This window comes from Takifugu rubripes, chromosome 19, assembly GCF_901000725.2.
Source record: "Takifugu rubripes chromosome 19, fTakRub1.2, whole genome shotgun sequence".
Taxonomy (NCBI): Eukaryota; Metazoa; Chordata; class Actinopteri; order Tetraodontiformes; family Tetraodontidae; genus Takifugu; species Takifugu rubripes.
This window is the reverse complement of record NC_042303.1, coordinates 16263778-16385440: the sequence shown is the minus strand read 5'-3', so window position 1 is coordinate 16385440 and position 121663 is coordinate 16263778. Positions and strand designations below refer to the sequence as shown.

The window sequence follows — 121663 nt, the reverse complement described above, 5'->3', positions numbered from 1 at the left end:
CTTCAGAGTTTCATTCGCACCCGCGAGGAAATTTGCTTAGCGGGCAACGTGCGTTCGAGTTGACATCAGTGCATGTGTCATCGCTCAGAAGAAGCGAGGCAGTTCTAGGGGATTCGGCCTCTGTTTCAATCACTTTTGTGCGTTGTGGGAGAGCAGCCACATGTGTGGCGGCTGACTTAACTTTGTGTGGAATTTGTGTGGACGCCCAGCTGAGTGCGTGGGGGTCAGCTGTCATCATGTGCCAGTGCCCCTTTTCCTCGGTAAGAGGAACTCTGAGCTAACAGTAACTAACAGTAAAGTTAGTTGTTCTCCTATCTGACACAATCATATTTCTGAAACAAAAACGTAAATGGTTGCACGGCATACGTGTGAAAGTGAAAGAGTGCGGTGACTGTTTGAAAAGACAGATCTATTTCCCCTAAAGGACACGGCAGCGGTGAGGAATGCAGGCGCGCCAGGTCGTTTACCACCTGAAGGCTGCAGGACGACCGCCCCCCCCCCCCTTCCCCCCCCGACGCAGCTGACCGTCCTCGCTCCCATCCGGCTGCAGAAGATCAGCGGAATGAAGAGCATGAACGAGCCGAGTCGGTTCCTGGGGAGGCCACTAATGGGAGAGTTCAAAACAGAGCACAGGAAATTGACCTCCTTCAAGTCGAGGAGTCTCCTCTGACATGCAGCGATCAACATTTATTAATGGTGATTAATGGTGATTAACACGACACGTAACAGCTCAGCTGGTATGGCAGATGACAAAGTCCCAGTGTAATGTGGGCACACAGGTAGCACACACACACACACACACATACGCACACACACGTACGCACGCACCAGTTTCCCCACAGCGTTACTGCTGACTCATCCCAAATTATAGTATGAATCTGTCAGGATGCTGAACAGAAACGGACTTTCAGAACAAACGGGGGCCGAGACAGAACAACCTGGACTCGAGTTGCCCCGGGAGAACGAGGCGATGAGAAAATACCAGTGTTGCCCAAAAGAAGAACCAAAGAGAGCAAAGTGTTGGAAAATTGGACAGAACAGAAAAAGTACTGATGGGGAAGCACCATTGGTTCTGTCCACTTCCTTATGTTGTTCTTTACATTGACAAACATGTTATAGGCACACAGCTCAACCTCAGAGCTGCGATTACTCATTTAAAGTATGAGTAGATGTCATCTGTCAGATCACGCATTAGTGATAAAGTGAGGGAAGACACAACTCGTGTGTCACCAGTTCCTCTTTGTGTTTCGCTTTTTTTTCTAAGCTATTTTTAAAAAAAAAAACAACAACACTGCGAGATTTTAAAATACACCGATGAGACGCTCGATTTTGTAGCTGGAGGCTTGAACAAAACCATGATAGTACGCAAGAATGTGCAGTTTGGTCATCCCAAGTTGTCCATGAAAGGTGGGCTCAGTGGGACTGGACCCACCAAGATCTGTGGTGGACACCGGGGACACTGACACCTGTCCACTGAGAGACAGAGGAGCAGCCCCTCGTGCTTTAATGGAGCTTATTTCATGTGTATTTTAAAGATCCAGCTGTCTGTCCAGTCCCTCTTCCATGCATTTAATGCTCATTAAAATGTTTTTACATTTATTTCTAATTTTAGAAAGAACAACAAAAAAAAAATAGACCCCAAAAATGTAGCATCAACTAGCATCGCAGTCGCGTGCTACTTATTTCCTCTCGAGAGCACCTTGGCGCGCTTCTAATGCTGAATAATCTCCACAAAACTGAAAATCGGTGTAAATTTGATAACGTGGGAAAATTCCGCGTGTTGCGCAAATTATTACCTCAAGAATTAAACCAGCATCATCACTTAATGAGAGGAGTGGTTCATCACTGATGAATGTCTCTTGGAAAAAAAAAAATCCCCGCGCTGCGTCCAGTAAGACTCCTCCCAGACTCCTCGGCTATAAATTAAGTTAAGAATAAGCTCCAAAGCATGCACCTCGGAGCTCCGCGTCCACCTCCGCCCTGCTCCTCCAGAAGACCCCCGACATGACTCCCGGCTCTCTGCTCTCCGTCCTGCTGCTGCTGTGCTGCGCCTGCACCGTCTGGTGCGCGGCGCTGTGCAACAACCGCTGCTGCAGCTTCGTGGAGGGCTTCCCTGCGCGCCTGAAGATGCTCAGAGAAAACTACTCTCAGATCCGGGACTACTATGTGAGTAGAGGCGGCACCTGCAGCAGCCAGCGCGCCCCCTCTCCCCCCCTCCCAGCAGAGGGGCCGGCCACCGGCCGCGTCCAAGGGATGCTGCATGTGTCCATCTGCTCATTGCGCGCTCTCTCTTTGCAGGAAGCAAACGACGACTTGGACATTGTGCTTCTGGACCAAAGCATCGTAGATACGTTTAAAGTAAGATTTGGGTTCTCCCCTCCCCTCCCCTCTCCCCCCCTTATGTCGGAAACCCCTCTAAACAATCGAAAGAAAGCGCGCACACAAGGAAAGTAGTACCACACTCACGTGTGCGCTTTGGCTCCTCTCCAGACGCCGTTTGCCTGCCACCTTATGGACGGGATCCTGAGGTTCTACCTGGACTCGGTTCTGCCCAGGGCGCTGGCCACGGTCACGGCGGAAACCAGGAACCTGAAGCCCCATGTGGAATCCATTCAGCAGATCTTCGACCAGCTCAAGATCGAGGTCACTAATTGTGTGAGTACGCCTCTCTTCCCCGTGCGTAATGCTGTGCAGCGCGCGTCCACGATGACTGCGGCGTTGACGCAAATGGAGTTTCTTTGTTCTGTGCCCGACGTGCACCGCTGCGACCGCGCTTGGGCCACATTTAACGCTTCCATTTTCGGACGGCGGTTATTTAGAGGGCAGCGGGATCCGAATTAAAAATGAATGAGAAAAAGCTGAGCGGATTTGTGAGCCCCCCGGTCCCATCCGGGGGGCTCACAGGGCGGGTTTTCCAGGCCAGGAGAGGCTAACCAAAGCTTGCTTTTTCATATTTCCAGAAACATTACTTCGCGTGTAAGAATCGCTTTGACATCAATGTCCTGAACTCGACTTACACCAAGGTAAGCAGCAGAACTTTACTACTCAAGTTCGTGCACTCTGACTGAAGTTTACTGAAGTTGCAAACCTGCTTGTCCACAGATGGAGGATAAAGGCCTGTATAAAGCCATGGGGGAGCTGGACCTGCTCTTCAACTACATCGAGAACTACCTGGCTTCAAAGAGGCGCCGCAACGTGGCCTGAGGAGCCTCAAATGTGGGGAAAAGGAGGCCAGTCCGTTAGTTTTTGTGGGTGTCAACAACCGTTGCACCAGCTTTCATGTTCCGAGACCTCTGCTGATCTTAATTGTCCTGAGGACAAGTTTTCAGACCATATTGTGTCTTTAACGTACACCCCATATTGCTACTTGTAATATTTATTTTCCTCTTTTATATGTATGCATAATTTATTGAATACTTTGTTTAATAAATAAGATGTTGATACGGACGACTGTTTTTATGGCTTTGCTGTGTGAGCATGTAGCTCAGCATGTACATCACATCCTGCAGAGCTGCCGTGTGTGTTGGGGGGGGTTCCAACCTCAAATGTGACCCATATATAACTCACTTCCCAGCAAGAACTATGGTAGTTTACAGTAATTTGAGCAGCCAGCCTCGCGTGCAGTCTTGACATGCAAAACTGCAGCTGTGCAGATCAGCAGGAGCTTTGCTGGAGCATCGTGGGGGAACCTGACGGGCTTCACCGCTGAGCCGAGGCAGAAGAGCCTCCGTGGAGACGCGCACGAGCAGCAGGCGCCGGTCCGCCCGCCTGCCGTCAGAGTCCTGGTGGTGACTCAGGCCTGTGCAGTGAAACCACTCTCCTCAGTCACCCGCTCAGCAAACGTGGGACGAAACGTAGTATCACTTCATCGATACCTTGAAAACAAAGCGCCGCTTTTGGGATTAAAAGAAAAAAAAAAGTTGATGGAGGCGTGCTAATCTGAACAGACGACCTCCTTCAGCAGCATCTTGATATTCGAGGTAAAATGCAGAGAAAGTGGCAGAACATAAGGACTTTAACCCCCCCCCCCCCCCCCCCCATTGCAGCTCGTCAGCGTCTCGATCACATGGATGCGTAATTCGACATGTTTCCCACTGCTGCAGTTCTCAGAAGAAAAAAAAGGTTTCTGCAAAAGACGCATGTTTTAAGACCAACCACCAATCAGAGCAACCAGAGCAGCCTCCACATATGCACTCAGAGCCCAAGCACACGCCACAGATTGGCATGTTTTGGCACGTTTCGTTGTTTTCCACGCCACGGCGTCCAGGAGGCCTCGGCGGCGTTGGTTCCGAGCCGCCGTGTGGTTGTTTTCGTGTGGCATCGCACATGCCGCCGCATCAGGTGAGATGTGACGGTGCGCCGGCTCACACAGGATGTGTTTTTATGTGTGACAATCAGAACGCCGTGGCACTTCAAAGAAGTCCGCACTCCTCAGCTGAGAAGTCGTCAGTCTTTGCGTTTCCGCTCACCTTTAAAGGCCTCGTGCGACACTAAAGTGTTGACATTCCACTTTGTAGGCGGGACGCCGCCATGACGGGCTTCATTAGGCTCACGGCCCATCTTAAATAAAGCCTTTCTGCATTTTCTGAAGAGGATGTTGGCTTGGGTGGTTCTTTCTCAGAAGTGCCACCTTTGGGGACACCCCCGCGGCCCCCCCCCCGCCCCCTGAAGAGAGGGGTGACTGTAGGTTTCGCCTCACTAATATCGACGGCGAGGTTCACCTGAAGAGAAGCAACCTCGTGCATTAACGGGAAACGGCTCGGAAGAGCCCGGTGTTGTCAAATGTCCTGGTTGACTCAACGCCACCACACTGGGCTGCTGCGCAAACGTGTATATTCCAGATGTCACTCATGCTAACCGAGTCTGCTCGTCACGAGTTTAGTCGGCAGCTTGTGTCTTCGCCACTAATCCTGAACCCACCAGACTCCTGAGTCAGAAGGGAAACATGACTTAGACAAAAAAATTAGTAAAAAAAAAAAAAGACAATCTTGTGCTCGGTGTGGTAGAGCTTCAGAGTTAAAAGATCAATAACTGGGTCAGAAAAATAAGATTCTGTTTCTAAATTGAGTTCGGAAGCCACATCAAAGACGCCGAGAAATGAGAAGAGAGGAAGATTTAGGTTTCTTTTTTAATTGAAAGCTGAAGCAGACAAAAGTATGGCCGGTGGAAGTCAACGAGAAAAGACACGTGTGCTTCATCTACCAAAAATAAATGTGTCCAGACCCGTGAGAAAAGGAACATCGTCACAAACATTAAATTAACATTCAGACGGTGACATTTATTGGTGCCAGGTGGAAAGTGATGTAGATGTGATTTAATAGTGACGAAAAATAGTTTCCCGTGTATCCGAGTGAGCGGGGTGGGGTGGCGGTGGTGGTGGGGGGTAACAGAAGAATCCATCACAGCCATTGTTAATGAGAAGACAGCTTGCTGGTGGTACGCCTGTGTCTGCTCCAGGAAAAGGAACAGCTTGTAAGAACTCTATCTTAAGACCAGTCTTCCTGGAAGTGGGGAAGCTGCATGTTCTGCCCCCCCACCCCCCCCCCACCCCACATGGTGTGGACAACAGTAACACTAAGCGAGAGGCTCGTTTAACTTCCTTAAGAATGCTACAACGTACATGAAAGACACACATACTGCTATTAGCAAAGAAAGGAGGCTAACAGAAGGTCTTAGCGGTACTGACAACCACGTCTGCATAGCAGGAACCTGAAATCATCTGGCACTGTAATGAATTCTTGAACAGAACATTGGTAAAAGGTAGGTGGGGGTTAAAAGTCACCTGCTGCTTTAGCAACAATCGGCAAGGCCTAAGCTAACATGTCTGAAAAATCTATGAAAAAATACAGTATCTTCTGGCTCCCATCCTCCCGTGAGCTACTTGTGGGAGAAAGACGGAGCCGGTTTTCCATTTTAAACATGACGTCCGTCTCTGCCGTCGGACCGCGGGTGCAGGTGGAGGCAGGAGGGAGGGGTCAAGAGTGAGGTGCTCTGCCAGGTGGCACGTGGCCGTTGTGTGAGTGCATAGGCCTCTTTCCAACATTCAAAAAGATAAACAGAACCTCAGACGATCTCCGGCCTCCCAATTCAGTTCCTTTGACTCCCAGTTCGGGCTCCGGAGCGAGTGGATATTCCCAACAGTCAGGTACAGTGTCCGTACATTCCACCAGTCAGTTTAAAATACATCTGCTTATGTGTTAAGAAACTGTCCCTTACTTTTATTTTTGGAATTTAGCCGTTGAATTAAACATTCACAGGTTTGGGGTAAGAGCTGGAAAGGGGCTGCAGGGTGGAAGGACTACTGCTAACCAAGGCTAAGGCTTTACTTCCAACATAAAACCCCTTTAAACTCCCAACCTGCTGGTTGGGAAAGGACAGGAGAGAGCGCTCACAGATCCGCTCTCCCCCCCCTTCTCTAAAACGTATAATCTCTTTCCTGGGAGGGCTAAAGTGGTAGAGTAATAAAAACAATCCTACAAAACATTAGAATTTACCATGAAAAAGAAAACACAGAAAATCCATGCATGCCAGTCCTGTGTCGCCAGATTATTGCTTCCGATATACAACCTGTGTTTGCACGTGCATGCACACGTGCGTCTTTCAGTGGGCTGCAGGCTGCGGGTTCACAATGGTGTTATTGGCCTTCAGCCTCCTTTTCGTTAGCAGCGGATTGGTCGAGTCCTCAATGGTCTTGATCTTGATTTGATCATAATCTACCCTAATTGTCGCCAAGGCACTGGTCATCTCCTCCTAAAATAAAGTGGAACAGAAATTGTCAAAAGTGGGGAATTCTGGGCAGTAGAGGCTGCGCTGAGGCGCCATTAATTAAGGAGATATATCCCACCTTGACATCCTCCCACGCATCCTTCTCTTCCTTCAGCACCCGGCTGGTGTGGAGGGGAGTCTGAGGCACCTCCATCGATTGCTGGAGACACAGAAACACACTCAGACGTGCTGAAGCGGAGGTGCTGTACCTTCAGAAAGAGCGCTTACATTGATCCAGGGATGATTCATGAACTCTGTGATGGTCATCCGTTGTGTCGGCTCCGTCTTAAGCAGGGTTCTGATAAGCTGTTTGGCTGTACAGAAAACAATCTTTATTACTTCATTGGAGCATTAAACATCCAGTCAATCACTATAAAGTCTTGACGTAATAAATCCAGACAGTAATTCCCCCACAGCTGGACCCACTTGGAAAAAAAAAAATCGCTCACCTTCCTCTGACACATCGGACCACTCAGGGTAGGGGAACTCATACTGGCCCATCCGGATCCTCCTCTTCATTCCAGGGGAGATGGGCAAACCGTGGTTTGAGTAGAAGGGAGGGTACCCGCACAACCTGAAGGTTTGGAAAAGACTAAATCAGCTCCAACAAGCCCAGGTAATCTGAGGAGGGGAGGGGCTCGCTTTCACTCACAGGATATACATGATTACGCCCAAGGACCACATGTCACATGACTTGTCGTACTTCTCTGGACCGAGAACTTCTGGAGCTGCAGACAGGACGGGCAGATCAAGTTTGTCGACTGACAAGTCCAAAAGCTGCCAGATCACATGGTCAGACTCTTACCAACATAGTACGGCGTGTAGCAGGGCGTCGCCAGAGAGTTATGAGTAGTGGTTTCCTTGGCGAAGCCAAAGTCGGTGAGCTTGAGGAGGGCATTCTGCCTCTTTGAGGAGTACAATAAATTCTCCGGCTGCAGGAAAGATTGGGAAAGTCAGGGCAGAGTGAAACACGCAATGGTTTGTGATTCTCAAAAGCACCGTCCTCTGGCGGGAGACGGCGCGAGCTGTGACGCAAACCTTGACGTCTCTGTGCGCAATGTTGACGGCATGTAAGTATTGGATCGCCTCCCCGATATTCTTCATGATGCCGGAGGCCTCTAAAGCAAACAGAGAAAACAGATCCGTCAAGGAAAGTGGAACGCAGCAGTTTGTTGCTTTCTCCAGGTGTTCCTGCCCTTTATTCCCAGGAGTCTTGAGAAAAAAATGAAAATAAAGAACCGGAACCGCGGGAATCTTAGAGATGTGTTTGTCTTTCAGCAGGTGTGAGTTTTTGTTCAACTTTTAGACGTCATCCTTCTGGTTCTAGTGTGGGCCAAATCACCTCTTTCTGTGAACGCTTGGTCTCCTCTGTCTTGGATGCGACTGAAAAGCTCCCCGCCGTCCATACTGTCAACAAACAAACAAACGAACAAAGCGTGTTTATTGGGGATTAATGAAGTGGCGATTCATCACTTTAAATGTTGGATCTGATGCCGTGTGTGACAGGTAGCAGCTCTTCTTTTGAGGATTAAACCTCGGTATTGTTGAGGTAGTTGAATAAAGTGAGTTTCCGCAGCTCGGTTGAATTTGGAAATTCAGAGAATTCGGCTGCGAGAGAAGCGGAGCTGCTTCTTTTGCCCGTTTAAGTTTCGTGTACAGTCATCGCTGGGCGTCGTGTGTGAACGTGTGCATGAAAGCGTGGCCCGATACTTCAGAGGCACATGTTGAAATGAAAGCTGAACTGCAGATCGTGAGCATCAGAGCGGGGCTGCAAAACCACAGCACACATCAAACTTCTCAAATCACTCACTCAGGCCTTGCATGGCGAGGGAGGGAGGGAGGGAGGGAGGGAGGGGGGTGTGAGTGATTTTTGATATCAAAAGGATGAACCACACTCAGGGATGAGTTTTCTCACACTTGGCCGAGGGCTTCTTTTAAGGAGAAACGCTCCGTAAATATGCTGACTTCACCCCCAGTGTCAAAATTTAAGGTGTGAATTCTCAGCAGATTGATTTTTAAAAGACTTGCCAACAGACCTTATCAGCAGATGTACCAACACCTTTGTGCTCGTGCTTCTTTTCTCATAAGGCAGGGCCGTATTCTGGTTTCATCACTTAAACTGGTTTATTTTTGAAGGCGGCAAGAATTAATTAATTATCACTACTGCTTTCTGATCAGGCGCAGCTCGGGCACCTTTTGCTGCTCATGGTCTTCCACGCAGGTCCACCCGGTGTTCACGTGCCAGTTTTAGAATCGCGTCTTTATCGGGGGCAGAAGACAACAGGTTCTGGTTGCTTCCATCTGATTTTTGGACGCACCAATTGAGTTGTTGGCATAAACGTATGGAACATAACCTATAACGCTGTTATAGTGCAAGTGGCCTTTATTGGGTGGCACGTGCTAACTAGCACAGGTGCTAACGAGGGCGGAGAAAAACAATAGCTTGGTAAATCGGTACCAATATTTCTGAAAAAACAAGAGAGGCGACAGGAAATGAAAAAGAAATGAAAACTGCCGGTTTCATTGTTTCTTGCTGCACAATAGGAGCGGAGCGGGTTCCTTCTGTGGTGCACCTGAGTGGACCGCTCACCTCAGGTGTGTTTGTAGCCCTCCAAGCAACAATGTTGAGTTTAGTTTTGGTTTAAAACAGTCTTGTGTTCTCAGCGAGGAACCGCCAACTTAGGTTTTGACAGCTGGTTAAATAAACATTTCTCTGTATAAATGATCGGAGGTTTAAAGGAGTCAATAAAGCATTCGGAGGAATTAAGTAGGATTTAACGGGAAAATTGAGCAACACCATACATCCTTCCTCGAGACGTTCCTACATGACTGAGGTGATCCAAAGATCATGACATCCTTTTACACAACAGGGAGGATGTAATCAAAGGTCATCTTACTTGAAAAATCACATCATGCTTCCTGTTGCAGTTTTCTGAGAATTATATAGGTTTCAACAGTGGCTCTTCTGCTCTTTTTCTCAACGACTTTCTCATAAATAAAAACCATTGTAGTCGAGGCAAGATCCCAACCAATACAGTAACCACAACCTGTGCATGTGCAAAGGTGGATGGAGGTTTGGTGGTTTGATGTAGCGCAGCACAAAGAAAGATCAGACGTTCCGCCCATTTAGGAGAAACGGGCCATTTACAACTAAAGGTGGTCACGAGACTTTACCATAATCAAAGGGAGCTTTGAACAATTGATGACAAGTACAGAGATGGCGAAGCACAACTGACATTAGCTAAGAAGGTACGGTGGAAGGTGGGAGCTCTGGTCATAGATTACAAATACGAAACTATATTTCTGAGTCAATTATGCTAGAGAAATGATTAGAATGCATTGTGTGTGTGTGTGTGTGCGTGCGTGATCTCTCACCACTCCATCACAATCAAAAGACACTTCCTGCTATGATAGAGATTCTCATAGACGTCGACGATGCGTACGATGTTGGCACAAGGCGATGCCCTCCAGTGGAGCTCTACCTCCCGGCGGGCTTTGGCACAGTCCTGTAAAATCTGGAAGCGGCACAAGAACCAGGAATGAGCATAAGGGAGTGAGATCACATTCCAATGTTCAAAGCTGCTCAAAGTGATGAAGGTTTGGTGTTCCTTTCCTCGACATCTTTTCTATTGCCACTTTACAACAGCAACAACAGTGAAGGATGGAAGTGCAGTGCTGCCCTCAGCTGGCAGAAGTCTGCATTACACCCCAGTTACAAACTGAATTTGTTTTAAACATGAGAACACAAATAAATGAGATAAGAATAGATTTATAATGAAGGAAGAACATAACTAGGAATGTCTATTAATTGTGTGTGCTAATCTCTATTTAGTTAGAAGCAGTTTGTGCAACAGTTTCTGTGAAAAGGTGTTGCCAGTTGAATCCTGAGTCGTGCACCAGATATGACGGTATTGCGCTCTATGCACACAAATAAACGCCTAAAATATCTCTGCCCTTCAGTGGAAAGAATTCAGCCGTCGGCAGACAATAAGCAAGCGTCTCTCGTCTGGTGCATTCCAACACTGCCCACAGTGGCAGCGCCAACAGTGGGCTTCAAGTCCAGCACACAACAGGGGGCGAACCAAGCCGAGGATCTGCAGAGCCTGTTGTGTCACCCGTTCACAGTCTTACTGCCGCCACTTTAAAGAGCAGATGTGTACGATGGGGCACAATGATCACATCTGGGGTCATGCAGCTATAATATTTATGGGCGAGAATGAAAACGGAGCTAATAAATGGCAACGTTCTGCATTTATGCAGCACTCTTTCTTATCTGCACTCACGCCGACGTCCATTCCCTGGGCGCCACATGTCGGTCAGGTTTAACCAATCATGCACATTCGGACACCATAGATGGAGCCGCGGAGGCTATTTTGGGGTTCAGTATCTTGCTCAAGGACACTTTGCCTGCAGGGGCCCAGAACTGATGACCTTTGTATCACTGGAGCTGGCAGCCTAGCTCCTGAGCCTGGGCCTCCAGAGTTCGGCGAAGAAAGCGTCCTATTTTATACGTTATTTCAAAGTGGCTTCACAGTATCACATGTTGAGATGTTCACTCTGCTGTGGCCTACAAATAGCAACAAAGGACTCCATCAAAATATGACCAATCATATCCGCCATCGGGAGGATCCCATCTGCTCTTAAGGAGGGAGATAAGGGGGCAGATGGGCACACAAAAGCTCCCGGGCCAGAGGGCAGGCACCGGGAGGTGGGGGGGGGGGGAATTAGCTGAGGTAGCACCCCATCCTCCAGCTGCTGATGCATGGATCTAAAATCACAGAGGGCTCCGGGACGGCCACATTTGTGGAGGTGAGAGATTATACGGGGTTTGGGGTTAAGCCCGGCTGGATCAGAAAAGCCTCTTAACTCCACACAATAATTACCACACCGAATGCCTCCTGACAACTGACCTTATTAAGGAGCAGCAGGTGCGTTTGTGTCTGTATTACAGAGGAGATTCGGACCGAAGTGGGATGTGGCCGTGCCACTGACATACATATCTGGTCAGAAAGCTCTCTCGTCGTCACGGCGACAGCGAAAAACACGGGTTTACAGGCCAGCAGGTGTCCCGCTGCACACATGCAGACACCAGTATGAATGACGACCGCGAGAGAGGAAGTGAGAGTGTTTGAGCTCAGCGTGACACATAGAAACTGTCGGCTCATTTCCTGAGCCTTCCGGCTCGTCTCTCGGGAGGAGGAGACGGCGAGGAGACGGAGCAGGTCTGGGCGGGTCTTCAAACAGTGCCGGCGGGGACAGGTGCTTTTTGACTCATTTAAGGCGTCCCGGTGACTTGGGCTCGGGAGCTCAGCCCCTGTGACATCACGTGGTCGCGGTGTAAATCCCCGCCGGCGTCGACGGAACACACAACCCAGCTGACGAGAGACGAGCAGCTCTGGCTCCTGGCCTGCACAAACGCACTTGAATCTACAACAAACATCACTTCCTCTACTGTTACCACCAATCAGCAGGAATCAACCCAAACTTCCTTTTCTCAGATCAGACGTGCAGCGCATCACCTCCGACTGGGACAACGGTGCTTTTACCACTTCCCTCTCCAGTAGAGAACTTGAAACACGGACGAGCCGTTTGGCGATGCCGTTTTAGCCTTTAATGGGCTGAAAGGGGTTAATTTAGCACGCCTTCCTTCCTCTGACGCTCCCGTCTCTTCCTTCCCCCCTCATCTTCCTCTGTGTCTCTACACATTCAGTTCTTCCAGTGATTCAGGATTCCGAGGAGGCAGCTTCCATCTGACTGACTGGCTCAAACTCCTGGACCAGTCTCGACTGGTTTAGAGTTTTACTACTGCTGGTGGCGTATTTTCACGTACATTAACGTCACATCACCTCCTCCAGGATCGACCCAGTAAACAAGAGCCTCTGACTTTCAGACCTCCCTCCCCAGTTGGACCTTGACAGGTTGGATTAACCCAGCAGTGACTCACTGGGCAGGATTTAACATCTTAGTGGTGAAACACATCTTTCCAAACTTCAGGAGCTTTAATTTCTGGTGATTCATTAAATACGCAAACACGTCTCGGGGTTTTATTTAACCCGTGACACCAGTGAGAAGTCCTTAAAGAGGTGAGGACAAACAGGAGAGGGGGCAGAACCTGGGAGGGAGGATAAACCAGAGGACATTTAGGACCAAAATGCCCCACAAACGAGTCTAATAAAGCCAACATAGCCTAGCACTGAGGCCTGTACTGACTGGGCTGCTCAAGGAGGCGTTTGGGCAGAAATGTTCTCATTAAATCAACAGCAAAGCCCAGAGTAGAAGAACCTTTGGAAGATGCTAAAGGTCAACATCCAGAACGGTCAGTCCTCAGTAGGACCGGCTGTTGACCCGTGTTACCATAATGTGACCATCACGTATGATAAAACACCTGGACACGAGTCCCGTCAATGCAGAAGAATCCCAAATATCCGTCTACAAAATACAAGAACAAACTGGAACACGGCCTGGTTACAGGCTCAGGAGTCCATGGAGAAGGTCCTCCCAATCACCTGGAATGTTGAGACGGCAGCGTAGACATTCGACTTCCTCTAAAAAGGTGCCGATAATCAGTGAAAGGTGTCTGATGATGACGACAGAGAGGCTGCAGGTATAAATGGTGTGACTGGAGCGCAGGTTATTAATGTTACTAACTAAAAAGCATCTAGCTTGGTTTTTAGTCTCTTACCCAGCATTTAAGCTAAGGGAGGCATCCAAACACCCAACTACCTGACACAAACACACAAAAAGAACATTTTAAGGTCACGGCGTTGCATCCTTTTCCAATCGGGGGGGGGGTTTCCATTATTGAGTAACGACATAGAGAAAAACTCGATTTTCACCACAACTACAGTTACAAAAGGAATAAAAACTCAGGGGTGTTGATTGAACAGACGTTAGATTATTGAGGCCATAGTGGGAGGACTTGATGTGAATAAATGACCCCCCCCCCCCTACGCCTTGGTGGAATCACCTCCGCTTTATCCAGGAGAACAGCAGTTTTGTAATAAAGTTAATAAAGTTATATGATGGTGTAACCAAGGCTGTGAGGCTCCGGGGGTTAAAGTCTGCAAGCGTGCATCTTTAGAAGCAGTCAAAAATATTCTGCAAAATATTCTTCTGCAAAGACTGGGGAGGTAGATTTAATTTAACCCCTGTTTCAAAGGTGCACTAAGTCTCCATCAGGCATGGCTTTAGTGTGTAAAAACCCTGCGGTTGCTGCCAGGATGCCACCATTTCCGGCTACATGTCCCCCCTGCAGGGGCAACAACACGACCCCCGGCAGGATCCAGGTCTCACCTTCAATGCATACTTGTCGGCGCTCTTCTTGTGGAAGATTTCAAGCACCTTCCCGTTGATGCCCAGTCCCAGCACCTGGCTGGTCACCTTGTAGTCGTCAGATATGGCATTCTTCTTTATCTGTAAGCCGGGTCTGGCGTGAAATGGGAGAAAGTGCCCGGCGGGATTCTGTTGTCCGGTCGGGTTCGGCTGACCCCCCGGGTTAGGAAACAGTGGGTGGTTCTGTGCGTTGGATAGCATTGTCTTGGGCTGAGAGACGAACAGCCGCCTCACAACAATACTTTTCTGCCCTCTTCCTCAAAACACGGTCCTCTTCCCGGTTTCGCTGGCCTGTGACGAGCACTACGGTGCGCAGCAACAAGGCCCGACCGAATATCACGGCTACTTGTGACGTCGCCGCCGAGAGGAAAATCACTTTGTTAGCCGATAAACCGTGAAGCGGCTAGCCTTTAGCATGCTAACTCGATCCTATTCTTGACTTGTGACTTTCGGCTAACCACTCAGCTATCGCTCCGCGCTAGCTTACCCATCGCCGGTGGCGTCCGCCGTCCACCGGTTCGTCGAGCAGTACTTCTTGAACTTTCATAAAACACCCCATAAATCATCAACGCGGCCGGTTCTCTAACCCGATGGCACAAAACCCAACATGCGAAGTTAAAAATCGACTAAAAAGCCAGCGAACGTTGGGGCAACAGGACAGTAGCACGGCAAACACTTCACTTTCCGACGGACACCCAGGAGGAGCAGGTTTGACTGCTGACGTCATAGACCCCCTCCCGCCCGCTTAAAGGGGAAGTGCGTCAATAAACGTTGGCAGACGTCGCACAGGTGTTGACAAACGCGGCTCAGAGTTTGACTTTATCGGCTCCAGAATGGGAATTAAGATTCGCCGCAGCGATGTTGTGAGAGAAGGGCCTTTCGGACTGTTTTGTTTGTAAAATGGGAGGTCCGGGGTCCAAAATAGATCACAATCTCTCACCGGAGTCCCTAAAGGTTACCTCAAGGTGAGACGGCTACAGTTCAGCCACGTTGTACAAAATAACCCCAAGGTCACCTTCGAGTGAAATATGAAAATATGCATACATTAGCGTTCTGATCTGCCCCGAGTGAGATCTGCCCTGATTCAGATCTGCCCTGAGTGAGATCTGCCCTAAATCTGCGAGTTAGACAAAGAAATTATAAACAAAAATAGAATGGTCGATCCCGACGCTGCCCGATCCCCTTCCACCCTCACCCCGGGGAGCTCTTTAATTTTCACTTGGAAAAGCTTCCAAATTTTACCAAGTGACGAAACGTGGTGGTTTTACCCCAGACTACATGTGCCACCCATTCTAACCACTAGGTGGCGCGACAGCGCAGGGTTTGTTAGAGCGACACTCAGCCCTTCCGGTTAAATACATCAATAATCAAGACGGGACAGAACCTAAATTTAGATGTTTTTATGTGGTGATGTGGCATTAACATTGTCTCTTTTGTTTATAAAAGGTTGCTTTAAAAAATACAGTGGTTGTTTATGGCTTTAAACAAGATTAAATGTGAAAATAAGATTAGAGCGCCACTCTTAAGAAATATCTTTCTTTTCAATGGCTCAGACGCGCTAGATACGAAAATGGATGAAAATGTCATTTTAACTAAATTCGTTAAAATGGAATTGTGTGATCCTGCTTTCAGGCCTCACGTAAAAACAAAACAAAAAACAACAAAACCACTGTGACTAATGAGAGAAACTTTCCAAAAAAATGACAAAAGATGGGTTTGAATTTGAGCAGGTCATTAGAAATAAAACACTGGCCAAAATTGCGCAACACTTTATGCTTAACTTTTAACGCGTATTTAATTGGAATGTTTAGCTGCGCAGTTCTTAAAATCTATTCCACCTGGAGCTGAACGTGCACCAACCGGCTTTTCTGTGAAACACAAATAAAAACCCAGCGAAACTGAGCAAAGAGCAACAAGTGACTGTTATTACCCCAGTTACGTAAGGCGTGAACATCACATGAGCTCATAGTGTCCATATATACTCTGAGTGCACCTTTTCAACCACCTGTGCACAAGAACATGCACAGACACATGACTGAGAAGTTTCCAAAACTGGAAACTGTTGCTCGAGCATCGGCGACTTTGTGCTGATGGATTCGCACAAGATACAGAGTTACAGTTAGTGTGCATAGCTGCAGGGTCACTTATAGCTGGCCCTCAGTGGGACCGTTTGGCTGCAGCGTTGTGTCCCGGGGGACACGGCGTGGATCCATTTGTTATTTTCTGCATTATCAAGTTGCACTGAAGCCGTAAGGTCTGTATTTGGGTTCTCCACCAGCGTCCAGAACCATCGGGAACGGGTCGTTGGTGCAAAGAGATGGAGAATTTGACATGCTGACATTTTCCTTTTCTCAGCTCCTTCCCAGAATGCTCCCTTGACACTCTCTCCAGTTTCACAGCACTTCTTTTAACTTCCTGACAGTACGGGAGGCTCGGGGGCAAGAGGTGCATCTCCTCCGCCCCTCCCGCCCCTCTGTTCTTCATTAGTGCGCAAAAGTCGGAGCAAGTTTGGATCAGTTATTTCAGGCTGGCCAGAACCCGTCTTTGTCGGAATAATCCTTCATCGCCGCCTGGGGCTGAAACCCTAGCCGGATCTTGATATAGACCCATGGTCAGTGCTGGCTCTGATACGGGATTCTAGCACCTGGACACTCCACCCAACATAGAACCTGCTGAACCTGCTCACCCCGGTGATGCACGCAGGCAGACACCCGCCCCCCGCCCTCTTTTCATCTCTCACTCCCCCTTTTCTCTTTGTCTCTGTATCTCTCTCTAATTGCTATGTAGAGCACCGAGGGCCCACATTTACGCGTGATCTCATTTTATCCCACTTTATCCGCATCCTTCGACTGCTGCGATGAATTTGTTTACACACGGACGATCTTAGCCGAGCCTTAAAAGAGACTCTGGAAACTTTGCCTCCCGATCAGTCTGTCAACTCGTTTACTTGTTGGTCTATTTGTGTCTTGATTTGCTCGCGGCCTGGTTCACCTCATTGAACTGTTATAAATGCCGGGGATGAGAGAGGTGGTTTCCTGGTAACTAGCGGCCAAGGCCACCCCTTATGGACAAGGGCTCGTGTCCCTCCGGTCCTCCGTTCTCTCTTGCTTCACACACTCATTTTTCAAATGTATTTGCACACTAAACGATGGGGGGGGGGGGGAGATAAAATCCATCTCAGCTGATGGATACAAGTGCAAAATTCGCACAGTCTGTGCAAACGTATCGTGACTTCCTGGGGTTGTATTTATTCATACAGCTATTAGAGTAGCTCATTTATGATTCAAGATCAGCTGCGGCCCAGTCACATTTCGGACTGCTGTGGTCTGAGTGCACGTACCACTTAAAAGCACAGAGGGCACACTGCTTGCAATGTGGGAAGCCAGACAGATTTAACCGATTTAACAGAGGAGCCGCACAATACCGCAAAAATCTGCACATGCATCTACACAAAGGAATCCATGTATTCGGCTCGTCATTCCTCAGTTGGGTGGCCTCCTGTAGAGCCCGGCAGGGAGCATGTGACCGCCAGTGGAAGCCCCCTTTTCATCTATCAGCAGAGCCTGACCCACATGGGTCCCACGGAGGAATGTGTGCAATAAGTTATGAACTATGTCTTTTATTAACTTATTATTAACTGAATCGTGAATGTATTTTGAATCCAAAATGCAGCTATAAAGGAAAAAAATGAGTGCTGGCTGTATACGTTGTTCTTTTCTGCTTTCAAGGTTAGTAGGACAACAAGTTGTTGACCCACGTGTGAGCAGTTGCCACCACATTTTAGTCACATGGGCATTCCTTTTTTCCCTCATGTCACCCGATAAACAAGAGGCCGTTGATAAGGGATGATTATTTAGCCTACTTCTGGTGCCAGCATGTCTTCCATAAAGAATGCCCTAATTTCACTTACAGTGTTGCTTACAGCCAACTTCACCACAACGCTACACACCCTCTCACACATTTGCATACTTGTTGCTCAACTTTGTTTGTTTTTTGTTTTTTTCCTCTGGGGTTTCACTCTCACTCAGGCCTGATTCTGCTGAGCCAGTGACACCAGGATGCTCCATTTCATCCACACAGAGATCGCCTCTGTAGTTTTGGGTGCAGACCCGATAATTCTGTCCAGGCCACTGACCTTCAGGCTTGGTGATTACATATAAACCTGTGCTCAGACCCTCTTATGGGCACCACTTGGTGGAGGGTTTCAGTGTGTCACTATGATGACCGGGAATACAGCTGGGCCTTTAAAATGCCTTTCACAAACTGCACGCTTGCATGAATGCATGCGTGCACGTGTGAGTTTAGGCGTGTCCACAGATACGCGGTCCTTGTTTTGGCTTTGCTATGTTTTAGCGGTGTTAGAAAGACCCACTGGCCTTAAATGTGATGGCAGCAGCTAGTTAGCTTAGCTTAGCATTTATTGGTGAGCATTTTTTTATTGAATGTGGCAAATACAATTTTTTCAAATCTGCAGTTACCCTCAGATGAGCTATTTATTAAATTTGGCTCAGACAGTGTTGGATTAAAGAAACCCCTTTAAAGTTTCTGATCTCTTTTACTGATTTCTGTGGCTAGCTGTGCTTGCCCCTAATATTACAAAGTATTTGTGTACGTTCTGCTCCAAGCTTCTATCCATATTTCCTTATGGCTGGTTCTCTCTCTGCCTGTCCAGGTCATGTAATCCAATAATCCATCTTAATCCAAACTGAGATTACATGAGGTGAAAGAGCCACTTTGTGCATGAGATTAACAACCAGTTTAAACAACTCTGACTACGCTTGTATGTTGAATATATGCATGCCCATGCATTTATATACACCCTTAAGTGTGGGACATACACATAAAGTGTGTATGCACTGTGTTCTTTATCGAGCAGCTGCTGTTGTGCCCCCCCGACTGTGTTTTCCCCCCCATCCAATCCCTCTGTTCTGTGCATTAGCCGAAGTCATTCCAGTGCTCTTTAATCCTGCCAGTCTGATCCCTGTCACGTTTCACCTCCTACACACAGCCTACTGCCCCACTGCCCTTGTGAGTCTGTTCTACACACTCCATATACTCCTCAGCTTTCCGGTCCCGTCCCACCTGTAACTCGGTTCTCCCCCACATGCCTATAACATTGCCCCTAATGTGCAAACTGCACACTAGGTCCCAGCCTTCCATCATTAAAGGCTCAGCTTGGACTCCATGAGACAAGTCAGTTTAATCATCATCCTCTCTCATCTCATCTGTCATCACAGACTGAGAGAAATCCGCTGCGAATTACTATTGGACTGGCAGTCATGGCTTCCTCGTGTCCCATGCAGTTGCAATGCTCACCTCTGCACTATATTTAAGCTGCCCAGCTGGCACTGCAATCCCATCAACCCCCCGTCCTGCCTCTCCTCCCATACGCACGCACACATGTAGCTGCACACACCCACATAGATGTGTGCATGTGCAGGGCTGGTACACCAGTCCTCTGCCTCCACTATGCCCTTGTACGGTGGTAGGACCCACAGACCAGCATGCACCACTGGTGTGGATTTCCATTCCTGGTGCTCCGACATGTCTTCCCTTCAGCCAGAATCGCACCTTGTCACGTCTGGAGCCCGTTCAATGCTACGCTTGACATATGTGGCCCACGTGCACTTGCAGCAGACACCTGCCCATCTTAAAGAACTCATTCACAGGATGACATATATAGATGTCCTTATGGACCCCCAATCTATTCCCACAGAGTGAAAAAACACCACATCACGTTTTCAGTGTGCATTTCACCAACTGACAGGATTAGTAACATTAAGCCCTGAACTCTTGAACTCGACACTTAATGCACTCAGGGAACACAGAGGGTGGTAAACCACAGTTTGGTGCAGTAGGTCTCGCAACATTCTGCTCAGCCTTTCCCAACGTGTGTGTATGCCAGTGTGAGTGACCTTGGCTGTGCGCTCGCTGCATAATAACGCCGTCAAAACCTGCGCACACTTTACAGATTTTGAATTATTTGGGGAGTTCGGGCACTGTATGAAAGAGCCCGGACCCCATGCAAACGCCCAATAAAAACCCGTCTTAAATGGTTGAGCAGGGTAGAGACGCGCTGGGCCTCGGGCAGTAATGTGATGCTCCGGAGCGTCGGCGAAGTAAACGAAAACGAGGGGCTGCCAGTAAAGCTGATGCTTTGTTTAACAGACGGTTTTACCTCTTGCTGAGAGAGTCCTGCGCATATGGCCCCATGTTTATGTGGCGGTGTGCCAGTCACGGCACGCGTGCCGACAGTTGGCGACCTCCTGTCCCATGCTGAACAGGGTAACCACCCCCCCACCCCCCCATCTCTAATGTGGGATTTACATTGAGCAGATACTGTAAAGATGCAGTCAGTGTTTTTCCACCTCTCCCTGCAGAACTCATATCACCATATTTACCAGGCGGAATGGATGAAACGAGCGACTGTTTTTGATATCAGCAGTGAAGACGGCCTCAATTTGCTTTGCCTTTGAAGCAACTGTCCACCACATTTCAAGTCCTAATACAGATATATCAGCTTTTTCCGGGCCAAATCAATCCAACATGATCTTTGTTGATGTGTTTCAAGTAGGGCAAAGCCAGCCTGATCACATTTATTAGCTAAGGTAGGAAAGGGAGGGATCAAAGGGAAGGGGAAGGTTCCCAGATTGTGATCGATGTTCAGATATTTCCAAAGTCTGAGCATGTGGGGCGGCGTGTGCCATCAGCTGGGCCGTTCTCTGCGGTTCAGCGTGTTTCCTGTCAGAAGCAGACGGAAACGGGCTCTCCATGTTCCGCCGTGGAAGAAAAACACTTCAGCTAACAGCTGCTACAAATGAGAGGGATACATGAGAGAGCGAGGGCAACAGAGAGAACGAGGCCAGTGACACCCCCCCCGACACACGCTTAAACATAACTATATATACATTTCACATATATTTCTACTGGAGACACAATGTCCTGCAAATTTTGCCACATAATGTTGTGTTTAAAACATTTCAATAGAGGCTTTTGTCCCTTTTGTCACTGTAATGTAGCATGTCTTCAAACTAGATTATCTATAATCTGCACTGAATTCACTTAACAAACACCCGCTGCTTATGAAATATTGGATGACACACATGTCCTGACCTCAGAACTGTGGCACTAAACGGGATTTCATGGAATTTCACTGATACTTTGTTCTTTCTGGGTAACACTGACTACCGTACATTGAATTTTGTACTGAGAAAAATGGTTTCAGTTTCAACTACAAACAAGAGGACGCATGTGACAGAAACTGGTGTGTTTACACACAGACACACCACGTGAACATGCACACATGGAACTCTGCAGACAATAATGGGATATTTTTTTAGTGTCTGCGTCGGAATGATCAACCAAAGCGAGGTTGTTTATGTGTGATGTGGCGGCCCCCGAGTCGCCACGGGCAACAAGCACCACGCACCGCGGCTCATGCCAGCGGATCGCTGTCTCCCAAACTCCAAAAATTCCCTGCTGAAGGTTGTCCTCTTTTCCCAGAGAAATCTGAAACCGACCGTAAAAATATCCCATTCACCCAGCAACAGATAAGACTCCAAAACACGATGGCAACGCATCCCATCCCAGCGACACCTGTAAGGCCGATGGTCTCAGGTGACCTGGGATCGTTGGGATGCACGCAGCTGTGAGGTACAGCAGGAGCAGCTGGAGTGAACTGTGTTCTAAAGCTCTCTGAGGACAGTATCTGGCTGCCATTTATGGTTTAAAGCAGAGTACATATAAGGACATACAGTACGCTGAGTCTCCACCCCCCCGTCAGTGCTCAACCTCAGTGCTGGCACACACAAGGAGCACAGACAGCACGACTGAACGTCCAAACGGATGCGAATAATCAATTTCATTGCGTGGGAACAAAAATCCCCCCTCGTTAAAAGCCCTATTTATATACCCTTCATGGGTTTTTTTTTCTGTTTTCATCTTGTGTATTGAGTTTATTGGAATCAGTGGGAAGGAACAAGGAACACACATAGATATCAGTACAGTGGTAATACTGCTGTCTATTGCAGCTCATAAAGTCATTTTAAAGTAGCTCAGGACTATGAATAACCCACTTTACGATCCCGGTCTCGGATTTTAAACAGTAGAAGGTGCAGTTGTGCAGATGTTGCCAAGCAGGCCTTTTACTGGATCCTCGGAGCCTCTTCCTGGAGTGTTGCTGTGCAGACCTTCTACCTCCAGGCTGCAGAACTGGAAAGACCCAACCATTGAAATACCTACAGAATCACATACACACGCACACGCAGAAACAGGCAGTTCGACGCGCCTCGGTGGAAGGGAGGATGACTCACCCTCTATTCCAGTCTGAACTGTGACCCAGCCGGGTCGTGTAAACAAGACGGGGAAACCGAAAACCTAAATCTGGGAGCTGCATATGTGGGCAGAAATCACAGTAGCAGTTACAGTTGGGCGAGCTCAAGTGAGCTGTTGTTGGAGGCATCAGTAAAAGGCCTCCTCAGAAATGCAGCGCACGCAGTGCACGGTGGATATTTCCCATAGAGACTGCATGGAATGGTGGGTTGGGTGGGCAAATGTTGCTCGTGCACGGCCCCACCTCTTCCAGGGATCTGCAACTGTTCAGCCTGTGTGGACATGTGCTCAGCTGTGGGAGCCCTGAGTGTATCATTGTGCACATATGAGTAAGACTGTAGTCTGCTGTTGTGCCTCTGGGCACATTTGTTGCATCTCTTCTGCATCGTGTGTGCGCACGTTGGCCTGTCGGTGCAATGCGGGACCAATGTGACATTCTCCTGCTGCTTCCATGGCCCGGTTCGTACCTCAGCTGTCCTGGTGGACTGAAGCCAGATGACACTCATAGTTCTGGTGTTTATCTGCCCTCTGTGACCCGCAGCGTGTGTGTGTCGGTGTGTGTGTGTGTGTGTGTGTATGTTCCATTGTTTATTTGAAAATCAAGCTAAAAAAAAATCTCTGGCTTTAGTCCAGACGACCCAAGTTCCCTTGGACGACGACAATAGAATGAAAGTCCAAACATATGTAATATGTGTTGTTCTTCCTCTTCCTCTTCCTCTTCCTCTTCCTCTGAGTGTTGGCAAAAATATGGATTACACCAGTGTTGGAGTATTGTTTTGTGCTGTGTTGTAGGGAATTTTACAACCAAAGCTGTATTAAAATAAAGAAGATAAAGCTACAGATGTGTCTAGCAAAAGCAGGGGCTGGATTAGCTCCTTGAAGGGAAGGTACATCGAGGTGAGGTGGGAATGTTTGCAATGTTTCCAGGGTCTCCAGGTGCAAACATGAGTACATTCAGAGAGTAAAACAATGTTCCCACCCTGGAGTTCTGGTCATCGGCGTTAATAGTCATTCTGCCCCCTCTCGCCTTCCTGCTGTGAGTCCATATGGTCCAGCCTACGCTTCCATGGAGAGACTAGAGAAGGGCAGAAGAGGAGAGGAGAAGTCACCGTGTCAGAGGAGATGTAGCACATGAGCTTTAGACCATATGGTCAGAAGGTGACTGGATTGGGTTGTAATGGGATTGACCTAATCTGCTTTACATCAGGAGGACTGTTCTTGCTCCAGAAGAAGTGATTGCATTATTTAAAGGAACAAACAGAACAAAACAGACTTTTTAAGCCATTCGTCCTTGCTTAAAGTGTCTGTCGTGAGCCTCCACACCTTGATTTGTTTGTTGACCCACGTGCGCCATCAGATACGGCTCAGTCATTGATTTACAGACAGGAAGTGAAACAGCAGAGAAAAATCCCGCCGGTCCAGTTTTTCTCTTCCTGCTCCTTGGTTCAACATGATCTCACAGTAATTTAGATCAACATGTTAACAAGAACACGCCGACTAGCTGTTAATGGAGCGAGCGAGCTGAGCTCGTGGCGACACGAAAGGCGATCCCCACATTTTACCGTGAAGTGTCCTCCATACTTTCAGGATCGGCTGGCATTTAACACCTGCCTCAAATTACCCAACAACTCCAACACCTTATACATCTTGTTCACTAAGTGATGTTGCCCAACCAGCTTCTTCTTCTGTTGCACTTGCAGCTGAGTTTTCCTCCCCAGGGCCACAAGCATCAATGGCTGGATCTCAGCAGGAAGTGGCATCATTACCGAGGCGCCCACATGGCATCAAGGCTGGTTTAGGATGTAAACAAGCCTGAGCCGGTCAAATTTATATCCAAAATCAAAATGATCCTTCAGGGCAACAAACAATCACCTGCCGAAGTCCTGAAGTAAAGAACGCATCTTGTCTTATTTTTCTATTTAACATGAATGAATCAAAATGAGAATACATGAGGTGAAAGAGCCAGTTTTAACAGGTTCATTTGGTCCTTCCCCATCCTACGTTTAAGTCAAGCTATTCCTGATTTTGGCAACTTGTAGGTATTTTTTTAAAACACGAACCCGTCAGGACGCTCGCGCTCCGTTCCCGCCGTCCTCCACCGTCGGAACAGAGCCACTATCACAAGTTTCACCAGGCTTCCAGAATATGCAACATAACTGGGAGGTCAATCGTGGTCATAATGAGCCATGTGTACTTAAGAGTGATTCATGGTGATTCAGGAGATGAACTTAAAAATGAATTGTCACTGCTCTCAATCCGTTTTATTTACATTAATCTGCATTTTAACAATCTGCAGGCTAAATAAATAATGTAATGTCTGCAGTTTTGTGAAAAATAACCCAAGACAAGCATTTTTTTTAGTTAATTATTTTATTTTCTTTAGAAAAAAAACTATCACAACTTCATTTGGTTACTGTACAGTTTCTCTTCTCATCTCCGTCTTGGTAATAGGTTGTGACTTCATGCTGGAACAACAAACACCCTCCTACGAACACACATCGAGAACATAACAGATTATCTTTCTCTTTTTCCACATTTTTGCATTTGATATCATCTGATATTCTGGACCGAACTGCGATAGACACCAATTCTATAAAAAAAAAAAATGGAGACAGTAGAAATCCCTGACTTGTTCACATCAAAATGGGGATTAAAGATCTCTTTGAGCGGCGTGGTCCGTACAACATGCACCTGACGTGCGTCTCTGAGCGCGTAAATTTGGACAGCACCATCATTTACTGTGTGTATTAAGAGGTTCCCTGCCCTACATGAGCTGGAGAGAGAAATGAGAGACAGAGACGGTGGGGGAGGAGAAACTAGGTCAGATTGTGGAGCTAGCGGACCCCCGTCGCAGAAACACTCATATAATGCATCTCTTACTAACTCACAGAAGACAAAACTGCATGTTTATCCACAGTAAAGGACATTGGATCTAAGCTGAACAGTCTGTAAGATTAAGGGATGTATCGAGTATGTCTCCCTGAGAAGCGTGTCTGTCTTCAGTACCGTAAAAAACCTCCTTAGTCACCCAGACGTCCTGTCCTCTTCTACACATCCCTCTGAGGATCCACCTGGCTCGCTTTATTTCACTGCATGATCTCAATCAATCCTCCATTAGGATTAATAAACAGCTGCCAACGGCCGCAGGGGTCGATTGGGAACGCTGGCAGGTGATATTCATTGATATTTACTTTCCAAAGCCAACTTTCCATCCTGAATTAGTACATGAGCAGAGACTGTCGGTTTAAGTGGGCCAGCTTCACAAGGCGGTCGCACGTAAACTGGTTTGTGAAGTATGGAGTGACACCTCTGTGACAGTTCCAGTGGAGCTGTGGGGGAGCTGGGAGCAGGGTGGCTGTAAATAGGTTGTCCTACAGCCTCTTAATGTCTCCCACACTAGGACCACCGAGCGCACGCACGCACACACACACTTACAACACATACTGAGATGACATGCAGTGGAGGGAGCGAGCGAGGGTGTGAGGGTGGAAAAGAGAAAGAAGTGGAGATTTATTGCTAAAGAAATCTACTCTTTCAGTCACTACATAATGTCAGTCCCTGGGTCAAGGCCTTTGTGTCTGTAAGGGACAAAAGTGTCTCAGTGGACGGGGCCAAAACTTGAGAGCGTGATTAATTTCATTCTTATTGAACCACGGTGGCTGACCAAACATTTGCTGAGCAACTCAAACCAGATAAGAGTAATCTCAACAGCCCTTTTCAAGTTTGACTAATATAAACATGCCCCCCGAAAAAGGGGGGACGTCTTCTGAGTGTTAAGCGTGAGAGTGAGAGTGCAGATGTGCTCCGAGTGTGTTTCACTTACGACACGTAAGAAGTTAGAAACATTTGCTCATGTAGGAAGCTGTCCACTCACTCACACAGGATTTTAAAAAGCATCATCTAAACCAAACCATAATCAATGGCTGTGTATAGAAATCCCACAGCCGTGCAAGAAATCCTCTGTATAAAAACATTTTTTCTGTCTCTGTTCAGCTAATATTAAAAACCAGTAACTGGGGTGTCGACACCTCTCAGCAGAAAACAATTAAAAGACCAACCAAACGAGTTTTAAAACCTCAAATCCACAATCTCCTGTGCTCTGACCCCTCCTGAGGAGTTCAGAGGAGGAGAGGAGGGAGGGGAGAGGAGATCACAGGACTCTCTCTCTGTCTAAGAGACAAGTTTAGGTAGGACTGTGCGAAGAGGTATGGCCTCTCCAGAATCTCCCATCATATTGCTCCTTAGTTTGTCAGCTGTGGTACCCAAGACAGGACCCCCTTTTGCGAGGATGGAGGGAAAAGAGGTGCTGTGGTGCTCCGGGAGCCGCTTCACCACGCCTGGGCTCTTGTCGTTCCCAGGAAGGGGCTTCGGTAGACGTCGATACAGCCAGGGGTGTCTGAGGGCCTGGCTAGGAGTGAGGCGAGTGGAAGGATCCCAGTCCAAGCACTTCTTTATGAAGTCAGTAAAGGTGGGGTCCTCGCAGCCTTTGAGTGCCACGCTCCACTCCTTGCTACCCGGAGGACCTCTCATCTTGCCGCGGCGAGAGCGGGACCCTGTCAGCACGGTGGCCCCCGTGGGCAGGGTGTTGGCTCCGCAGTAGCGGGGATGACCTTTGGAGTTGATGAAGTTTTTCGCTCTTTTGGCCTGTTCCAGGACCTTCTGTGGAGGCATGCCCAGCAGCTCCATGACGCAGGCCAACTGGTCGCCCTCATCCTCTCCAGGAAACAGGGGGTAGCCGGTCAGCAGCTCGGCCAGTATGCAGCCAAAACTCCACATATCGATAGGAAGGCCATAACGGGAACCAAGGATCACCTCTGGAGCTCGGTAGAAACGAGACTGGATGTAGGTGTACACCCTCTGGTGCTCAAAACAGCTGGAACCAAAGTCAATCACCTGGTGGAGACAAACAAAGCATCCACTTAAATCCGGAGAGCAGGTCCCAGCGTACACACAATTCCCTCAAGGCCTCCATAACTCCTACCTTAATGCCACTGCGCCCCTGCTGTTTCAGTAGGATGTTCTCTGGTTTCAGATCACAGTGGATGATCCTGTGCCGACTCAAGGCCTCCAGGCACTGCAAGATGGAGTGTGCAAACTTTCGGACCAGCGGTAGGCTGAACCCCTGGAACTTGTTGCGCTTGATCAGCTCATACAGGTTCATGCTCAGCAGCTCAAAGGTCATGCAGATGTGGTTTCGGAAGGTGAAGTTTTCCAGCATGTGCACGACGTTCATGGTGCCGTTACGGTCCTGCTTGCGCAGGTGCTCCAGGATGCGGATCTCCTCCTGCGCCTGCCGGTGAAAACGCTTCTCATTGCGGACCATTTTCAGCGCCAGGTGCTGCTGCAGTTTGTGGTCGTAGACTTTGGCCACCTGACCGAAACTGCCTTTACCGATAATCTGGAGACGCACAAATCACAGAGAAGTTTATTCCTGATTCCACTAAGATTATGGCTGACTACGCACACTTGACAGTGTTCACGTCCTACCTTCAGGAACTCGTAGCGATAAGCTAGATGATCATGGGCCACGTGGATGTATCCGCCCTGCTCATCATCATAACCAGAGTTGTTGGTGCCTCCAGCTACAGCAGGCCTCTTCTTGGCGTTGGGCCCCACGAAGTAGACGTCAGGGTACGACTGGATCTCCGCCTGCTCCAAGGGGGTCAGCTGTGATCTGTACAGCCTCAGAGCCTGGTCAGGGGTGAGGGGGCCACACATCTTCACACTGTTCCCTGCGCTCCCTAGTCCATGTTGGCCGGTGGATTCACCGGGACCCTTAGTGGATTCAGTGCTGTGTGTGACAGAAATAGGATGTACAATTAAGTGATTTCCCCGTAAAATGACCAGATACGGTTAAGGTCATGAGGTCATGGGAGGGTCTGGCTCACCTGTCTACGCTGCGTTCCTTAGACAAGCTGGAGACCTGGACCGGTTTAGTGGGCGTGTGGCCAGTGGTCCCACCGTTCTGAGTAGTCGCTGTGGTTATAGCGCTGATCTTTCGGTTGTTGGTGGAGTCCTCATACAGGTATTTGACCTTCAGTTGGCCGCCCCGTACAGTCACCTGATCCCTCAGGACTGTCTTGTTACTGACAACCTATAAGAGATTGAAGAGAGAGAGAGGAGACATGAAAAGGAACCATAGAAAACTGTTAAACATCACAGCAGAACAAGTCAAACATGGCGTACATGGCGTCTGTGATGAATCGATACAGTCAGAGTGAAGACAGTGCGTCTGTGTTGCTCTGCATCAACAGTCTTGGTGGATAACAGTGGAACACTGAGGCCACACACAGCCGCGCACAAAAGCCACAGTAAAGTACAGACTTTACAAAGACACGTGACCCAGACGTAGCAAAAGTTCCGAAACCTTTAAGGCTGCAACACTGACTTTTCACGGAATTTCAAGGAAAAGTGATTAAAAGAGCTAAATCTGAAAAACGAAAGTTGGCAGCATATCAGCCGAATAAGCACCGATGATTCAAGGTCAAAACACGCATGAAATGACGTTATTTAACAAATACGGATAAGCGCCGGCTCTGAGCAGAGGAGCTGAACCAGCAGGACCGGCTCAACATCCAGTTTGGTAACAAATCGAAACAGACCCACCCTCAAAACCAACGCATGCAAATTCATCTCCATTTCCAGCTCCGTGTTGCTTGGATCATATCAACACTTGGATTTGGGAGTGTGAATCTCAGAGAGCCTTCATCTGAACTTGATTGAGGCTAAACAGCGGGGACGTGTTGTGTTATCCAAACTGGATAACACAACAATCCATAAATCCTAAATCGGACAGACCTGTTTTTGCTCAAATCATACTGAATGGTTAGAAGGGTTTCTCCGGCTGCCTCGCCTGCCAGTAAACAGCTTCTTTTAAGCAACCCCAGGAATTCTTCCTTCCTGACGCTCCCTTCTCTCCCTCTCTGTCTCACCAGCGGAAAGAGCGCTTCACAAAATTATGGACCCTGAGGGAAATGATGGTCATTATATTTAGATTACGCTCCGAAACCGTAGCAGCAGCGTGGCTCCTAATAAGATCAGCTGACACAGATTCAACACTGAAGCAGCGCTAATGCTTTTTTCCAACGGCAGCTTTTATTCTAAGGATAATTTTCACTCTCCAGACCACGGGGCCGCCGTGGCCCCCGAAGGGGCTTCTGGCTTCGGCTCGTTCACACAGCGGAGCAGGTCTACGGCCGCGGACATGTCAGCCGAAGAAGACAACACATCGGAGAATGTAAATTAAAAGCAGGTGTTGACGCGTCGCTCTGAAAGGAGAAACAGCTCAGCGCGTGTTTGTGTTGTAAGTTTCAGATCCAAAATAGAGGCGGAATGTAGGACGGGTTTCCATACATGTAACCGCGGAGTCTTAACGTATTACAACCGGCTGACCTGCGATTCCAGGCAGCTGTTGCCCCGCTGTCGGCTACAGACGGGCTCGGCAGCCATTGATTGAGGCCCCCTCACACAAAAACACTCACTATTTCTATATGTGGAGCACCAACTCTGATAGGTTATTGATTGGCCGGGGCTGCGGCTGCCTTTTAAACTAGCCAACGATGGCCACGACCCGTGTTTGGAGCGTGTTTAGCGCCCAGACTGGGGTTGAGAGTACTACGTGTGCCTGACTGCAGCGGAGCAGATGGACAGGAGCTAATCTCTTTGGGGTAAGACAAACACCTTAATATGAGCTTCTCTGCGAGCACACAAAGTTGCACAACCGCCCGCCGATCCGCAAACAAAGGCGCAACAACAGGTACGCCACGTGACGTTTTGTGACACCAAGGGAGGACGCGGCCGGTGCGACGAGCCGAAGCGGGCAGATCTGCTCCCATTCACGTTCAGCAGATTACCCCTGCGAACGTGACAGTAAACACAGAAGGTTAAAGGCCGGAACTGGAATAGAAAACTAGGCCTGAGCATCGTGCATGATCACTGATAACAGAGAGCACGAGACAGAGGAAGGGGCGGAGCATGAGAACGCTGATTAGTGGGTCACGTTTTAAAGCCCAATAAATCTTTACAATATATCAGAAACGACTTCCCCCCTTTGGCTGGTGGACCTTTATTGTCTGTGATTGTGTTCTTTTTCTGCCACGGGGCCTTTTCAGAGAGGGGCCACAGCAGAAACATGCCGGGCTGGGGCTCGATTGACTCTGAACAACCAGGACTAAATGACAAACGGGGTTAAAAGGTAGCAACTACTTAAACTGATAAGGGCCATAAAGCGGAGACAAAGCTGATTTAGCCAAATGAATCATCATCAATGATAGCGGGTCCAGATCACCAACAAGATCTCAAGTCAAAGGTTGGGCCCGGTGCCTGTATCAGCAGTGTTCAGAGTATTTCAGTGTTCAAAAAGCTCCGATTTGAACAGGAAATGTTCATATTATCTCCCCCAGGCTGTCAATCATTATAACTCACATGAGCTTGTTATTCTCCATGAGTCCTATAAAAGGAGTGATCAACTCTCAGTGAGACCGAGGCGTTACTGCCCGTGTCTGGACGCTTGTGTGGATACTTACAGTGTGTTTGGGCATGGGGGGCAGCCCTGATGGACCAGTATCGGCTTCATCTTTAAGGATGTGGTCGGTCCTCATGTAGGAGTCGTACAGACCATCACCGTGCCTCGCTGAAGGAGACGGAGAAGGAACAAACTCAAATCAGTCATCACGTAAAAACATCAGATCTGCGAGTCAGATAATCTCATCCCCGCAGAGGACGTCAACCCCCCCCAAACCGGGCAGCCCCATTGATTATTTCATCACTTATCACACACACGAGGGGACAATGCTTCCGCGTTATCTAACCAACAATGATGAACGGAGCCTTGTTACATCTCCAGTGTCTATTGCTGTTCACCCAATAGTGGACCTTCAACCTGTCCGGCTTAGCTAGGGCTTAGGGTCTCAGATCGCTAGCGTTGCAAGTGGCATTACTGGCCTATTAGGGGTAACAGATGCCCCTGTGACGACAGCATCTTTCCATCTGCCCATCTGTCCAGTTGGGCAAAGTCAAGTAGAGCACACAGGTGTGCTCAGAAATAGAGCTCGCATGAAGGACGCGGGCGCACGTCAGTCAATGGCGACGCCTCTGTGGCATCAAGCCTGGCACAAAATGGGAGCTGATATGCAGGGGGGTGAGTGCCGGAGACGGGGGCAGGAAGCCGGTTCCTCGTGTGACAAAGCTTCATCCACCGGCTGTGCGGCTCTACGGTTACAATATGAGCCTGCAGCCAGCTAGCATGAGCCATTTAGCGAGGATTAGCTCATTAACAAAATCCCAAAACTGTGACAGGTTTAATGCTCTCTCTGATTTGCCCATGGGGCTGTCGTAACCATCTGCAGGTGCGTCACAGCCCAGGTCTCTGAGGTGCAAAGCAGACGGGCCCTGGGACAGATTTGGCTCGCTGCCTGGATACAGATGCATTAGACCTGCACAGCACAGCAAACAAAGGCATTAGGGCTTTGCATACAATATTAGCAGGACGAGCTACCATTAGGAGGAGTTAATCACGTTCTCCACTTTGTTTTTCAAGCAAACTTTCCTGGGGTGGAAAAAAAAAAAGAAAAAAAAAAAGACCAAAAGCCAGGATAGTACATCCAGCTGGCGTTCAGCTGTCTGCAGAACACGGTTCAAGCACAGAGGCATAAAGCAGATCATGTGTCAGGAAACGTGTAGCGGGGTGAAGTCACAGCTCTTTGTCCTCCTCTTGCTGCTCTCAGACCACATCTATAGGAACACAGCAGGGTCGGCCTGACCTGGGCTTTACAGGCAAACTTTGTACATGCAGGTTAATCATTCCCCCTGTCTTAAACAGGGAAGGCAAATATGAACGATATGCACGAGCATTCACACTTTAATGGGACTGTAAAGCTCTGGCCTATAGATGATCACACCAAATAAGTGTTCAATCCTCCAAAACGCAACGTGAGAGCGAAATAAAACGTGTTTCGAAAGGACCTGGAGGTCGAGTCCGACCCGCAGACCAGACGGAATATCTGCCGATGTTATTTTGATCACGAGTATTGGAGAGAATGCCAAGAGCTGCGTGGAGTTTAGACTAAAGCCGATCCAAAGAGACACATTTGGACAGGACGACAGCAGCTGAGGACAGACAGGGACGGTAGTTGTGGTTACCTGTTGCTATTGGGCCCTCTGGTTTTCTGCTGATTATCATCATGTTTGCAGATATGTGATGCCAGCATCCGAAGTAAAAACAAAATCCACCAAAAAAATAAGAGGAAAGTAAAAAATTCACACTATAGTCACGTTGCAAACTCAGTTTGCTAAAAAAAAAAAAAAAAAAAAAAAAAAAACCCAAACCTGCAGACTTTCGTGAGCTGAGGTTTCGGTTGAGCTCAAGTTATTTTCTCCTTGTGATTATCTACCGTTCTTCTTAAACTGGTGTTTTGGTAAAGCCACGGGGTGTGTGTTCGGGGTGCCGCTCACACACTCGCCCTGGCTCCCATTAGCCTCGGCTGCGGTCGGAGAGAACTTGGGCAAAGGCGGTGGGGGTCGTTTCCCTTCGGTCGGCTAGCCAGCTAGCTCGCACGGCTACAAAAACACCCGTCTGGCGGAGAGTGGTTTAAAAACAGCTTAAGTCCAAATATCACAGCTTGCTGGTCTGACTGGGGTGCCCCTCGCCTCTCTTCGTCGATACAGGGAGCAGATCCAGAGCACCATTCCCGTCTTTATCTCCGGTTAGCTGCCAGCGTTCGATGTGACCACCGGGACCTCGTCCTCCTTCGGGACAGCTCGGGGCTGCTTCGCTCGTCTTTGGGGGGTGGCTAGCCAAAACAGGCTAGCTCGCTATCTGTGCTCAAGCCCCATGTTGAGTGCACAAACCCAGGAGCACGTCGTCTTCGTGCAGGGGGGTTCCGACTGCATTCGTGGAGCTAAAGCAGCGGAGTTTGATACGTCGCCTGTACAGTAGGAGTATCTTATTCGACCCAGCTGTGTGTTGTTGCTAAGGGCGTCTTCACAGAACCTGCCCCGGAGTCAGCGACGGGCGAAGAGCGGGGAGCGGGGCGGGGCTTGAGCGGGGGAGCCGCGCTGTACGCACACGGGCGCCACCTACCGTGTGAGCGGCGTCACTGCAGCGCCCCAACGTGGGTGGAAAAACACGTTCGCCTGTGGAAACTTCGTTCGTAAAGGTGCTACATGTGCACCCTGAAAAATAAGAATTATAACCAGAGGTTTGTAAATGCATCGTTAAGAGCTCTCTGGCTTGAGAATGACCGGTCATCCAGAGTTATGGCCACTGTCTTCTTAATTTTTGGACGGTCGCAAATTTGACATGTACTTGTCATGAAATGATCTTGATGATGAGTGTACTTTGTTTGCACTGCTTGAGTAATTACTAAAGTAGCGCACGCTTAATTAATAAATAATAAATGTACAATACTATCTAACGCCATAGGCCCTTTTCTCGGCCCGCGGCACTCAGGGTGGTGTTGGTTATCCTGTCATGAAAGCTGAATGATGGACTGAAACTGGAGAGTGTATGGAGATCTATACTGGGAGGTAGGGGCATACAGGCCAGAGGACTGGCAGAAAGACTAGGCTGGGATGGGAGGTAGACAGGCTAAATTCAAACAGTGATACATACTGAGCAGGGGGTGATGCTAATCTTAGCTCTTTCTCAGAGGTGAGAAACGGGGTCTGTCTATATTTGCTGCCATAAATAAGCGTACTGACACAGATTCGGGCAGACCTCTGGTCAGCAGCCAGCCTTTAAGGCCAGCCTGGACATGGTGAGGATTATTATTAGATGGTGGCGTGCAGAGAGAGCAGAGTGACAATACCTATAAACCGATGTATTCCTCACACTTTCAGCTGTAAAAGAGTCCAAAGTGCAAGCATGTGCACACAGCGAAGCGACGCTCCACTCACAAACTACAGATTGACAACTGTGCACGACAAGAGGGGTGACCAGGTGCAGGTAGAAGTCCTTCTGGTGGGTTGAAAAGGTTATGGCTGTATTTGGACTCCCTGGAGGTGACAGACACCGACACCTGCGGCCAGTTTACTGGCCCAACACGTTCTTTCTTAATGTCCCTTGAAGAGAATCAGCCTGAAAAAGTGTGTGTGTGTGTGTGTGTGTGTGTGTGTGTGTGTGTGTGTGTGTGTGTGGGGGGGGGGGGGGGGGGGGGGGTGCGCGTGTGTGTGTGTGTGTGTGTGAAGAAAATTGTAATTATTCAGTTACAATTGGCCTCTCAGAGCCACTCATGCTATGTATTAGCACATGTCGCAACTCTCAGCACTTTCCAACCAGAGCACAAACATTCCGCTCAGATCAGCGCTGAGCAAAGTGGTTCATCTCAGTCTATGTTAAGCTTGGACCTTTTAAAATAAAGAATTTTTTTTAAAAAACCTATTGAAATACCAGTATTACAAGGTAGAAGCATGAAAACACCAAAAAGAGGATGTTTAGAGGTGACTTTTTATTTCAGTTCAATATTCTGTACAGTTCTGCTGCTATTCTTATACACAATTAAAACAAAATAAATTGTGATAAAAGCTTTAAATCTCCACATCCTTGAAATTACATAATATCAATAAGATGTACTGTGAAATAAATTACTCACTTCACACACACACACACACACACACACACACGGTCTGCTGGGAAGGGAAATGTGTTCACAAGAAGGGCGAGAAAGTAACGTTACGTAACTCAACAACACCTGAAACTGTGATTTGCACACATGCAAATTTCCCGGTTATCACACACACACACACACACACACACACACAGCAGGAGCACGGGACACAAAGGCACTGCCAGCGGGTACAGTATGGGTGGTGGCATTAAGTAAATTCCACGACAGTAGGTTTGGGTTTTATTAAGAAGCAACAAGCTTCATATGTCAATATTGTTATTGTAGGAGAACGAGTGCGCTAATGCTTTGGTAAACGCCTTCTTTTGGTGCATGCACGGCAAACATCTGGTACGACCAATTACATTTGCACAGTGTTACACGTGCATGAAATGCATGTTTAATTAAGAATGAATCAGTTAGGAGCACCTAAACACACACACACACACACACACACACAAATGAGTGACTCGTTAACCAGTGTCTATGTTATACATATGCTTTGCAAACACACCATTGGTCCATCAGAGTCCATCACAAACTTTATTCTGCGTCTGCATCACTGATGGGAAAAAGCGTGGAGATAAAAGAGCCATTCAGTGACCTGCACCTTTGCAAAAACAACAGCTTTTAGTTTTCATGTCACCACCCTTGATTAGATAAACCTCTATATAACCCTCTATAACATTTGGCGTAAAATCCCCTCACGTTTAAGCCAAACACTAGCAGCCTCACTCCTGCAACAACGTCCTGTCTGTTGTGATGTCTGTGGCCCAGCTTAACCAGTAAATGTGCTTTAACTGGGGGTAAAGTTCATGCGTGGTTGTTTGGATCTGTCAGAGTTCCTGTCACAGAGGTGCGTGACAGCTGTATCCCACGGCATCAGAGGGGAAATCCAGGATTTTTTAAACATGTGTTCCACTGTAGGTCCTTGTTTTGGCTGAGTGAAGCATGTCACCACAACATGGGGAGCAGAACTGCAACCAAATCCTCAGGGCAGCGCCAAATGTCAAGGTTACATCTGCCTTCGACGCGCTCAAAGTGCACGTTGCAATGCCTGAAGTGAGCACGTAGACGAGGCAAAAGCCGGGTGTCTCCTGAGAATTCGGATCTCTGCGGGGCCATGAGCCCAAAAACCCTGTTCAGGATTCCAGAACCTCTGATATGAATCAGTTACACACGCAAAATAAAATGGAACCGTGTTTAAAAACACCTGGAACCTTCTTTAAAGCTGGAAAATAAGTCAGGACAACGTGGAGACTTGGAGATACTTTTTTTTTTTTAGTTTTCTTTTCCCTGAGAAAAAAAAATAAAATCAGAGAACAGATCCTCCAGTATTCTCATCTCTTTCTTCTCGCTGCTTCTAAACTTCCCAAACCAACAACTCTGGCCTGAAACGCCTCCCTCCCTCAAAATGCACCTGGCGAACACCCCCTTTAAAATCCTTTTTAGTAATAATGATGATTGAGAAAACATTGAATGATTGTCCCTCCATCCTAAAGAGATTCTCAAGAAAGTTCTCAGGTGACCAATGATTCACTTGTAACTATGTGGAGGAGGACGAGTTGAGGAGACTCATGCATAAGTAACACTTAGTCGTAGCAGCAGCAGCAGGAGGAGGAGCAGGAGGAGGAGGAGGAGGAGGAGGAGAAGGATGAGAAGGAGGGGGAGAAGTTTTAATGACATTAGGGGTTCGTCATTTCAAGCACACAAAAGTTCAAGTACAGGTTTCAGATGCTGCTTTGTTGTCTTTGTCTATCGGCCATCAGACCCCCCCCGCAGCCTTTTCACTTCACGCTAGAGCCCAGATTCTCTCCTCAGGGACGCTGGGATGATGGAGGGGGTGGGGTGGTGGGGTCCTGAGCCTGAGAGAGAGTGTGTCTCTGCATGCGGATGCTCCGTATGTCCGGGTGTTACACGTGTAAGACAAGTTCAGCTCTGTCTGTAGTCCTCAGAATGAATTTCCAGTCCTTAAAGGACAAATGGTTCATTTCTTCCTGGCCTGAGGAGGTAACAGGTGAGGGGGGGGGGGGTCAGGGGTCGTGTTGTCGTAGGGCCTTCTGTAGTTTCTGTCTGTATATGCTGTATTTTTGCTCCACTGCCCGGACTCGCTCCGTCTCCTCTTTCCCCAGGATCACTAGGAAGTTTTGCAGCTCAGGGATGGAAAACGCATGCCACTGTCGAGGAAAGAGGAGTGTTCGGGAGAGGAGAGAACAGCAAGTTAGCTTTGAGAGATGCTCGTTCTGCGTTGTGTTTACTGCCCTCTGGACAAGTCATTTCTTACCTCCACCTCTCCCGTCTCATTTTCCTTAAGGACGAAGCTGAGCCGTTGAAGATCAGGTCCTGCTTTCAACCTTAGAAGAAGAGGACGCTCGTGCAGAGGAAGCTTCTGGAACAGATCTGCAGGTGCAGCGACAACAGCGAATGAGATGATAATGGAAAATAAGGCGGCGTTTTCTCCAAACAAGGCCAGTTTTCCCCACCTTGTCCATCGCGGTGCATCTGCTTGTACAACGCGAACTTGCAGGGATTGTCCAAAACCATGAACTTCTTCAGCAAACCCTGGATGACTTCTCTGGTGGTGGTAACAGAGCTGAGGTGGAGCTGCTTCATACAGTCGGAGGGCAAGTAGAAGGACGTTCTCTTATCAGTCCGTTCCCCGTCTGTTCCCTCCAGGCACTCTGTTGCCGCCTTGCCGAGTATGGTCGGCCCATCAGAGCTGAGCGACTCGACAGCAGAGACCGTGACAGGCCGACTGAGGCGCAGGTTGACCTTGATGAAGCCGGTGTAGGTTCCATCTGAAGCCTGAAATAAAGTGAATTCATAATTTGGAATGCTGAGCTCTTGTCGTGCACTTTGTACAATACGTTCGCAACGGCTTAAAAGCTTACCAGTTTCATGCCGTTTTCAGAAACTTGAGAGTTATACTGTTGTATCCGTGCCTTCACCTCTTCCTTTGACAGCTCCTTTGTTCCCTTGTCCTCATCCTCCTTTGCTTCATTTGGCTGAAAAGGCAAAAGGGACAGTCGAATCAGCGCCGGTAGTAGCAGTGGTGTGGCCTGACCAGCAGATGGCGCCGTTTCTACCGAAACAAATCCTCTCAGATGCCTTTTCAGGTTTATGAATAAATATCTGGATCAGAATCTTCCACCTTAAACTGAGTCTTTTTTTTTTTTTTTTTTACCTTTGGGTGTTTACCCACAACAACCGATGTCCCCATGTTTTATTTAATTACTTCTTTCATTTTTGCACCCTCAGAGAGAAAAGCAGCCTCTGACGCTACAGTGAAAGTTTGTGAATGGGACAAAATGCACTTTCAGCATCGCAGAATGAGAAGGTCGCAAACTCGTGCCGCCTGCTCAGTGGTCTGTGACCACAAGCAGAAATAAGCAAATAAGGAAGGGGGTGCGAGAGCAGTGAATGAGGCGAGTAAAGGGTGAGGAATGATGAAAGACTGGCTGCTGAGCCAGCCTTAGCAACACAGAGTTTGACTGGGTTATTTATAGTACCGAAGGATGCTCCCTCGCTATCTCACAATAACAGTTTTTTCCTGCTCCTCTCTGTTTCCAGTTTCTGGGCCAGAGAGAGAAAGAGAGCTGGAATCTTTTCTTCAGGGGGAGTCCTCAGGTGATGAAGTCACTATTTCATTCAACAGAGAGCATGCAGTGTGTGCATGTGTGTGTGTGTGCATGTGTGTGTGTGTGTGTGTGTGTGCCACTTACCTCATTTTTCCTACATTCATTCACCCTCCATTAAGCTACAATAATGACTCTTCCCTCATAGTTTGGTTTAAGTGAAGTGAAGACCTTTATTCAAAGGTTCTTTAATCGTGTTTGTTTTATATAATTTATGATTTTTCCATGTCTGCTGTTAATCCATGACATCATGTATTTGATTATTTGCACGAAGCGCAGTTCTCTGCAACAGTGTGTGGAGCGGTGCAGCAGACTGTAGCTTTAGGTTGCATCTCAAATTCCTTAGATTCAATAGAACCACACAGGAATTCCTGCGTTTGTATGCAACTTTTGAAATATATGGGAGGCAGCGCCCTGGGCTCGCTCTCCAAATAACAGCCCCAGCGGTCAAGGGACAAAAGAGCGGGACAATAGAGGAGTTTCCGCCTCAGAGTTCCAGAAAAATTCCTGGAACACGTCCTCCGATGGGTCACGAAGGAGCCGATGACACGAAAGAACCAAAAAAATGCGAACCCTTAATTATTTGTGTTTTTTGGCTCTGTGGTCACAGGAAAACACCAATTCTGAGGGACAAGCACATTCCTACACCAGTGCTCCCATAACTGAAGCTTTACCGGGTCGTAAAGTCACCCGCTGGTGCCCTCTGGCTGTCTTGAATCAGAGGTGACCACCACAGGCCGTGTGAGGGCGACACACAGACTGATGTAAACCAGTCTGAAAGTGTACAGACATCTAGGACTGTTACATAAGGGTTGCAGGGTAGATGTGTGCACATTCACACATGTACTCGTCACGCAGACAAACAGGGACGTGCACACCTCCGGGTGACAGGAGTAAACGTTGACGCTCTAATGAGACCAGACATAAGAGGTCGCGCGGCTGCTGCAAAGGAGTTGGTTTTTAATCACATGCCAGCGCCGTCTCTATGTTACCTGGCCTGGCTGTCCCTCGCCATCCTTCCCTCCGTCTCTGCGAGTGTCACAGTAGATTCGGTTCCATCGGGTCGAATCTTACAAGTGGTCAAGAGTCACTGCTAATGCTAAAACAGGCCAGAGGAGCGGCGGCAGCAGCAAAACACACGCACACACACGCACGCACACACACATTAATGCTGGCTGGCTAATCTGGAGCAAAAGGCTCATCTCTGGAAATAATTCATAAAGAAAAGAGGATCAGAACTCTCCTGAATGTGTCCACCAGGGTATCTGAGTAAATAGATTTGCACACTAATGCAGAAACGGTGAACTTTTTCTTTGAATTCGATACACACATACATGTGTTCAGATGAGATCCCTTCCACGCTGCTTGAAAGAGTTCAAACACGTCATCGGAGGAGTCATAATTGAATTACTGCATAGGATGAAGACGTACAGCACGTGTCACACACATCCGTGTCCCTCAGACGGGCCGAGCCCAGACGCGTTAACGCCGATACCACCGCCACTGCCAGCGACTCCGACTGTACACGCTGACATCACAGATGGTCAATTATTCAGAGATTATACCTCCTCTAACCCAGACAGCTGAGACCCTGCTAGGACGACCGCAGCCACGGAGACGGGCATCATTTACATAAATGCAAAGAGCATCTCGTTCCGGGCTTCACACCAGCCTTCGGTGTATCACTAATTTACTGGGCATCATGGGGCCAATCCTCAAGTAGTGCTGCATTTAATGCAATTATATCGGTTAACACAGTTCATGAGCCGAGCACACGGATGTACAGTAGAACAAATACCAGTGCCAATACAACCAATGGGTTGCTATGGTAACTAAAAAAATGGCTCACGGTAAGTGGTTGTCCCACACTCACACACACACATTTTAGTGCTTGTGTGCGAGTTCTGCTTCGAGGAAAGAACTCCCACGCACAAAACCTACCGGACTCACAATCGGCGTGCCTGCTGAGACGAGGAAAAGCACACCATAGCCAACCATACACACACGCGCACACACACACACACGGAAAGTATAGGGTCAAAAAGCACAGGGGCTGGTGAAGAAGGCTGAGGGGGGTCAATGTGGCAGAACAGAAGCGTGTCAGTTCCTGTTCCCCGCACACCGACAGGCTTATTCACACACCACTTCCTTTTTACACTTCTGCTATATGGCCTGGTTTTGGTGCAACAACTTCGGCACGAAAGGCCCGTCACATCTGAGCTTTTCGGACCACGTCACGCTCCACGGCGGGTGCGATCCGTCTCGCTTCTGTACCTTAGGCGCCTGCTTGGGCTTGCGGAAGAACGAGGTCTTGGCCGTGAAGAAGGTGAAGTCCTCGCTCTCGTCGTCCAGGCTGCAGTACCCGCTGCTCATGCTGTTGCTGCTGGTCATGGACGGGGTCACCACTGTGTTGACAGTCATGGAGAAGTCCTGAGATGGCAACAGCCTGGATGCAGTGGAGCAGCAGCAGGAAGAAGGGTTGTACCTTTCTTTCCTTCTTTTTTAAAAAAAAATCAGAACCTGTTCCTTTCCACAACCAGGGATGTCAGGGCTCCTCTGCTGCCTCCCGAACGTATGAATCCCACCTGTGTACCTGGCAGGTGAGCCCGGCTGAAGATCTGTCGCCCTTGTGTGCCACCAGAGAGACAACCAGGAAAGTGCAGCCCAGACGTGTCACTTCCTCCTGTGTGTGGGTGAGTGCGCTGGTGTCACAATCGTGCACATAGCATATAGCGCACTCACCTTGTCACCGACAGCTGTACACGCACGCGTACGTGTTCACAGGGATATTTGTGCTTGCGTGTTGGCGTCCTGGAGTCGGTTTACAGGTTGGTTTCAAGTTGACCCAGCTCACCTGAGAGCCCCTCTTGCATCTGCAAGCAGAGACTTGTAGGCAGCGCGCACGCCACAACACATCCTGCTCTGTGTCGCTGAAGAAAAAAAGCCTCCTTTTAAGTCCCGGTTGTGGCAGCAGATCAATTGGGCCGACGCTTCCATCCTCACAGTGAGCCAGATCCGCTGCTTCTCTCAGAGCCGGCGCCGCCTCCTCGCTCTTTTCTAACAGAGACAGATGCCTCCCGCTCCATCCGATCCTCTCCTGCTCGCTCACTCCTGCGCTCTCACTCTCTCGCAGCCTTGCTCAACCATCTGTGGTGCGTTATCAGCCTGCAGACACCCTCCCCCTCCTTCCTCCCTCTCCTCCGCTGAGCAGAGCACGGTCAGCTCTTGCGCAGGGGGGAGGCAGCGGTGAGCAGGAAGTGAAATGAGTGATGAGCGAGAGAGGAAAAAGCCGCACGCTTGCATATGCAAGAGCAGCACATACAGGAAGTGAGCGAGCAGCTTTACACTATGCAAACAGGCTGCAAAAACAGGGCCATGCTGGAAGGAGAGGCTGTGGATGCTCTGCAGCAACGTGGGATTTCCCTCCACGCCGCGGGCGCCCTCCACCTGCCAATCTGCCCTCTGACCGCCTCTGGGACCTCCATGTCAGAAAGCACCTAATTACTCCAGCTGAGCGCGCACATGCGTGTCTCTCTGGGATCCTAGAATCTAATCAGAGTTGATTATAGATAAATCTATATGCTGCTGGAGGGCTGCAGAATGCGAAGACAGCATGTCGTCATTTCACCGGCTGTCTTTCTGTCTCAGCCAAAGACGGATGACCTGCAGCCCTGCTCCATCAGGATAATCAGTTAAATTGAAGGGCGGTATGCACACACACACACACACACACACACACACACACACACACACACACACACACACACACACACACACACACACACACACACACACACACAGAACAGGACTAGGCGATGGACCGGTGCTGCTCTGCTGCATGTTGTAACTGCTTATTGTGGAAGAAAGGGATCGATTACTGCTGAGGCACACACAAAAACCTGTAAAGACACACACACACACACTCACAAACACACACACACACACACATAACAGTGGCAATAAAAGAGAGCAAAGGGGAGGAAAGAAGACTGCAGGAAATGAGCCGTCATGTCTCCTCTGGTCTGCAGCATTAGCGCACTCTATGAACCGAACAAGAGTGCAGAGCGAGGCACAAACCTTCGAGCCAGGCATCACCAACGCTCGCTTGATTCGGACTTTCACCTCATTTCCTTAATTATGACGCCATTACAAACAGCTCGTACCCAAAGAAGAAGCAGCCAATGAAGGAACATGTTTGCTGCTTGACATTTGGTACGTTTTACTTGAGTGCCCCCTCCCCCACTCTCATCATTCTCATCATTCTCATCAGAATGTTTCCGAGTGTGTTATTGTACTGATTGGTTCAGCTCTCTGAACGCAGAGTCTCCCTGGCATGTCACCAAAGGTCTAATTTTATAGTATCTGCCCCAAAGGGGGCATGGAGCAACTGCCAACATTCTGCTGCAGGCCTGTGGGGTGTGTGTGCGTGTGTGAACTGCTGTGTGTGGGTGACTAATGCAGGGATCCTGAAAAGCTGAGCACAGTTTCCTACATGTGCGCACGCACGCACGCACACACAAACAAACAAGCTCTATTTTGGGGAAGAATAATTACACACGTGCATGTACAACCATGACTGGATGGCTCGTAGCTCGGACAGTCAGGGAGTAGAAAGACTCCAGCTTTGGAATTTAAATCATGGCAACAGACAGGTGATATAATCCCTGAGGTGATATAATCCCTGACAGGGATGAGGCTGCCGCGGGAGGGACAGGAGGAGGTACACAAGATCCTTGGGTGATGTACGGTCTCAGTAATAACCTGGAACATGGCGATCCCCCCCCCCCCCCCTCCCAAGCAAACGCATGCATAAGTAAAAATACATTCATCCATAGACATCAGCAGGACGTTGGGAGGTTATGTAAACGTTTAAATTTGGACAGATGATGCACACAGAACCTCCTGAGGCTTCAACAAGTTGCTCTGATTCTACATGCGGAATCGTGGCCGTAGTTGCAGAAATGATTGAGGTTTCTGCTTTTGCTGGATTAACTGTAAACTCAATTCTGAACAGCAATTTGAGTTAAAAAAAAAAAAATCACTCCACAATAAAACTTTGGATTCAGGTTTAAAATATTCACCTTTTGTTGTGGTGCAGTGGAGGAGCAATGGCTTCTGGGAGATGGAGTTTGCCCTAGTTCTTTATCTCTCTGGTTACAGTCCAGTTGCACCTTCCTCTCACACTCCAGGTGGCAGGTGTAGCTGCAGTCTGGTGGACACAAAAATACACTGGTCAGAGAAGAAAAGAATAAAACCATTTGCTGAGAAGCAAATGTCATGAACTACATTTAGCATCGGGCTGAAAGTTAGTCTGAAGGACAGAAGACAATTCAAATCTAATTTAATCAATTAGTACGTCTAATGACGCAATCCATCTAACGGTAAAATGCGTCATCTAGTGGCCATTCTGCGGTAACGCACCTGTGAGCGCATGGACCATTGGAGATCCTCATCTGTTAATCTCATTTAAATATCACGTTTGGACAGGGTTAAATATGAACAGTTGAAATACCAACTGGTGTACAGTTCAACACTCTATACTAGATTGTACATAATTCCATCACACATCTTAAAAAGTGGCTTTTTTTTGTTTTTTACTACAAGTAGGTTTTGGTACTTTCCCCAAAATTCCCCAAACAAACCTTGGTAACTCAGTTTTTTTATTTTTTTATTTTGTCTTTCTTTCCGTCTCTAATGGGCTGCTTATCTGGAAATGTCATTAATGGTGTTTCTGCGGGGGGAATAGCTGTGCGTAGATAACAAGCACATGGAATGCTTCAGTTTGTGGAATTTCGTTGGTCCCCGAGCAATGGACCGTCTTCACTACAGTTCTGAATTAAGCTCTCACTTCCCCACTTTCACTTAGAAACAAAACAGAAATGGCTGGGATTAAAAACATAGACCATTTTTTCCCGACGAACAGGCATCACCTGCTGTTGAGTGTTTCAGCGCACACAAAACACCGTGTGTGTGTGTGTTGTGTTGGACTACAGGGTAACAATGAAGGGAAGGGCTGAAGGCTGCACTTCCCCGACAACAGGATGGAAGTGTCGAGGAAAGAGTATCGAGTTCAGATATGGGATGCTGTTCATGACAGCTTAGAGGTCAACTCAGAGAGATAAGATGGGAACTGGGCAGAGTGACGCAAGGGAGGACCTCCGTCGTCTCCTCTGGTCTTGTGTTTAATCTCACAACAATATATACAGACATATTAAACCCAACTGTTGATTTCAGTTTCATCATTTTGAGGTCCTGTTTAAGTCCAAAACCCAGGCACTGTTGTAATGCTAAGCTAGCTTTTTCTTTAAGGATTCTCTGTTGAGGCCAGTGGATCAGATCATGGGAAGCCCAAAGGGCCTCTGGGGTGGTGAAAACCCCACCTTTAAACTTCCTTTGGCGTCATCCTCAAGAGAAAAAGCTGTATTTGTGTTGGATCGCAGGTGCTCTGAAGAAAAGGTTTGGTCCTTTCCTGATAACTGATTCAGTCGGTATTTTGGAAACTGGGAGGAGACCCTCAGAGATACTTCCTCCTGATCCACACCCAGTCAGATACGCCTCTGTCAGCAGGTCACCTGTGACCCCCATCGTTCCCACACTGATAGCACGTGCTGGCTCTCTCATGCAGGCCACTGTAATAAGCAGGTTCAGAAAAGGCTGCAGTCAGAGGAGGATACGCAGGCCTGCTGGCACAAACACAACCAGCAGAGTCAGCAGAAAAGGACGGTACTTTTCTGAAAAGTATCCGACATGAGACTGACCTCCGGGATCAGGACCTTCAGGTGTTTCCCTCTTTCTCATCTGCAGAAGATTCAGTATTGTCCAAACCACAAGAGGGGGAGTTCAGCCTTAAACCTGTGATTCCCCCTTCTGACTGATGGTGACCTGACAGATTATTTGGCCGCTAAGGTTCTTCTTGGACTTCATATTTGGGGGGTATTTTTGTGAATTTGTTTGTCCATTTTGTCTTCATGAAGTCAAATTCAGGTCACATGAACATAACCTTCCCTAGGCGGTGTGATGGCAGAGGAAACCCGTAAACCCTCATCATCACAAAAGGTTCTGTTGGCCCAACAAGGACGAGGGCGGCGGCGCTGTTATGTGTCGCCACGGTCGCTCAGACCCTGAAGTCTTCCCATCACACCATTCACAAAAGAATCGGCTCCATATGTGACCTCCCAGCGTGGATGAGGGCGGTTGCTTGTCAGATACTGGGACTGGGATTAGGGGCTCATGGAGGATGTCTGCAGGCGGCAGATAGAGCAGCAGCCTGCATCCGTCTGCTGAGGTGGAAGGTGCAGATTTAATAGGGGGCCGCGGATATTAACACAGTCGCTAACGACCCTAAACGGCGTTCTCCAGGTCTTACAAAGGAATTAAGAGGAGCTCGGGGGTCTTTGGGGGGATTTACCCAGTCTGATCCCATCAGAGCTCATTTGGAGCATCTATCCCAGTTCTCCCACTGCGTGACTGGCACAATTACAGCTGAACGTCACAGAAATCCAAATCAGCACCCCTCACTTCTGTTAGCAGCGTTTGTGGACCCAGAGATCATCGAGAGCTGGATACCCACTTTTCTGTTTGGCCTGTTTTAACTGATAACATTATTGTTTTCCATGGATATATTCCGGGCGGGTTTGAGGAGGATGGCGTCATTCCCATCTGTGCACGTCTACTGTTTCAGCTTCGCCACGCGGACGCGCCTCCTTCTGCACTTGGCAGAACGGCTTCGGAGGAGGGAAATAAACAGCCCTCTCCTCTTGATCATGTTCCTGATCAAACGCCGAGGACACGCCGTTTACTGGGACATCTGTGCGTGTTTGGACTCGAGCATTGAATTGATATTTGATGCAAACATTCCGTATCTCCATCACTTCCTCGTCTGCCCTCCCTCCCTTCACCCATCTGCTAGGCTGCAGACGCTCCTTCAGTTAAAGAAAGGGAGGGAGAAAAGGCTTCAGTTGCTTTTATTTCTGATTTCGTGAGACACCAATACCCCAAAAATGCTCGATGTCCATGTTTGAGTCCACAATCCCAGAAAACCCCCTCGACATTCAGCTTTACTGAAATATTAAGAGACAAATGAGCTTCGAGTAAAAACAGGTTTTACTTCCAAAGGCCAGACGGTGCTCACCCAGGCTGTTCTTAGCAATTCCAGGAATAGCAAAGGAATTTCCAGCCTGAATCATCAAAGAAAAACACCAAAAATAACAGAAAGAAGAAGTTTAAAAGAGGAACCGCGGAATCCACTCTGGGAAACTTTCAATGAGTTACACAACAGGGAACTCCGTCACAGAAATGACCTTTACTCTGCTCACTGTGACGTCACAAAAGGTGGAGAGGAGAACCACCGAGTCATGATTCACCTGGTCTCTCACACACACACACACACACACACACACCCACACACACACACACACACACACACACACACACACACACACACACCAAAGAGATCTTTGATGTTGCTGTGATTAAAATAATTAAAGTTATCTAATTAAAGTTAGCTGGCTGTTTCTCTGCTTCTCTGGATCAAGGAAAAGAAAAAAAAAATCCCGGAGCCATCTGCTTTCATCCGAGCCGTTTACTGGACGATTCGGACGTTTGCGGCCGGCCGGCAGCCTCCCGGTTCACACACGCGGCCGCCCTCGCACAAAAGAGGAGGGATCAGCCAATATGTGTGGGTGAGGGGATGCAGACAAAGCCTGACAGGGCTGGAAGGTCAGTGCGGTTCGGATCGACTGACCGGCACAAACAATGCTCAAAAATTTGGGCTCGCAGCCTCTGAGGCCGGCCCGGCTCAACATGTCGGCTCAACCCTTCTCCCTCTTTCGCCACCTTTAAAGCACAACTTCCAGGAGCCAAATGGTTCCTTTTTTTGGTTCCTGTTGTGCCGTGCACACACTCCAGTCTCCTCGCCCGTACCTGAGGTGGTGAGCAGAGATCCGTTAGAGGACGACCGTCGGAGGAGTCGCAGGCCGTCGCTCCACGAGCGAGACTTTGGCAGCCTCTTCAGGAATCGCCCCAGCCGGCGCGACACCTGTCCGAAACAGGCGCTGCCAACGTCCCCCTCCGGCTCCCCCCTGACTTCTTCCAGATGCAGCGAGACCTGGCCCAGGAAAGTCCTGCCTGGCCCGATGCCTTCACCTCTCCCCGACCTGGCCGCGGGTGCCGCCTCCTCCTTGGCGTCATCGCGCCCTGCGACAAGAGGCGCTATCTGTGCCATGGATGAAGCGTGGCGGCACCATCCTGCTGGCACCGTCCTGTGTGCGTAGCCCTCGTTGGCCCTCCTGGTGGCCCTGTCCCTCTGAGGACTGCCCCAGCGCCAGCCCCCCCAGTTCCCCCCTCTGCCATCCCAGCGGAGCCACTCTGCCACTGGTGCCACGCTCCGAATAAACAGCCCCCTCTCCACCTGCTCTGCCACCCCTCCACCTGTACTCCTCACAGGAATGTTGATGTTCGCGCCGCTCTGGCTCCGCTGACTTCCGACTGCTCCTCGCTCGGGGAACCCGTGGACATCAGCTCTGCGTCTCTGCTGCACGACCTCGATCGATGCCGCCCGATCTTCCCTCTGCCTCCACTGCAGCACCCACACGCTCTGCAGCAGCAACCAGCCGGCTTAAAGAGACAGACACCCCCTCGCACTTCATTCAGGCAGAAAGAAGGTGGTGGGAGTGTGGGGACGTCACAGACCACTGCAGAGGTGTCCCGCTGGTCCACACAGCAACCGTAGACCATCGCCTCACAGCTGTGAGTGTGTGTGTGCGTGTGTGTGTGTGTGGGGGGGGCTGAATGTGTGTTGTTGTGATTAATATGTGCTGAGAAAGAAAAACGCTGAGATTTAACATACCCTATTTCAAGAATCAAAGGCGGGGGGGGGGACGGGATGTTCTTACTCGTATTATATAACCAGCAGAGGTAAAAAGAAGAGGGAGGCAACGTCTCGACTCTACAATTAAACTCTTAACTCGGCAACCTCGGTGAGGAATGAAGGTGCTTAGAATAAAACAAATGAAACCACCGGAGGGTTTCGGCCTCTTTTCATCCAGAGTTTTCTGCCCTTTAGCTCCGTCCTTCCTTTGCCGTCCTCCCATCACCGTCCACCAAGGACGACCTAAATATAGCCCGGTTGAAACTCCCCACCGCGCCGCCACACATGCGGCGGAGCATCGAGGAGAGAACCTGCACGCAGAAACGGGACCAAGTGTTCGGTTTCTTGAATTCTTCGTCCGGGCTTTTGAAACGATGAGGGAATATTGGGAATAAGGTTGGGAGCCATTAAGCTCGGTGACCTTTGACGGTGCCGAGGTGAAGTGGTTAAAAGGTTCGTGGGACAGAGTCTGCTTTATGTGGAGCAGGGCCCAACTGGGGGTGGGGGGGGGTGGGGGGGGCAGGATTACCACGAGACATAAAGAACACACTGGGAGCTCTCTGTGCAGGTCTGTGGTCAATACTCGTGTGTGTCTGGGTCTGTGGGGGCTTCCTGGCAGCCATGTGTATCAGTGCGGGTCTCCGTCCATGTGCCTGACAGGAGCCACATCTGCTGCCGGGCAACAATCCCCCATCTGTTCCAGCATTCTGGAGCTCCCGTCCACCGTCGGAGGGAGATCCGCGGTGTTAAGACCTGCTTTTTGTTGTGAAAGCACAATTGTGCCTCTGGAGAAGGAGGGGGGGGGGGGGGGGGGGGGGCACACCCATTCACACAAATATGGTGATAAACACAGAAACACAAATTTTCATTAATCTGTCTGACATCTATGAAGCCCCCCCCCCAACAAAAAAAACTACCTCACGGCTCAATGCGACCTACATTTGTTCTTTAAAATTAATCAGGTGGTGGCGAAACCCTGGTCAGGTTTAAATGGCAGCAGATTGATAAACATACACAGTATATATAGCACATATGCAGAGTAATCTGGCTGTACAGTGGGGGGGGGGGGGGGGGTTAACCCCTAAAGCTTTAAGTGAATATTAATCTGGCATCTGACTCTGGCTGAAGGCCTGTAATCCCCACCTCATCTTTATATACATAATCCCAGACAGGAGACACTCAGACCCGGGATTAGGAAGGTCGTGGCGCCCCTCCCTCAGTCATCCCTGCACTGCAGGATTCGATTTACTTAGGGACACATTTTAGAAAGAAATATGGATTATTTTATCCGTGAAGAAGAGAAAAACGCTGCATTTCCTTTATGTGAAGCAGATTTGTGTGTGTGTGTGTTGGGGGGTAATCGGATACAAACCTAGCATTTAACTCTGAGCAATAAGAACATAAAAATAGACAAAAGTCAACCATAGCAATAATTCAGAGGATTACACAAGAGCACGACAGCAGTCTGGGAGTCTGGCGGCTCTGGCCGGACTCCTGCAGGGCGCAGCCACATCACAACAGCCCCCCCTCCCAGGGGAAGAACGCTGCATTGCTGTTTCGCCAAGATCCAAATGCAACAAGCCGGCACGCACACGAGGTGGTGATAAATTAGAGAGGAGAGGGAGCAAGAAGACAAAGGGACGGAACGCTGCCCGTTTACGGACGCCGGCTCAGACTCCCTGTCATTTGCTGGGTGTAACTGAAAGCAGCGCATGCGGGTGTTTTGATGTTTGGCAGAATTGGTTGTTTCTCCCCATAAAATCCCCTGAAACGTCCAACTTAGTACTGCTGGTAAAGTGCCCCCCATGCAGGACTTCCGGTTTTCTGAGAAAACCGAGGAGCAGAATCAACAGTGACAAGTGTCCTGACCCCTGCAGCGATGAGACGACAAACTTCCAGTGAAGTTGTTGGGTTGAGAGTCGTTCCAGTGTGTGTGTGTGTGTGTGTGTGTGTGGTGCCTCCGTAATCACTACTCTCGCTCCACTGAGCTCTTGCCGGTACAGCACAGTAAATCAGACATCTCTGCTGTGCTGGACAAACTCTCACTCTTTTCCTGAATCCCTCGCTCACACTTGTTCTCTTTCCGTTCCATTATACTTGTTCTATTGTTCCGTCTCTCCTTATTTCTATCACACACACACACACACTTAGAGACAGCAGAAGGTTTAAATGTCTGCACGTGTGCATGTGCCAGATCAAACGTGTGTGCAGATCAACTGGGCTGTGCAGGTGGGCGTGACGTCATCACCGCCAGCGCAGCGCAGGTTTGGTGTGTGGCTGCACAGATAATCAGGCTCCATGCCTTCACGGGCAATAAATAGCTCGTAAAGTTCATCGGACCTGCACATTTATGCCGTTTCCTCCCGTGTGGTGAAATCCTCCCAAGAATACCCGCGCTGTCAGAGCTAGAGGAAGAAAGGCAGCGGTATCTAAAAGGTTACTGTGTCTCCCAAACGCATCAGCGGGACGCTGCTTTCAAACTGAAGGCAACTTCGCCTTTCTAACAGCAGAAAGTCCCCCACCAGTCACACGGAGTAGACTTTAAGGTTGCAATTGTGCAGGTTTGTCGCCTATAAACCTCATTTCAAGTGTGAAACAACACGCAGATGAGAAGAAGAGGCCTGCACGCTTCTGCGGGACCACTTACTTTGACACTTGAGTGCCTGCGCGGTGATCTGGCGGTTGCATGCGTCGCACCAGTCCCGTTTAACGGGCTTCGCCTCGAACCTGTGCCCTTCGCCCCGCTCCGACATCACTCGTGGATCCATTTCAAAGATCGACCAGGCCTCCCTGCGTGGCGGATCGGTCCGGGTCAGCCTCACGACTCCGGTCCTGCCCTGGGTGAGCCTCTGCAGCGGGGGGAGGCTGCTGCCACCCGGCGCGAGCACGGAGGAGCAGGAGCAGAGGGTGCTCTGCCTGCTGTCTCCGCTCCATGTGTCCCGTCTCCCGTGCGGCGGCTCCCGCTGTCGGTGCGCTTCTTTGTGTCCAATCGGCAGGACGCTGCCGGCGGACCTCCACGGTCGCTCACGCGTGTTATGATTGAAATCACAGTCGCTTTGGCAGTCAGCGGCTAGAAGGACGCTTCCACTGTCTCCTTGGTGCCCATCCGCGTCGCTGCGTGGCGCAGCGGGGGTGACCGGAGGTGCGCCTCCCTCTCCGGGCATCCTTTCTCCCTTCACCGCTGCGGACGGAGACACCGGACGGGGTTTAGCCTCCTCTTCGGCGGAGTCCTCGCTGCTCCTCCGCAGCACCATCCTCTCCCAGGACGACCTCCTCGGCAGGGTGACTCTCTTCTTGGCGCCCCGCAGCTTTAGGATGAGGATCTGCGGCTCCGGGTCCAGCCTGTGCGGACCCGGGTGCTGCCCCACCACGCTCGCAGACGCCATCATTCCGAAACCTCCACAATGTGAGTGCGCGATTTTCCCTCCGTGTCTTGAATGTAAACTCAACTCACGCCCTCAACGTGGAGTAATGACGCAGAAGTGACGGATTTAAACACCACGGGCGCGCCCCCGTTAAAGCGACGGGAGCGCGCGTAAATCCGGGATTTACCGATGTCTCTCTGCTATTCGGTCTCAGAGCTACTGGGCGGGGAGTAAGCATATAGAAATACATATATATACTTAAATTCTGTCACAAATGTAGGATTTTAAATGTTTCGTTATTAAATCCAGCCCTGCATGTTAGAAAGGCTTTCTGAATAAGAACCAACACTGCTTTCACTTCATGTTACCACAGAATAACGTCACCTGACGACGTGGGCTGAGGGCAGGACATTTCTGAAATGTTCCATTTTGTCAGGCGTGTGTCACATGAGTCGGACAGAACCACAAAAGCAGCGGCAGCTGTGCTCTCCCAATAACCCTGTTGAGAAAAGCCCCTGAACGGAAACCAACTTTCACTTTCACTCTGCAGCTCATCATTATTTGGCTTTAGAAGCCGCCTCACCTTCTGTCTTGGAAAATAAACCCCATCATTCAAGTAAAACATCAACAGAGAGGAGGGGGGGGGGGCAGTGTGGTGTTGATACGGACTCCTGATGGTCTGTCATTAAACCCACAGAGGTGACATTCACATTAAATAAATCCTTGATATCCGACTCTGTTGGGAACTGGTCTGAGAACTGAAGGGTTCTGGTTCAAACCCCAGTGCAGACTGCTGAGCTACCCTTGAGCAAGGTACCGAACCCACAAATGCTCATATAAGACCCTGCCACGAACATCCGACTCGTCCAGGGGTGGACCCTCCCCGTGAGCCCGACGGGTTGAAGCAGTAAAGAAGAAGAGAAGATTTCTGGAGACACTAATATTCTGATTGAATATTAAAGATGTCAGTGAGGTCAGGACAGTTAATGGCACGCGTGCTTGCACACACACATGCACACATGATGTGTCAGTGGTCATTCTTGCTACATCTTTGAAACTTTTACCTGATTTCACACAAATATTGTACATAAAATCCCATTTACAACAAGAATGTGGTCACTCTGAGGAATCAGAGTTCCTGTTCATCAACATCTGAGGTGTTGACTCGTCCCGAGTTGTAGTTAAAGGCTTTAAGATGGAAAACATCTGTAATAATCTCTGAAGCACGTTCAGATGGGGGGGACACGTCATCAGTCGGTGCCTGAGAGGAGGAGCGAGCTTGTGAGAGACGCTGGCCTTTGGATCACATTGTCGAAGGTCTGGACGGATTTGGCTCCAGAGCTGCCGCAGCGTTCGCTGCCCCGAGGCTGCAGATAAACAAAGCCGAACCGTATCAGCATCGACCCTGCGGTTTGTCAAATGACGGACTGGAATTCACCGAACTGACCTCTCAATAATACTGTTGTTGCATTTCAGCTCTCTCACCAGAATCTCCATTTCCTCCTTCAGATGATGCATCCTACAGTGAAAACAGGTCTTAGAACAAGCATCAGTGGCCTGCCCCCCTTCCCCCCATACACACACACACACACACACACGAACCTCAACACCATGTGTTGCTTATCAGTGGGTTCCAATCCAGGCTGCTGTGGTTCTTGGTTGGACTGAAGGCTGTAAAGGATTCTGTCCAGAGTCTACGTAAGACACAAGATGCTAAATTACATTGATGAGATGCTACAGGGCAAAAGGTGACTGGATCACACAGGAAACGATGGGAATGAGACTCCCGTAAAATAGACAGTACAGGATATGCATCCAATGCTGGCTATTAAAAGCACACAAGGTCATTGTATATGGAACAACAGCCAGTAAGGACCAGTGGTGTTGCGGGTAGCTAAATAAAGGCCAGCCAGCCTGATCAAATAAAGGCCTCACAGGAGGCCAACAATTAGCGTTAAACACCCCCACGCACCCGCAGCTCAGACAGCCCAAATCTAACTTTAATTATAAAATGAGAAAATCCAGTTGTGGTGCCTCTGTTGTGTCCTTTAGCTAAAGTGGCTCCAGTTTAACCAAAGAAATGGGTCAGTGCAGGCTGTGATATGATTACGGACTCAGGAAGGGTGAGGGTAAGTGAATTTCCTGCCTGTCAGGTTCCAATCTTTAATCTGACAGAGTGCAAAACCGACCTTATTTTTTTGCTGCTCACTCATCTCCAAGTCTGCCAACAAGCCGATGGAGAAAGAGTTGAACTCCTGCAGCCGGGTCTGCATCTCCAGTAAAACGCTGCAAACGTGGTGAAAGGAAAGTAAAAAATGTTAAGAGAAACCATCTCAGGCTATGGCATCGCTGCTTTGTACAACAGAAGACACACATAAACAAAAACATTCTTTTAAATTTTGATTTGCAACCAACAAGGCTACACGTGCCCGGGGTTAAGGATGGGACCGGCTCTGACCTGCTCCATATCTGGGTTGAGGCCAAAAGCTCCTTGTACCTCAGCACAGAGTCTTCTCTGAAGAGAGACTTCACCCTCTTAATGTGGTTCGACAGGTGGATCCTTCAGAGGGAGAGCAGAGTTAGCAGATTACAGAGAGGCGAGCAGAAAATCTGCCCCAGGCTGCGTGAGCGGGCTCCCACTCACTTCTCAAACTTGTGGATTTGTTCGTCGTTATACGCCAACTCTGCGGGAAATGATTAGAGTCTTCTGTCAAAAGAGCAACAGACCAAAGGGATGAAGATGCACTGAGGTAAACATACATACTGCCGTTAAGTCTGTCTTTACGATAATGCTGATGGATCGCCGTTATCTTCTGCAGCAGCACCTGCATCTTCTGACAGCTGCGAGGGGGGACAGGAGGTCAGAGGTCAGACACCACAGAGCCACCATGGCAGCGCAGATCTGAACCTGGGCACCTTTTGTCACTGGCCAGCACCTCCGCCAGCTTGGCCTGCTCTATCTGCAGGTGGTCCAGCCGGCTCTGAAACTCCTGGATGCAGGCGGCGTAAATCGGCAAGTGCTCATGGACCTGAGGAGACGGGAACAGGCTGAATCCTGGATCAACAGATCGCAAGTCTGACAGGGGCTTAATGGCCTCTAATCCCGGATTAGCAATTAAGCAATCGGGCCGACCCATCGGCAGGGGTAACGGTCAGAGAACGACTTCAACGAGAACGCTAATGAGCGCAGTGACGACGTGTTGTTGCTAGTGTGCTGTCACATGAATGAATAAACCTCTTTGCCTTTAAAAATAAATAGCTGGAGCTATTTCATCGCAACTGCCACTTTTATCATATGTGACACCCTGAGCGGACCTTTTCATCCTGATTCAATCAACTGTAATATTTCAAGTACAAGCGCCGCTACGCATTGTTGATCATTCCTACTTTATCTAATCTCTTTGATCCACTTTTATCATCAAATATCAGCAGATTTGTCTTTGAAGATGCTCACCGACTTCAGCTTCTGACTGTTGTCAGCAGGACTTTGGTTTCCAGAAGCATAGTGGCCTCTAAAAGTGTAAGAACACAGCGAGGGGGGAGCAGCATGTGTCAGATAGGAGCTCAAGACATTTAATAAAACAAATACCAGCGCGTGTATCGCTAACACACATGTAGGAACTCACAGCGTGTGAATCCTGTGGTCCAAGTTGAGGCACGACTGTAGTCTGATGGTGATCATCGCGATGCTGTGCATCACTTCTCCACACTCCTTTTGCAGTTTCATCCTGATGACGAAACATGCGAGAGGGACAAAGAGGGAGGAGAAATGTAGGGGGCCGTGTAGTCATCGGCGTAGTGACACAAGCCTGTTTGTGTGTGTGTCTCACATGTAGCTGTAGAAGCCCTGCAGAAGCAGCTCTCTGTGTGTGCGCAACAACTGTGTGACCATCAGATACTGGTGCACGGCTCCCACTATCACCTGGAGACAACAGAGAGGGGGAGGAGAAACATGAACTGGAGGAAACCAGAAGGCCATTAAATAACGCTAAAAACAACAAAAACAAAGTGTCATTTAAAGTCGGATTAAAAGATGGACGATTATGGAATATACCGCCGTACCTTAGTGAAATTGTAGTCTGCCAGAACATCAAACTTGGGTGGAATAACTGGAGTCTCCGCTACACAGAAAAACCCCAAACATGATGTGAATCTTAGAAAGCATCTGCTCCTGTCACTTATATGTACATCAGAGGACTTGCACATCCTCTTCTGAGGACAACAGTAAAGCGTCTTCACAGATGTGCATCAGAGGTGTGCTGGAGTGTCTTACGCTCTCTAAAGGGCAGGCTGGGATTTGGTTCAAAGCCGTAGCTGAGCAGAGTGAGGGGCTGCGTGGGCGAGGTGTGGGGAAGGTTGACCGCCTTCATGCTGCCTTCTAAAGGGAGCGCGTGACCCAGGTACAGCAGATGTTGCTGCTCCACTCCTATACCGGTCTGAGACGCCACCTCTTCAAAGAACGTCGCCACCCTGAAAGGATTGAGATGTAGAATCACGATCACATCATGTAGCTAGTTAGAAACTCCACACACACACACACACACACACACACACACAGGTTTGTGTCCTCGCGGTTCTGCAAATGATTTACATTTACAGTTGATCTTGGGCACATTTTCAGTACCTGATTCACTTGGATCCACCCACATGTTCTCTGTGCTATAAAATAAACACAAACTCTGATGTGGCAACACACATTTAAAGGTCAGGAGAGTCCAACCTGCATATATTCCCATACAAGCTGCATAATGTGAGCGGTGCGGGCGTGTGTGAGCACATACGTGTCGTAGTGGTGTATGTAGATACAATGAGCCATGGCCTGCTGCAGAGAGAAGAGGTGAACTGGCTGCCGCTTCAGGATGTCTGTAGTGGCTGTAAAGAACTGGTCGAAACCCCAACACTTCTCCTGGTCGGCCTCCATTATACCAGCGAGCACTGGAACCAGCAGCACTTTCAAGCCCCTACAGGCAGACCGAAAGAACGGATAAATGCAGAGCGCCGGTGTCTAACATGGTTTTAAGTGCCGACATACTGTGACAGTTGGCAGCTGTGGGGGAGGCTGTAGCTCCACTCTATGGATCCGTCTGCAACGCGCTGTAATCCAGAAATGGCGCCCGTTGGCTTCTCCGTTGTTATTTTAAACCTACAGATTAAAACAGGAACGCTCACAGATGCTGAATGGTGTTTCTCATCTACTTTTGCCTCTTTCACACATGTGAAGTGCAGCTGATGCGGACCTACATGGTCAGTTTGTTCTTTCTGGGTCCTCCATACGGTATGAAGGGGAGACTCCCGGTGGCAGCGTGGTAAAACGTCACGCCGATACTCCACAGGTCCACGCTCACGCCGTAGGATTTCTGATGAGGCTTACGCAACACGGCGCGTTCGTACATGTCTGGATGCTACACACACATAACAGCAAATACATTACAATCTTCTACGGGATTTGGCACCACCAGGAACCTGCCTGACCACAGGTTACCCCCTGTCTGACCACCGATAAATTAAATCCATCTTGGGGGAGAGCGCGAGGCCATTTTTAGATCATGTAAACGGTGCAGTACCACATTACCCCACTAGAGGGAAACCCGGCCTTGACCGTGAGAGCTGCTCTTCAGCATTGTTCCCTTTCTAGTGCATCTGAGGTTTATAGCAAAGCAAGTTGTGGCTTTGTGGAACGCCTGTAAACCCTGCTTCCTTCTACGTTTCATTGTTTAATACAGACCAGAAAAGAAAAAAAAACTCTGAATGGACTTAAACACTTCATCTGAAAACTGTTACATCGCAGTTAATTTAATTGTCTTGAGTATTCAGTCGCGTTCACCGATGCATGTCCTTTAAGTCTCACCAGAAACATGAAAATCACCCCTTCAGTATTTTGCATTGCTAAACGTCACAAAAACTGCATTATCAGGAAGCAGTATGATTAATTTCAGTATGTTTCGCATAGATCTGCATTTACATTAAATAAATAAAAAGGTTCCTCCGCTGTGAGATGCAGCTGAAGTGCACCAGTGCGACAGCTACTTTACCAGATATTCTTCAGTTCCATAGATGGAAATGAACTTTTCATCATCTTCCAGCTCTCTCGCCGCACCAAAGTCAGTCAGCTTATAGACGGACTTGCCGTCTTCCCCAGCTTGCCGCATGATGTTGCCCGGCTTAATGTCCCTGTGCACCACTCCATTTTCACGGAGGTGGTTCATCCCCCGGACTGAGGAGCAGAAAGCAACCTTAATGCCGACAGATGAAATAATTGATAAAAACAGATCTACACCCACCGACACACTGTAAAACTGTGAGGAACTCTGTTTCAGGAAGGCCAAAGGCATTTTCTGGCTCCTCCAGTACAGTGAGCAGACTTCCACCTGAACAGTATTCCATCACCAGGATCTTCTGCTTGGACGGAAGCTGCAGACCAACGGAGAAATGTGAAGTGGATGTTTTAAAGCCTATATAAAACAGAGAGGTGCAGGCAACCCACCTCTTCCACTGCATACAGCCTGACAATGTTGCTGTGGTTGAGCTTCCTCAGCATCTCAAACTCTCTCATCTGGACATCGTGCGGGCGGTTGTAGCTCATAGTGTTAAAAACCTTAACAGCCACCAGCTCGCCTGATTTCTGCAAACACACACACACACGCGCGCGAGCACACAAACGTACTATTAAATTAGTTTCACACAGTAAGGTCACCTTCAAAACTACAGCCATAAAGCCTTTCTTATTCCAATAACTCTTGTTGCGTTAAAATAAAAATAAAACTAGGCTTAGGCTTTGCTTAAAAAAGCAACCTTGAAAGTGTGTTAGGACAGCATCCTACGGTGTTTGGCTACCTTATTCCGTGCCTTGTAGACACTGGCTGTGGCCCCTTGACCCAGGACATCTTGTAAGGACCACAGGTAGTTTGGTGTGCTGGCCATCATCCCTGACATGCTGCAGTAAAGACTGAGCAAATGATACCAAATAAGAATCTGTTCCCGTTCTTCAGGCTGGAACAACCACTGTCAAAACAACCAAATTTGACATTATTTTAAAAAGGAACCTCTACATCCACCTTAGGGGCGAATGAGAAAAACATATGCAATATATTTAATATTTTATCATATGATTCTATATTAATATACTAATTATACACTAATGTGAGCTGGCTCTTATGTAACATATCAATAACCATTTACAAATAAACCTTTTTGTTCCTGACTGGATTTAATTAAAAGATTTCCAGATTGTAAAGTAAAAGTAATTCTTCAAGTCTTTTTATAAAAATGTGTGGTCCCTATTTTTTTTTAACACATATAGAAAGCAACATTATAAACATAATTTATATCCTGCAAAGAGAAAATAAGACTTTTTATGAGCTGTTGCCTAACAATTCCAACAACACATGAGCCTTTCCTTAGTAAATATTGCAATGACACAAGACTATTTTTGCAGAGAACTAAAGAAAATACTCTATACCAATTGGCGAAACAGCAGGGGCATTAAAATATCAATGTAAAACCATTAAACTCCTTCCTCTTCTGTGTAGAGCCAATTACAGTAAAACACCATAAAGTAAATACCATGTAGCTTTAGCTTACATTAGCTGACATTCTGGTCGGGAATTGGGTACAACTACACCCCATACTAACTAATCCTCCTATTGACATCTACAAGACTGGACTTAATTAAACGGTAGTTCAATATGCAGCAGTAAAGGTCGCTTTTACCTGCCTGGAGCTGCAGTTAGCCGTGCCTTCGCTACTTCTCCGGCGGCCACTGGAAGGCCTCGTCTTCCGGGATTTGTGGTGTCAGTTAGTTTCGTCAGTTACAGCTCATGATTTTCCGGCGCTGCACGGAAAATCCAACGAGTCATAACAACGTCGGTTTCCTTGTTTGTGCCAGAAAGGCCGGTTTCTCACCTGCCTCTGCAACAGGTACGTCAGTGCCGGAAGCTCTGCCGAGGGACTCGGCCGCTCATTTTCTTCGGTTCGAGCGTCGATCCGCCCCGCCAGACAACACCAGCAGCAGCCGGTCACAATTTTAGGAAGTGCGGAGGTTCGGAAGGGACGGGCTTCGGTCTGCGGGAGATCCGCAAAATAAAGCAACCGAGCGCAAACGGAGCGGCCGAAGGTGTTGACAACACCGACAGTGTTGTTAATTAATTATAAACATCACTTTAAATAGAAGTCTGACGTTTATCTCCAAAAGGAAAGAAGTGATTTGACTGGTGAAACACTTGTTTACAACGCGAGAAGCTCCTATTGCCACCATTAAAGTCCTCCCCTGAAAACAAAAGTGACTGTAAAATGTTCCGGAATCCTTTCAGACAATATTTACAGGCCCGTTTCGTTTTTAAGTAGATTAATTATTCACGTTTTATATAATTGTTACATTTATTGACAAAATCAGCTACTCTCAGTACCAGTCAACTTCGTGGAAGTTTATTCATCCGAACATATCGATTTAATTTTTATATACATTGTATAAATGAGTTAGAAGAGAAAAAAAAAATCAAAAGTTTGGAACAACTATTACCAAGACAAAAGTTGAATATTCTAGACTTGCATTAAAAATGCTGGGGATATAGATCTTTTGTAATCTCATTAGTTTTAGTCATAATTTCATGATATGTTTATGGTTTCAATCACCAAAGCAAATATTTATATAGCAAGCAATGTTTATTAAAAACAAAACATAAAACAGATCTACTACAAGAACTACACAGAATTATATAAGGCCTATTTGATTTAACTACTATTGCTATGTACAATATTGTACCAAAAAAGAGTGTACCTCTGTAATGTACAACATTGTATATACAAAGTATATCTGAGCACAGGATTCTCCAGTAATACAGAGACAACTATAAATACTTTTGACATTATGGTCTCGTTTTTTTTTTTTTAATTCTCTTGATTTCAAATGGACACAAAAATGCAAAATGAACATTTCTGACACATCAGCCCCCACGCAGTTAGTTCACACGCAAGCAGAGTTGTTCAAGTGCACTAAGACTGATTTGAGATTGATGAGTCGAGTCCCGGCTTACGCTTCACCGTCAGCGCCGCCGGGACAAAACACACCAACCAATTACACCACATGTCTGTGTGCAACAGAGTGTGTGTAACTCACCACCAAAACACACACACACACACACACAAGCTGTCACGTTCCCTCCTGTTGCCACGATGAGGTAAGAGCGACACAAATTCCCCAGGTTATGCACACAGTGATTAAAAACACTTTTTTTTTTAAAAAACAATTTATCATTGAGAATTCTCTGCTGGATTTCTGGAAGTGGAGAAACTTTATATATTTATTTAAAAAAAAAAACACCCTGAAAATAATTTATTCGGTGTATCCTGAATGGCACATGATTCAATTTATCGGTTATAAAAACCAGATTTTGCAAAGGGATATTCTGGTAACCATCAGTAAATTTCTCTGTAAAGCTTTTATAAAGAGACACCCTTTCAGGTACCACTACAGGCTTTTTAATAATCTGCTTCTGTGTACACAGTGCATATTTATTCAGCTCGCGAGGCTGCTGTTCCTCCAGAACACGGGACAAGTTTTTTAGTCTTTTCCCCAAGTGTGCGTCTCCGATAAAGCCACCAGGCAGCCTCCCTTTAAAATGGACTCGCGCTCCACATTCACGCATGCTCACACATTTGGACAGCTACGACGTTTCACCATTACAGATTCTGAGCATTTATAGACAAGTGGAAAGTAAGAACAACAACAATCATAATAAAATCAACGCTGATGCACAGATGAGGTGGTCGGTTGTGCTTCTGTCTAAACACACTCAGGAGGATCCTCAGTTTCATGCTTCCAGTTTTCATCGTGATTATTACACAAACATACACACTATTACAATTATAAAACCTCCTTTTTTTTTTATTGTAAATGATTAAGCCGTAAGCCTTAATGCTGTCCTGTAGCTGGTACCGCATCCGTACGAACGGATGCAAGCAGGCAGCTCATCGCTGTGGCTGCCAGCTATGGCCCCAGCATGCACGGAAAACCTGAAAGGCGTTTAGCTGCCGAAACAAAACAAAAATAAAGAAAAAAAAAACGCCATCACACACGAGTTTGAAGTTGAAGTGTGTGTCTGCGTGTTCAGTCCAACATTACCAATATAAAATGCTGGGTTTCAGTGGTCCTCTACATATAAAATATAGAGCTGCAGAAGGGAAGTAATGCCTCAAACCAAAAACGGATTTTTATTGCTATTTTTGCATTCAGAATGTTACATCTTGGAAAACGCTGCTCCCACTGGGATGCTAGTAATGACTATTAATATTACCAGTAATAAAAATCACCAAAAAAACCCCAATGGAAGAAAATATTAACTAAAGCTCTTTTTTTTGCTGGACTTATGGCCACATCTGGCCCGGTTGTCTTTTCAAGTCCGTTTTTATGTGTGAAGTCAGAGAGTTTGTTTGGAAAGCTTCGCATTTCACAGTCTCTTCTCAAGAAGGAAACACTCTCTTCCCATTCACCAATCATGGGTCGTGAGAAATATTTGCAATGCAGAAGAAAGAAATCAAACAGTGCTTTTTAATCCTCACTTAGATCTGTGTGCACAGGCAAATAACACTCTTGCACACCCACTCAAACATTACAAACTAGTGTATTTAACTGCAGGTCTGTTAGCTTCCTTACTGAAGTCCTGTTCCCTTTTCCAGTGAATCTCTGGTGGCAAAGTAAAAAAAAACCCAAAAAAACAAGCCTGAAATCACCATCAATCTGTGCAGGGTGTTATTGGATGTGGATTAAAACCAGTTGCCCCGAGTCGAGAAAAAAACAAAAAAACAATCTTGAAATTGTAAAGGGAACCCAGCATCTTCTGAATTCATCTGGACACACACTAGTGGATGCTACACATAAAAAGTGGGGTTGAAACAAGTGAAGTGCTTCCTGCGCCTGTTAGGATCTGAATCGAAGAGTTTGCAAGAATCGGGGATCACACGGGAGGAGGGGGGCTCTAAACTGGACAGGACTTATCATTAGACTGGGGGGAAGGAGGAGGGGGAGGGGTGTGAGGGAGAGAGTGTGTCTGGCCTGTGAGTGGAGGCGGGGGTGTAGGGGGGACCGTTGAAGTCGGGGAACCCATGGCAGGGCTGCTAGCCCCTCCTCCGCTCTTTGGGAACACCACTGGTTTGGGCCTTGTTGCCGGGGGTCGCAACTCTCTAAAGGAGGGTACAGAAGAGGAGAGGGAGGAGGAGGAGAGCGAGGGGGACGTAGCAGAGGGCAGAGGGCTCCGTGGTTGACTCTTAGCTGGGCGGAAAGATGAGGGCACGTCACTGGCTGAAGAGGCGCTGCGTTGAAGCGGGTGGGCGTGTGAGGAGCCGCCCTCGCTGTCCCTAAACAAACGGGAGTGAAGTGGACTGGATGGCTCTGAAGCTCCTCCTCCACCGCCGCCGCCGCCCACGCCTTTGAGCTGTTCCAGTGTGTCCAGGACTACGTCGGGGGCGTGCGTATGTTTAGATGCATTCTGTCTCTCCACCTTACCGAACTCGCTTAATGCAGAGCTCACTGCAGTCTCCATGTCCTGCAACACCACCAGGAATCAGACAAAAGCAACATTTAGAACGATGAGGGACCACCCAACCTTCCAACTACATTGGATTGGTGGTTCACACACAATAATCTTCTGTTACACTCTCAAATTAACGCTGAAATTTAACATTTTACTTTTTGGGGTTAAACCATTTTTTCTTTCAACGGCCCAAGCAGAAGCTGTGGAGGTAAAATAAGGAAAAGATGGTTTTATCGGAGTGATCCGCACCTGTGAGCTGTGCTCCACCTGAGAAAACACCTCATGATCCAGTGGTCTGTGGTTGCTGAAGCTCTTTGAGCGTCCTGCTGGTGTCGACTTCCGTAACTGTGGACTCTCCACCTACAGGTTCAGAATGTTAGCAGCACAGTCAAACAGAACAGTCGGTTCAGCAAATTGCCCCGAAGACTCATCCGTACCTTGGTCTTGAGAGAGGAATGGCGAGTGACTGAATTGAGGATGCTGTGAGAGCTGACGGGTCGTTTCTCCCCGGCCTCTTTCACCAGGGCACTGCCCACAGGGAGAGAAGCTGTCCTCACGCTGCCACTTCCTCCGCTGGCACCTGGACCAGAACTGTCATTTTCGGAGCCGCGGAATGTTCTGCGGATGCCCCCCAACTCGGGGCGTTTTCTCATCCTGAACGAAACATTTCAGTTTTATATTTAAATGTTTATCGTATTCTTTTTTAGTGTTTTAGGGTTTTGGTTTCAGCGTGAGACGCACTTGTTGAGGTTGGCCAGGTAGATATCAGCCACATGGGCCCCAGTGGGAGAAGCAGCGCTGCCTCGAGTAGACACCCTCTCTTCCAGCAGATCCCTGCTGTCTACATCAGGTTTTGGACTTCCTCTGCCACCATCAACCCTGAAACCATTAAACCAGAGTGTGTAAATATATGTAACGTGTACGAGCCCAAAACAGAAAACCGACAGTGCAGTTCCTCTTCTATGATGAGCGCTAATAAACATTATCTTGATACATCAACCTATTTAGCTGTGGGAAATTCCATCAGACTATTTTCTGTCTTTTGATCATTTTAAGACCACAAGTCATTTTTATGCATGTTTGAAGTTGTTTTTAGTCTCTTCACCCTGATGGCAAACAGATTTGACAATTTGTCTTACTTGTCTTGGACCACAATGTACTGGTGGGGCACCAGTCCATCCACTCCATTATGGCGTCCCTCCCACCAGTCATCAGACGCCCGCTGGTACAGAAGCAGAGAAGCTCCCTTCTTGAACGTCAGCTCCCGACTGGTCCTGCCGCAGTAGTCGAAGCGAGCGACGGCTTCAAACGGGTCAGTCTCTGAAACAGCCAACGAGCCTGTGATTCAGAGGAGGGGGGGCCAGCCACAGGAAGTGGCAAAGAAACGGAGAGTAGGAAAAAACAGAAGCGGAGCAGAAAGGGGAAGCTGGATTAGTGCAGAGCTGGTTAGTCTTGCTGTACAAAGCTGCTGAGCAAAGCAGAAGAAGGTGAGCTGCTCTCAGTTGTCACAGCCAAAATTTACAAGTGAGGAAGGAGGAAAAGAAAACCGATACGCTGGAGAGGATTTGGCTTACGTACCGTCTTCGCTGTTGTGGCTGACGGAGCCGGTGTCAGGCGCAGGCTCTTCCACCAGGGGGGGCTCACAGTGTGGACTGTCACTAATGAGGACAGAGGGAGGAGAGACAAAGTCATGAGGATGTAAAAGCAGAAATCAGATTTGGCTCACACAGGCTCAGGTGTTAACTACAGTTAACACAGGACACACACGTGCACACTTTGTCATCCGTCACTACAGGCGACTATCACAAACTACAAACAACTCTATGACAGACATTATATAATATACAAACAGCACGTCACTTAATCTATATTATAGATGTTGTTATATGGCTGGTTCAGTTTAAATTGATTGGTTCTAAAAAAATAACATTATAATAATAAACATTTTGATTGAAAAATTCCATCCCAAAGATATTTATTTTTACAGTGAATTTCTTGTAATTAAAGTGGGAACTCACAATAGGTTGTCAAAGTTTCCACCAATTCAATAGTCAGTCTCCAACTTAAGCATGAAGGGAGCCGTATAAACTAATCCCAGATGGGCCAATGTGATAAAAGGCTTCTGTGGACGGTGGAGAGTGATCACTGCAGGGTGATCGACAGTCTTAACAACTCTGCTGACCAGCACTAATCAATGCCTGAGGTTTGTAGCTGTATTGAAACTCAAAGTTGACCCTTGGGTGCTGAGCGCTGCGCTAGATTTGTGATCAGACCCTACTTTAATCTACCGTGGGATGGAGGGTAAGCTGATCCTCGTGGTCCCGTCTCAGAGCAGGGCAGACAGGTCAAGCCCGCCAGCACTCCATGACGGACCCTTTATCACCACCACCCCACCCCCTTTTCTGGCCTATTCTTCTTTATCAAACCGCTCTGGTTAGAAACCAATAGGAAAACACTTTCTCGCTGCCTTCTGTGCTGTACACACTCACCAGAAGTCGTCTCCAGCACCAGGGATGGTGTAGATGGGGCCCTGCAGGTCTTGTGGTCCTGGGAAGATGCTGTCATGGTGGATGATGATAGTTTTAATGAGCTCATTGACGTGGGCCTGGCAAGAGACCTGGTCATGGCCTTCTGGGACAGACATCAGGGTGGGGCCAAAACAGATGGCCAGGTTGTAGGGGTCCATCATGTTCTCCTCGCTGTACTGGGACAAGCTGGTAGGTTGGAAAGGTCAGTCATTTAGAGGGCAATCTCGCATAGCAGAGGACACAAACCTAACTGCTCCTTGAAATAAAAGTTCCAGAATCCAGGACACAGTGTATGAAAACATGAAAATGAAAACATATTTCACCGTGAGTTGGAGGATATGCGAAGTTTGCACATGAATCATTCCAGAAAAAGCAGCAGCTCCTATTTCTTCTGCAAAGAAGCTCTCTGGAGCGACTTGATTTACCATGAATCTCAAATTTCACTCTTCTGACATCCCATTTCTCACTTTGTCATGGATTTTAGGGATGCGACTGTCAGATGAACCTGCCTCCAGGACAACTAACCACCAACTGCTCTCAATAACTCCTTCAGCAACTGTGCTGCGTTCACCTTTATAGCAATTATCTGGAGCTTCTGCAACACTTGAGGACACCTAAATCAGTGTGACAGTGTCAGTGACAAGTTCAACATGGGTTCCTGTCCTTAAATGATGCGTTATCAAAAGATTACACAGATCAGCTTTTCTCTGCTGATTAACGAAGATTTTATTGAAATTACTGGTCATTTCCTTTTCAACCAGCTTACGAAGGATTTTTTAGGATAATGTGTGAATCCCTCTTCAGCATGTGTGTATCCTGCTACTCACTGGTTGAGGAAGGCGAACAGGTATCTCATGATGATGAGGGTTTTGCTTGGCAGAGACTGCAGGACTTTCTTAACGTGGACAGCCCGGTCCTGGAGGCTCTCCATGGCTGGAACACACCATGACAGCCAGGAGATTACTCAGCACATAAACACACACTCAAACAAAAACAGACCAAAGGATTAGAGACTTACAGACACAGGATATGAGGTCATGGAACACATCCTTAGGGAAGAGGGCTTGATCCATTCCTCTAAAGTACAGCTTCAGAACACCAGCAATAGAATCCATGGCGTGGTCATTCTGGTCTCCTGCCAGTGGATCCTCGCCTTTTATAAGGACAAGCAGGTGAAACATCTGAAATCTCCTTCCTACCACTTCCTGCTGGGTCAGGGCATCTTACCCCTCTCAAAAGCATTCTTGATGTCATTGACTTCCACCTGAGAGCCAGACACTCTGAAGATGCCTTCATGCTGCAGACCTACAAACACGCATGGGATTAGTTATAGTTGAAACCCAAGTGTTCCTGCGTTTCCAAAGCCAGTTTGACAGGACTGCTCAGACTTGAGACTAAGCAACCAGTCGCAACACAGGAACAGCTGCTCCTGAACAATGACATCACTGCAGAATTCCGCTCACCATGGCGACTGATGAAGCGGATGCAGCTCGCCACCATCAGAGGAATGGCTTCAGCAGAGTCCTAAATGAGGCAGAGCAGAATTACTTCCTATTGAGGAGGAACAGAAAAGTGCAGCATCCAAAAAAACACACCAGACACACCGACACGTCTGAACAAGCTCACCTTACTGCACGTTAGTATTTCTGTGTGTACAACGTGGGTGCGAGAAACAGGCGTTGCTAGGAAACCACAGTTTTAATGTGTTGAATGGTGTCTGTAGCAGTTATCAAGCTTCGGTTTTGCAGTAAGTTAAAAATGTAAAAAATGTATCTGAAATGTTAAAGATAAAGCAAAAAACCAAACTGTCCACAAGGGGGAGCCACAAATATGACCTTCGCGAGTGTGGCTGATGCTTTGGAGAACTAAAGTAAAACTTTAAGTCTATAACAACATCTTTAATAACAAGAAGTCCCATGAAGCGCTGTGAGGGAGGATACAGTAAAAATAGCTAAAATGAATCATCCCAGCAGCGGCTGACAGTGACTGAGAGACGAAGATCCATAGATTAATATACATTTAACAGATAATTACCTGCTTCCGAACTGTTGAGTTTCTCTGTCTGCTACACGGAGACAGAAAGACACAGGAGAAAGATACGGTACTCTGTCATTACGTCTCCAGAGAGTGTGTATTTATGCTCAAAAGTCTGTCATGCTCCATCTGTGCACACGTGACCATGTGCAAAGAACATACACAAACCGTGACTTGAAAATAATATGCCTGGATGCCAAGAAATCAAACTTTAATGCTGCTGTACTGCATGTACTGCAAGTGTGAGTTGGAGCATATTTCCTTCCTTCACCACACCTACCTGGCAAGGCAACAGTCAGTCTTCTGACCTAAAAGAGGGAGAAACAGGAAGGGGGGAGGGGAGAGAGGGAGGGAGAAAGAGAGAGAGGTGGAGAGAAGCAGGGCAGGAAACAGATTCAGATGGACAGAAACGGAATAATCTTTTCTTCTTAAAGCTGTACACACAGGCAGCAGAGATTTTCCCATGAAAGGTGAAAGGCCGCTGTAATATTTCCACTTACTCTCCCCCATGGTCTTCTCAATGAGGTCATGCTTGGCCTCGAGTTTGGTGATCAAGTTCCTGCCTTCAAGAAACTCCTTCAGTTTCTACAAAAGAAAAACACATCCTCACACAAAACCACAATAAAGCTTAAGGGTATTGGGGAAACCATGGACGAGCGTCCACTACACCCACCGTGAAGTAAAACTGCTCCGTCTCCTGCTGGTTGGCCCGTCGTTTGGCAAGACTGGGCTTGCTCAGATAGGATTCACTGAAGGTGGACTTGACGGACTCCATGCTGTTGCTGTGGTGGAAGCATTCAGACACATCGTAGTCTTCCACTGTCACCATGTCTTGGATGGTGCACAGAGTGGCCTCCATTGTTTTCTTAACCTGATAAGAGAAACATTCTCTTTATCCGAGACAGACCAGGTAGCTTGAGTTATATTAGAGGGAGCTCCGCGAAGTCTGACCTCTTCATTCTCAATCTTCAATGTGGAGAGGCGGGACTGCAGCTGCTGACACCTCTGGAGCAGATCGCTTTCCAGGGGCTGCTGCGCACAAACCACTCCCATCTGTGCCCACAAGCAAGGAGAAAAGATTTTTAAATGTGCGATAAAAAAAAAAAAAACAACCAAAAAACCCAGAAGTGTTCCAAAAGAACGGGACATGTACCGTGTCTCCCATATGGGACTGGAAATCAAAGCGAGCTGGGGGGCAAAAGACATTATTGTAGGTCTCCATCAGTTTCTGCTTGTCTCCGTTGGCTTCCAGACTCTCCGTGGCCCCCTCCAGCATCTCCAGGCCCGAGTGCTTGGATGTCTCTACGTTCTGTTCAGCAGACAAGTAGGTCCTCAGGGCTCGCTGCAGGCTGGCATGGTAGCCAAGGTCACAGCACTGTCACGCATAAAGACACACAAATACGAAGGATAAATCAAGTTGGCGTAGCATACGGAGGTAATCAAAGGAGATTTATGGTCTGTTCTACTCTTTCAACTCAACTCCTTTACTTTTATATTCTAGAGAGGACCACCGCTGGTCAAAACACATGGCAACACTACCCCACACAGACACACACACACGACAAAATGTTACTATCAGCGTGTGTTTATACTCACGTCAATGATGTCGGACAGATCGTGGATGTAATATTTGAAGACGCAGCTGTTGGTGGCCTCCAGTGCCAGCAGGTATTCATTCCTAGCCTTGATGGCCTTCAGCCTGTTCTCTGTGTACTTTGCTTGTCTCTGATAAGAGCAAGACCAAAAAAAAACCAGTCTATTAACAATAGAGGCACAGAAATCCAGCAGGAATGACAGAAAAAGGAAAAGAGTATAATAGATGGTGGAAGGAGAAGCCTCAGTACTGATCACGGATAACAGTTGTGACAATTCTGCTGTGACAATTCCCAGCTGGTACAAACAAGGTTAGCAATAAGCCAGACATGCGCTCATAAATCATTCATGGGAAACAAAGACAACAGGTGGAGCTCCCCCTGCCCAAGGTCCCACCTTCTCCTTCATCTTCTCTATTTTTTTGACACTGGAACGACGGATGGGTTTCTCTTCACTTTTGATGCTGGCCAAGGTGTCAGGGGAGCGTGGCGTCTGTCTGTCGTCTAGTCGACCGGAGCGTCCCATCTGTTTCTCCTCCTGCTTCTCCGCCTCCTTCAGTTTGGATTCGGCATTGATGCTGTCAGTGTTGTACATGTGGTACGTCTTCATCACCTGGAAACGGGGATGGAGAGGTGATGACAAACATGAGCTATCTTTATTCTCCAGCCCTGCAGTGTGTGTGTGTGTGTGTGTGTGTGTGTGTGTGTGTGTGTGTGTGTGTGTGGTGGACTCTGCAGGACAACTCAGCAACCACAAATATGACTTTTAATTAGCATTGATAAATGCCATCTTAGCAAATGACTCGCTCAAACAGTTTGCAGAAGCTTTTTAGCAAAGTTGGAGAAGAGTCTAACAAATAATTGTGTGCAGTGTCAGCCTTATTCTAGTGGCCACCACCAGAGCCATCATTACACTACTCAAACCTCAGATCCAAGATGCCCCAGAAAAACACAGATGCATGTCTGCGAGTATGCACGTGACCAGGAGCGCGTTACTTAGACCAAATCTATTTCTATCCTGTAATATATACTACAATTAAAGCAAAAAGCCGGCTTTTATAGGCTTGGCTGAGTTTAAGCTAAACTGTGGCCTACTGCCCATGGCAGTGGTGTGTGAGGAAACTTTCTGACACACCAACACACACAGTAAAACACAGTAATTGACTCATTCCTCTTGGCAGGACCATGGACATGTGTAACCAGATGCTACAATGCCCTCTGACAGCGTGAGAAGTCCAAACAACATACGGCGACAGTGAAATATCAATGACCAAATCTAACGAACCCACACACACACACACACACCCACACACGCACACACACACACACACACACTCTTTGTCTGATTTCACCTGAAATCAGCTGCATTGCTCTGCAAGTCTCTGCTTTGAGCTAGATATTCTGCCCTGTTTGCTACATGTATAAGGCAAAACTTGGTGAGCCAGTTGCTATGACAACTGCTGTAAGTCTTTTGGAAGCCTATTAAGCTTTGGTAAGCAGCCCTACATACATTCAGCATGATCTAATAAGCCTTTTGCCAACACATTATTGTATTAACTCCACACATCTATACAAGTAATCACTGTTTTTGCCATTAAATAGTGTCTAAATAAAATCAATAAGTATTTAATACATATACCAGCTGTGAGGACAAACTTCTAACCCTGATATGAGAACAGGACTCTCCCCATTGATGCAAAACATTCCATTTAGGCTTTTTCTTACCGTGTAAAGCTCATTAAGAACCTTTATCAGATCCTCCTGGAGCTGAACTCCAACTTCTTTGCTCTGAGGAGACAAATCAAAAATGATGACCATCATATAATTGTTTCGTATGACTATGTGATCCTTCCATACGTCGATCTGAAGGAAAATGCAACAACGAGCCAACAGGCAGTTAAGAGGAGAAAATATAAAAATGGGAGGATAAAACCAGCATCAGCTTATGCCGCTAAATGTTAGAAACAAACAAGGTAAACATGGAGGAAGAACACATGTGTATCCAGCAGAGAAAGATAGTAGTATTTAGGGTAGAGATGACAGGATAATGGAGCCTGCTTCACCTTCATTCTGTAAAATACGAATGTATCATGTCCAAGCCAGCTTGTCTACCAACTTCAGATCATGACCTTTTGATGCATCATGCTGCCTGTGGTTATATGTCTGCATCAGTGAGAGCAAGACAGTAACCAGCAACCACCACATTTCATTAGCCTCGATGTGCTCGGCCACAGAGGACTCTGTGCTCCTATTAATAGTGTAAGGTTAGAAGTTAGCAGCTCATCTTCCATTTCAAAACAAGCAATGATAACTTTGCTGTGCTTCTGACAGTATCACTTCCTGTCAAAATGACTGAAATGTGACCACTTCTCTTTGCATCAGTGACTCCTACACATGCACAAAAATCCCTACCACTGTTGCTATTGGTAGTCTGACTAAGGGTATAAAGAAACACTTATCTGCTAATTATCTAGGTATTAGATAATGCTCTTTGTGCATGAGTGCAGACATGTTGTGACCCAGACTTGATGGATGCAACCCTCATGCCAAAGAACAACCAGTTTCTTTCCTACAGAAGGCCCAAACTGTGTTGTCTGTAGAAGCTACAGATAAACTATTCTGGCCTGAGGTTCAGCCAACTTGCAGTCTGTCAATAAATCAACCATGACAGAAAGCAGATGGTGGCGAGGTGCACAGGAAGGGCAAAAAATGACATGAATTCAATGTATCAGCTTGTCAAAATGAAGGCAAAAGCTCACTGGATATTTATGCTAATACACCTGTGAATTAGAACCATTTTTGATGTGTTGAAATTTCAGGAATTTGTAAATTAAATGGAAGTAATCCTTCTGTAAATGTGCGGCACCTTCTTGAAGAGGCGTCCTGAGTCCTCACTGATCTGTGCAAAGCGGGGAATGATGTTGTTGAGGTAGAGGTCAGACAGAGTAGCATGGTCACGGCTCTCCCTCTTCACCTGGAGCAGCAACAGATTCCAGCAGTTCACCGGAGACAAAATGGTCTGCTCCTTCCTGGAAATGCAGGCAAAAAGATGGCATGAAGAATGTATGATCACACTATTTATCAAGGTTTTGATGTAATCTGGTGATGCCATTTCCTCTGCTGAGAGAGGAGGCAGACATAATCTACACAAACTGGATAGAAAATGGCATTGGGATAGGACAGGAAGGGACAACAAGGCATCCCCTCCACTCACACACATGCACAATGTGAAAGCCAACTCAAACAGTGGATTCAGCCAGGGTACAGAACCCAGCAGGAGGAGGTCAGACTCCCTCAGAAGCACAGCTGTCACAGAAATAAATAAAGTGTTAAAAAAAAAAAAAAAAAGGCAGAAGGGGGAGCGAGAAAACAGTCTGGTGGCTCAGTGCTGATTTACTGGGTTGGATTCAAGCGTCCAGAAAGATGCACAATGTCAATAACTTGGTAACACTGGCACTATCGTTGTGTGCACACATTAGTTGATTGTGTGTGTGTGTGTGTGTGTGTGTGTAAAACATGGATGATCCATGGACAATCGAGTGGGTAAAAGGGATTATAAGTGCATGTAAGTGGATGAAAGAGCATCTTTGTTCAGTTAAAAGCAGCTTTAACTGGATAGTGACAGTAAAGTGCTGCCAGGCATTTACATTGCACATGCACACGTGCACACAAGCTCATGCGCGTGCACACACACACACACGCACAAACACACACACACACACACACACACACACACACACACACACACACACACACACACACACACACACACACACACACAGAGGGGTTCAGGAAAAGTCAGACTGTGACCCAAGCAGACACAGTCAGACAGACTGTGTCTTTGACTGGAGGGTTTGGAGTCACACACAGTTCATATGACACAGTGGTACAGATGTTACTGATCAGATGGCTGAGGTCAACAAACATCATTTTAGGAAAAAAACATCTGTAAAGATACGAGTGTGTTTGATGTCTAATGATGTTCGTGTGTTCATAGGTTCTGTAGTTTCCGTTTCTGCTGCTCTGCTTTGTCTTTGTTTTCCGGCAATACGTCTTTACAGTTTGCGCAGCTCTTTTCACCACCAGAAAGGAGCCACAGTTCCTCTATCTGCACAACCGCCCAGTCAGTCCACATCCATGTGACACACCGCTGTCAAGCCACCAGCCATCACCATGGCGATGTCACCCAACTCTTTCTGACCCTCAGTTATCACAAGGCAAACACTGAAATGTCACTGGCCCGTAGAAGGTCACCCAGAGCGGGCTGGGAGCAGAGTCAGTCTGCAGGTCGGGTGCTGCCAGTGAAAATGGAGTGAAAATGCTAAAATAGTCATTTATATTCGTAATTAAAGCCGCTTCCTCAGAAGTAGAATGCTTACATAGGCAAAGACAACAATCACAACAGGGCTAATAACACTAATTGTTGAGAATAAAATACCAGCGCATGTGGTCAGTGGTCATATGATCTCAGATCCACAGAATTGTATACGGGCTGCATCTAATTAACTGTAAACATGGCCTAATATTAAGCATAAGGACGGGCTTTGAGTCAACTTGTGAGGGTTTCACCATGTGACCTCTCAGTCTGTCAGCCTCATAGCACACAAGCCTACACACACTCGCACACACATTGTACTTTAGCGGTGTAACCAGCCTCTGACATATGCAGTCTGCCAAATAGCATAAATACCAGGGGTCTCCAAAGGATCAACACATACACGCACTGCTGGGAGCAGTCAGCGCCGGGCTGTACATGCGAAAGGCAACGCACATGCTAGCACATGGAACATAGCTGAAATTCCAGGGTGGCACCCAGATTGCGTGATGCGTGGAGATAAAGCCAAAGATGCTGGCTGAGGAGAAAACGTTACACATGACACAAGGCCGAGCATGTCCACGCATTTAGTCTCCGGCCATCTTTGATGGATTGAAACGGCGTTTTGAACAGACCTACAGCAGCAGCTGACCTCCTCTCCTGCATTTTCAACGATGCCCCCTTTAACCTCCTTTTCCTTTCCAGTTTGACTCGTTTACCACGCTCTCAGCAACTGTCCGTATTGATCCGTGCGGGATGTGTGTACTATGGCCGGTGTTTGTGTACTCTAAATGTGTGCGTTTATAAGGTGCGTGTCCTCTCGGCCTTTTTATTTTGATCGATCTCTTTCTGCCTCCGCTTGAGTGCATGAAAGAGCATCAGAGTGTGGGCTTGTGTCAGTTGAGAAGTGAATGTGTCTGCAGAACGAGGTTCCACGCAACAGGAAAGAGCACAAGAACGCTCGAATGTAGAAATGATTAACAGTGAAATAAATATAGACAACGACGAGCCCAGACAGACAAGGTCGAGTCACCTTCAGGCATTCTGAATGATACCGTCTTAACTGGTGTTAGTACCTGGTAGCTGTCTACTTTATGCACCATTGAGGCTGTAATTTACATAATTTATGCTTTCCAAGCAGATGTTTCTTCAGTAGGCCTGAAGACTCTTGGGTTTGCCCTGGTTGCAGCGTTACACCAGCGACAGAACTAAATTCATATGATTAGCAGAGACTTCAAATGGTGTCGATTTATCTTGTGAATGAAGCTGATTTTGCATTCGTGAGACAGATGACACAAATCTTCTTTTCTAGAGTTAATTGGCTCCTGTCTAACATCGTGAACGAGGATGCTTGACATCTCTGCATTCCCAAATCTAAAATGGTGCTCATTCAATTAGACTTTTTATTATTTCAAACCATCCTTTCAATTCCAGGATAAAGCTGACAAGGTTTAATTTTGGAATATCACCCAAACGTGAACAGATTGTAACAGATGGTGCTTGTGGTCTATGAAAAATACCATAATTCTTCTGATTAGAGTAAGATATCATCTGGGAATTCTCTAGGTTCAAGATAGTTTTTGAGAAAATAAAAAAATGGTGTCCAAAACAGCAGATCAATAGCCAATTAAACAGCACCATTCTGAGAAGTAAGCAATTCCAATGACAAACAGCTGTTCCACAAACCACAGTGAGCCCAGGGTGCATCTTAATTCTCCTAAACTGCCTCATTTTCCCCTTAACTTGCATTTTTTCCCAATGCACCCCCCATTGTGGATACATGGAGAGACATGAGAAATCAGTTACTGGATCAGCGAGTAAACGATGAACCTGCAGCGACGCTTTAGATAACCCTGCTGTCCTTCCAGACCCAAACTCCAAAGAGTTGTGATGGAAATTGTCAGTCTGATCAGATTCAGGTTCCAAAAACAGCCACCATCAAATCAAAACACTCAACAGCTGCTCAGATCAGACCAGTTTAGGCCTGCAGTGATCAATTCTGAACCTTGAAAATCACCAACTTCTACGTTATTATCAATAATATTATTATACATTTTAAATCTGTAATTTCAAAATCAAACTACGAGACATTTGGAGTTTTAAAAGACATTAGAACCAGTCCCAGGATTGTAAGACAGGAGCAAAGATATGAGGAGGCAAATGAGCAAAAATGAATGTGTGTGTGTGTGTGTGTATGTATGTGTGCTGTGATGAGGATAAACAGCTCAGTGAAACATTCCTACAGAGCAACAAACTGCTCTCTCCCACCAAAACCTGCCAGATAAATAGGAACACATCATGCTGTGAACACTGATGAGCTTTAGTTTGTATTTTTATGAGTGTGTGTGTGTGTGAGAGAGAGAGAGAGAGAGAGAGAGAGAGAGAGAGAGAGAGAGAGAGAGAGAGAGAGATCTCCATTTTGGCAAGCCTGCACACAGCACGACTCTACAAAACAGTCAGAGCACAGAATTACCACCTGTCCTTTGAAGGGGGAAAAATGACAGAGAAGCACTCAAAGACAGCCTTGGGCAAGGTCACATGATCCCACGGGTAACAGGCATGTTTCCTAACGCACAACTGAAGAGTCGTTTCCTTAAGCAGCAGGAAGCAGCGATTGGTGCAAGTCTGTAGATTTCGGCCTGCCTGGACTTCCCCCATCACTCTTGGTAATCATCATTACTGTGGCAACTTTAACGGCACCTTAAAGGCAGCCACTCGTCTCCTCGGTTGGCATCCAAAAGAGACAAAATGTAAGTGTGTGACTGGAGGTGGGTGAGCCCATACTTGAGTAGATGGTCCTTGGTACTGCGCGTTTTGGTGAGGAACCTCTCGGCTAGCTTCTCCAGATTGCGGCTGTAATCCACCTCTATTTCCGCCTTCTTCCTGAAGAAGTCCTGCAGGTCCTGCAGCAGCTGCACTCTGAGCTCACATTGCTGGTCCAGACACTTGAGCTGCTCCACCAGCTGGGCACGGACCTCTGCGTGACACAGGGAGATGAGAGAGATGAGAATTTTATGTTTGCCAGATCCTCACCAGAAGACGCGTAATTAACATACTGAAGGTAGAAAGCACCATGGACAAGAATGTTTACTGCAGAAGACTTTGAACAACCATTTACAACAAAGCGTGACTGAGTTGGCCTCAAATCCTGCGTTTCTGCTCCATTTCCATGGAAACCCTCATTAAACATCAAACCTGTAATGCAAGGCAATGGCAGTATGTGTGACGCATGTTCTCAGCATCACTTCTGAAGTGACAACAGCAGATTTAAAAGTGTGGGACTCTTTTAGGACCCAGTGAACCTCTGGATGAGAGGGGGAACATTTTCAAAAACCCAATGCAGTCAAACTGCCCTCTGAGATTTGGCCGATCAGACTGGGAACCTGCAACGTTTGAGAGTTTTATGGTCGAAACCTGTCAGGGATCGAAACGAAAAGCATCCGATCAAATCAAAAATACAGCTTTAGCAAGAGTTAAGCTTGATCAGAAATAATGAGCCTCTGTGAGTAAAAATAATCGGTGTGTGCCCCAGAGTCACGGAGCGTCCACGGCAACACGTGCACACATCCGAGCACATGATGGTGATAAGCTGGATCAGCGGTGGCAGCTGACAGATTAATGTTATGCCCTCGTAGCTGTCTGCCAATGCCCAGCAGACGGCACACACATCCATTTCTAAGAATTTAGCAATGACACACTCACGCACACGCTTCTCCAATTGTCAGCCTGTGCAGCTGCACCATGCTGTAGCCTCACACCACCGTCCCACCTTTACAATGTCGGCTGAAGAGGATTGGGATGGTTTTGGCCTCCATCCCAGATTCAGCGAGGCACAGACGTATCGCAGACACACCGATTTAGACACACACGAGCCATCCACGCATCAGGCTGACTTGATGTTGCCCCTGTGTTTGACAGCTGAGAGGGCGGTTTCTGCTCTCCACAATCAAAAGCGGCATATTGAAATGACCATTTCTGCTCCTACTAGCACTTCTCTTTCGTGAACACGGTCCTAGAAGTTATTTTAGCCCCCGGCGGTGTCGTTCTTCAGACTGGAACGGGGGAGTTTTGTTGTCCCGTGGCGCTACACCATAAACACGGCCTGCGTCTGTGTTAATGACCTAGTCTGAGTATCTGCATTGTTATTGACTTGCGGTCGGAGTATGTGTGGAGCGCCCTGTTGTCGGTCTTGGCGAGTGAGTCAGACAACCGCCTCGCGAGGCTGCATTGAGATTTTTGGCCATATAATTAGCCAAAAACTGCAGCACGCAAACAAATGAAGCCATCGTTAATCACCATCGTTTATAAAGTAAAAAAGCTTTAGTGGTGTTTTGACTTCCAAAGCAGTGACAGGAAGAGATCCCGTAAACAACAGAAGTCAAAAGAGCAACAACGACCTAGGTACAACTATGAGAGATGTCCTTCTAACTAATTAACAGGGAACAACATGCTGGAATTACACTACTCTGACGTATAGGCCGGTAAACCGAGTGTGTCTGTACCAGTTTGGACCCAGTGGAGTGGGGATAAAGGCTTCATTTATGCCATTTGAGTAAAGAAATGTTCCAGCAGCTTTAATACTAATGGGTGAGAAAGTCCTGTGATCTTCCATGACTCCGAATTACCCAAGGAAAATGATTTGAACTATAAACTCTTTGTTTATATTAAGAGTGGTTTTACAAGAGGCGAACAAGTCTGTAAAGGTTGCACCAGAAAATTCAAGGTTTCCCCTCTTATTAAATTTAATCATTCTGTGGAACCAGAACCCAAAAAAAAAGGGAAGCGAATTGTAATGTGACGCCCCGGCAGCCCATCCAAAATGTCTGGTCACATTTTCCAGGAAGATGAGAACAGGTCTTCTGGCTCTGGGATTCTACTTAACAGATACCGCCCCCCCCCCCCTTTCCTCCTCCTTCTGTCTGGCTCCCCCTGCTCGATCCTTGTCACAGAGTTTTCACGTTGTTCACCGAAAGCACAATGACGCCTAAGACCACGTTGCAAAAGGACAGTTATTGCTCAACCCTGAGCGCGCTCTGACCTTATTTTTCCATTCCACATGTTTTTACGCAGCTTTCTAGTGATGTCATACTGCACTCATAGTAGAATCGGTCACTTTTTGCTTGATGATAAGCCCCGACATCTGCAGTTGCTCGCAAGGGAGGAAATCACGCTGGGAAATCCTGCTCGTGCTGTAACCGGCACCAGTGATTGGAGCAACAACTTACCGGAATTATAAAGGCAGTTCTCTAAAAGAAGTTCCTTTTCTTGCTGGTCTAAGAGCTCCGTCACGGCCCCAGAAGTAACCTGCTGGTTAATTCTGTTTTACTTGAGAGCATGGAAATGTAGAAAAATCAGATAGAAATCTGACATCATCCAAACCTACCTGACTAGTCATTTATTATTGATCTGCCTGTGACCTACATAAAACAAAAATGGGGAGTGATGCCTGACAGATGAAGAAGCCAGAGATGAATGGTGCAGCCAACACATTCGGTGTCGCTGCGACTGCTTGTTTCGCAGGTTAGAGGTCAAAATGCTAAAGTGGAAAAGGATTTCTTCTTGTTCTTCTTGATTTCTTCTGTCAAACTGCTTTGTTAGGAGTGGTGGGGTGGAAACTGAGAGACGTAACGTGTCCTCGGGGTTATTCTGAACCGGCCTGGTTACAGGAGCAAAACGCGTCGCTCTGAGCCGACAGTACCTGAAAACACCTTAAGCCGCGGGCACGACATGCTGCGAGTCCAAGCTGTCTGAGCTGTCCTGCCGGCACTTATCCAGCCCAGCTTTTGGAAGCTCCATCCCAGATCTGTCCTTCTTATTATTGGATAAGACACACACGAACATTCAGTCACGGGGAGGTTTGAGATGAGAGTGGGAAGGCTGCTGGGGAAGGAAAGAAAAACCCCAGAAGAACCAGAAACCACAACAGATGATGCCCGGGGCTCCAACAGAAGCTGATGCATTGTATTGCTTGACTGGGATCCAAGTGATATAAGTATTTTGCTGTCAAGCCTGCGGACAAAAACAACAGAAACACACCTTCTGACGCACCTTCTCTCTGCACCAAACGAAATGGGACAGAGATCAGTATGAGCATTACAGAAAAAAGTTGATAATCTACTACCAATTAAGACTTAAAAAATAGTAAAAATAGTTCTATGTAGAATTTCACCTTCATATGTGATTTATTTGTGTGTGCATGCACCTCTGTCCACACTGTTTCTGCAGAAAGGCCTGGGCTTTGTTGCTCCGGGGGCTGATACTGCAGCACAGAGGAGTGCAGAAGAGGAGGGGGAGCAACAGGGGGTAGAAATGGTTTTGAGTTGTACCACTGTGAGCTCATACCATTGTTCACAGAAGAATGAAAGAGGCAAAAAGAGGAGAAAGAACAGAAGGCAGTGTAAAGTGTGAGCTGGGGGGGTGGCGAGGTGGGGGTACTGCGTCACAGCGAATAATATGTCCATTCATCCTTGTACACACAGGAAGAGAGGACAGAGAGACAGGAAGTCAGTCGGACCAGTTCATAGTCTGTAGGGAGCCCACAGGAGGGGAGGGTCATAGTAAAACAACCACAGGAAATGTGTGTGTGTGTGTGTGTGTGTCTGAGTTTCTTCAAATATGAAGGCTTGAAGAAAAACAGGCAGCTGTGAAGCTCACCAATATAATTCCCTGAACCTGAAACCAGGCAGGGAAACTGAGGCCTGAGGCTTGTAGGCTGGGCTTGGGTGTGTTTTCATACGAGTCAGTGGTGGGAAGGGGGGGCGTGACATGTGATTTCTTAGGGCTTTTGATTGAGCGATCTGTCTGAAACCTCAGGTTGGAGGTAGTATTCTTAATAAGAGCCTTCAGCCAAGTGGAGTCCATTAGTTCCAGGCATGCCTGCCTAATAGAGCTCCCCTGTACATGCGCCCATGCACGGAGGAGAGAGGAGGGGACGGCAGGAAAAGATAGAATTTCAGTACAGTACGGTGTTGGAGGGAAAACTATTGCAGGAATGGAAAGATTTCAGCCAATGTCTTTTCCTTGGATATGGACCTTCCTCTGAAAACAAACACGCACACACACTAACTTGTTTAGGCATTTCCTTTCTCACCCAAAGTTAAAAACCTTTCGGAAAAGAAGTGTCGTCTCCAGGAGGCTGCTAAATGAGTTTAGTGACTTTTAGACATGGAAAACTGTGCTCAGGCCAAGCCACTGCGCGCCCGCTGCGTAAAGAGATGGAAGACGATAAGAAGGAAATAAAACCTGCTCTGTGCTACAGTTGAGCATGAAAAAAGGGAGATTTCAGAGACTTGAATTTAGTGCAGCAGGAGAGAAACCCTCTGACCTAAATGCCTTCAACTTTGGCAGAAAAATGCCCAAAACAATTAAACAACTGGCAAACTCGAGGAAAAGAAAAGACGACTTGCTGCTTTGAAGGTTTTCCTGCTGCAGTCAGACATTAGGTTCACTTGGAATTTGTACAAGGGAACCAGCAGAGGATAAAATCTGGGTCAAAAATGAGGGTGGCGTGGCGGTTGCGGTGACGTGTGGGGAGGCGGAAAACAGCAGGGGTGAATTCCTCAGATCAGGAAGTGATTAACCCTCCTTGAGGTAGCTGGGCGGTTTATCTGAAGTGACAGGAGGGGGACGGGACTCTCGCCGGTGCCATGTGGGCTCCGCTAGGGCCGCGTTGCACTCCGAGCGGTGCACAGGTCAGGGGTCAGGGGTCAGGAAAACGCTGGAGGGAGTTAGAATCCTACGTCCACCAACAATAGAGCGATCAATTTCAGCTGTGACTGGTGTGAAAATGACTTGACACTAATCCCGTCAACTGGGTCTATTCACCTACCAAAGTCTGTTTTTATTAGTGCGCTTTCATCCACCGACCACCTTTACTCATGCTCTGCTCCCTTATTCGTGTGGGCAAAAGGGGCAGCAGGACTGTAAATTGGGAGGCTGGAGTCTCTCTGCATAGTGAAAAAGGCTCCTTATCAAAAGTTAAATACCTCATTAACCATTTACAGCCCCCGCCTGACCCATTCTGGAGACACAGAGCAACGAAGATGGAAAAAAAAAAATCATTAATTGGGTTTTCTGTTGAGCTGCACAACACGTTTTTACTCCCCCCTCAGTTATTATAGTGCTTAATTCATTATTGAATTACTTTGACAGTCCAGATATTACTCAAGCAGTCAAATTTGACATCAAATCCTACGTTTGTTTTGCATTACACTGTGGATCTTTGGAGGAATTTTGTTGAATTGCTTAAGTGGAAAATAACATCGCACGGAATCTTCATAATCCATAAATTGCCATGCTTTACGCACACATCAAGGCTAATTTGTGTGTGTCGTCCATCCACACTCCACCTGCTGTCACTTCTATTTCCTGTCTCTGCCGGACGCAGCCATCTGGGCATCAGTCTGTTCCAGCAGTCTTCATCTTTCTTGTATTTGCTCACCCTGTCAGTACCTGGACCATCTGTCTGAGGTGGTGTGGATAGGTATCAGACAAAAACACACATTTATTGTACCACCATGGCCAGCAGGGGAGTGTGTGTGTGTAAGAGAAAAGGAAATAGAAAGATTAAAGGAGAGAGAGAGATGGGAGACTCTTTCCAGTTTTTCTAAATGGCCAGCACATAACATGCCCATTAATCAGCTTAGTAGCCAGTCAGGGGATTTGAATAATCCACAACACAAGCAGGGAAGGAGGCCTGCCGAGTGTGTGTCCGTCTGCATTAGGCCTGTCTGACAGATTCTGCATTGATCTAAATCTCGTGTGCGGTTCTTTCCTACTATCAAACCCCACCTGAATCACGTCCGTGATATGAGCCGATTTTCATAATTTGGCATGGATGCTTTTCATGAGAAGACACGTCGTCAGTGGAGCCGAGGCCCGCTGGCGGCATTAGCAGGCTCGTCAGATCGGGGCAGGGTGTGTGATGACTGCCTCCTTCGGGGTTGGAAAAGTGATCCTAATTTTTCATCCACCCATCAGTCAGAATTGGTCCGGTTAGATGACTGACGTGCTTCGTCTGGGCTGGTTTGTTTAGCGTGCAGCGAAGCTTCCCCACCCCTTCCTGCCCCCAGAGGAAACCATTAGCACTTTGAAGCCTAACGCAGTGTGTAATAGCCTCCACTCTGTCATTTACCAGTTGTGTATGACTGGCTCTGTCAGACAGCAAACTCTCCACATATGTAAAAATATACATACAGATGTGTACGTGACCAAACTCTTATCGCTGCATTCCATGAGCTGCTGAAATGGGAATGGAGTAGAGGAGAGAGGCGGCACTGCAAGCTAACGACGATATCAGCTGATGGCTGCTGATCTTTATCTGGGTATCAGTGGAGAGCAGCGAGGCTAGGGGTGAGAACGCAGTGGAACATGCTCGCAAAAGGAACAAAAGTTGATGGTACCAGATGCTATCGCCACACCTGGAGGTGACATTGTGGAATTATGCAGCTTTATACACCATTCAGGCAAATATGGGAAAACCGACCAATAAGCTGTATGACGTATCTTCAACTGTAGCAAAAAGATAATAAACCTGAGGTGATGCAGAGGTTAAAAGCGGCATGCCATTAGCTTCATGCGAGTTTTGGCTCTCAGACTCACTGTAGGCAGAAAAAAAGCTGAATCAGGCTTATTCTATGCAGCAACTGCAGTCACGGGGCCTCCCTTTCTTTCTGCATCCATTTCCCCCTTCCAACCTGCTACTGCAGGGGTAGAATTCATTCTCACGCCTGCCTAAGTGCGCATACAAAGTGTGAGGAAGGGCTTGGATGCATCACGATCCCTGCAGACAAATGGCCTGAATTTGAAAGTGTTGTCAGGCTGGAGAATAAAATACAGCCACATTTTCACCCAGGCAGCCAGTCACAAGCAAAGCCTGTGAAGGTGAGAATGGATGAAACTGGCACCTAAAACGATTGGCGCGCCACCAAACCTGCCCCCGTCCAGTAAACACCACGGCAGCACGGTGCAGGCACAGGTTGATCCTAAGAAATGACTCATTACAGAGCAGCAGAAATGATTACAGCTTTCAACCCTTTGTGATGGCTTTCCTGCAGCAGGGACCATTCTCTGCTACTGTGAAATTCTTTCAAACGTGAACTCCCCATCTGTTCACAAAAGTGCTGCAGAGACGCAGAGAATACGGAGAGAAAAGTGGGCCAAACCGCTCCGACAATCTCCCAGGGAGGAGAGTAACTTACCACTTCAACACAGCAAACCACCGCAGCCGTTCTGTACCACGGAGATCCAGGGGAATTGCCTGAGAAAGGATCTTATTGCGCCTCCGCTTCTGTGCAGCATAAAATGTTTTTTAAAATCATGAGACAACAGCACAGCTCTCTTGAGGAAAAACAGATTTTTCTTTATTGTTAGCGCTATTTCACGCAGCTGTTTATAATTCCCGTCATTAAAGTCCCCCATGAGGTAAACGCTTGTTATAAAAATACTGAATGAGGCCACTAGTTCACAACACCAACGCACTACTGGGGGCACAATGCAGGTCAGTTATTGGAGCATATGGATGAGAAAGTTGTAGACAACAAAGGGAATAGTTCACATGGATGTTTTGATTAACATGTCATTTGATTCTCAGGCCATGTAGTGTGGCAGACAGAATAACTGCATCTACGTGTGGACTTTGGCTCCATTATACTGCAACTATATGGACTCGGATGGACGTGTCAATCTAAAACCATCTGAGGGTCAACTTGAGGCCTTTGTGCTTCTCAGAACATACAAACACTCTGTTCTGCTTTCTCAGGCATTAAGGCCTGCATACTTATGCAGACCATCAACCCCGTGGCTCAAATCTCAGCATTTCATGAGTCATAATGGGCGTCTCGACAGTATGATGAAGCAACCAGGCACATACATTCTTTGGCCAATATAGCATAATCCACTTCTGATGAGTCAAGGTCCAATTTTGTGATGCAGTCAAGTCTTCTTGTCCATAGATAAGGAGGAAAAAATGCTGCGGCTATCAAATGTGTTGTGAAACTCTTCCAAAAAATGCATCTTGCCTCTTTTTAGGCAAATGAAGAGGGCAAATCATCAATCCACACGTCATGATTTATCTCACTTTCTCTTGTTAGCTTGCTGACTACACATGTTCAGTGGAGTTGAGTCGTATCTCCACCCTGGCCTCTGATGCTGCAGGAGCCTGGTGTCTCGTGACAACAAAAACAAGGTTATCTGCACTCAGAAATGCCCGGACAACCCTGATACCAGGAGATTAAACCCCCCCAATGTGAAGCCACTGAACAAGAGGTCAGTGACTTTGCACGGAGTGTGTGTGTGTGTCCTTTCCCGTGAAGTGATGTGTGTGTGAGAGAAGAAACACAATAGAGTGCAATGTGGGCGGCCACGCCTCTTTCTTGTGACCCTGTGGTCCCCCCACAGCATCCTTTCTTCTAAAAGAAAGGGGTGATAAAGAGGTGTGTGAGAGCAGATACATTGGAAACGCTCGTCCACAATGTGAGTTAACTATCTAACAGTTTGCAGCATGTCTGAAAATATGGTCATCGTTCTCCCATCAGCAGTCACACCACCAACAAACAGCGAGCAGTCAGCCAGCGTTGGCTGCCATAACACTCCATCTGTTCATCTCACACGGTTCCTTTCCCTCTACACTTCTCTCTTATCTCCTTATATCACATTGGAACCTTTTTCTCCACGGAAGGAAAAATAAATTCTGTGATCATCCACTTTTTATACACGGTATAAAAACGAGTTCTAATTAAATGGGAATCTTGACAGATCCTGACAAACCTGACAGAGAACAGAGAGAACTCAGAGCTGGGAAGGATAAAAAAGGAGTGACAGCAACGACAGATAAATATGGAGGAATCTACAGAGAGAGAGAACCATTGTGTACAGCAGCAAGTTCTGCAATGTTGCTGAATTATTGATGCTGCTTCAGGACACCGAAGTGTGAAACTAGAAAGAATCTTTGCATAATAAACATCTATAACCAGCCAGAGCTGAGATACACCTCTGAGGCAGTTCGCAGTAGCTGTGAGATGATCTGCAAAGAGCTCAAAGACTTGAGGAGGACATGTCGCTTCTTCTACAGCTTCCATTTACACAGGGAAATAGATCATCAGGCATATTTAGACAAATCAGGAGTGGTATTTATTCTTCAATGGTTTTCACTGGTTTGATCAAGAAAAAAAAATCTCTCTTTGAATCTGTGGATCCCTTTTCCTGGCAGGGATTTTCTATTTCTTTTCACAGAGGAACCTTGTTTGATCTGGGAGACTCCTGCTGTTCTGCTCCCAGATGTTCCCTTCTTCTCTGACACCCCGCCCCCCCTTTCAAAATAAGACCCCGTCTCTGTGTTACACCAAAGACAACAAAATAATTCACAAATGCAAAATGGCTTCTGAGCCGAGGCTGTAAAAGCCAAGCTGTGTTCATATGGACCATGCAGAATGTGAGCTATGAGGGTGATTCCAGCTGGAGGACAGCGCTCTTCATTGTCTGGTACCAGAACACGACAATGGAGAGGGTTACAGGCAGGGACCTGACTCACGTGTACTGTAAGCCTTCCTGGCCATTATCACTGACAAAGGAAACTCAAAACAATGTGTGCGACGTTGAAATCTCTGTAGAAATACAATAGCTGCTCTAACGTACTGGAAATTATTCTAAAACATTTTCCCCTTTTGGTCCCTCCAGAATAGTTTTAGATGAATTGCTATCTTAAGGCCCGTTAATAGGCGTTACCTTAAAAGCAGCAAATTTAATATTCTTGAGATTATGTGCATTATTGCCACCTTCATAGCTGTATGCTGACCTACTGACCTCTGACCCCGCTGAGACACTCAACTCCTATATAGCAGTTTGTTATAATGAATGTATTTCCTACATGAGCCTGGTCCTGCTCAAGGTTTCTTCCTGTTATAGGGGAGTTTTTCCTTGCCACTGTTGCTTGTTGGGGGTCAGGCCCTGGGATTCTGTAAAGCGCCTAGAGACAGTTTTGACTGTAACAGACGCTATATAAATAAGGATTAATTGATTGATTGATTGATTGAGTTATATAAAAAACAGTCATGTGGATTTATTTTAAATCCCCGTATGTGGTGATTCGTAGCTATTTTCCACCCTGTAGGAATATGACCCTATAATATGACCCCTATTCTATCCTTTATATTGATATTAGCCGTCGTTATGCAAAATTATGACCGAGTCAAAGCAACAAGTTTGTAATTTGGACAGATTATCACGCATAACCACCGTAAAAATGAATGCGGTTCCTAAAACATTGCAATATGTGCTCCAGGAGGAGTCCAACATTGGGAATTCACACAAGCAGACTGGGAAGCACTCCCGTGCACATTCCTGAGAGGGAATACCATAAGCACATGACAAGAGCCCCACTCACACTCAGCCACTCGGCCCTTTGTCTCCCAGTGCAGCCTTTCACACAGAAAGAATGCCTGTGTGAATGTGCATGTGTCGGGGACAGTAACCTTTAACAGACTGTGCAACCATCACACAGAGAGCAGTCACACATGGAAAGAGGGTGAGAGAGGAGAGATCTGGAAAAGAAAGCGTGATGGGGCACCAGTGCACGCTCATGTCCAGCAGCTACGCCATGCAGGGGTTGCTGAGATGGTCTTTGTGTGAAAAGGCACCACCCTCACTCTATGCTCTCCTCTTTGTTGACTTCACCATCCCTCCGGCCGGCACCAGAGGCCCACCTCTGATCGTTTCCAAGAAAAGTAGGAAAAAAACCCCCCCGACACTGGTCTCAGACAGCATCCAGCTCAGCACAGATCCCAATGAGATGACAGGGTCTCCAACACTCGATGTAATCTGTTTGGAGAGCGCCCATCGGCCTCACACAGCCCTGAAATATGGGCCACTGCACAAGAGGAATGGGAGTGTGTTTGTGCATGTGGAAGGACAAGGATGTTCCCATTTCCACTAAATTGGAATGTTGGGATGGGTGAAGGGTGCAGGGGGCAGTGAGCTGAGAGGGCTATCCCACAGCACACGCTCCTCTGTGAGCATGCCCAGGTCTCAGCGGGGGGTCTGCACTACATGACAGTGCAGTTTTGTGCCCCGCTGTAACCCATCGCAGGTTGACTCGCACGATCCGAGCAACTGAAATGATGTCATAGCCCATAATTGCAAGTGTAAAGCGAATGTATAAAGTTACTGGGACGCAATAACTTCGCTGATCAAACACGGACTCAATCTCACCATCTGGATGACGGGCGAGTCAACAGAGCGGCGTAGAAGTTGGAAGCGTGCGCGGCTGGTTATGAATCACCACTTCAAATTTGATTAGCCAGACGAGAGTCAAGTATTAACAAGCTCATTCAACGGCCGTTTAGCTAAAAGAGCGGAAGCGCAACAATGGGCGCAAACGCTCGGCGCAGGTTGTGTTTGTACACGACGGGTTGGGAGACTTTGACAGAGTGCATTCCACGGCCCGGGGACGCTGTGAATATGCATGACAGAAGAAAATAGCCGCATGTTTTGCACGCACATCGTTGCCCCCCCAGCCACGCTCGGTGAGACAGAACAAGGGACGGCGCCTAAAAAAAAAAATCAGAAAGATAAATATCAAGTCCGGGGTTGGTGCCGCGGCCTCCCAACAGAACAGGCTGCAGGACGCAAATAACATCGTCAGGGTGGGTTCATGCACACCAGTGCATACTGTGCAAGTCACACGTGCACACAGTAATCCAAAGATAAACACACTTATTAGTTCAAAGGATACCGGCTCATGAGTTTCAGCACGTTTCTGTTCGACGTGGCTGGCCAGCATGCATGTCCACGCTTGTACAATTCAAATTATCCCAAAAAACTGACTGAGTGTTTGGTAAGAAACGGCGTGACGTACGATTCATTGTAGGTAATTTACCCATCAAGCATTTCACCGGGTGGTCAGGAGAGTCGCTCTGGCGTGGCAACAGTCCCGTCGGGTCAGGTGATTCCTTATGGGGGACATTTAAAACCAGCTCAGATCAACCACCAAAGCAGTTTTTTCATTCTGCCACTGTCAGCTAACGCGTGACATTTCTTTGTTTTCCCTGCGAGTCTGCTCCTGCACACGCACGTGCACATGCCCGCGTCCGTGTTTGAACAGCAGGGGCCTCCGTCACGAGTTGGCTGACGTGGATAAAAGAAACGTTCATCTTTGCATTCAACTGCAGACGTAGCGGTGAAACCAAACCAAGTAGCAGAAAAATACAGCCCAACTCCAACATGCAGCCAGTGACCTGTTTAGGTGAACGTTGCATCTGGTTTGAGTGTGAACCGAGGGGCCTGGAACAGGGAAACAAAGCTTGATTCTCCAATTTCAGCATCAGGGAGAAAAGGATGTTCCTGGTTAGCTTTCAGGCTTCCTACCCGAGAGTGAATTCGCCATTTTTAGATGTTCTTGTGATGAATGAGATGAACCCTAAATGCATTTTATTTCATTTATATTACGTCATTGTTCAAATTGATGGCAGCCTGTTAAAAAGAACGTTAGCCGCAGCCACAACACTTTCCTTTCACAGGCCGGACACTGTGTGTCGCCTTCAGCCTGGACATTACATCCTTCCAATAAACAATCTGAAATGCATTAAAAAGAACTTTTTTGGGGGGGACGTATCGACACCAGCTGGCTTTAATGCAGCAAAATACCAAAAATAGAACCAGAGCATCCACGTAGCAACCGGGAGGGGGGTAGCAAGAAAGAGCTGATTCAGCTGAGACAATGTGATGAATGGCTTCATTAAAAGAGCATTAACGGAGGCATGAACCCGAGTGGAGCGTGTCAGTTGGTGGCAAATGCCCACTTCCAGGTTCCAACACACATGAAGAAACCTGCCACTGCGCTGAATTACTCTATTTGACACCGGCCAAGACTAATCAACCCATTTAAAGCCGATATACGTTCAAAATGTTAGCCAACGCCTCCAGAAATATCCAGCCTAAACACACGGATGACGACCCAAACTGCTTTTTGGGGAGGGCACAAGACAAAGTGCCCAACAACCTGAGAAGATAAGGAGACAGCAGTGGTGATTCTGTGGAAAAGAAAGGAACAAAAGGAAACTGAGACTGAAGAGAGCCAACAGTAAACGGGAGGTAGGAAAGAAAATAAAAGAATGAAGAAAAACCCGAAGAATGAGGCGTGACGGTTCCGTGTGCCGACACCATGCCGCGTGTGCACGTACGGTGGGACCATGATTAGCTCCGTCCTACCGGGGAGGCAAATCTACATTATTCTTTCTCATTTTCCTCGCGCTCCTCACAACCCTAGAAAAATGGGGGCAATTTAGTAACCCTGGCAACCGATGGTGCCTACGTGCCGAGGAAAGCTGCTGATGGAGGGGGAAGGAGAGGTAAAGGGAGACAAGGGGATGGAGAGCAGAAAATACACAGAAACGAGCGCACGTTTCCCACAACATGCACGTGCTGAACCGGGTGGCTGCACGGATCAGCAGAAGTGGGTTTTATTCCCCGTTTTATGCTCAAAACACTCCCAATCGCAACTGTTGTCCCACCCTCCCCTCCTTCTGAGCAGGCTCTTTCCCTTTCCCTGGACGTACTTTACTCCTTTTACCGCCTGGATACGAGAAGGCTGTTCAAACACAACCTGTTTCCTCAGGCCTCCCCTTGGGAGCAGGATCCGACCTTTACCCCCTCTGCTTTTTTCCCTTCTTCTCCTCCTCATTCGGCCTCTTCTTTATTTATTTACAGCTGGATGCCTGTTCTTCTATTGATTATTTTACAAAGGATATGAGGGGGCTTTGTCTCAGCCGTGCTGGGCGCTCTATATAGAGACCTTCTCACACACACGTCCTGGTTGAGTGCATGTGGTGGCTTCATGACCGCAGAGCTGAACTCATCATCTTAAACCCGCCGTCCGGGTTCTGATGAACTTTGCGTGTCATTTCCTCACGACTGACAAATATATCCTGACAAGTTGGCGCCAGCCTTGAGCGCCACGGAGGTGAACTTGTTACCTCAGTCAGAACCAGTCCCTCCGTTAGTCATGGGTTTAAACTGGTGCTGATAAGTTGTAGGTTGGGCTGAAAACATCGCTGCTACTTGGTTTCCAATTCCAACACCTCTCCCAATAAAATGCTCTAGAAGGAGCTCATCTCAAAGCTGCCGAGAGATTCAGGGTTCACTTGTTTAACCATATTCCTGCTCTTTACCGGGAACATTTTTTATTAAATTACTGAAATATAGAGCACTTACCAGCTGGAATTATTGAAGAGGTTGGCACATTTTCAGAGATTATCAGCCCATATTAATGCTATTACACCCTGGAAAATCGGGAATTTTCCCCCTCTCAGCTCTGTTCTAATGCGTATTGAAATGCAATATGCTGACCTCTCAAACGTGTGATTAATAAGTGTTGGCAGACGGGACGCCGCGTCAAGTTTGGCTTGCCTTGTCAGTTCTTGTTGGATTTTGAATTCTTCATCTTCTGACACGATCACCGAGCATGCTTATAGAAGGAATGATAATGAGTGCAATTAGACGGTGCCATTGAATCCAGCAAAAGGACGCAAATGAACATCTCCCGAAAATGCTGAGTCAAAAAAGCCGGTATGCCTCAGTGCTGAAGGGCCAGTGCTGAAGGGCCAGTACGGGGGCCGACCTGCATCCGTATCCTCCATCTCAGGGGCCACCTTCACAGGCAGGCAGCAGAGGCTAGTTGAGGAGCCCACATGCTCTGGGTCCATGGTGGTTTTTGGTTCCTCGCAGCCTCCAGTTTCCCTACGACTGCATCTGTCAGCACTTCAGCCGGTTCCTCATTTATGCGGCTCCTGTAAGGGTCAGGTCCTCGAAAATGGATGAAGCGGTGTAACAGCCAGTCACGCAATGTTTAGTTGCCTCGGCGGGACAGTTCAAGAGCCATTTTTTCATGGCACAGATCTAAAATGTAGCTAGGAGGAGGTATTAGGCCGTGGGTGGACTATTTTATCTTCCACCATGGCAAAAGCTGTGAAATACCTGCCTGCATGCTTTGCTCATGGCTTTGGCCTGCGTCTACAACAAGAGCTTGTTTAAAGGGCAGTTTTTCCTTTTTGCCCATTTCATTCTGACATACGAGTTTAGAAAGAAAAAGGGTTAAAATGCTTGATAACTACAAAAACTTTATATCCAAGTTCCTTTTTATTCCCAGAAGTAAGAGTGCTGACTGCAGTGATAAAGTGTGTGTCATGTTGTTTGTCTCGAAGCTACAATCGTAGAAGGAAGTGACACACACACACACGCACGCAGATCTGACTGAAGCTATCATTTATCACACATCCTTCCCCATTGATGTTTTTGAGCGTTTTCATTTTTATTTAGCGCCCCGTGCTAGCATTTACACATTTCAGCAGAACATAGAGACACGCGACGTGCAGATTTCAAGGCAAACCAGTGCAAAAAGAAAGAGCTGCGAATGACGTGTGGTTCCTAACTGGACCGCTGAACTCTGTCAATACAATCTGGCTGTGATTGGCAGCGTGTTGTTTAAAGGATTCAACACAAAAATGCGACTAATTGATTCACCAAGAGGTTTTCATGGTCCTCTCAACCACGAGTAGCCAGTGAAGGCAACCACAGCCTTTCAATATAAAATGCAGCTGCTTTTTCATTACATTCTTTTCTGATTCTTTCACATTAATAAAGAAGGAAGAGGGTTGGTGAATCGGTCAGCCGACCCCTCGGCAATATCTGAGCCTCTCTTGATCAAATACAGAGAATAAACGTAGGGGACAGAGCAGGCGTGAACCCCCACACAGAGAGATCAGTGACCCTGGCTGCAGACAAACATCTGCCGTGTCACCACTTTTTCCTATTGTGTGTGTGCCAATGAAAATCATCCATTTAGACATACATTTGACCTTGGCGACCTTGTGAATAGGCAGCCCAGTAACCTACGCAGACATGAATTCGAGTGTGTAGAGAAAACGCCTTATTCAGGCAAAAGAAATCAATAAACTTTTAATCACAGGATGAGAATATGCATTGAGGTTTGCAGCTTTTCTGAGTAATGAAGAAGAATCCATATATTTCTCTTGGTTGCAGCAGGTATTTGAAAAGCAGCTCCTTATTGACACTCCCAGATGTGTAAAACACTGACAGATGTTTAACCTCTTAGCCAAAATGTACTTGTAAAATGAAACATCTGCCGCGCTCTTAGCAGCACGCCCTAATTTTCTGAATCTTTCCCACCGCCTGATTTACAATAACCCTCCCTTTGAAATAATATGGGGAGCTTGCTGACTTGTTATCAGAAGACCGTGGTAGCCGTCGACTTCCCCAAATAAAACCTAAACCTGCTTTAACTTGAACGATACTTTCCATATTCCTGTTTTATTTCCTCTTTCTTCTGCTGTCACTGAAACAAACACCCTCCTCACGAGGAATATGAGAACTATCCTCAAATTAGCAAGCACTCTGTCTGCAAGAGAGAATAAAAGCAATATTTTTCAGCTCGTGGGCCGAAGGTATTAATCATCTCATGCTGGTGGTAGTGGGGATAATCATTTTCACATGCGCTTCAGGGACTGGAAACTGAGACGGATGATGGGACACTTGCATCTACTGCATGCAGCTAGCATCTGGGAACAGCAGCCACGGTTTCAGCTTCCGCTGTGCAGCTGTCAATCACGAGGGGCAGAAGAATCTGCGGTGTTCAGTGAGCTCGCTGGACAGAGGTTAGCAAACGCAGGGAGACAGAGACGTGACGTTCAGGTGTCTTGCGTACGGCCACTTCGTACCCTCAGTCAGACAATCATGAGCAGTGGCTACAGGTTAATGACAGGCCGCGTGCATTTCCCAGACGCAGAGGACTGCTGGGGATGCCACGTCGACGTCACATGACACACGCGCAGCTGAAGAAGTTCAGCTTTCTTCCAGCCCAGGAAGGGAAGCGGGAGTGTGGATGGGGCAACAAAAGGCCGGTCGTCCCGGCAGTAATGAAGTAACTGACGGGACGAATCGATCCAGGCGGTCGACGGACAAAGGTCTAGTCAACAGGCTGAAAACCCAACAGACAGCCGCCACTAATGGGACTGTGTCGACAGCTAAAGGAGTTAGCAGATTAGCAGGTTAAGAAGAAGTGTCAAACAGCGGAATTACCCGACACCCATCTGAACACTCCTTTATCCGTTTGAGGCCACCTATACCAGCAATGGGATGGATTTCTGTCCATACGGGCAGTTCTGATGAAAGATAAATGATCTATTTATCTAGCAATGCTTGGCTTCAGGTGTATTTCAGGGCTCCGTGGTTGCGCTTTTGCACAATGGAAGGAAACAGTGACAACGCTATGGCAACCGAGAGGATCCAGGGACGGCATTTGGAACAGTCCATGTGTCAGGAAATTTCTGTGGCACCAGTGGTTCTAAACCTTGCAATGATTCATAATGACAACTGACTTGTTGCTTTCCTGTTAACTGGGAATACTGGCACCCCCCCCCCCCCTGGTTTAGCAACAGAGCAATTAAGATAACAACTGCTGTCAGTAATGTCCTACAAAGTCAAGGAAGACTGTTCCGAAGGACGATACTGGAAAAGGGATCAGTCGTAATCTGAAGAGACCTGACTGGATGAGAAAGGTGGTTTTCCAGTTGATCTGGCGCCGCAGCAGCGTAACATCCTGCTCTCCTCATTTTCCACATCCCCTCTCCTTCCTGCCACCTGTGCATCCCCCCCTTCCTCCCCAGCCTGGGGTCTACACCGTGGAAGCTGGACAGTTTTCCTGCCTGGCGACAGACGCGCACTTCAGCATGGAAACGGTTAAAGTCTGAGCGTCCCCCTCCAGCCACTCCAAACTGCCCTGTCACGTCCTTGATCACCAACGACTGCGACACCGAGGGGCTACAATCAATAGACAAGCCTCTGCACGAATTGATCACCCGTCGCGGACGGTAATCTTCGCGCAGGCCGCGCCGCACACGCACGCTCCTGCGGCACGACGAGGCTGCACACCAGCAGAGTCTCGCCGGAGACAGCGAGGGAGAGAAAACGCCCTGCTCCGAGTCGAAACCCCAACCCCTCCGAGCAGCACACAATGAAACGCACACGCACATGAAACTCAATTAAGCTCTTCTCCAAATGCTCCAGAGGGGCCACATCTGCACAGAAGCTCTGATATCTCAGCAGGGTTTTTTTTTGGGGGGGGGGGGGGGATTTGCCTAATTTTTTTTGCCTTTGTTGGACATCCAGGCGCTGCGCTACTGCTGCCAGCGGCTGGAAACCACTCTGGCCATGACGCCTTGCTTCTGAATGACGGTTGATTGATCGTATTATCGATCTGCCGCGTCCGCAAATGTCAATCAAGCCCCGTAAATGATGGGTGAGCACAAAGGCAAGCGTCCCCTTTACGCCTGAGGTGAGGGGAGACAGACAAGCATGGCAACTCGGAGGCTCGCTGCAGTTCCAACAGTTTTCAAGGCGCATTCCTTCACCTCGAGTTACGCGTTGATGTTTATTTGCTTTATTTAATAAACGAAGGTATTACCTTTCACTTGAGTATCATATTCGGCCACAATCTCCTTGTCCTTTCGGAATTTTGCCGGAGACGTCATGGCTGAGCGTGGAGATCAAACCGGTGGCGAAGTCAATTTTGTCCCAACTAATCAATAAATCAGCCGGGGATCTTGCGAACGACGCGCCGAGACGGGATTCGAAGCGAAAGGCGACGGCTCCGGGGAAAGTGAGTGCGGCTCCTCGGCTCGTATTGTCTCCGCGGTGCTCGTGTTCGTGTTCGTGTTCAGTCCAGGCGCATTGTGAGTTTGGCGCTGCTGCCGCTGCTTTTGCTCCGTTTCCATCCGCCGCCGCGCCTCTTCAAAACCGGTTATGGTGCAAACAACTTCCAGAGAGCGCACATTTCATTCCACTCTTGGGGGGGTGAAGGAACACAATGGCTCGGAAGTTGGCGCTCAGATCAGGTCGTTCATGCTTGTCCGGAGTGGGTCCTGGCCTCGCTTCTGGCCGCCCGCCTGTCCAAACTGCACCAACTGCACTCCTCGTCCCCCCTGAAGTGAGAGAGAGGAGGAACCAAGAGATGTGGGACTGGCTCCTCAGCCTCACAGCGCAAGATGGGCACGGACGAACGCGTGGATAGCATGCGTGTGCGTGCAGAAACTCCAAAACTCCCACTAGGTTAAAACTGCGTCAACTTCCAACCGTGATATCAGCTCGGGATGCCGGCATGCACGCACGTTATCGTAAAAGTGGCTAAAATATTTGGTTGGTCATGTAAAGCCTGTTTTAAAGTGTGTTTTATGGCGAAATAAAAATAGTAAAGTAATAAAGTAAAGTATAATCTGCAGCTAATTTAGCTGTCTAAACTAAAGTACACGCTAACTTTATGCTATCGTTTTGCTGCAGTTGTAGTGTTAAGCTAAAGCTAACGGCAGCGACACAGGGGAAACGCATATTTTTAGATATACAGTGTGTAATTTGAGTTCTGAACAAGACGACCCCCAACTGCCAGGTCAACGCATCAACAGTTTTTACTTATTTATTTATTTGCTCTTCAGAACAAACCCCCCAACGCCACCCTTTTTCTACTTCTCACACCCCGATTGGTGGAATAAGAGTTGAGTGACGCACGATTCGGCTAATCCCTCTTCGAGTTTTTGAATGTGGGCGTTCCTGTTCGTCCTTCGAGCCAATAGAATCCAGACTCGAAGATCAATCCGTCCAATGGGGACGTGCCGCTGTCAGGTTCGCCCAATCAGAATCAGCCGAAGGGTCTTTTAAAGATAGTTTCAGGAAATGTCATTAGATACCAGGAAGTTGTAAACAAAGCGGACAGCTTTTGGTTTTAGCCGTTATCTTCACCTGCATAGATGCTCAGCCAGCCGCGTAAAACGCGTCTGTTTTTACGGCGATTTATTGGTCTCGGACTATGCCACGTATGACGCATTTTTAAAAAAAAATTGAGATAGTTTGACCCTACGCGTTTTCATTGACTGTGCATTTACTTAGCAAGCTAACATTAGCCGTCTTCTGTTTTGACGTTTAAGAAGGACAACGGAGGCTGCACAAAGACGTTTTATTTTTTATTTTTGCATCGGGATTTGCTATTAAACAAATAGCAAGCTATTTCGGCATCCGATTGTGGGATTTCCTGCGTGTTTTCTGGCTGCGGGTAGAAATAGCGAGAGTGCCTCCATTGTGGCCAGGTTAACAATGTCTACATCCAACGCAAATTTCAAAAACAAGTGCGTGACCCAGGTGAACTGCATATACTGTGACAGCCTGCTTTGCACAAGAGGCATGAAAGCAGTTCTGCTTGCAGACACCGAGGTTGAGCTTTTTTCGACTGATATACCTCCAAATCGGTAAGTGCTAAAGCAGTTAGCAATGCTAGCGATTGTGTGCTGTTGTTTACCCTCATTGTTTACAGTTAGGACGGGTGTGCACATAAAGGGCTAATTACCATTTGAGAGGGATCCGTGACAGAGATGTTGGCGATGACGTGACTGTGTATCAAATGGGCGTTTTAGCTGTACATTTTCTTCTTTTTACATGCGCCTCCTCCAAGAACTGTTGACTTTGTGGCCAGCTGCTACTCCACTGAAAGCTGCAAATGCAAACTGAGGGACATTGCATGTCTCAAGTGGTATGTCAAAGTCTCCTATAGCCTGCAGAAATTTCTTTTTTATTATTATTTTTTTTTAAAAAAGACCCCCTGCTGCTGTGTGGCTCAGCAAACAGTAATCACCTGAAGAGCTGCAAACACCCATCATGTTAATTGTAATTCAGGAAGTCCCTCTGCAGTTGGTCTCTTAGCAATTAAGAGCTAGTTAAAATTAAATCCTGCTCATTTGTTTTCTAAAAGGAGGCAGATTTTAACGCTACACCGTGGTTTTATCGGGCCCTTTTGTTTTTCCAGGCCTTTTGTTGTTGCTGTAAACAGGGCAAAAACAAACATCTCTCAGATAATAGACGCCCACTAGTGGATTTAGCACTTTTCAGAAGGGCCTGTAGCAAAGTGCTGACAGACATCTCTCCTTTATTCTGTCTCCCTCCTCCCTCTGTCCCAGTGGTAATGTTGTGGGCTATCACGTTGTTGCCCCATGCAAGCCCTGCCTGCTCTCCTGCAACAACGGCCATTTCTGGATGTTCAACAGCGACGCCGTGTCAACTCTCAACAGACTGGACTCCACTGGTCAGTGTGAGCCTCTGGGTGCACCAGCAGTTAGCTGTATTTATACTCATGCCAGGTTTCTCGCCGCAGGTCTGAATTTGCTCCTATGGGGAGATCTTCCAGAGCTGGAGGACAGCGAGAACGAAGAGTCAGAAAGCCCCTCAGAGGAGGAGTGTATCAGGTAGAGAGGGGGACAGACACTGTGAGAGACTTGGGACGCCACTGTCGGAGACGTAGAAGAGAGGGTTTAAATCATGCACAAGAAGAAGAAAAGACTCAAAGGGTAGTTGAATACTGAAACAAATAGGGCAGAAAAGTGCAGCTTTAATTAAATGTAGCCCCATTTAATTTGGTATTGAGTTGCCCTTTAACCTGTGATCATGCCTTTACCTGTGATTTTATTTATCCACTGTCAAAAGCACACACACACACACACACACGCACGCGGTCAGACACCGTTTTCATTTGTGGAAATGAACTCTTGAACTTATTTTGGCTGAAATGCACTGAAAACTCAAGTGCATTTCAAAGGTTTGGAGCAGCCTGGTGTGAGAGATTTGGGTGAAACCTGGTGAATGCTTGTCTTTCCTGATCAGTTTATCACAGTTTGCCTATCATTTTTCTTCAAGTTTGCTGTACAGCTATAAGAAAATTCTCCCATTTTCATGTCTTAAATGGTTGCAGTGAACGCCTATCGGCGCCCCCATAATCGATATAGCACAAATACTGAATGATATGCATCCACAAGTCTTTGGCTTTGATTTTAGAGGACATTTGTGATTTGGGCTTCACAGATCTGGGTTTGATTAGTCATTTATGGTCAAATGCAGCGTTTGTGTTCAGCACCCGGATGTATCTGGTACTAACAGACTAACGGACGATCACGGCGCGCTTCCCTGGAGGCCTGGAGAGGAATTGCAACGTTTAGGTAATTCCAGAGGAAGCTGCACACGAAAAGGTGCCTTTTTGTAGCACCGTCCACGCGGAGCGCCGACACAATAATGGAGAGTTCTTAATGTTAATGTCCTGGGTCTGTCTTTTTTATTTTTGCAGCATATGTTGTAGCAGAGAAAGACAATACGCAGCAAAATGGAAATATTCTCCAAAGAATGACGGACCATATCAATAGAGCTCCACCTCCAGACAGGTTAGAACCAGGCCTTTGGATCCTCTGAGTCGTGGGAGCTGGGTACTGGATGTTGCTCTCCGCTTGTTAGGCTCAGATTTCTGGGTTTCTTTCACTTTAGATGTCGCTGCTCGGATATTTATTTAGCCACGTGCCCCCTCTCGCACTTTTTTATAGCGCTTCAGTGATGCAGCCTGAATCCTCCAGCATCAGGCTTCCCGGTTGGGGGGTCGTTATTTATGATTCTCACAGAAGCAACACGCCGCCCACTCGTGTCGCCCGCACATGGTAACCGGCGGCCGCACGTGCGCCCCGAGTGGCGACGCATCTGCTGGTCATTTGTGAAAACCCACAGTCCAAAAACAGCCCGTCATTGTTTTTGTTTACAAGCTTTGTTTACAGGATAATTGGTCCATGCTGTGTTGTTCTCTAGTGAATGATGATTCCTTCTGTATTTAATATTTCATTTGTCTTGTGCCGTTTTGTACGGGAAAGACTGAACGTGGACGGTTTTTACCTCACCGAGGTACCACGCTCGCGTCCTCTGGTCGGGACGAGCTGTGAGAGGATAATCAAAGATTTCAGAAGTGCTTTCTGACGTCGGTAACTTTGATTAACACGCCCTGCTGAGAACATAAAGTATATTTTGGAATTGCACTGAAACTGTATTGGTAGTTTAAACAGATGATTGTTGTTTTTGTATGCTTGTTAAATTAAAAAAAAAAGTTGTTTTTTTTCCAAAATATCTTGAATGCGCAGCGTGTTTCTTTTATTTCGACGTGCTTTGTCGTTTCTAACCTCTTTATCACGCATCAGCCTGAAACCACACGTGTGTTGTGTTTGTTTTATAGCTGTGCTGGTTCTATATCTGCAGGGGTTCCTCCCACCAACACACACCTTCCTCAACATGTCACCGTCCTGTGATGTGTTGCCCCCCTCTCAGGTGTCCTGAGGGGCTGCTCTGACACGCTCGGGCTGAAATGAGCGTCAGGAAGAAATAGTTGTGGTTCGGCCCGTTCAGGAGGAATCTGTCCAAATTTGGAATCATCTCCAGAGCTGGTGACCTTGGCGAGGATGCTCCCGCCGGATGGGGCCGGCGCCGACGTCTGCAGGACGAGACGCAGAATCAGGGCGGAAACGGGTCCAGGAGCGAGAAACGATGGGAGTGGAACAGAACCGGAGGCCAGACTCGGCTTGTTTCACAGACCTCAGCATCCCTCTTCCCGGTGATAACAGCCAGGAGGACGGATCACCAGAACCTGGTACCTGGTACTGGTACCTGGTACCTCCCTCCTGGGACCGTCCCTAAATAAAAGTTCAAATAATTAATCTCATTAATTAATGCCAGTGTTGTTTACATGATCGTGACAGTTGATGAGAAGAAATCCATATTTTCCTCGCTTTTTTTTACCTTTTTGTATCTACTTTTATAATCATTCCACATCTTCAGGATTCTAATCGGATAAATGAACTATGGCAACATAGTTGTCAGGATTTAAGTGTGACATCTGTCACCTGCTTTTTCCATTTGGAGTAATTCCACTATTGGCGTCACAGAGTAGCTCTGAACCAGTCGGACAGGTTAAATGTTCACCTGTCTGGAGCCACTGTGTGTACATGACAGGTGTTACTGTAATGCTGGGGGGTGGGGGTGGGGGTGGGAGGGTAAGTATGTAACTTTCTCAGGGACAACGGTCAGAGTAAACACAGGGAGTATCGGTTGTCAGGCTGCCAGGAGATTAGTTAAATGATCCTTTGTTGTGGTTTGTGTATTGTATCAAACCATCAGCACTTACGTCATAAAAAAATCATAATTAAATGGATGTAGTCAAAGTTCAAGGCGTTCCGTGGTTTAAACCTAATTTGGCGCTCTGGCGCCCTCTGCTGGAAATATGGAAGGACGCCACCCAGAAAACAGCCTGTGTGACGAGGACAGACTGTAACTCTTTATAATCCTTTAAACAAGCTTTTGCTATATTTGAATAATGAAAGGTTTATTTTAGGACCCCCCCCCCCCCACACACACACACACACACACCCTTCTAAATAGATGCTGCATATTTATCTCTTCCCCCCAGATATTTCTATTGAATGCAACTTCTAAAAAGACAAAGTGTCAAAAAAGACCCTAAATGGCCACAACATTCGTGTTCAGATTCGGTGACAGCTGCCAGAATTAGATCTTCACCGCCAGAACAAAAAAATACACATTTATTACTTATCATAGATGAAATATTTAATGTTTAATTAAAAAAAAAAAGCAAAAATAATTTAGAAAATTCAAAGCGACGAAGGCGTTATTGCATTATTTTAACACTAGAGGTCGCAATTGCACCAGTAATGGCCGCGATCTTGCCAAAGGAGGAACGCTAACCCACACGCACGCATGCACGCACGCACGCACATCAATTGTACACTTGATTTCGCCCTAAAACACAGCGTGTCTGTTGAAATTCAAACTGTCCATTTAACAGAGAATAAATAGCTTCGTATTTAAATACTTCCGTCAGATCACAAGAGTTTTTTTTTTTTAATTTATTTTTTACTTGCAGGTGCTGATGAGGGGGATCGCCATGAAATTAGCGGTCACCTTGATCACCAGAGAGATGAGAATATCTCATAAGACACATAAAGAGGTTCATAAAAGCTGTGCAGTCCGTCATGGTCATCTCTTGATAATAGAGCTAAGAGGAGAGGCTAATGTCCAGCTTTGCCTGATTATGCATATTAATGACACCTCAAGTATTCATCACTGGGCTCTTTTTCTTCTGCAGGCGAGGAGGGAAAAGCGCAGATAAATGATGAACATGCTCACGTTAGGCCCTTCGGGACAGGATGCCGCTTTTTCAACCTTATTTGGGAAATCTCTTAGTGGGAAGCGGTGGCATCTGAGCCTTCTGGGCTGGAAAACAGAACATCAGGTGCTTCACCGCACGCAGCGGTGCAGGTTCTCCACACGCTCCCGGCCCCGCATTCTCCTCTGAGGCAAACTGCGCCGGGCCCCTGTTGGAGAGCTCCACATAAGACAGAAAACTTCAAACGGGCTTCTATTGTGCTCAAGTCTTCTGGGCGAGCTGATTACAGATAAGGATAAAAGTTGTTCCGATACAGTAAACTGATGCAGGGAATCAGAGAGCACTAATTAAGTCATGGGGGAGCCGAGGCGGCCGGCGCCGATGTCTCCCCCAACACGGGGGCCCGACAGCAGCTAGCATCAAACAGGGTTTGTTGTCAGCTGAATGTCCGGTTCAGGCCGGATCTGCAAAACCCACCTGGGAGGGGAAAGGAGCAGCTTCTGAGAGGCCCGAGAGGCCCCGGTGGAGCTCCAGGTGGCTCCAAACGCTCAGTCCAAGTGTTTCTGTTTGGGCTTCAAACTAGCACCTTCGCTGGGTCCCTGGCCAAACTCAAACACCTGTTAATAAACTAAAGCTGACCCGTTTCAACCTGTGATTCGACCAGAACCAGAAAGAACCTAATCTGATTGAAGCGTTTTTCATTTTCAACCAGGAATGACCTTTGATCTCTTAATATCCTGTTAAATCAGACAAATATTCAAGCTATGAACTGATCTCTGGGCCTTTTCATCCTCACATAAAATGATCTAAAATTGAACGGAACAGATACAAGCTGCTACACCAGGACCGGGACCAGGACCGGGACCAGGACCGGGACCAGGACCGGGACCAGGACCAGGACCAGGACCAGGACCAGAGATTAAACTCCATTTTTCCATGAAGACATTGTGAAAGATTCAATGTTCAAAACAACAAAACAAACATGGATAAAAAGGTTCAAGGCAGGCACACACACACACACACACACACACACACACACACACACACACACACACACACACACACACACACACACACACACACACACACACGGGCTCTGTGTTTCTTTTCATTGTCCTGGCTTTTTAATTTGACCTTGGGTTAGTTCGGCCCTTATGTTCCCTTATTTTTTCTCCATGATTCATTCCTCAATTTTTTTTTTCTGTATTTCAAAAATTTCTTTTGGATTTGATGAGAAGTCCTGGATGTGAAAGGAAACAAAATATTTTCCTGCTTGTTGTTACTCGCGTGGCTTTTTAAAATCTGTTTGATTAGAATTCTGCTTTTTAGCATTTTTAATGGGGATTTTGTGGGACTTAAAGCAAATAAAGGAGCTGATGATGGAGACCGTGTGGAGATTATTGTAACAACCTAAAGAAATGATGTTTTCTGTCAGGGACACACACACACACACACACCCACGCACGCACACACACACACACACACACACACACACACACACACACACACACACTTTTTTAAAGCCCTTTTTCTCATTACGGTGTGTGTGTCTATGTGTTTGTGTGTGTGTGTGTGTGTTTGTGTGCTGGGGGAGGGGGCAGAGAGTCTGGTAGAAAACCTTTAATCCGGGTGCTGTCAGGCCCAAACCCGGCTTGACGTCCCATTGATGTGGAACAGAACAAAACACAGGGCCCCTTGCTAAGCTCCCACTGGCTCACTCACACCACACCACACACACACACACACACACACACACACACACACACACACACACACACACACACTGGGCCCCTCTCTAAAGCCCCTAGCGTGGGCCCCTGCTCCCTAACTGGAAAGGGCATTCCTTAGCCAATGTACACGCGTGTGCATATGCAAACTCTCTCTCTCTCTCTCTCTCTCTCTCTCTCTCTCACAGACACACACAAAGTGATATAAGTGTGTAAGATGCTTGGATACAGTTAATAGAAGCCAGATGCGTCCGTGTGTGTTGGTGTGTATCCTTGGCGACAACAAACAATTATTGTCCTGCTGTTTGGACAGCTCCCGTCCCGTCAGCAGCGCTGTTTACTATCTGCTGAAAGGAATAGAAGCAGAAAGAGAGAGACAGAAAGCAGAAGCAGAAAGCCAGTCAGCAGATCCTGAATGGATACAAAAACAGAGCTTTATTAGAATAAACACGAGTTTCATCTATTACAGCCTGGCACAAGACTGCCTGTAGTTCCGTTCTCCGCCACCAGGCGGAGGAGCTCTGACCCAGTGCTGCCTTGAGGGTTCCTTTAGGTCCAGTCTGTCCCAGTAAAGACGAGGTGGTCCCTGTTGGTTCAGTTTTATTGTTGGTATTTGCCGCAGGTTATCTAACATAACACTCAGAATAACTTTCAGGGGGCTCCACCCGCCCTGTACGGGAAAGCGTTGCCACCTGTGAACACACAGAGCCGCACACGCCTCCACGGTCAACTGGTTTCCCTCCTCACCTTCATCAGGATGAAGCTCGCCCCTCGGTTTCCTCTGCAAAATTGCAGAGATTTTGATTCCACCAGTTTGGAATTGTGCCGCTTCCGTTTTGGAACTCGGAGGCAGACGTTTGTTTGGGCCTGGGCGGCGGTCCAGAGAAGCCCGAGCGCTCCCAACGAAAATGTTTTTATTGACAGGCGAGAGCAGCCAAGCCGACAGCACCGATTGGCTGTAATTGTCCGGCCAGTCAGCGGCGTGTTTGAAAGACCCTATGCAAAGTGTCAGCCTCTAAAAGCACACACACGCAGCCTACGCCCACCCTGCTCCTTCCCTCTCGACGCTTTAAGAGAAGCCAGATGTGCCACGGGGAAGCAATCACCCCTCTATTTGTCTTGGTGCTGATCAGGTTAGTGAAGCGTTCCCGGGCCTGGCCGGAGCTGCACGCCGCTGCCTCTGCCAACGCTGCACCGCGCCCTCCAGGCCCCAGACACCGCTCGGATAAACGCTCTGTCATCAGTAAAAGGTTTATACAGACCCCGAGCTCTGATTATTATTTGTTATTTTGTCATCGGGGATGTTTCGGGGCCCCATTTAAATGCCGGATTTCTCCCTTTCTGTGGCGCGAAGATCCGAGCAGCCCGTCGAGCTGATGCGCGGGGGTCAGCGGAGCCCCTTGGAAGCTAGCATCTGCTGATATGGACACCGGCATTTAGGTTTGGGTCACCGGATGGGAGGTGTTGAGGCAGCAACTGCAGCAGCAGCAGCATCTGTGTGTGTGTGTGTGTGTGTGTGTGTGTGTGTGTGTGTGTGCACATATGTGTCGAACATTCCAGCCAGTGCGTACACAGATGGTTTAGTTTAGTCCAATGAAATGAGCACCAGACACGGAGCAGTGACAGTGAACGAAAACCTCGATGATGCACAAACACACACACACACACACACACACACACACACACACACACACACACACATGCACGGAGCCTGCACGGGTTAATAGAGTGACGGAATCCAGAAGGAATCCACTCAAGGACTCAGGGAGTGAACTATTAGGTAGCCTCTAAACTGCCCCGCACATACTCCTGCTCACTTCTTCTTCTTCTTTTTTTCCCCCCGTCGCATTTATAACTTCATAACAAGGCCACAAATCACGGGATGAAAGACGGCACGGATGGATGGAAACCTGCGGGTGTCGGAAGAGAAAACACAAAAGACGGTCGGGCGGGAAGACGGATGAAAAAAGCCTCATCGCCGAGTGGAACTGGATCCTCGCCCGTCCTGATTGGCTGGCCCTCCCGCGAACCCTGACCCTCGACTTTGTCTGGGGCTCGTGACCTTGGTTGGAGTACAGCGGGAGCGCCTCCTCCTCCCTGGGCTCCCTCTCTCCATCCCTCTCCTTCTCCCTCCTGCACGTCCCTCCAGCAGGAGCAGGTCAGCGGGGAGGAGATGGAGACCAGAAATGTCAGCGAGACATTAAACAGAGTGCGTCTGTGTGTGCTCTCATAGTCCAACCTGTCTGATTTCTCTCCCCTCTTCCTCCTCCCCTCTTCCTCCCCCCATAGGCTTCTCCACAGAGCAGTAAATTTGTCCTCCAAATCTCTCTCTCTTCTCCGTGCTCTATCAACACCCTGCAACTCCTCTCTGCCCACATTTGCGCTCCCTTGTTTTATGGCAGTGAGTGTCAAGGCCAGAAGCACCATTAATTTAAATAAAATCACTGGCAAAACACCAGTGCTTCAAAGGGAGAGGCAGCGGTAGAAACTCTTTATGTATCTCAGTGTCAGAACCGATGAAGAGATGAAGACGTCTCCCACCCCCAGCCGGGTGCGCCTGCTTCTGTTCAGTATTGATCGCTACAGGTCTTTCCAAATATTCCCATTTATTCAGCATATGCTTAAATTTGATCCGGTTTTTTATTTCACTCGTGCGCGGATGTTAAAGAATAAAAGTGGCAGATTGATGGGAAAATTGCAGGGGTCATCGAAGGTCACGCTGGTTTTGGAATATGTTTGGGCTTGTTTTCGCTGTCGCTGCACTTTATAGACGCTCCCTGGAGTCTCTAATCCAGGAGCCAATGAAACGGAAAGACGTGTCTGAAGTTAGCACCAGCTCTCTGTCACTAGGAGACCACGGAGGAATATCGGATATCCGATCGACCAATAATCAATAATTTCAGCTCAAACTGCTCCAGTGGAGAGACAGAAGTTCTCACCTTTACCTTCACCCTCAGTGGAGGAATACGAAAATGAAAAGAATTTCACATTTCTCAGGTTATTTTCTGTCCCGTGTCTCTACACACACCTGTGGATGTGTGTGTGTGTGTGTGTGTGTGTGTGTGTGCCTGGCAGATGAAGACTTGCTGTTCTGGGACAGAACCTCAGCCGACTGCTGTTTATTTTATTGGATGTTTATTTCACTCTGTAAAACATGCCACTCAGGGACCCCGTGGAGCGATGTATTAACCCCCCCACCCCACCCCCCCAGTGTAAACAGTGTGTGTATCGGGAGTGTTTCCCTCACTCGCCCGTGCAGACGTGTAATCCATCCAGTCAGACATTCTAAACAACATCTCAACGTGTTTATAAATGCTGCCCGGCCACTTTAATGAATTTATGGTAATGCCTTGTTCTGCAGCTTCTGCCGCCAGCGCGCAGGGGCAGACGTGAGCGTGCGCATGTGAGCGTGCGCATGTGACCGCCCCGCCGAGGAACGCCGCACACGCTCGGGGGTGACGTTCACTTCCTGGTTCGTCCGGACCGATCCGCTAAAGCATCCGTGGTGTTTATTACAAGAACATCAGGACAACGGACCAAGCCAAACACAATCTGGATCAAAGGTGGTGCGAGCGTTCAGACGCTCTGCTCTCATTTATTTTTAATAAAACTGCATTGTTGTCGAAAGACACCACTAAAGACTAGTGTCAGAGGTCATAGGTCAAAAAACACCTTTAGGCTTCAGATCTGATGTGTTTATCTGTTAGTTTACTGGTCAATAGATGCCTCTTGATGACTTCATTTTGCGTTCACCTGTGTGTGTGTGTGTGTGTGTGTGTTTGTGTGTGGGTGTGTGTGTGTGTGTGCTCCCAGACAGAGCCGTCTCCCCTCCCCCCTCATCAGGCCTGACAGGTGTTATTACATTGAAATGAGCGCACTGATGTATGCATCTGTAATGTGGACCTGTCACCCTGGGCTTGATGGGACTTGACGCTCCTTATTATGGAGACGTGTCTGAGAAAAGAACAAAGTAGTAACACTTTGGCTGAAGCACCGCTTGCGAGGCGCCGCCAAGAATCCCGAGAAGGTCCGGCTTAGACGGTGTCAAAAAGTGGCGCGTCACCTTTGAGGTGTTCCCTCGGAGCACTAACAAATGTGATGTCACTTCTGGTTAGCGCAGATGAAACCTGGTTCTTTGACAGGTTCCCCTTAAACCACATGAGCAGACAGGAACATGCTAATGCTAAAGTTGATCAGCTACAAACAGAAGATCCATGTTTACATGGTGTAATGACCCAGCCTTCACTTGCGTGTAGACAAGGAAAACCTCCTGAAATGCAGTGAATACTTCTCCTGCACACACCTGTTGAAGCAACAAACACTGCCCACTAGTGGCCTGGCATGAGAACGCGCCGTGCGTCACTTTTCCAACACTGAATGAGCGTTCATCTACGACTGTTTTACACCTAAATACTGCATCTCCACATACATAACAATGTTCTGCAATGTTCTAGCCTGAGGTGAGATGGACCTGCCGTAGAAATGTATTCAAGACCGTCAAAGAATTTGTGCAGGCGTGATATGTGCACGCCACAGGGACCAACTGCCTCCCTCTCTCTCTCTGTCTCAATGTCGCTCCCTCCTCCCACGATACCCATTTTCCTTTTTGATTTTTAAAAAGTGCCACCTGAGTGACAAACCAGAGAAGTGATTAGCCGGCTCACTCTACGCTTTTCTTTTGAAAATCCATCTCTGAATGGGCTCTGCCCCTCGAGGTTCAGTAATCACACGTCAGTTAATTATTATAACTCAGAGTATTCACTTTTAGACCATTCCTCTATATCATTAGTGTAAAGAAACCTCTTTTTTCTGTATCATATTGCTGACTTAAAAAAAAATAGATTAATCTCACATTTTTAATACAGTTCTTAAATAACCTATTTTACAAAAGAAGGTGCAACATAAATTCAACCTTGAAGAGTGAGAGAACTCATCTACCAGGTGAACTCAGACGCTGCCTGTCATGTTTCCATCAGTCCAGTGGAGCCATTTTGTTGGAGTTTGATTATTTATTTGTCCTCTCGGGACGTGTGAAGAGCTTAGTTGAGGGAAGTTTCTGCCTTTTCAGACGCTGCGAACGAAGAGTGTTTTGCTGTCACCTTCACAGCCTCTGTAGCAGAGCTGCCTGAAAGGGCAGCTCAAGTGTATTAGTGAATAAAGTAAACACTTATTATTACCCTTCATCCCTTTATCTGCAGATGTGAAAGACTCTATTCACTCAGCCGGGCGCCGCACGAACACGCCGCCGCCGCCGCCGCCGGCGTGCGTGCCGGCGGAGTTTGTCCACGTTTGCCTCGACAATTGAGAGGGGGCAAAGGTGAAGCAGCTGATTTGTTGCAGTCGCTAAAATAATAGAGCAATTTCTTTCGCTAACGCTCGCACTCTGCTGCGCACGTGCGCGTGCACACACACACACACACACACACACACACACACACACGGTCTGATATGCGGCCTGCTCGCTTGGATTGTCCTCAAACAATGAAATGCTGAACAGATCACATCAATCTCTCTCAAGGGAACAGTGAGATTCCTGCACCCACCTGCACGCTGTGTGTGTGTGTGTGTGTGTGTGTGTGTGTGTGTGTGTGTGTGTGTGTGTGTGTGTGTGTGTTTTCGTTCACGCCTCATGTGTCGGCTGGTGGAACAGAGCGTAGAACCCTGAAGGTGGTGGTGGTGGTGGGGGGGGGGGGGTGTACCTGGACTCTCCCTGGGAGACACAAAGCAACAGATTCGGAGTGAAATGATTTCACACATTCGTGCATGTGGAAAAACGTGTAAAAATGTGTAAAAACTCTCCTTACAGGGTTACAAATGTGGTTTAATGTGCAAATACATTTTTCGACCTCCCCACAAACGCATCGTATGATAAAACAGCCTCCAAAGCTTACGCTGCCACACTTAAATGTCATATAATCCCATCCGTAGTTTATATGGGAACAGAATGGACGTGTTCGGAATCGTCCCGGATATTTACTCAAACTGAGCTTCAGTATTTGATGTGACAACAGGAGGAATAAAAAAAGGAACGCATTATTGATCCAGCTTTTTCTATAATGTTAATATCAGCCCCAAATGTTCTTCATTAGAATAATCTCCTGCTTTTGCTGTTGACTGCCGGTTTCAAAGTCTGCACGCGACGTGTGGAGGTTTTTTTTTTTTGGTTGAAAATATCATAATTACTTTTGAGAGTTTTAAAAAGCGAAGAAGAAAGCCTGATAAGCCCCCAATGGGTTTAAAGAAGTTTCACTTTTCTGTGCAGTTTTAAGATTCTTTCTTCCAGCGAGGAGTCCTCTCTCGCCGGCTCCCACTAATCTCTGTATATGAGCTATCAGGAAGGGAAAGCTCTCTCGGTGTGTTCTGGCTGTTTTAATATCTGTCAGCTTCATCCTGTCCTCATCCCTCTGCTTCCTCCACTTTTATTTTGACTCCCAGCTTCCTCCTGTCTCTATATTTCACCCCTTTGTTTATCCCCTCTGTCGCTGTCTCCGTTCCCTCCATCAGTCCTCGGAGAAGGTGTGTGTGAGCGTCCGTGGTTCCGAGACAGCTACCGAGACGGGCCCGTGAACCGCTTCCCTCCTTCCAGCTTCAGCTCCTGGACGCAGCGTTCTCCCCACAGAGCTGAGGTCTGATGAACAGCCAATGTGCACGTTAACGCCACATCTTGGAAGGCAGCAGCGTTTAACATTTAGTTAATTCCGAGAATGTTTAATTAAGTGCTTAAAAGTGCATAAAAAACACCCACTCATATAACAGCCTTTGATTTTCATTACTGTCAAGAGAAAATTGACGCCGTGCCCTTGGGACATTGATTGGATAACAGCACACTGAAACATTCCTGCAGTTCAATCACATTTTCTACAAATTAATGCCCAAAATGAATTTTGCGAACGCAGAATTAATAAAATGCATCTTGACCCGTCGCGGAGTTCAGCGAGGAGCCACTCGAGAGGCTCCCGTGAAAGGAGATGTCCATCATCTCCTCTTTTCACCTGTTGGATGATTTAATTACTGTCTGAGGTGACTCGTTTACGATAATCCAATGGAAAGCGGTTAATATAAAGGTAATTATGCGGCGGAAAAACACGACGGAGAGGAGAGAAGGGCCCAGCCCAAGATTCTAATCTGGTCTCAGAAATTTGAGGACGTGTTGAAATATTTAGCATGCTAATAAGTACGTGAATGAATATGCAGAAGGTTCTGAAATTTCTGCATTTGCAAACAACTTTGATCGTTTTAAAAGAAGTACGTTTTGCTTTCTGCCTCAGGCTCTCAACATTGGAGGTTTTGTTTATGTATTGAAAGGTGTCAGAGGTCAGAGGTCACTGTCATTCCCACAATGCTGTGAGGCGAGTCAACAAATTATGTCGGCATTGTTTATCCCAAAAACAATACTGCCTTCTTCGTTGGTGCTGAAATTCATCCAACAGCCTAAATCCTGCAAAACCAGTCAAACCTGTCAAAAAGTGTGAGGCTGTGGAATCTTTAAGTTGTGATTAATATTGATTGATTAATATTGATTAATATTGTCATATTGATGAATGAAACCTCACAACACCGGATAGATACAAACCATCAATCCAAAACACTGGCTTAGCAAACTCTCGCTACACAGCAAAATCAGTCTATCTTTGTGGGGACTTTATAGGCATAAAACACTACCCAGCCCCAGCTCCAACCCTAACTCTGACCCAGTTCTAACCTCCAACCAAGTCTTAACCTTAAAACGGTCCCATGATGCTTTGAGGACCAGCCAAAATGTCCCCACTTTGCTAGCAGAGCGAGTTTTCTGCTACGGCAAATCCAAGAGCCCACACACAGACCCGAACCCTCAGCCATCCAGGTGCTGCAGCGCATCACACGTCTCAGCCTTCGCTGCCTTGTTTGGTCACGTTTGCTTTAAAGTCTGCTCCTTTCTCAAATGCTTACATTGAAAGAAGGCTGTTTATTCTGCATATTTGCCCCGACTCCTGTGTTCCTGCTGATAGCCGCGCCGCTTCTGCCTCTCATTGTGAGAGCCGAGGGGCCAAGGTGGAACTAATTCTCTTAGACTTGTTAGCGAAGGCTGCTGCTCATTGTTTGCGTGCTGCAGAAACGCGTCTTTACCCTCAAAGGCTCACCTATTTTCACTTTTCTCCTATTTGCTTTTACGTCTCAAGTACATTATTTTGTTATTATTATTAACCCAAAAAGCCGCCGCCTCTCCCTCTTGTGTGAGGAAATTGAATATTGCATTTAAAAGTCAATTTCCATGATGGGATTACGCAAATCAGCCTGTGCCTGTTTCACCCTCCTGCTTCCATTCACGGCTCATCCAGCCTCCACCTTGATGCATCTCTCCATTTGCGGTGGTTTACCCTATTCATTTAAAGACGTCCTTTTTCACGCCCGACAGCGCGACTCGTGTTTTTCATTCCCCACTTAGCATTGTTACGGCGCCCCTGGCCAATCTGCACGTGTGACAGCGTGCACATACATATAGCTTTGGTTCGGACTTTAAAAGAAATAACAAGAAGGAAAAACATCCAAAGCCTGGAAGCTATTACTTCTCTAAAATGTAATTTTTGGTCAATGCCATTTATCTGTTAGGAAGATGAGATGTTGATTTCTTTCACTTTTTTTCCTATTTATTGAAAAAATAGGAGGAAATTGGGAAAAAAAACAGAGATATTGATGTTGGACATGTTGCCATATTTATGAGGACATTTATTAATACATTTACATCTATTAAACATGGCCGATTAGACATTAATGGAGGTATTTCTATCCTTAATGAAGAAGTCTGATGGATTTAACATGATCCAGATGACAGAAGCATCCTGTGATTGACAGCAGTCAAACGCCAGGACAGGAGCACCAGGATGGTCAACATTGTGCTGAGATGTTTTATCACGGGGCAAAAATTCTAAATTGGAAACATATCATGACATTTTTGCGCTGAGATGTTCATTAATCAGCCAATTAGCCGCGGGCTAATGCGCCGCATCGACAGCTTCGATGCTCTGGAGCGTCTGCGCAGGGTTTAGCAAGTTTCTAAGAGGGTTTTTTTTCCTGATTTTTCTGTAAAAGTGCACTTACTAAAGCGCTGATGTTATTAAACACACCACAGCACTTCAGTTCCGCACTGAATAATAAAAATAGCCACCTTAATTTAGGAAACATGTCAGTTGAGTTGAAGATTAGCGCTGAAGGAAGACAAAAATCGGCAAAAATCCAGCCCAAACCCTCCACTGTGGTTTATCCCGGACGAGCCCAATGGTGTGGTGCTTGATTCCCTTTGTTTATTTACTAGACAGACTCATTTTTCTTGTAAAATTCTGTAAAAAAACAAACAGGGAGGTGGCCTTGGACTTAATAATGCATAAATATGAAATCTGCCTAAAACAATCAACACCTGCAATGTGAAGAAAGAGTTATTACATTGTAATGACGACAGAGGTAGATCACAGAAGGCCGCGGGCCCCGAGGTCCTGTCGCTGTGCCAGCCTTCCCGTTCCTCCTTCCTCCCTCCACTTCTCTCCATCTTCTGCACCTCCAGACGGCATCTCTCACCCGCTCCCTCGCGCTGCTTGTTTACAGTAAGCAGGTCCGAGCAGGACGGTTTTACCTTTTATGGCCGTTCTTTATCCGCGGTAAAAGAACACTAATACAGCGGTATGCTGCCCCCCCCCACCCCCCCCACCCGACTCTGACCTCCGAGGTGTGTGTGTGTGTGTGTGTGTGTGTGTGTGTGTGTACGGACCGGGGTCATCAGATGTGTGTGTGTTTGAGAGCAGCGGTATTTACTGGACTTACTGGGCTCTGTTTCACTGCAGGATCAGGAATGAAGGTGTTACTGACTGTAAAAACAAGTGTAATATGTGCTAGATTCTTTTTTTTTTTTTTTAGGTTTAATAAGCCCGGTGCAGGCGGAACCCTTCAGGTCGTCCGTTTCAGGTTTGTTGTGTGTCTGACGTGGAATATTCATAAAGCCAGACACGCATGCACAGAAGCAGGATGGTGGAGCACAGCTTCGGTACACATCCCCACCTTTGACAATGGAAACGCAGACAGAACCAGACCTTGGTGGAAATGCGGTTTAAGGCTTAGTCACAGGGTGTGTGCTGACCTCTGCTTGATGGAAATGTCAGTGTGTGTGTGTGTGTGTGTGTGTGTGTGTGTGTGTGTGTGTGTGTGTGTGTGTGGAATGTCAGTGTCAAGGGCCTGAGAAACAGCCATGTACAAACAAACATGGGCTCGTCTTTCCTTGTTGCCCTCCTCTGGTCCCTATCACTCACATGAAAACAAACACACACACACACACACACACACACACACACACGCACACACACACACACACACACACACACACACACACACGCACACACGCTGTCTGCCTGGCTGGGATCAGTGTTTATTGTCTCAGTGTTAACTCACCGCGCCGCCATATCTGCCCTCTGTAATTAGATTTACCTTTCCTTGTTGATCTTTCCTTCTTTTTTTCCATCTGAGGTGTTTTTCCCTTCCCTGATTTTGAATCTCGCCCCTCTGGGGGGGTTTCTCTCTCTCTCTCTCTTTCCATCACCTGTACTCTCGGCCTCATTGACTTGAGTGGGAGCAGCACGCAGCAGGATCTTGCTGTTTCCCCTCCAGTGTGTGTGCGTGTGTGTGTGTGTGTGTGTGTGTGTGTGTGTGGTGGTGGGGCACTGACACACACTTTTCAGGTGCACTGACACCCGCTCCGTCCAGGCTGGGGGTCTCCCCTGTGCAGTACGTTGCCACCTCCTGTCTGGACGCCCTCCGTTACGTCTCTCTGCTCCTCCTCGAGCGACGCTCCTCGTGGGTGTTTCTCCACACAACTGATCTCAGCGAAGGCTTTTTTTAAATTTTTTTACCAATATAGTTGTGGTTCTGTTTTGGAAAAGAAAACCTAAAAATGTCCCCTGGCCAGTGGAAGTGACCCGGCAGTGCCAGCTGCAGACTCCTCTTATGGTAGTGTTACGGCCGTGTGTACAGCCGCTACGTAGGCTTTGTTTTCCCTTCTCGATTTAATGCCTTACATGGAGACAAACACACAGAAGCTACATGGAAGTTCTCCAGACAGGTTTTTGTTGTGTGTGTGTGTGTGTGAGTGTGAGCGTGCCGGTCTTTATCTGTGTGTACATAAACCCTAACCACCCATGGGTGAAGGAAGGCTAGCAAAGGTTCAGCTAACAGGGAGTTGAGTATCACTGCCTCCATGACGCTTCGCTCTTATTCAACAAGGGGCGGCGAGACTGGGCTGTCACTAGAGGGGAGAAACCCAGGCTGCTGGGGGGTGGGGGGTGGGGGGTGGGGGGGGTATCACACCAGTTTGGTGGTTGGTCGCTGTCAGAAACGGCCGCCGTGCACATGCGTCTTCACCTCACCGGTTTTTCATCTTTGGGACTGAGACAAATAGCAGAGACAGTGGATCTGAATTCAAGAGAGACTTAAATAAAACTGCCCCCCCCCTTTCTCTCTCCTGCTCGCTCGCTCGCCCCCCCTCCGCCGTGCCCTCTCCTCCAGGGAATGTTGTGGGGCCCAGCTCATATTTTGTTTTCACAATGCATTCCTGCCGGCTCTTTATTTATGTCAATCTTCCTTTTGATCAGAGTCCGGTTACCACCAGTTACCCGCTCGCTGCTCCCGTGAGTGAAGGAACCCACCTGTGATGGAGGAATGTGTGTGTGTGTGTGTGAGCGTGTGAGCGTGCGTGTGTATGCAGGAGTCTGGGGCCTTCGTTCTAGGGCGAGTTTACTGTCAATTAATATGGTTAAATGATTCCCTCACATGGTAAAGTATTTATGTAAGCTGATCTGGCTGGTGGCGGAGCACGACACATCTGGTTATGATCTACACCGCAGATGGTTCAACCTGCTCACACACACACACACACACACACACACACACACACACACACACACACACACACACACACACACACACACACACACACATATACAGAGAGAAAAAGAGAGAGAGAGTCTGGTGTGGAGAGGTGAGGTAGGGTTAGGTAGATGTTGTGTGTGTGTGTGTGTGTGTGTGTGTGTGTGTGGGTGTGTGTGGGTGTGTGTGTGTGTGTGTGTGTGTTTCACAGTTCATGCCCCCGAGAGAAAACGCCAGGTCAGCTTAACTCCTGAACTCAGAGTGAGACTAAAGATGGAAACGAGCTCTTTATTTTTCCATTTCTTTCACTTTTAGTTTCAGTTGCTATCGAACCCGTCTCCTCCCGTCTCCTCCCGTCTCCTCCCGTTTCCGCCCACCTCACCCTCACCTCTCTGATCCAAGTTTTCGGTCTCGGCTCAAAAAGATTTGGAGGTTTGTGAAAGCGTCGTGGAAAGCAGCCTTCCAGGCTTCTTCCTCTGCCCCTCCTCTCCATCCCTCCATCCTGAGAGAGCCCTCGAGAGATGTGTCTCCCCTCTCGCTGCCCGTATCCAAATAATTAATCCAAAGCAATTACTCTCCTCCTTCATCTGTCTGTCGGCCCGCTAACAAAACATTTCGACACGTGTCCTCATCATTCCCCTTTAATTAAGGCAGCACTATTTATCACTCCCCTTTAATTATCCTAGCCTGTTTATCAGTCTGCCTTTAATGGAATAGGCACCACAGAGATACTCGTGCAAAACAGCCGCCACGCCGTCCTTGCCTCTGCCAGTTTTGAACTCAAGACAGTGAAAATTAACGAAAAAAAGGAGGGAAAACAATTAGTGGTGGAATGGAAAAATGGAGAATTAAGAAGAGGATATAAACTTGGGGAAGATGTGAGTTGTTGTGCCTCCTCTCTCAGGGTGACGGGTACACTCACACCCTCGGCTGGGCTTTTGTTCCCCTCCAAGAAAGCTTCCGCAGACACCATGTGGTTCACGCTGAGTTCAAATACACACACACACACACACACGCACACGAGGATCAAACACACCTCCACAATAGTTCTTTTGTGTTCAGTAACCATGGTTTCTGTCAGGTTTAATGCCTAGCAACATGTGTCATGGGCCAACCACTCAATGGGAAGGGGAGGGCCGATGGTACACTTCATAACATCACAAGTGGTTGACCGTGAAATAAATTTTACTATGGCGGCACATGCTTAGAGGCGTCTGAACGTAGCGGTGGGAGGGTTCGGCTTCCCTTCCTGCCTACACGCGGTGGAGGAGTGTGTGTGCTCCCTCTGCTTGTTGCCAATGTGTGTTTGTCTCAGGGCCGGGCCGGTGTTTGTGTTTGCCCGCTCACAGGATACGTGCTAAGAGAGCTGTCCGTCAGCCTCTAACCAGCTCAGACAGGAGAGAAAGCCACAGGAGAAAAGCAGCAGCTGTGGAATCAGGCTCACATCGAGCGCTCCTCCCCTGGATCCAGGACTCGCACCCGTTAAAGCCCGTTCAGTCTGGGAGCAATTTGACGCACGTAAATTGTAAAATTGCAACCACACATGGATGATGTCTCTCTCTCTCCCCAACACACACACACAAACTCGTGCTCACACAAGCTGCTGGTGGGGTCAGAAGTCTGAGTGTCACACCCTGTCATTGCAGATTAAGTTATGCAAAGTGAGGTGGTCGGGCAGCCAACCCCTAGGGCTTAACAAGCAGGAAACACTAATTGGGTCGGCTTGCTGATTGCCATAATTGCTACTGGGTGTGTGTGTGTGTGTGTGTATGTGTGTGTCTGTCCATGTCTGGCTGAGTGAGGCAGCTGCTGAAGCTGCTACTGTAGGTACGGCTGCATCTTTCAGGTTGGAACTCTACCCTCTGAGGACTGGAAGAAGAAGGGGGTGAGGAGGAGGAGGGAGGAGAGCGAGGAAGCCGGAGATTACGGTGATCACATCGGGAATTAGGGAGAATTTCACGATGGATATTGACTTTGTCTTCAAGGAGGAATCCTTCCACGTAGAGTATAAAATGTAGAATTACAAGAAATGAAAGTTGATGTTTTGGTCCAGTGCAAAGAAGCTCAGTACAGCATTGAGCTAATGAAAGCTAATATTTTATGCTAACATTAGCACAGTTATAAATGTCAGTGCATTAAAATGAAAGGAACGCTCATATTCACTGCTCAGGTAACATGTATGAACTGGATGTTCATGCTGGCTGATAACTTGCTCGTGGGCATCGCTTCGGTAATAAACTGCAAATGTCAGGAAGGAAGAGGCGTGTATAGAAACCATAGCTGGACGTTAAGACGCATCCAAAAATGTAGACTTCCACCCTCTTTATGGTTAATAAAACTGACCTATTGGCCTCTGAGCAAACAAAGTAGTTTCACACATAATCTCAGTACGACTTTTTTTAGGAAACAGTTGAAAATTCCACTATCACCAAAAAATTGGATAAAGTCTGAACTCCTAAAAGTACAGCAAACGGTTTGGTGTAAAAAAGGTCGATGAATTACTCACGCACACGCACTCACACACACACACACACACACACACACACACACACACACACACACACACGCACACACACACATACACACACACACGCACCGTTTTCTGCTCACCTCACCTGACGCGTCCTCAAGGTGAAGTCAGTGGAAGCTCGTACGCAATTATTCCACTCTGTTCTGTCATTATGGATCAGGCCAATGATGAGGACATCACCGGCTGGCGCCCTGGGCTGAACTACTGAGGACTGCTCAGATAAACTCCACACAAGCAGCCACAGAAGGGTTATTATAATGTGTGATCTTCGGAGATGTAGCTCACATTTTTGTTCCCTTTCATTTACCTTGGTAACTGCCATCTTCTTTGCCCGTTTATTAAATCTTTTCAATGAGACACCACGTCTCATTATTCTCAAGCTCTTCTAACCCTCAAAACACAAATACTTTCACACACTTTGCCTCAATTTTCCAGTTTCAATTCCTGCTTTGGATGGTTCCACTTGTGGAGCTGAATGAACCAGTACTCTCTCAGTCCTAATTGCCTCCTTTCCTTAGCCCTTCCATGACAAACACACACACACACACACACACACACACACACACACACACACACACACACACACACACACACACACACACACACTCACAAACACACAAATACAAAGACAGTGTCGGACCCAGTTAGTCCGTTAGCCAGTTGGAAGTGCTCCCAGCAAGCGTGCTGGATTTTAGGGTTTAGCATCCCACTGAGACAGAATAATGAGTGTATGTTTCTAATCTGTGTGCATGCCTGTGTGTGCGTGTGTGTTTGTGCGATGCCAGAGAATAATGAGTGTGTTGCTAATCTGGGCCCTAGGAGACTACCTCTCTGTGCTCCTCTCACACCGTCTCGAATCAGCAGCGTCTCTTGCTCTTCTCTCCTCCTCTCACTCTCTGTATGTAGGCTAATTTAGCGCCGGCTTTGATGCGTTCTCCTGCGGGCCCACGTTTCTCATATCCAAATGCAGGGATTAGCCGTCTTTTATTCTCCAAAGCCCATCTCATCGTGTTATGCCTCTTTCTGTCGGCTTGCCATCTCCTCGACCCTTGGCAACAGTGGCAGGGACTTAACAACTCGACAACAACCGCTTTGTTGTCGTGTTTTTGTGTGTCGGTTGTTAGCTGAGGCGCGTAGGCCTTTGTGGGTCTGGTGTTTACGTGTGCGTTCTGGGGATACGTGTCAGTGGGGAGCGGGATGTGGAGGAGGTCTGCCAGGGATGACAGGAAATAAATATGAGGAGAGGCGAGAAGAGAACAAGTGGCAATTTAACAGCCTCTATCTTGTTTTTGAGATTCATTAGGAGAAATAATGAGAAATTATGTGCAACTAACTTACGTCTCTGGGTGACATCACGAATCCCTTTGTACCGAGCTTTGTGTGGGTATTTCTGTGTGCGAGAGAGTGTGTATGTGTGTGTGTGTGTGAGAGAGAGAGACTGAGAGAGAGAACAAGATGGCAGGTCTCTTGGTGCTATTCTAAATCCCTTTGTAGAGACAGGGACTGTCACTTCTGAGTGTGTGTGTGATGAAAGTGAGTGTTAGGCAGAGGGAGCAGCGAGCATGCTCCCACAGCGACACACACGCGCGTGCATGCACACACACACACACACACAGTCTATAGGCGTAACGTGCCCTCATAGCCGAAGATTAAGAGGAAAGACTCTTGATCTTTGAACAGATCTTTTAGTGGTCTCGGCAGCAGGATCCCCTCTGGGAGTCCTCACAGAAACATGTACACAACACAATAACACACACACACACACACACACACACACACACGCACACACACACATTGTAGAAATATTAACGCTAAGAGGATTTACTCAAATGCACCAGCAACAGAACTTGCTGGGAACACTGACCCCGTCCCAAAGACGCTTCCGGTAAAGTCCACCACACAGACACCCTGGTTCACCATCACTCAATCATTTACCCCCCCACCACTATTAAACTGCCCCCCCTCTGTGCCTCTTGTCCATGTCATTGTTTTGTTTTGGCTGTGGAAGCCTCTTGGTTCCTTTGCTCTGTATTGGCTGTGATCGAATGTGACCTCTGACCTCGGCGGCTCTATGGAATTCCATACATGATGTGTCGCTGACCCCCTGACCTCCAGCTGTGCTCTGATTCCATTGGCTGAATGGCTCCCTGTGCACTGCAGCAAAGCACCGCCACTCAGAGCCCGGAGGTCAGAGGTCGAGACTGTGGAAATGAGGCAATGGGGTATGGCTGCCGCTGCAGCAGGGCCACAATAGCAGCATTCTGCACACTCAGTGGTGCGCACAACCACCAGAATGCATCAGAAAATGTAAGATTTATGGCACCCTTCAACCATCTTTTGTGAGTTTTACGGTCTTATTAATTTGTAATTACTTCTTTGATGACAAACACATAAGTATGAAGCCAAAAGCATCATCTATAGGATTGCTGTGAAATTAGCAACTGTTTCAGCTTTGTTTTATTCTGACCCTCAATGAAATTCTGTTTTTCACATTCTACTTGATCCCTAAACTTACTTCCAGTCTAGTCGTCACTCGGCTTCAAAGGTACCGGCTCAGCACCATCAGTGTCCAGGCTGTCCAAAGCCTCATGTGATTCCTCTGTAGTGAACAGAACTTCAGGTTGCCTCAGTCTTCTCACCAAAAAAACTTCAGTCCTTTTCAAAGTTAAACGCCCTCCTTCTAGCAGACGGAGAGAAGTTGGGGGGGCTGTCAGCAGTCACCTGGAGGTGGAGCAGCCTTGATCAAACCCCTGGATTGGACATGAACGGGGAGCTCTCCTCCCGCCGTAGCGCTCACCTCGTGACATGGTGACAGGACAGGCTGTCAGGAAGCGCCTTCACTGTCTCTGCTCGGCTTTGAATGTCCTCCACATCAGGCAGGTACATGAAGAAGAAAAGAGCAGCTCTGATGGGTCGGAGACGACTTCCTCTCAGTTTGATCTTGACACGCCCCCCCCCCTCCCCCCTCTGGACTTCTTCTCTTTTATTTCTATTGTTGTTACATTGTAATGTATCTGAAATATTAGTTTCATCCAGGATGTTTAGTTATTACCTGATCAGTACCATCCAACCCTCCGTCTCAGCTTTCATTTCTGTACATCATTTTTTCTAAAAAAAAAAAGCTCAGATGCAACAGAAAATATAAATTACCACAGTTGCAAGTGTTTTTTCAGCAATTATTTAGTTCTGAGCCCAACTCTGCTTGTTTTTATGTGGGTAACATAAGCTCCACTTAGGAATCCCCACATATGATGCCCCCCCCCCCCACCACCACCACCACCACACAGTGTCCCTCCATCCTTGAACTCATCCACCACTTGCTGTTTTCTGTTGCTTCTGTTGTGGGATTACTTTTCACCGGGGGAGGGAGGGAGGTGGAGAGCTGGAAGGAGAGAAGAGAAGGTCCAGAAAGGAGCCCTAAAATAACTGTCATGCAAGTGGACAGGCAGTGATTAAGGATTTAACTGATCATCCCAGGGCTGACAGCGAACCAGCTATTATCTAGCAGGAATCAAACGCTGCGCAAAGCCCTGGGAGGCTCTCTGCGCCTCTCAGCATCTCTCAACTCCTCTCAGAGGCCCGGCCAACATGA

General features: G+C 47.5%; 7 protein-coding genes across 21 annotated transcripts; 2 read left to right on the top strand and 5 right to left on the bottom strand.

Moving 5' to 3' along the window:
* The first annotated feature begins 1954 nt into the window (after window positions 1-1954).
* On the top strand, window positions 1955-3446 carry il10 (interleukin 10). Its single transcript, XM_003973694.3, has 5 exons — window positions 1955-2166; window positions 2299-2358; window positions 2491-2655; window positions 2961-3023; window positions 3103-3446. Exons 1-5 carry the CDS (start codon window positions 2005-2007, stop codon window positions 3202-3204), a joined length of 552 nt encoding a protein of 183 aa, XP_003973743.1. The 5' UTR covers window positions 1955-2004; the 3' UTR covers window positions 3205-3446.
* A 1663-nt stretch (window positions 3447-5109) lies between these two features.
* Window positions 5110-14827, bottom strand: mapkapk2a (MAPK activated protein kinase 2a). Its single transcript, XM_003973693.3, has 10 exons — window positions 14059-14827; window positions 10141-10280; window positions 8108-8172; window positions 7804-7883; window positions 7571-7697; window positions 7418-7493; window positions 7215-7339; window positions 6994-7079; window positions 6845-6925; window positions 5110-6750 (listed from the first exon to the last, which is right to left on the bottom strand). Exons 1-10 carry the CDS (start codon window positions 14296-14298, stop codon window positions 6601-6603), a joined length of 1170 nt encoding a protein of 389 aa, XP_003973742.1. The 5' UTR covers window positions 14299-14827; the 3' UTR covers window positions 5110-6600.
* A 9939-nt stretch (window positions 14828-24766) lies between these two features.
* Window positions 24767-33448, bottom strand: dyrk3 (dual specificity tyrosine phosphorylation regulated kinase 3). 2 transcript variants are annotated; one of them, XM_003973655.3, is made up of 6 exons: window positions 32569-33448; window positions 30954-31060; window positions 28317-28522; window positions 27916-28219; window positions 27410-27826; window positions 24767-27321 (listed from the first exon to the last, which is right to left on the bottom strand). In XM_003973655.3, exons 1-6 carry the CDS (start codon window positions 32609-32611, stop codon window positions 26599-26601), a joined length of 1800 nt encoding a protein of 599 aa, XP_003973704.2. In that variant the 5' UTR covers window positions 32612-33448; the 3' UTR covers window positions 24767-26598. The 2 variants fall into 2 exon arrangements, with proteins under 2 accessions (XP_003973704.2, XP_011612596.1); XM_011614294.2 differs by having other exon boundaries at window positions 32755-33448.
* A 1407-nt stretch (window positions 33449-34855) lies between these two features.
* rassf5 (Ras association domain family member 5) lies at window positions 34856-52683 on the bottom strand. 5 transcript variants are annotated; one of them, XM_011614291.2, is made up of 6 exons: window positions 51181-52683; window positions 43747-43874; window positions 37922-38035; window positions 37514-37835; window positions 37315-37430; window positions 34856-37207 (listed from the first exon to the last, which is right to left on the bottom strand). In XM_011614291.2, exons 1-6 carry the CDS (start codon window positions 51920-51922, stop codon window positions 37064-37066), a joined length of 1566 nt encoding a protein of 521 aa, XP_011612593.2. In that variant the 5' UTR covers window positions 51923-52683; the 3' UTR covers window positions 34856-37063. The 5 variants fall into 5 exon arrangements, with proteins under 5 accessions (XP_011612593.2, XP_029682357.1, XP_011612595.2 ...); XM_029826497.1 differs by lacking the exon at window positions 51181-52683 and adding an exon at window positions 47588-48428; XM_011614293.2 differs by lacking the exons at window positions 43747-43874; window positions 51181-52683 and adding exons at window positions 40940-41070; window positions 41151-42113.
* Window positions 52684-52839: 156 nt separating this feature from the next.
* Window positions 52840-60162, bottom strand: ikbke (inhibitor of nuclear factor kappa B kinase subunit epsilon). 4 transcript variants are annotated; one of them, XM_003973691.3, is made up of 22 exons: window positions 59801-60162; window positions 59609-59729; window positions 58733-58844; window positions 58383-58520; window positions 58180-58309; window positions 57931-58112; window positions 57140-57300; window positions 56931-57041; window positions 56680-56859; window positions 56172-56368; window positions 55961-56019; window positions 55729-55820; window positions 55525-55626; window positions 55353-55410; window positions 54815-54927; window positions 54663-54739; window positions 54543-54582; window positions 54357-54458; window positions 54088-54184; window positions 53501-53592; window positions 53346-53417; window positions 52840-53265 (listed from the first exon to the last, which is right to left on the bottom strand). In XM_003973691.3, exons 3-22 carry the CDS (start codon window positions 58829-58831, stop codon window positions 53202-53204), a joined length of 2166 nt encoding a protein of 721 aa, XP_003973740.2. In that variant the 5' UTR covers window positions 58832-58844; window positions 59609-59729; window positions 59801-60162; the 3' UTR covers window positions 52840-53201. The 4 variants fall into 4 exon arrangements, with proteins under 4 accessions (XP_003973740.2, XP_029682356.1, XP_011612588.1 ...); XM_029826496.1 differs by having other exon boundaries at window positions 58733-58900; window positions 59613-59729; XM_011614286.2 differs by having other exon boundaries at window positions 59613-59729.
* A 138-nt stretch (window positions 60163-60300) lies between these two features.
* srgap2 (SLIT-ROBO Rho GTPase activating protein 2) lies at window positions 60301-95882 on the bottom strand. Of its 4 annotated transcripts, none has more exons than XM_003973690.3 (23): window positions 95368-95882; window positions 76680-76872; window positions 72447-72609; window positions 71306-71368; window positions 69978-70193; window positions 69585-69713; window positions 69142-69363; window positions 68940-69041; window positions 68662-68859; window positions 68489-68573; window positions 68269-68296; window positions 67989-68019; window positions 67418-67478; window positions 67182-67259; window positions 66973-67107; window positions 66782-66887; window positions 65916-66140; window positions 65005-65084; window positions 64566-64764; window positions 64168-64305; window positions 63864-64080; window positions 63676-63786; window positions 60301-63438 (listed from the first exon to the last, which is right to left on the bottom strand). In XM_003973690.3, the coding sequence occupies exons 1-23, from the start codon at window positions 95432-95434 to the stop codon at window positions 62872-62874; spliced, it is 3414 nt and encodes a 1137-aa protein (XP_003973739.2). In that variant the 5' UTR covers window positions 95435-95882; the 3' UTR covers window positions 60301-62871. The 4 variants fall into 4 exon arrangements, with proteins under 4 accessions (XP_003973739.2, XP_011612591.2, XP_011612590.2 ...); XM_011614289.2 differs by having other exon boundaries at window positions 64566-64746; XM_011614288.2 differs by having other exon boundaries at window positions 67989-68016.
* A 125-nt stretch (window positions 95883-96007) lies between these two features.
* Window positions 96008-100471, top strand: LOC101066221 (protein FAM72A). Of its 4 annotated transcripts, none has more exons than XM_029826498.1 (5): window positions 96263-97198; window positions 97402-97479; window positions 97904-98028; window positions 98098-98188; window positions 100008-100471. In XM_029826498.1, the coding sequence occupies exons 1-5, from the start codon at window positions 97047-97049 to the stop codon at window positions 100096-100098; spliced, it is 537 nt and encodes a 178-aa protein (XP_029682358.1). In that variant the 5' UTR covers window positions 96263-97046; the 3' UTR covers window positions 100099-100471. The 4 variants fall into 4 exon arrangements, with proteins under 4 accessions (XP_029682360.1, XP_029682358.1, XP_029682359.1 ...); XM_029826499.1 differs by having other exon boundaries at window positions 96264-97198; window positions 99985-100471; XM_029826500.1 differs by lacking the exon at window positions 97402-97479 and having other exon boundaries at window positions 96008-97198.
* The last annotated feature ends 21192 nt before the right edge of the window (window positions 100472-121663 follow it).

What these genes read in the sequence shown, in the direction of transcription:
- srgap2 (XM_003973690.3), bottom strand. Translation starts at nt 95,434, where the DNA reads ATGACGTCTCCGGCAAAATTCCGAAAGGACAAGGAGATTGTGGCCGAA. An exon ending in CAGGACGCCTCTTCAAGAAG is followed by an intron (nt 71,369 to 72,446) that starts GTGCCGCACATT and finishes TTGTCTCCTCAG; the next exon opens with AGCAAAGAAGTTGGAGTTCA. An exon ending in ACTCAACAGTTCGGAAGCAG is followed by an intron (nt 67,479 to 67,988) that starts GTAATTATCTGT and finishes TGCCTCATTTAG; the next exon opens with GACTCTGCTGAAGCCATTCC.
- mapkapk2a (XM_003973693.3), bottom strand. Translation starts at nt 14,298, where the DNA reads ATGCTATCCAACGCACAGAACCACCCACTGTTTCCTAACCCGGGGGGT. An exon ending in CCGACAAGTATGCATTGAAG is followed by an intron (nt 10,281 to 14,058) that starts GTGAGACCTGGA and finishes TGCCGCTTCCAG; the next exon opens with ATTTTACAGGACTGTGCCAA. An exon ending in CTTTTGATTGTGATGGAGTG is followed by an intron (nt 8,173 to 10,140) that starts GTGAGAGATCAC and finishes GTTTGTTGACAG; the next exon opens with TATGGACGGCGGGGAGCTTT.
- ikbke (XM_003973691.3), bottom strand. Translation starts at nt 58,831, where the DNA reads ATGTCAGGGATGATGGCCAGCACACCAAACTACCTGTGGTCCTTACAA. An exon ending in GACCACAGGATTCACACGCT is followed by an intron (nt 55,411 to 55,524) that starts GTGAGTTCCTAC and finishes TTACACTTTTAG; the next exon opens with AGGCCACTATGCTTCTGGAA. An exon ending in AAGCAACACATGGTGTTGAG is followed by an intron (nt 53,418 to 53,500) that starts GTTCGTGTGTGT and finishes TTTTCACTGTAG; the next exon opens with GATGCATCATCTGAAGGAGG.
- LOC101066221 (XM_029826498.1), top strand. Translation starts at nt 97,047, where the DNA reads ATGTCTACATCCAACGCAAATTTCAAAAACAAGTGCGTGACCCAGGTG. An exon ending in GACATTGCATGTCTCAAGTG is followed by an intron (nt 97,480 to 97,903) that starts GTATGTCAAAGT and finishes CCTCTGTCCCAG; the next exon opens with TGGTAATGTTGTGGGCTATC. An exon ending in TCAGAGGAGGAGTGTATCAG is followed by an intron (nt 98,189 to 100,007) that starts GTAGAGAGGGGG and finishes CTATATCTGCAG; the next exon opens with GGGTTCCTCCCACCAACACA.
- dyrk3 (XM_003973655.3), bottom strand. Translation starts at nt 32,611, where the DNA reads ATGATGATAATCAGCAGAAAACCAGAGGGCCCAATAGCAACAG. An exon ending in CCCCCATGCCCAAACACACT is followed by an intron (nt 28,523 to 30,953) that starts GTAAGTATCCAC and finishes AATCTCTTATAG; the next exon opens with GTTGTCAGTAACAAGACAGT. An exon ending in AAGGAACGCAGCGTAGACAG is followed by an intron (nt 28,220 to 28,316) that starts GTGAGCCAGACC and finishes TGTCACACACAG; the next exon opens with CACTGAATCCACTAAGGGTC.
- il10 (XM_003973694.3), top strand. Translation starts at nt 2,005, where the DNA reads ATGACTCCCGGCTCTCTGCTCTCCGTCCTGCTGCTGCTGTGCTGCGCC. An exon ending in AGATCGAGGTCACTAATTGT is followed by an intron (nt 2,656 to 2,960) that starts GTGAGTACGCCT and finishes TCATATTTCCAG; the next exon opens with AAACATTACTTCGCGTGTAA. An exon ending in TGAACTCGACTTACACCAAG is followed by an intron (nt 3,024 to 3,102) that starts GTAAGCAGCAGA and finishes GCTTGTCCACAG; the next exon opens with ATGGAGGATAAAGGCCTGTA.
- rassf5 (XM_011614291.2), bottom strand. Translation starts at nt 51,922, where the DNA reads ATGATGGCGTCTGCGAGCGTGGTGGGGCAGCACCCGGGTCCGCACAGG. An exon ending in CTGAAAACGGCATGAAACTG is followed by an intron (nt 37,836 to 37,921) that starts GTAAGCTTTTAA and finishes ACTTTATTTCAG; the next exon opens with GCTTCAGATGGAACCTACAC. An exon ending in ATGAGACGGGAGAGGTGGAG is followed by an intron (nt 37,208 to 37,314) that starts GTAAGAAATGAC and finishes TTTCCTCGACAG; the next exon opens with TGGCATGCGTTTTCCATCCC.